At 44.6% G+C, this 121,896-nt stretch overlaps 3 protein-coding genes and 1 pseudogene across 30 annotated transcripts; 1 reads left to right on the top strand and 3 right to left on the bottom strand.

Annotated features, from left to right (window-relative positions):
- Window positions 1-2,802: 2,802 nt before the first annotated feature.
- On the bottom strand, window positions 2,803-3,475 carry LOC147994851 (small ribosomal subunit protein uS12-like; annotated as a pseudogene).
- An 8,281-nt stretch (window positions 3,476-11,756) lies between these two features.
- On the bottom strand, window positions 11,757-25,237 carry Cbx3 (chromobox 3). Of its 9 annotated transcripts, none has more exons than XM_087656577.1 (6): window positions 25,131-25,237; window positions 23,754-23,806; window positions 20,298-20,440; window positions 17,254-17,416; window positions 13,690-13,784; window positions 11,757-12,978 (listed from the first exon to the last, which is right to left on the bottom strand). In XM_087656577.1, exons 2-6 carry the CDS (start codon window positions 23,775-23,777, stop codon window positions 12,852-12,854), a joined length of 552 nt encoding a protein of 183 aa, XP_087512703.1. In that variant the 5' UTR covers window positions 23,778-23,806; window positions 25,131-25,237; the 3' UTR covers window positions 11,757-12,851.
- Window positions 25,238-25,777: 540 nt separating this feature from the next.
- Window positions 25,778-34,315, top strand: Hnrnpa2b1 (heterogeneous nuclear ribonucleoprotein A2/B1). 20 transcript variants are annotated; one of them, XR_015685632.1, is made up of 13 exons: window positions 25,815-25,988; window positions 28,200-28,235; window positions 28,333-28,443; window positions 28,595-28,741; window positions 28,921-29,131; window positions 29,234-29,335; window positions 29,421-29,501; window positions 30,104-30,166; window positions 30,821-30,940; window positions 31,142-31,264; window positions 31,926-32,008; window positions 33,365-33,437; window positions 33,992-34,315. XR_015685632.1 is itself a non-coding variant. In NM_001104613.2 (12 exons), the coding sequence occupies exons 1-11, from the start codon at window positions 25,983-25,985 to the stop codon at window positions 31,985-31,987; spliced, it is 1,062 nt and encodes a 353-aa protein (NP_001098083.2). In that variant the 5' UTR covers window positions 25,778-25,982; the 3' UTR covers window positions 31,988-32,008; window positions 32,169-32,657. The 20 variants fall into 20 exon arrangements, 5 of the variants coding, with proteins under 5 accessions (NP_001098083.2, XP_087514229.1, XP_087514230.1 ...); XR_015685631.1 differs by having other exon boundaries at window positions 33,365-33,500; XR_015685630.1 differs by having other exon boundaries at window positions 32,169-33,437.
- A 2,104-nt stretch (window positions 34,316-36,419) lies between these two features.
- Window positions 36,420-64,208, bottom strand: Nfe2l3 (NFE2 like bZIP transcription factor 3). Its single transcript, NM_001305047.1, is given in 4 exon segments — window positions 36,420-37,845; window positions 38,071-38,154; window positions 43,243-43,419; window positions 63,509-64,208. Coding segments are annotated over 4 exon segments (1,944 nt in total). The 5' UTR covers window positions 64,019-64,208; the 3' UTR covers window positions 36,420-36,672.
- Between the last annotated feature and the right edge of the window lie 57,688 nt (window positions 64,209-121,896).

Here is a 121,896-nt window from a genome sequence, read left to right as displayed (position 1 = left end):
AGGAGGAGCTAGAGACCTCTTTGGTAGCAATTGGACCTTTCAGAGCTTGCTCTTCTGGTTCTCTAGTTTGAATTGGAGGAGCTTCATGGAGGGTCTGAGTAAGAGGTGGGGATTTTCTTTCTTGGCTTTCAGGAATCACGGAGATCAGCTAGAAGGACAAGTAAAGCAGGATTCTTGGAAAGAGAGCTTAGGATCCACTTGGGTTTGGGAGTGCTCAGAGAAAGATAAGAGTAGCTCGGTAGGACAACACAGAGGGAGATTTTTAAAAGAGCTAATAGTTTAGTTGTAGAATAAGGTTTGTAAGTAGGTATTTTGTATGCAGTTAAAAAAGAATAAAGTTACCTCAGCTCCCTGTCATTATTGGGTATAATTATTAAGTAAATTTAAAAGGATAAATATTATGAAGCTCGGTAGATTCTCTAAGCCACTGAGCCATCTCTTCAGTGATAGAGCGCCTTGTTTGCAAAACAGCGTATCTGTGTGAGGTTACAAATGACTGTGCCCAGTTACAATCAGTCAGTCTTCCCAGAGAGGAATGTCTGTCTCATCCTGGGCAAACAGTTTCAGGAAAAAGAGACTGCAGGAGAGGGGCTGGGGATTTAGCTCAGTGGTAGAGCGCTTGCCTAGCAAGCGCAAGGCCCTGGGTTCGGTCCCCAGCTCCGAAAAAAAGAAAAGGAAAAAAAAAAAAAAAAAAAAAAAAGAGAGAGACTGCAGGAGAGACTATAGTCCAAGTTCCCTGAAATTGCAACCATTTCTTCATCCAAAAACCTTCAACCTGGCTCTATAAAGGGTTCCAGCTAACTCTCCCACCCCCATCACCTGTGTAAGTTTAGCTTTTTTAATATCTACTTTTAATAAGGGTTCTTAAATGCCTTAACGTCCCTTTTAGTCCACCACCTACCAGAGGTAGTGGAAAGGAAAGGTTAGCAGAGCAAAGAAGGATGTGGACCTGCTCAGAAATATTTCTTTGGAGCAAACACAATCTGTGTTGTCAGAATATCAGCAGGTTAGTGCACACGAATTAGCAAAGGCAGCTCGATCCACTCACAAACACTATTTATGAACCAGCAATGGCAGGACTTGCAAACACCATTCATGAATCAGGAACAGTAGGTCGATCCAGAAGAAACCACGAGGCTCGAGTCTGTGGAAGTGGCAAGAAGTTGCTAGAATACCACCAGAGTTTTGTTGGTGCATTTCTCTTTATACAGTTGCAATGAACAGTGACCAGCAAAGAATGGCGTCTTAGTCAGGGTTTGTATTCCTGCACAAACATCGTGACTAAGAAGCAAGTTGGGGAGGAAAGGGTTTATTCTGCTTACACATTCACATTGCTGTTCCTCACCAAAGTATGTCAGGACTGGAACTCACACAGGGCAGGAAGCAGGGGCTGATGAAGAGACCGTGGAGGGATGTTACTTACTGGCTTCTTCCCCTGGCTTGCTCAGCTTGCTCTCCTATAGAACCCAAAACTACCAGCCCTGGGATGGCACCACCCTCAATGGGCTGGGTCCTCCCCCTTGATCACTAGTTGAGAAAATGCCTTACAGCTGGGTCTCATGGAGGCATTTCCTCAACTGAGGCTCCTTTTTTTGTGATAACTTCAGCTTGTGTCAAGTTGACACACAAAACTAGCCAGTACAAATGGTAAGGTGGACTAATACCACCCAGAGCCATCATCAAAGACCAGCATCAGCAAAATCTACAGTGACCAGTAAAGAGTGGCAGGGCATACAAATACCATCCAGCATTGTCCACTGTCTGTTGGGTTATATTTATATCATTCTCAAACATAGTATGTTCTCTCAAGCATCTGCTCTAGCAAAATATCACATGCCCTGTTTCCAGGAACCTTCTAGAAAAACATCACATGTCTGCAAAACATCCTTCCACATGTAAAGTTCAACAAAACATTCTCTCATAAGACTTTTTTTTCCCAGAAAAACATCATGACACAACTGAGTCTCCAAAGAAACCAGAAATTTCCACTTCACAACACACTGCACAACTATGCCAACTGCATCGCTTTGTTTTTTTGAGAAAGTCTCACTGTGTAGCCTAAGCTGGCCTCCAATGCATAGTAATCCTCTGGTTACAGCTACTCATATATTAGGGCTGCAGGCATGCACCATTATGCCCAGATGCTGAGCAAAACTTTAAAAGGGTGCCCATTTTAGAAGAGATGTTGAGAAACAAGAATCCTTCATACCATGTAGGAGAGATAAACCATGGGTTCTGTGGATAATCTAGGCACACACAACAAAAAGTTTCATTATCTTGGTCCTTCGTCTCAGTATTTGCATTTCTGGGAATTTATGAAAAGCTAATTTCATATGCAGAGATGGATGCACAAATTCAAAACAGCGCTACAAGTGATAATAACAGATGATTAATTACTTATGCCATGAATGTTCTCTTAGGGTTTCTATCGCTGTGATGAAGCCCAATGTCCAAAAACCAAGTTAGGAAGAAAAGGTTTATTTGGCTTACACTTCCATATTATAATCAGTGAAGGATGTCAGGACAGGAACTCAAAACAGGACAGGAACGTGGAGGCAGGAGCTGATGCAGAGCCATGGAGGGTGCTCCTCTCTGCAGATTGCTCCGCAAACTTTTTTATTAGCCCAGGACCATCAGCCAAAGGATGGCACCACTCACAACAGATGGGGTCCTCCTCCGCCAATCAGTGAGTAAGAAAATGCCTTACAGGCCTGCCTACAACCTGACTTTATGGAGGCATTTTCCTTTTTTTTTTTTTTTCAGGATATGAAAATTTATTACTCTGTTTCCATTTTCAAAATTTTATGATCTTTGTCTTTCCTTCTTGCCTTTATACAGAGCCAAAAGACACACATTGGCTACTTTAACCACCTTTTTGTTAAAAAAAAGATTTATATAAATAAATCTTTTAAAATTATTATATATGAGTACATTGTAGCTGTCTTCAGACACACCAGAAGAGGGCATCGGATCCCATTACAGATGGTTGTGAGCCACCATGTGGTTGCTGGGAATTGAACTCATGACCTCTGGAAGAGCAGTCAGGTGCTCTTAACCGCTGAGCCATCTCTTCAGCCCTACTTTAACCACCTTAAAGTGGACTCCAGGAATATCACTCATGGCATGGCCTTTGTGACCAAATCCAGCAACCAGAACTTCATAATTTTCCTCAATGAAGTTCAAGCAACCGTCATTGGGCACGAACGCTGGGATCTTCTTGCCGTTCTTAACGAGCTACACCCTGACATACTTCCGGATGGCAGAATTTGACTGTTTGGCTTCAACCCCTGCTTTTTCTAGCACAATTCCTTTTGCGTGAGAGGTACCCCCAAACAGATTAGACTTCAGGGCTGTGTCTAAGAGGGCTTTCTTGTACTGTTTATCATGCCACTTCTGGTCCTGTCAGTGACTGTGGGCAGTGGGAGACCACGACACTTACCCATCTTGCCGGCACCACAGGCCCGAGAGAAAGAGCTGGAGGCATTTTCTTTATTGAAGTTTTCTCCTCACAGAAGACTTCAGATTATGTCAAGTTGACATAAAACTATCCAGCACATAAACCCATTAAAAATAGTTGTTTGATTCATTTTTCTTTTTTTTTTTTTCCTTTTTTTTTTTTTGGAGCTCGGGATCGAACCCAGGGTCTTGTGCTTGCTAGGCAAGCGCTCTACCGCTGAGCTAAATCCCCAACCCTGATTCATTTTCTTCAGAGTTTCCATATATAGCCCTGGCTATCTTGTAACTGACCTTGTAGACTAGGCTAGTCTCAGTGGTGGTATCTTCCACCACTTGCCTTTGACTGTTCATATAACAAGGCATGCACCACCACATCCAGATTGTTGTTTCAAGATAAGATTTTGCTATGGACGCCTAATGTGGCCTCAAACTTGAAATTTTTCTGCCTCGGCCTCCTGATTGCTGGGGTAACAGAGTCACGTCCCAACGTACAAGAAATTATTATTTCTTTTTTGTTGTTGTTTCTCAAGACAGGGTTTCTCTGTGTAGTCTTGACTGTCCTGGAACTTGATCTGGAATCTAAGCTGGCCTTGGACATGAGTTCAGGTTCATAGAGATCCACCTGCCTCTGCTTCCTGAGCTCTGAGATTAAAGGTATGCACACATACCTCTAACCCCCACCATACTGAAAATCGTATTTCCTATTACATAAAAATAAATGTGTGACAAATAAGATGATGTTTATCGCATGATAGATACTCGGCAAGCATTTGTTAAATAAGTCATTGTGAGAGAAGCAGACACAGTTGGCCTGGAAAGTCTTCTTTGGTCATGCACACCCTCTCTCTTGTAATAACACACTCCTCTGCCTAATTCCTTCACTTGCCACTACTATCTCTTGGGGTTGAGACCTGGGACACATAGCTGAGGTGCATATTCAACATACCAAAGTGGACCTGGCCTTCAGGGGATCTCCCAGCATCCCTCAGTCTCTACCTGATAAACTTTGCCCTCTACCCTTTCCAGTCCATGCTTTCCCCTCACCCAGAGGCTCTTTCCTATATATTGCCTGACACCCCCATCTATCTCCCTCTCTCTCTCTCTCTCCCTCGCCCCCTGTCCCCTCTCATTCCCCCCATCCTGTCTCCCTACCTTTATATATACTCTGGCTCTCTGGTTTAGCTTGAATTGGCTCACACGCCTGGCAGAGAAATGTCTTATTACTATATCCAAACATCCCTGTCCAAATGATACTCCTTACACCCCAGAACCTTTTCCACCTCCCACCTGTATTGGGCTATGGGTACTCCCATCTCGGAACACTAGAACGCTTTGCCCTTCCCTTAGTAACAATCACGTTTAGGAAGTTTCTATTCTCAGTGTACCTAGGCAGGAAAGATGGAAGGGGTGAGGGGGCCTGAGCTGGTTTTGCATGCATGACCAGTGTGGTCTTTTTTCTATTGCTGTGATAAAATACCATGAACAAAACCAAAGTGTCTTATGGCTATGGTTTCAGCGGAAGGGTCCACAGTGTTGGGAGGTGTGGCCGATGGCCACTAGAACAAGAGGCTGAGAGACCACATCTCTGTTCATAGGCAGGAAGCAGAGAACATGGGCTGGAGATGGGTAAGGCCACCCACAGTCATGTACTTCTTCCTTCCATAGCCTTGCCAAACATTGCCGTCCAATGGGGACTGAGTGTCTAAATACATACGGGAGTCCATAGGGGACATTTCCCATTTGAACCACCATACCCAGTGAGTTAAAACTTAGGGAGAATCCCAGTTGCTATCTTATGCCTGTGCATAACTTGGCATGTCTCTGATCTAAATAAAACCAAATGTATTATGTAGTAGGAAAAATTAATATATGACCTAACTTAGCAATTAAAACAGAGAACCACCCTCAATATACCCTTAGTAGCAGCCCCTGCTTCTGTTGAACTCAATAAAAGGAAGCCTCAAACAATGAAGCTCTTTCAGTACTCTTACTTGTATGGCTTGATGTACCTTACTATATCCAAACATCCAAACATAGAAGGCACAGCTGTAACCTTGTGTCCTACTATACAGTCTGCTGCATTCTCCTTTAACTTTTTTTTTTTTTTTTTTTTTGGAGCTGGGGACCGAACCCAGGGCCATGCGCTTGCTAGGCAAGTGCTCTACCACTGAGCTAATCCCCAACCCTCCTTTAACTTTCAACACAGTCATCTTCCTTCCTTTAAAAATCTGTATTGTAGCTGGGCGTGCATACTTTTAACCTTGGCACTTAGGCAGAGGCAGAGGCAGAGATCTCTGTAAAATCAAGGTCTGCACAATCTATACTGAAAGTTCCAGGACATCCTAGGCTACTTACATAGTGAGACCCTGTCTCAAAAGAACCAAAAACAAACAAACAACCCCCCCCCCCAAAAAAAGGGGTTGGGGATTTAGCTCAGTGGTAGAGTGCTGAGGTAGGACAGAGCTAGCCCTGGCTGTCCTAGAACTAGCTTTGTAGATCAGGCTGGCCTTGAACTCTGAGATCCACCTGCCTTTGCCTCTGGAGTGCTGAAATGAAAGGAGTGCACCACCACCACCACCAGCTAGTTTTCTTCTTTTACAACTCTATTCAGATTTTTAGTCTGTTTTTTTCTTTTTTACATTTAAAATTTTTTTTAAATGTTTTTTTAAGATTTATTTATTTTATGTATATGAGTACACTGTAGCTGTCCTCAGACACACCAGAAGAGGGCATCAGATCTCATTACAGATGGCTGTGAGCCACCATGTGGTTGCTGGGAATTGAGCTCAGGACCTCTGGAAGAGCAGTCAGTGCTCTTCACCACTGAGCCATCTCTCCAGCCCCGGTTTTTTTTTTTTTTTTAATTGGGTTGCTTGTTTAGGGTTTGGTTTGCAAATTCATTGTATATTCTAGACATTAATCCTCTGTCAGATATAACCCACATATAACCGGCAGACTTCTATTCTGTGCCTGCCTCACAGTTAGGATGCTGGAGCGAAGCCTGCTGGCTGGTCAGGGAAGACAAGGAGCAATCTGAGGATCCCTAGCCAGGCCGGAAAGAGAGATTCCAAGAGGCTCTGGACTGGCCAAAATGTTACAACTCTCAGACAGGAAATGGGGCAGGGCAGGCAGCCAGATCTCTTCCAGCAGCTCTGGTGCTTATTGACAGCAGTAGGGATGAGCTGCGGAGGTCACCGTGGCTGGAGCCTCTAAGTGAACGGCGGCGGAGTGGTTGCAACTAGCAGTGAACAACATGGGCAAGGGGCTGTGGCTAGAGTGCAAGCCCGACCTGCTGGGTGGAGCCAAGGTCTAGTGATGAATGCTCCAGGAGAGAAAATTCTTCCCTGGGGAGTTACAGCTTAATAGAACAGCCACCCTCAGATAATCTTTTTTTTCTTTTTTCTTTTTCGGAGCTGGGGACTGAACCCAGGGCCTTGCGCTTGCTAGGCAAGTGCTCTACCACTGAGCTAAATCCCCAAACCACCCTCAGATAATCTTGATGAAATAACTCGTGCACTTTATTATTCCATGTGGAAAGGAACCTTATAAACATTTTGGGGGTAAGACGGGATCCAGGGTAGATTTTTCCCATGATGCTTTATTTGCATCCAGGACATGTAGACCCTGGTTCTGAAGCCTGCCGTTCTCAATTATGAGAATTCCTGGAGTTTTGAACTTGCTTCATTCTTCCAGGTCTTCTGTCTGGTGTCACCATCTACTCACCCCGCATTTCATCTCAAGGTTAATGGTTTCCTTCGCTACGAGAGCATTTTAATTCCCTGAGGTTTGTTTTCTGTAAGGAGTGGTTCTGATGCTTTGATCAGGATTCTGCGTGTTAATTAATTTGACATTAATTATATATCATACTTTGTAATTTACATAATTGTTATGGTTATGTTCAATTTATTCTGAGAGTTTTTTTTTTAAATTGGACAGAAAAGGTGAGATGTAGGAGATGGTTTTGATGCTTTGATTAGGAATCTGCATGCTAACAATTAAGGTCCTGTTTTCAAATTGGTTCTTGATTGATCAATAGAACCAGTGACCAATGGCTGGGCAGAAGAGGCGGGACTTGTAGGTTCCCAAAGGCAGGCTAAAAGGGGAAAGAGAATTTGCCATGTTTTGGAGGGAGGGATAGTCACCAGCCATGGTGACTTCCCAAGGTGGGAGATTAAAAACACAACTAAACTAAGGGCAGATGTAGGGTGCTGAGCAAGGAGTAAAGGAAAAGGCATGCTAGCCACGGGAGGCCTAAAAGAGCCCAGCCATTGAGCCATAGGGCAAGTTTAAAATGAGCTCTCTGTGTGTGTGTGTGTGTGTGTGTGTGTGTGTGTGTGTGTGTGTGTGTGTGTGTGTGTGTTTCATCCTCAGATCCAAGGGAACCAGGACCATGGCTGTTAGTGAGGTCTGCCCAAGCTTAAAGCAGAGTAGTAGAAACTACACAGTTTTCTTTCCTAGTGAATGAAAAGCCTTTCTACCTGTTTGTAGCTTTTCATTATCTTTTCTTTTTGCTACTTTGTGTGGGTTCTTCTCCTGTTTCCTAACAGTATCGTCTCTGGCTCAGCTCAGCTCCTCCTGTCTCAACTATCACCAACTTTCTTCTCAAACTCTACTCACTGACCCTACTTACTCTTCTGTCTCCTGGAACCTACTCTTCTCTGACCCTCATCCTACTCTGCTATGCAAGCTTTCGCTTGCTTTTTATATCTTCTCCTGTTCCCAGAAGTCCAAGAGGCAACCTACACTGAAGGTCAGAGGGTGTATTAGTTAGGGTTCGCTAGAGTCACAGAACTTATGGGCAGTCTCTATACAGTAAGGGAATTTGTTGATGACTTATAGTCTGTAGTTCGACTCTCCAACCATGGTCGGCAGCAGCTGTGAATGGAAGTCCAAGGATCTAGCAGTTACTCACTCAGTCCCAGAAGGCAGGCAGTCAAAGAAGAGAGAGAGGATCTTCCTTCTTCCCAATGTCCTGATGTAGGTCTCCAGCATAAAGTGTGTCCCAGATTTAAGGTTTGTACCACCAGGCCTGAATCTGGGACTTGCTTTGTCTCAGATGACCTTGAACTCAGAGATCTCCTTGCCTTAGATTCCTGGGATTCATAGCCACTATGCCACAAGATCTCCATGCTGAGATCCAGGTCAGAAACTTGTATCTCTCAGCTTTAAGATCAGGATCACAGGTGAGCCTTCCAATTCTGGATTGTAGTTCATTCCAGATAGTCAAGTTGACAACCAGGAATAGCCACTACATAGGGTCAAGCAGTTCCTAACAGCTAAGTATTCCCAAAGAGTCAGTTGGTTAGCTCCTGGAGATAAAAGGGCCAGGAACCCAAAGTAAAACATATTATGCCTGTTCCTACATCTTCAAACTTCTCTACTTCTAGCAGTTTTAGAGGATTCAGATTTTACATCAAGGTCCTTGATCTATTTAGAGTTTATTTTTTGTTTGAAAGCCGATAAGGGTCATGTGTCATTCTTCTCTTAAGTGTGCTGGCTAGCTCTTATTGTCAACTTGACTTAGCCTATCTAGAACAACCTGGGAAGGAGTCTCAATTGAGTATTGCCTGAATCAGGTTGGTCTGTGCAGCACTCTGTCATGGTTGCTAGTTGATGTAGGTGGGCACGGCTCACTGTGGGCAGTGCCATCCCAGGCAGATGCTCTCAAGTTGTACAAGAACCTGAGGTTATCTACGCATGAGCCAGCAAGAACTGCCCATGACTTCTGCTCGAGTTCCTGCGTTAACTTTCCTCAGTGAGGGGCTATGACCTATACACTGGAAAAACAAACAAACAAACAAACAAACAGCCCAAACCCTTTCCTCTCTGAAGTGGTTTTTGGTCATGGTGTTTGTCCCATGTTGAAAGCAAACTAGAATGGCAGCTGGTATCCGGTTCTTTTCAGAACCATCTGTTAAGACCAGTTTTTTCTGTTGGGTATTTAGGAAGAAACAGGGTTCCAGAGAAACATGAGGATGGATTGTTCTTTAGGGGAAAGATTCAGATATAATTATGAGTTCGAAGCAAAAAGCTTCAGCCTGCTTAGGACAACAGAACTTACAATTTCAAGGTCTTTTTGCTGAGAGAAGGGGGTGGCGGGCTGGAGGTATACCATAGAAAATGGAGCCAAGGTCAGTTGACATTATCTAATCAAGCTGAGACATTTTGTTTCCTATATTTTGGCTGAGACAAGTGTTTGAAGTCTCAAGCGTGTTTCAGGGCAAGGGTATCAGAAAGAGCGATAAGCTTAGTATGTTATGTGACAGGTCACTTGTCCTTGCCTGTAGCTCTCCTGTTTATGGCTTTGAAAGGGACCATCCCCAGAAACTGGTCTGGGACTGAGAAGTACTTGCACATTTGTGAGAGCAGGCAGACTGCAGGCTGGAGATGACCTTAGCTGCTTGCAGCAGCTGTGAGGGGCAGAATGCACCTGGAGTGTCTGGGCTCTCATATTCTCCAGGATTTTGTCATCTCTGTTAAATATCAGGTGGTTGCAGCTTCACAGATCTACATCTGGATTTTCTGTTCTATTTAACCTTGTTTCTGTTTTTGTGTCAGCACCATGTTGGTTTTGTTATTTTGACTCTGTAATATAACTTGAAGTCAGGTATAGTCATACTTGAAACTAAATTATTTTTCTTTTAAAAATACATCCTTTAGGCATCACAGGCATGATGATACATGCAGTCAGGTCCAAACTCCAAAAGGCAGTTCAAATGTCCAGAAATGAGCTTAACCTGGATTGTAGAGGATTTCTGGCAGTTAGATAAAAGACAGCATCCCTCATTCCCATCTGCTCAATGAGTCATTTCCCTTACCTCTGGCAGAAGGGACTTATGGCTACCTGTGGTACCTATCAGCCTATCAAAGCACATGCTGGCCACCAGGTTGTTTCAGTATCTCAAGTAACTTGTTACACATTTTAAAGTCCATGCTAGCTCATGTCCTAGCCCTTCTCAACTCCTTCCTTACTGTAATCTCCATCCAGTTCATGGGGTTCCCTCCTCCAGCTACTATATAGCCCCGCTCTTCTGTTTTCTGTATTCTCTACCATTCTCCTCTCTCTTCAGATAGCTCTGGCCAGATCCAGTCTGTTGGCCATGTTCAGTCTACTCTCTTCTCTCGAATTCCAGATAACCCTTACTGTACCATAACCATACACCACAGAGCAGTCATGTTTATACACACTTTTAACCCAGCATTCAAAGCTACTATTCAAACTCTAACATGTACCCATAAATGATATGTATGCATACAAACCCCCAATAATGCCTGTTGCATAATAATGAGCTTTCTTTTCCTTTTTAGACACAGAAAAACAAAATGTCATCTCTTAGCCATTTTTGGCTAAGAGATTGACTGTGGTATATTTGAGACAAGTAAAAGCTGAGGTGTTGTGTCAGAAATAGAAAAAAAAATGTTCATTAAAATCTACTCCCAACAGTTTCAACAAATACTGTCTCATTAAGACCCTGAGAAGATGAATAGGTGAAAGGTTAAAGGTCAACTTGATGGGCTAGGAACAGAAATGTCTGTTGGGTTTAATATGGGTATTTGCAAAGAAGATTAAGGGACGGTGAATACTCTGACTCTCCCTAGAGTGGGCAGCCCTTCTAACGGGGTGACCCAGATATAAAGTCCAAGGTGGGCTGGAGAGATGGATCAGCAGTGAGAAACACTTTCTGTTCCTCCAGACAACCTAAGTTCAGTTCCCAGCATCCACTTTAGGTGGCTCACAACTGTCGGTAATGGAATACTGGAGTTGTCCCCTATTCCCTAAAGGTACTAATTAAAAGTAAAAGCTTAACATAAGAGAGGGCGATCCAAATGAAAGAAGCCAGCGCCTGCAGACCCTGCTTCACATTTGGCTAGCCTGTCCTGCTACTCCTGCCATCTTCAGCACCAGGCCAGGATGGCCTCCAGCTTCATGAGACTTCTAGTGCACAGCAGTCACTGTCAGGACTAGCCAGGCCATACTGACAGTGACTTAAATACATGTGTGCATAAATGTGTGAGGATATATGTCTATGGTTCCAGTACTCATAAGGTAGAAGTAAGAACACCCTAAGTTTAAGGCTAAACTTGATTTGAGGTTATTTTAAAATAACAAACCAAACACCTTTCCTAGCACTTGGGAGGCTGAGAGAAGATGACTGTTCAAGGACAGCATAAATACAATGAGGCCCGGACTCAAAAACAGCAAAAGGAGAACTGTTTAGATGTTTCCAACACTTATTACAAAGCAAACCAGACAATGACAAAAAAAAAAAAAAAAAAAAAAAAAAAAAAAAGCCATCACATAAAGGAATATAAAACTATTTATTGACCACTGTTCACCATTATTTACAATAAAGTAAATATACAGTTGGATGACATTCTGACACTACAAAGTTCCTTTTCTGGCTAATTGAACCAGAATGCAAATACTGAAAAGATTGATCCTACCCGTAAGGAATGAGTCAGGGTAAAGGAAAGGCATGCAGGGCACTAATTGATATTAGCAAATTTTGTTCACTCACTTAGTCAGCAGGTCTTAAATCGCCAACATCAGCTCCAACCATGATTCTATTTCCACATCAAACAGATTCCATGAATCATAACCTTTTAGTACAGATTTTAACGTCCTACAAAGGAATGGTTCACCAGAGGAACCTTTACACAGACCCACTGACCTAGACCTGCCTCTGTAGACCAGGGGCCTCTTAAATCAGAGCTCTATCTGCCTCCAGAGTTCTGGGATTAAAGGTGCACACCACCATACTCGGCCAAGTCTTGCTATTAAATCATACTACTATGTTGTCTAATTCCATTTCCTGAAGGGGTGTTGGTATGGACAACATTCTGTAAATAAACTATCCAATAAATTACAGACTCTGCTTATTCTGAAAGGTTATGGTTTCAGGAGAACATTCACGGTGATGGAATCTCATCAACTTGCGTTTTCACATTCAGTTCTTTTGAGTATTAAAAAAAAGATAAAACAGACAGGTTATGTAAGTGTTTTATGCATACACTGCATACGAACAAACAAACAAAAAAACCCAGAATGGTCCTTCTGTGTCCCAGTTAAAAATAAGTTCTGACTTGAGTAATGACTGTAAAATCTCCCCAGCAATTAAGAAAAGCTGTTCTTCAAAGCTGAGGAAATACAACATGGTATCAAATATTCTACTGTTAAAGGAAGCAACTACAGAAAGCTCTCACTTGCTCAAAGGAATCAGTGCCTTTTGATGCAGAACAAAAACCAAAAATATCCCAACTACTGTCAATACTTTCAAAACCAGCATATCAAACTTGATTTTCATTAGAATGCTATTTTTTCCACACTAGTAATTCAAAACCCAAGATCCAGATTATATATATATATATAAATATATATATATAAATGCAAACAATTATTGTGCTTCATCTTCGGGACAAGAATGCCAAGTCAGCCTCTCCTCATAGAAGGCGATGACAATCTGAGGACACTTCATATTCGCCTCCTTTGCCAGCACCAAGTCAGCTTCATCTGAGTCCTTCCTGTTGTGAGGGAAAAAAAGCTGGTTAAACGTTTAAACTCTGTATGTTAACTGAGATCCACTCAACAAATAATTATATCAAAATGAATATTAAGTGCTACTAGAGAGAGGGCTGTATGGTAGTTGTGGTTACATTTCAATAAACTTCATTTCTCAAAAGAGGCTATGTATTTGTCTTTCAACTTTCACTAACTCATGGCAACCCTACCTCAGCCTGCTGGGATCACAGGCATGAGCCACTACACTCAGCTAATTACGCTCCATCCTACTTAAGAAGCTTTCCATAGAATTAGCCTTTAATCCTCATACCTGGGGGCAAAGCCAGGCAGGACACTGTGAGTTGAGGCCAGCTTGGTCTAGATAGAGAATTCCACATAAGCTATGGTGGCTACACAGCTGTTTAACCCCTGCCAACTCTCATTTACCCCAAAACACACACACGAAGACCTAACCAATGTATCTATTCTTTTATGTTTAATGAGGGCCAGTAAGATGCCTTGGCACCCTGAATTTGAACTCAGGAATCCACTTCCACAGATAGAGAATGGGACTCCTCAAAGCTGTCCTCTAACACATACTGTGATATACACACTCCCCTTGTAATCATGCATGCAGGCACCCACACAAAGTAAAAAAAAAAAAAAAAAAAAAAACCAAGAGCAAACACACAGAGCAAACAAAGAAAAACAAACCAACAACTGGCTGCACTCACCATTTCATGAGAAACATTAGCTCTCCACTGCTGTCTGTGGCACCGATTATTCGCTCAGGGTCAAGGCCCCTGGCAAAGCCCCTGGGCTTGTCAGCCTGTTTGCAGGGTTAAGTAATAGCTTAAGTAAGTACTTCTGCACAACAAATGACATTAAAAACTCTTTATTTATTGGTAGAGTATTTGTCCAGAATGCAAGAAACCCTGGGCTTGGTCCAGCACTTGGTAGCTGGAGGCAGAAGCATCAGGAATAAATGGACTAGACAAGACACTTTCTTAAAAAATAAAGTCTTATTATGTAGCCTACATTAGCTCCAAAATTTTAAGCCCCCTGCTTCAGTTTACTGACCACTAGAACTACAGTATGAGATAACATGCTGAGCATATTATGCCCTCTTGAAAATTAAATTTTAAATGCCTATCAACCTAGAGCTTTAAAGGTAGAGGCAGAATCTTTAGAGGTTCAAGGCTAGCCAAGACTATTTCGTGAAATTCGACCAAGAACCACCCACCAATGAAAAACAAAAACATGCAATATGCAAATAAATATGCAGCCACTTACAGTAGCACAAGCCTATAATTTCAGTACTCGGGAAAAGTTAAATGCACCCTGGGCTACACAGCAAGACTGTGGCCTAAAAACATACATATAAAAAGTCTACAAAGGGCTAGAGATGGCTTTGTGGGTAGAACACCTGTCCTGTAGAGAACTTGGCTCAGTTCTCAGCACCCACATGATGGCTCACAACCACCTCTAACTCCAGTTCAAGGGGCAACTCCCTCTTCTCACTTTTGTGGCAGCTCTCTCTCTATATATATACACACACACTCACCCCCCACTAACATTTTTAATGTAATACTAGTTATTATTATTGCTGGGCATGGTGATGCAAGCTTTTAATCCCAGCACTGTGGAGGCAGAGACAGATGGATCTGAGTTTGAGTTCTAGGACAGTCAGGGCTATGTAGAGACCCTGCCTCAAAAACAAAACGAATTAGTTATTATTATAAAGCCACAATATTTAGCTATAAATACAGATAACATTTAATTATTTTTATTTATTTATACATGATATATAGTTAGTTTTACTATAATTAGTTACTATTATAAAAGCCAATCCCAAACAATAAAACCCAATCAACTCACTTCTAGGAATTGAGTCTGAAATTAATTGCTTATCTTAAAGACATAAAAAAAGTACTAAAGTCTTATTTTGAGTTATCTGACTTGGGATTGTCTTTACATATTTCCCCTAAAATACATCACAGCAAGCCAGGCATGGTGCTATGAGTCCTGGGATTATTGATCCAGTACTTGGTAGATGGAGGTTGGAGGATCAGGGGTTAAAGGCTAGCCTGGGCTATATGAAACTGTCTCAAAACCACCAATTAATCGCTTTATTTTGGAGACAAGTTCTCTGAAACCTGAGCTAACTTCTAAGTCAACACATTTCTCTTACCTCAGTCCCTCAAGTGCTAGAATTATAGGCATGAACCATTATGCCCAACCCTGTCTTCCTCAAACTAGACACTGCAGAGACTCCTTTTTTTTCCAAAACCTGCTCTGTACCCAATAGGTTTATTTATATGCATGCATGTTATGTATTTGTATAAATTCATTTTTTAAAGGATAGAGTCTTAATGTAGGGAAGGCTTGCTATGTAGCTAATGGCCTTGAATTCACTTCAAGTGTTGGGATTACAAGTGGATACCAGCTGCCCAGTTTCCAATCAGTCTTACACATAAACTATTATTTTTGCTTACGTTTTTCTTTTGGTATTGCTATTTAGTTTTTAAAATCATGTGTACTTTTCTGAGCACCTGTAAGTAGTGGTGCTTTTGGAGGTCAAAAAGGGCACTGAGTTCATGAAGCTGGAGTCACAGACGAGTCTGAGTACTCACATAAGTGCTTCAAGCGTAGTTCAGTAGTTCATGTTCTTTAATTACTAGTACTTGAAAACTGTCATCTTAAAATGATGTATGTATTTGAGTATTTTACCTACACATATGTTTGTGTACCTTGTATGTCCCTGGTGCCTGGAGGTCAGAAGAGTGTGTTATCAGGTGGGTGCTGGGAACCAAACAGATACTCTGGAAGAGCAGTACATGCTCTTAACCAGCTCTCCAGCCCTAAAATGTCTGCCCCCAAACCCCTTAGGGTCTTACTTATAGACTAGGCTGGTCTGGATCTGGGAGAGACCTGTCTGCCTCTGTCTCCTCAGTACTGGGACTAAAGCCTAGTCCCACACCTGGCTGTTTTAGAATTTCTAACAAAATAAATTTCGATAATCACAGTCTATGTAATTTTTGAGTATAAATATTTGAGAACTGATGATGTTAGCAAACTAAAATTATTCAAATTGTACATTAGTGTAACCAGACTCTAAAGTCAAGACTATGTTAGATTAACAACTCTAGCCTTTTAGGTCTAGGTAAATTGATTAAGCTCTATGGTTCAGGTTTATTATCTATTAGAAACAATTAGTCTCTATGTCATAGGCTTTTGGTAGTGTATTAATATCAGTTAGGCTGATGACTCAACATAGCTTAGGCATTACTACTAAAGATATTTCCCTTATACAAACATTTTACTTTCAGATCTCTACTGCAATTAATCTTGTTTTCTCATCTATACAATTGAATCATTATCTAGATTCAACAGGGTTGACATTAAGATTTAATGCCCTATATGCAAAGTTCTTGTTACCTCATTGATAATGACCACACTTGAAACCCAGTCTTTTATCAATTTAGTGTGCTGAAATCTTGGAGTATAAGCCTAATTCAGCACCAAGACCTTTCCTCCAATTATCACACTAGGCCAATAGAAAGGTAAGTACAATCTATTATTTAAAGCCAAGGGTAGAGATTACCATATCTGTGACACCATGGCTAGCTTTATAAAAGTGCCCCCCCCCACCCCATTGGAGTTTATTTAAAAGTATTGTCCTGGCTGGAGTAGCTAGAAGCATTTGCCAGAGAATCTAAATTCAATTGCCAGCACCTACAACAGTAGCACACAATGCCTCTAATTTCAGTCCCAAGGTATCTGATACCGTTATCTAGCTTCTGGGAACACTGAGCATACATGAGGTACACAGATATACAGGTCAAGCACCATAAACATGGAAAATAAAGTTTTCTAGTCTTAGCTGGGGATGACAGTGAATGCCTTTAATTCCAGCACTCAGGAGGCAAAGGCAGGTGGATCTGACTTTGAAGCTAGGCAGAGCTACAATGAGAAACTCATCAAGATACCTCACCTAGTTTTAAGCAGAAGTCAGAGGTTAACATGGTGAGTGGTGCAAGGCCACTCTGCTACATGAGATCCACCCCTCAAAAGGACACTAACAAAGGGGAAGGGACAGGGAGATGAATTAGAACAAAGTATAACAGTAACTGTGTATGAAAATACCATAATGAATCCCATCACTTTGGATACTAACTTAAAGAACAAAACATGAACTAAATAACAAGTATTCTAGCTGGAAAAAAGTTCAAAGCAATTAAAACTTAAACCATGAGCTCTGGTACGATCCAGTCTCATGGGCAGGACTTCATACTTACAGCATCTCTCTTCTTCTTCGATTTGCTATCATCAGATTCACTGTCAGATAAAGATTTCCTTTTTGTACCATCTTTTTCTTTACCAGCTTTTTGAGAATTAAGAAATGCTTCAATTAATTCTGGACAATCTAAATTTTCTTCTGGTTCCCAAGTATTATCAGCACTGTGTTCAGTTAAAGAAAACAAAAAGTTGATTCAATTAAACATTGCCATTACCTGGACCTGTTTATACCTATCTGGGGGAAAAAAATTCCATGACAAAGGCTAATGCTAATAAAATATAATAATAACAGAAAGGAATGCTCTCCCATTTCCTGTATTATTTTAAAATGTCTAAATTTCTTTTCACAACCACTTTCACGTCCCTATGTGAGCAATTTATTTTACCTCAAAGGCAGTTGAGGTAATATTTGGACTAATACTTTTCTGCAACATAAGTAACTCACATTATATAACCCTAGTTGGCCTCAAACTTTGTATGTAATCTAGTTCTAATCCTCCTGTCTCTACTTCCCAAGTACTAGGATAAAAAACACTATCACACGCAGTTTATCCCAAGGCGTTGTGCATGACGGGCAAGCACTCTCCCAACTGAGCTACATCCCAACCCCATGAGTTTTCATTTAATTTCTTTTTCTTTTTTTAAAAAAGGGATAGGTCCTTATGTACTCTATAGGTTGGTTATGAACTATAAGTACTAGGATTTTAGAAGGATTTTTTTTTAAAGATTTATTTATTTATTATATGTAAGTATGCTATAGCTGTCTTCAAACACCAGAAGAGGGCATCAGACATCATCATAGATGGTTGTGAGCCACCATGTGGTTACTGGGATTTGAACTCAGGACCTCTGGAAGAGCAGTCAGTGCTCTTAGCCGCTGAGCCATCTCTCCAGCCCCCTTTAGAAGGATTTTTAAAAATAGTGATTCCTAATTCCTTAAATATTATGTAAATAGGCTTGGGATCTCCAATGATGTTTTGGAAATGAAGATTCCAAGACATTTTTTTTATTTTTAAAGATTTATTTATTTATTTTATGAATGTGAGTACACTGTAGAGTGAGTACACTGTTGCTGTCTTAGACACACCAGAAAAGGGCATCAGATCCCATCACAGATGGTTGTGAGCCACCATGTAGTTGCTGGGAATTGAACTCAGGATCTCTGGGAGAATAGTCAGTGCTCTTAACCTCTGAGCCATCTTTCTAGCCCTCCAAGGCATTTCTTAAATGTGAAATGCTTTCAATTTTTGGTTGATTCTCAACTTGGGAAATGACATAAAGGGCTAGCAAAAACAAAAGCCAAATCTAGCCGATTGCATGGTTTGTAAAGCATCAGAACTTTTTTTAAAGCTACAGTCAGTCTCTCTGGGTTGGAGAGATAGATTGGCTTAGCCCGTTAAGAGCGCTGACTATTCTTCCAGAGGTCCTGAGTTCAATTCCCAGCAACCACATGGTGGTTCACAACCATCTGTAATAGGATCTGATGCCCTCTTCTGGTGTGTCTTAAGAAAGCCACGGTGTATCCACATACATTAGAAAATGGTCTCCAACACCTAATCTTGCCTCAGCTTCCACAGTGCTAGAAGTCCTTCCTGTGCTGGCCACCATGCCCAGGCCAAGTTCTTTTTTCTTAAAAAAAGAATTCCAGGGCTCACAATTGTTACTGTAACAACCATATTCACTTACACATCATCCATTGCTGCCTTTATGTATCCCATGCAGTAGTAGTGAAGACAAGCCAATGGCCCACAAAGCCTCAACAGCCCCATATAGATAGACAGATGCTGTGCAGTAAGACTGCCACTCCCGCCTCAGCACAAAGTTGCAGTAACAATTCCCATCAAGAGCCAGAGCCACGAAGAAAACAAGCACCTCACAAATAGGGAAGTATGATCACTTCGTACCAACTGACAGACAGACTCACTAATGTCTTGTGCTCTGGCCACAAATACCTTCACAGAGACAGATGGAATGAGTGACTTCAGGGATATTAAGAATGGTGCCATTGATATCTGGGGCTCAATAACTTGCTTTGCTGATCTCTTCAGACTATAACACTGGCAGACTATAACATTTTGGAAGGAGGGCTGATACCTCAAACTTAGTGTTATTCAAACTTGTACCATGTTTAATACAACATTAGAATGCTTTAGTGAAAGAAATCAAAACATGAAATAGGAAAAGATGGGGCAGGAGGTGGGAAGAGATAAAAGGAAAGGAGAACATATCACCACATGCTTTGTTTAGAAATGTCAGAATGACATTGAATCCTTTGTCTACTACTTTAAAAAATGTGCCTTAATGGACTTTAATTTTCGAAGTTTGAGTGTCTATAGAAATAAACTCTAAAATGCTAGGTTTCAATGTTGCTAAAACCTTACCTTTTGTAAACTTAATTTATTAAGTGTATGATTATTTTTTCTGCATGTAAGCATAAATGTGCATCATGTTTGTGCCTGCCTGGTACTTCACGAGGTCAGAAGGTGGTACTAGATACCCTAGAATTTGAGTTACCTCGATTTTGAGCCACCAGATAGGTGCAGGGAATCAAATCCTAGTCCTTTGTAAGAACAAGTGTTCTTAACCACTGAGTCATTTCTCTAGACCCCTGAAGCCTTAAATAAACCTCAAACAAATCTTCGGGCAAACTGGTTCAATATTTAAGTTAAGGTACTAACCTAAGGACCAAGGATGCAGTAGGTAAGTAAAGAGTACTGGTTGAGCGTGCACAAGAACCCTGGGCTCAGTTCTTAGGACCAAGTAACACGTGTGTGATGCTGCATGCCTGTGCTCTGGGGAGGTGGAGCCAGACATAACAGAGTGTAGGGCTATCCTTTACAGCAAGTTCAAGACCAGTTTGGGATTCATGGGACCCTATCACAACAGAACAAACAATAAGCAAACACATAAATGAAGCATAGTGAACAAGTATAATCCCAGCAATCGGGAGAAGAAGCACGAGTCCTAGGCTAGTCTGTGCTACAGAAGACATCCTGGCTTAAAACAACAAAACCGTAAGAAATGAAGCACTGAGGTGTCTTACTCTGTGAACCCCTTCCACTTCAGGAAATACTCCACCTTCCCATTCACTACACGACGGTCCAGTACTTTTTCTACCACAAATTCTTCAGGCTCTGCCTCTTCAACTTTTTTACTCTTTCCATTCTGTTTCTTTCCCATTTTTTGCTAAAACAAAAGAGAAATTAAGAAAAATTTAAAACTTGAGTACACTTTAAGGCCAAATTGTCATTCATCTGACACATTTTTTTTTTAAAGTTTTTTAACCCTCTATCCCTTTAAACTTCTATGATCCTGGGTAAGCACCTCCTAGAAAGTCAATAGGTAATAAAAGCTCTGCTTCACTGACTTATACTTAGAACCGAGTATCCTTCACCAGTATGACAGAGTTAAAAACAACAAAAACACCCAACCGTCAGAGAAATAATCTTATCCTTTCCCAGTTTTATTCCCAGGATTCTATATAACCAAGTTTACCAGAATCACCACTCATTTTAATCACAACTTAGTGACAAATAACTAAAAAACATTAGAGAAGGATAAAGAACGGAGTAACTATCACTAATTGTACTTTAAATGAGAATGGCCTCTATAGCTTCATATATAGGAATGGTTGATCCCCAAGTGGTAGAATGTTTGAAAAGAATTGTGTGGCCTTGTTGGATGAGGTATGTTGGAGGGTAACAGGGTGGCAGCAGTGAGGGTTGGGTAGTGGGTGCTTACAGGTTTCAAAAGTCAACGGTATTTGCATTGAGCTCTGCCTTGTACTTGGAGATCAAACACAACTCTCAGCTACAGCTTCAAGTGTCATACCTCCTGCCATCTTCTCAGAAGGATGGTCATGGCCTCACCCTCTTCAACTGTAAATCTCATTAAATTTTCCTATATGTGGCCTTGATCATGGGGTTTTATCACAGCAACAGAAATGCAATCAAGACTGAAGTGTGAGAGTTAAAAATGAGCAAACACACCCACCAAAACAACAAAACTCCAAGACAGGGTCACATGTAGCCCAGGGTAGCTTCCAAATTCACCATTCAACCTAAGACCCTGAATTCCCAATCCTCCAGAATCTATACCCCAAGTACTGGATTCATAGGTGTGGTCCGCCATACTCCTCTAAAGGATTGATCTTATTACGTGTAGCAAAGTAGACTTACTAAAACTGCAGCCCTAAGGCATCCCTTTCCCAACATCAATTTAAAATCAAATCCCACGGATAAAAATTAACTACCAAGTAAAACCATGAGTTTAAGCATTAACTATAGGCTCAACCATGGGGACCACAAATAAATTAAGACAGGTTAAGACTGCTTTCCCCGTAATTATTACATGTAGATAATTTTTCCCAACTACTCAAAGCTAAAACTGCATCACTTTTAGAGTCTAAAATACTGGCTTAATTTCTCTGGTAGGAGAAAAGTTACTTCCTTCTAGGGTTTTCAACCTAGAATCTTAACTGGAAGTCAACTAAGTTTACTTAGAGGGGCATGAGGTGCACACTAGTAGCACCCAGGAAATCGAAATATGCTGATTACCATGGGTTCAGGGGCAACCTGGGCTTCAGAGAAAAACTTTGTCCCCCAAGCCAAAAATGTCTTTTTTTTCTATTGGGGGTAGATGGGTATAACGTTACTTAAGAGTGTTTTTTAAGCAAATAAGCAGATTTGTTAAAGTGTTTTAAAAACCTTGAGATGATTAATTACAAGTCGCCATGGGATACCAAAATAACCCAATATAGTATGTTCAAGTATTTCATTTCCACAACAATGCTATGCACTTTAAAATTTTTGAGATAGTAGCCTAGCCTAGCCTTTAACTTGCTGTGATCTTCCTGACTCAGCCTCTCCCAGTGCTGGAATTACAGGTATGCACCACCATCCATAACTACATAAACTACTTAAAAATTTTAAAGGAATTATAATCCCCCACCCCAAATGCCTAGTCCCTCAAACCATCTACCAAGTGAAGGATCCAAGCAGGAAACAAATCAACAACAGCGCCTCAAAACCAGGATACTAAATCCACCGGTATACAGGAGCATACCTATACTAGCAACATCCTAGAATTTACCAGACGATTCGTGCTTTTATCACTTAAGGCTTTAAACTGTATTAGATCACCTAAGAGTGACCAGATGGGCTTCCAATTACAGATTCCAGTCATTCTGCAGACCAGTTCAAGTCATGCACTATATAATGAGGTAAAAATACCCTCTTGCCCATTTGGTCAGAAACAAGGATCAAAAACCATGTTTTGTTTTACTTAAATGTTAATGTACACCTCCATATGCCTGTGATCAATGTGTCATAATTAATGTAGAAACCATAACTGTAAATTTCATTCTTTTGATATATTTTTCTAGACCGGGTCTTGCCTTGCAGCCCTGATTACCTAGTATTTTAGAATCCAGGCTAGCCTCAAGCTCAAGGCCATTTGCTTGCCTTAGCTTCTCACAGGCCAGATCACAAACACACACCTTCTGTGCCCCCACCCCCACCCGTTTTTCTAGATAGGGCTTCTCTGTGTAGCCCTGGGTCTCCTGGAACTGGCTGTGTAGATCTATCTACCTGCCTGTCTCTGGAGTACTGGGATTAAAGGTATGTGCTACCACCGCCTGGCTGACCCAGTTTTATTTATTTTAAATATAACAACAAAAATAAATTTGCCTAACTTGCTACAAATCCCAAGAAAACAAACACTGGATTTAGCAATAGTCAGGAAATTACTTAAAAGAAACAGAATTGATCTAAAATAGCCTTCCATTCCTAGACACAGTTTGTCATTCTTGCTCATGGCAACATGAGCTCTATCTAATTCCCTCTATGTGCACTAATGAACACTCAGTATCTCCAGAACAGTATAGATTTAAGGGTAATCATGCCAACCAACGAGACTTTTATAGAGCTTCCCATGTGACTTTTTTCATGATTAAGCTCATTGACAGTATTATGGAGTAGTGGGCAGCACTTGTGTCGAAATCAAGGCACGTCCTTGTAGAATCTTTTTTTCCCCCACTTTTCCTTGGGCTTTGGAGATTGAACCGTTTTATAACTCACACGCATTATTACCTCAAAAACAAAAACATCCAGCAAAAGCTGTACAACACTGTTTTAAAAGGTGCATCGTGGCCGTTCTTAAGGGAAGCCTTATTTTATCCTAACAAACTCAGTTTTGAGTGCTGATAAGTACCTGGACTCAATAGGCTGCCTTTTAAATCACAGCAATTCACCCAGTTATGACGGGATTAAGGAATGCACAACCAAGTCCTGCACGGGTTATAATTCCCCCAACCACACCCCCAGACAGGGTTTTTCTGTGTAGCTCTGACTGTTCTGGAACTCACACTGCAGACCAGCAGACCAGGCTGGCCTCAAATTCAAAGAGATCCACCACCATATGTTTTCTTAGCTTTTAATTTTTATACAAAAAAAACCCCCTTCAGTTAAGAGTATTATGTTTTAGGTTTTCACAAACTTACCAATGTAGTTTTATTGGAGGCCATTTTTAAAATTTAATCGGAGACTTGAAGAGCTATTGCAAGAAAAAAAAAATGTAGGACGGTTAAATTTTCATGACACACAAAAGGCAACTACAAGTTTTGTGTGGCTTTCAACTTGTGAATCTCGGGTAAAAATGCAAGGAAACAGTTCTGAGTTCCTGTGTTATCAGTATGTAACTAATAACTTCAGTATGTCAGTGCTTTAGAGGTTAGTAAAAATAATCTTACTAGGAACACTGGTACCTCAGACTTTAGTTGGTGAGAATTACTTTTTCAGTTCAAATAGAATTTTTACAATTTCAATTTTTATTTTGAATGAAAGGCAATCTTCTGTTTCCAAAACAGTTACTATTATTATTTACCTTTTGTCGGTTAATAACCATACAACTTTTTTTTCTTTAGATTTCTAAATACTCCAAGGAGCTCATATAATTCCATCCTTATTTTTTCAGAAGCCCTCCCTCTTCAATCACGATGTAAAAGGAACACATTAAGATGTCTCAGTCCTATTTCCTAGCCTTTTTCTTTCTCCGGGTGTGTGTGGGGGGGGCGGCGACGGTAATCACTATCTCTAGTCCAGATTGGCAATCCTCCTGCCTCAAGTACTGTTCTGATAAGAACCGAAGAAATCGACCTCCTTCACGCCCGTTCTCCTTCGAGGAGGGCCCCTTCCGAGCTCCATTCCCGCGTCGAGAGACCAAGCTGGGTAGCCCGTCCCCCATTCGAGAGAGCGGGCCTCGTGGTCAGCGCCTCCGCGGGGAGAAACAAAGGCGGCGGCGGCGGGGGCTCAAGGGCACTGCGCCACGGGCCCGCGCCTCCCCCATCCGGCGGCGGCGGCCACGTAGCCGGGAGCGCGCCGAAGCCCGGGGCCTCAGGCCTCGCAGCTGCAGAGCCTGCACTGCTCTCCCTGTGGGCCCGCGGCGAGGCTGGGGGAGGGGAGGGCCGCGCTTTGTCTGGAGTCAAGGCAGCTGTCATCCGGCTCCCACCCTCGTGCACGATTGTACCATCTCCCCATTCACCAGAGCGGCGCCTCAGCAAGGCCCGAGCCAGCCTCCCCCCTGCCCGCGGCCCACGGCGGAGCTTGGGGCCCGCAGGCTCCCCGCAAGCTCGGGCGCACAGAGCATCCTAACCCCCACCACGCGCAAGATAGAAAGCAAGCCTCGGACTTCACCGCTCAGATGCTCAGGGCCGCGGATCCTGCAGAGTCTCCCGCCTGCGCGCTTCAGCTCAGCCACATCCGAGGGGAGGGGGCGCGGGCAGCTCCGCTGGGGGGGAGGGGGAGGCACCGCCCACGCCCTGGCCGCGCGGGGCCCGCCGGGAACGCGTCCTGCGGGGGGCGGCGCGCGCGCCGCTCACCGTTCGCTGCGTGGCGCCCGGGGGTCTCCCGAGGGTGGGGGAAGGCAGGCAGGACGGCGGAGGCTTCTCAGTCTCAAAGCGCGCCAAAGCAGGGCTCCGCCCACCTCACCCGGAGCTCGAGGGCCGGGGAGCTCAACAGCCGGGTTCTTTAAGCACCACCTCTTACTGGGCGCGGGCTCCCAAGGCTTTTGGCATTGGGGATTGTACTTGGACTACAAGTCCTTCTGGGAGGGACCGAGTGAGGAGCCCCCTTGGGACAGGTAGAACTATTTGTGCGGCTCGAAAACCCGGAGACAGGATTGGCAAAGGCGTAGCTGCAGAGGGGGCGCTTTGGTGGAGAGGGCCGCACGCCAGAGCTCCAGCCTAAGCCCCTCCCGACGGCGTTAATTTCAAACTGCGCGACCGTTTCTCGGCTCCCTACGCGGAGGTGGGGGCCGGACCTAGTTCCGGACGTAGTAACACGCTGAGCACGAGCCTTCCGCAATTCACTGAAGCCAGTTGCGCAAGTCATGTAAACCAGTCCCGCTATACCTAAAGGGGGAGGAGCACGTACTTGGCGTAAGGAGAGTGTAGGCCCTTCCCGCCATTGGCGGCGGTTAGGACGTTTGCGTAACGGCCTGACGTAAGCGGAGACGCGTTAGTGGGGGAAGGTTCTAGAAAAGCGGCGGTCTCGGCTCCAGCGGCAGTAGCAGCGGCGCCGGTCCCGTGTGCAGGTGCTCCGTGCGGCGCAGTTTCTTGGCCATCGGCTGCTCTCACCACAGCGTCAGGACGAGTCCCGTGCGTGTCCGTCCGCGGAGGTCTTTCTCTTCTCGCTCGGCTGCGGGAAATCGAGCTGAAGCGACTGAGTCCGCGATGGAGGTAACGGGTTTGAAATCAATGAGTTATTAGAAAGGGCATGGTGAGGCCGGAGGCACCGCAATGGAAACCGGACACCCGCCTCCGTGGTCCGGCAGAGGGAATACGGCCACTCGAGTGGCCGTTGGCCTTGGCGAGTTTCTGAGGCGTCGTTGTCGGAGGCCCGATTGTCCGAGCGCCTTCCCCGCCCTCAGCCGCCGGGCGCCATTTCCCTTTGCTGGGGTGGGGGATGGGACGTGGCCGCCGCGACGCGGCTGGACCGCTAAAGGAGCGCAGGAGAGGGCCATCGCTTTCTCTTCTCGATGTGCGCGGCCTAAGGATACGGTTATGTTCGTGGCGGAACGTTTCGGGGGCCCCCTGGTCCCCGGAGTGATTCTGCGAAGCTTCCCCTCCCCCCTCCCGGGAACCGGATTTGGCGTCCGCCATTTTCCCATCTCCTTCCTCGCTGCGATTTTGCTTTCAACACTTTGGGTTACTAGTTTGCTTTTCTCTTTTTCGTCTGCGTAGACATGCCTAGGGATTTTTCCATCGTTTTGTGATGATTTCATAGCGTTTCGAGGTGGATTTAAGTGTTTTGGGCTTGGATCTTAAAGAGTCCTGCGCACATCGCTAAAGGCTGCCTTCCCCTCGATGAAATGGCGCCATTGCGTTCTGAAGCCACATAGAAGAGCGGGGTGGGGGTGGCGGCGGCGCTGGAACAGGCCAAAGATAACGTAGTACAACCAAACCCTGGGCGGGTAGTTAGTTGAAGGCTGCCTTGCTGCAAAGGAACGTTTTATTTTTTTCCTAGTTAGTGTAAGATTGCGAGTGGCGGGGTGAGCCGCTTGAACAGTAGTAGGAAAATCAAAGTGGAAAATCGGAGCGCTCATCTTAGACCCTAGGGAGTTTACGCTATCTTGAGCGGAGGGTGATTTTTATTTTATTGCAGGATACTTTTATCACCCGAAAGGATCCTCCTGTATGGAATTATTCGTATTATGAGCATTTTTTTTAAGGAAATCTTAGTGTTTGTTGGTAAAATAAACGGATCCTTAACACGTGGCCACAATTAGGAAGTGAAATAACTGACTTTTCGTAGCCTTCACTCAGCATGGCTCAGCGAACAATAATCCATGTGCTAGCTCTATAAAGCTTACTTCGAGATCACAATATATTTGAACTTGGTCATTCGATTTTTTTATTTTTGTTTGTAATCATGATGGATCGTTACATTGATAAGCTTTTAAGTTTGAGTTGTAAGGGGTCTACTTGGTTATTTTCTTTGACGCCAAGCACATTTATAAAAAAATAACCTTGTTTATAATCGATAGTGGACGTCTGGTAAGTTTGGAAAAATCTACGAGGTAAGTAATGAGCTTTTGCTTTTTGTTAGTGATATGAAAACTGCGTGTATTTAATACTCGTGATTTAGATTAAGGAAAACGTATTTACTGACATTTTTGTAGAATTGTCTCAAAACTCCATTTGGAAACCGATTGAAATGTAGTTATTTGACTATTTAAAAAACAATTTTGTTCATTTCTATTAAAATTTAGAACACAAAAATGTAGTAAACATTGGCTTTTTAAGCATATTTTAGAGAAATTAATAGATTTGGGCTGAACAATACGGAATTTTTTGTGATTTTTTTTTTTTTTTTGCTTTTTCATTTTTTTGTGCAATCATAATAGGTTCTGGAGAGTATGTCCTAGTTTGTTAACATCTTGGTTTTTGATGATAACAAGACAAAAATCACAGATTTAAGGTGATACATCTGGAGTCTCAGAGTTCTTCATGGAGCTTGTTTCAGAGTTGCAGGATTTTTTCTCTTGAGGTAGTCAAAATTTACACCAGAGGGGGCAGTATAAGGAAAAGCAAATATGCCACTTTGCCGAAACTCAGTCTTGGAAGTGTTTGGAAGTGGTGGTTTTAGAAACATTAGTGAGGGCCTTTTTTTTTTTATTTAAAAATAATTTACTCTGTGCTTGGGTTGTAGGATTTAATGAATTTCAAAAGAATTCTTTAATACCCTTTAAATGACTTCAGAGTTGGGCATGGTTTTTCTGAAAAAAAATTTTTTTTTTGTGAAGAAAAATTTATGTGAATTAAAAGTTAGACCAAGTGTTAGTGACTTTGAAACTTGTATAGCTCAGCTCAGACAATTTTTGGTGTAACACAACTAATGCAGTTTAACATATGGTTTAAATTTGATGTAAGTTTTTTTTTTCCCCCCAGAAAACTTTAGAAACTGTTCCTTTGGAGAGGAAAAAGGTACTCTGCCAGCAGGTCACCTCATATTTAAGAATTTAATTTCCTGCATACAAAGAGAAAATGTAAATAAAAATTGAAATGGTGTTTTCCTTTGCAGAGAGAAAAGGAACAGTTCCGTAAGCTCTTTATTGGTGGCTTAAGCTTTGAAACCACAGAAGAAAGTTTGAGAAACTACTACGAGCAATGGGGAAAGCTCACAGACTGTGTGGTACGTTAACTCTGAAAGTCTGGTTTGGTTTTGTTTTTTGTTTTTTTTTTTTTTTTTTTGAGTGAATAGTATATGGAATAAAATCAGTGTTAAAACATTCTACTTGATATTTTTAGTTCCTAATACGATGAATTATCTTCTGAATTTAAAGGTTATGCGGGATCCTGCAAGCAAAAGATCAAGAGGATTTGGCTTTGTAACTTTCTCATCTATGGCTGAGGTTGATGCTGCCATGGCTGCAAGGCCTCATTCCATTGATGGCAGGGTGGTTGAGCCAAAACGTGCTGTGGCAAGAGAGGTAAGGAAAACCTAAGCACATTGATCTCATTTCTTTTTATACTGTGCATTTTTTGTACATGTTTCTCAATACAAACCTCTTTAAACCTATTGTAACATCTGGAGAATTTGTCTTAAGATGGACATGTAAGATGTAGTCAAGGTTTTTTCTGTCAGAATTTAACTTTGTATTTATTGTAGGAGTCTGGGAAACCAGGAGCCCATGTGACTGTGAAGAAACTGTTCGTTGGTGGAATTAAGGAAGATACTGAGGAGCATCACCTTAGAGATTACTTTGAAGAATATGGAAAAATTGATACTATTGAAATAATTACTGATAGGCAGTCTGGAAAAAAAAGAGGCTTTGGCTTTGTTACCTTTGATGACCATGATCCTGTGGATAAGATTGTCTGTAAGTGTCTAGGCACGTGAGGTGTGGTTGTATAAAAAAATACTGGGTACATTCACTAAAAATTGCTTAGTTGGCATTAACAAATTATTGTTTTTATTCCAGTGCAGAAATATCACACCATAAATGGTCACAATGCAGAAGTTAGAAAGGCATTGTCTAGACAAGAAATGCAGGAAGTCCAAAGTTCTAGGAGTGGAAGAGGAGGTAACTATTTGTGTATATGTGTGTGTGTGTGTGTATGTGATTATTTGTCTGCATTATTGCTACTAATCAGAATATAATGTCCTAGGAAACTTTGGTTTTGGAGATTCTCGAGGTGGCGGTGGCAATTTTGGACCAGGACCAGGAAGCAACTTTAGGGGGGGTTCTGGTAAGTTTCTATTTGGAGAGCTTTTGAAGGGTGTGATATACTTGCTTTATGAATAGAAGGGCTTCAGTGAGATGAACTCAATAGAATTTGCCTTCGGCATGAAGTGTATAGTGTAGAGGAAGAGAGGAGAGGAGAGACCCTGTACTCTGACACAGTGAAAATGTCCTTTGACCACCATGTACACTGGTTCATATATGTATTCACACATGCTTATTCAGTGAACACATAAGTTTAAAAGTTAAAGCTGTATGGGATATGAGTAAGATTTGAAAAAACCCAGAAGTAGCAGGGTCCTAAAGCATCACAGAAATCCATCAACTAGGTGCTTACATGCATGGAAAATGGGTTGCATATAGGTTACACATGGTGAACACATAGCCAAAGGTTGAATGAACCCTAGCACCTGAAAACCAGACAAGATAACTGTAATTCAATAATTGGTAACAAGAGGCACACATTAAAGTACTTTGAATTCAATCAAGGCTTTGACTTTCCACCACCTGTCCCCCAACCAATATAAACTAGTGAGATTTCTAGCCATCCTCATTCTGAGATATTAGTGGGGAGAAAAATTAAGTGTAATTCTTACTTTCTTTAAACAGATGGATATGGAAGTGGACGTGGATTTGGGGATGGCTATAATGGGTATGGAGGAGGACCTGGAGGTTAGTGTTCATTGATTATGATTTCTGTATCTTAATACGCATAATAACATTGAATTTGGTGTTTGGTTTATATATCACTTTTGCCTATCAAAGTGCTTAGAGGTAGTGGTCAATTGGCTTTTAAAGATGAGTTTTGTAACTAAGCAAAGTTGGCTTTAACCTACTTTACAGTGTAAAATCATAAGTTTGAGTTTCCATTTCATAAAAAACTAATTGAACCTAGATAGGGAGTTCTGTGCTTTGTAGAAAAGCTAGAATATTGGAATTATAAGACAATGCATTTATGTAATAAGTTCTTAATATACAGGGGTATTATCTTTGTAGTCCTGGGTTTCATGTAGACCAGGCGGGCTTCACATGCAGGTATGACTGCCAAGACTTTATAAATTTTGCCAGTATGCTGCCCTTATTTCTTCCTCAAAACTATAAAGCATAAGAATTTGAAATACCGATTCAAAGGAGTTTTGTGGGATTAAAGGTTACTCTAAGTTGCTTCATGTTTACCCAAGATTAGATATTTATCTTGCCTTTGAGTCTATTCTAGAATAGACTATATAAAATATGTTTTTGAAAAACCAGAAATGAGTGTAATAAAGACAATTCAAATGGAATTGAATAATTTAAGCAATTACTTAAAGGCTTATTTTATAATAGGTGGCAATTTTGGAGGTAGCCCTGGTTATGGAGGAGGAAGAGGAGGATATGGTGGTGGAGGACCTGGATATGGCAACCAGGGTGGGGGCTACGGAGGTGGTTATGACAACTATGGAGGAGGTAATAAATTCATCTACAACCTTTATGTTGGAATTTGGATTAGAATTAATGACATTTATTTTATTGTCGATTAGATACTTTAAATTGTAGGATTGTAGTTAGGTATTGTGTACTTTTATGTCTTAGAGAAAATTTGTATTCAGAAAGTTTTTCTTCAATGCTTGTATTCAGAGGTTAGCTGGTATTTCAATTCTTTTACAGGAAATTATGGAAGTGGAAATTACAATGATTTTGGAAATTATAACCAGCAACCTTCTAACTACGGTCCAATGAAGAGTGGAAACTTTGGTGGTAGCAGGAACATGGGAGGACCATATGGTGGAGGTAATTTAGTAAATGATAGGCAATCCTTCTGGATGGTTGACTGGGGTGGAATGGAAGTCTAAAGAGTTCATCTCAGAATGGGAAGAGAATCTGACTTTGAGATGGGAGGGTAGGTAAACTTATGTAAATGTTAGGTAATGTTTTTGGTTTTTTTTTTTTTTTGGGAGTATGAGTTGGGGCATACATTGCTTAGAACCAGGGACTCTATGTACCACGCAGAATTAGGTGATTATCTCTTGAATTTAAGTAACAATTATTACTGCCAATAATCCTTACGATGGGGAAATGGAGGCAGAAAGGTCATGTTTTCAAAGTCTTGTCCTTCATGTGAAACCATGTCTCCAATATAACACTCTGCGTTTAGCTTCTTAAAGGAGCTTTTTTAAAAAACAATTCTTTATGATTTGAAGACTGGATCCATCTTATTAAGCTGCTTGTGTTTGAAGATAATAGACTTAGAAAGATGGTATCACATTTTTTTATATGCCTATAATCCGAGGGATCAAAAGGAGTAGGATCACTTTACATTGTGGGGCAGCCAGGTATATTATGTACAGTCACAAGACAGAAGGAGAACTTGGTTTCCAGGATAAGAAAAACATGTATACAGACCCTCAGATTTATGTGTTCTAAGCCTGCATTTTTGTTTGAATCATTATAGGGAACTATGGTCCTGGAGGAAGTGGAGGAAGTGGGGGCTATGGTGGAAGGAGCCGATATTGAGCTTCTTCCTACTTACCATGGGTAAGTAGTTTTTTGAGTTTTACAATTATTATTATCTTGGGAGAACTAGCTGCAGGAGTAAAAAAGCAATTTTAGGATCATGTTATCTTTCCTTAAAATCTGGTTAGATGGATAATTTCATAACCTATTTTTTTTTTACTCTTTACTTCTGTTGAAACAGGCTTCACTGTATAAATAGGAGAGGATGAGAGCCCAGAGGTAACAGAACAGCTTCAGGTTATCGAAATAACAATGTTAAGGAAACTCTTATCTCAGTCATGCATAAATATGCAGTGATATGGCAGAAGACACCAGAGCAGATGCAGAGAGCCATTTTGTGAATGGATTGGATTATTTAATACCTTACTGTGGAGGAAGGATTGTAAAAAAAAATGCCTTTGAGACAGTTTCTTAGCTTTTTAATTGTTGTTTCTTTCTAGTGGTCTTTGTAAGAGTGTAGAAGCATTCCTTCTTTGATAATGTTAAATTTGTAAGTTTCAGGTGACATGTGAAACCTTTTTTAAGATTTTTCTCAAAAAGTTTTGAAAAGCTATTAGCCAGGATCATGGTGTAATAAGACATAACGTTTTTCCTTTAAAAATTTAAGTGCGTGTGTAGAGTTAAGAAGCTGTTGTACATTTATGATTTAATAAAATAATTCTAAAGGAAATTGTGTAATTATAGACTTTTTATTTTAAATAAGTTAAGGAGTGGGTAGTATAATTAAGGTCCATTGCAAAGCTGTTGTTGTATTTGTGTAAGATAAAAATGCTGGTCAGATTTAAGTGTGTTGTCTGAAATTCATCAGGAATAAATTACCTAGTTAACTTAAGGGATATCTCTGCAAGGAGAAACACCTTTTTAGATCTTTTAGATGCTGCTTCTTCAATGCAAGGAAAGGAAATAACCCCAGCGAGGTACTCTTCAGGGACACAGGTCTAGTACAAGAGAACTCTTGACGACTAAGCTCAGCCAGTCTTAAAAAACTGTGCTGTATCTACAAAGCTTTAACTACAGTAGTTGATAAGAATGCCAACGAGAGCTGAGGGTGTAGAGCAAAGTAGTTCTAAGCTTCAGTTAAACTTCTTTAGGTAAGAACTTATTTACTTTTTCTTTCTTAATTTTCCTCCCTTAAAAGATAAACTAATAAACTCTTCAATGGTCTTTTCAGTATAGTTCTTATGTAGTTTAACATAGCTTATAAATTGAGTTTAACAATAAACTCAAGAAGATAATTTTATAAACCCTGTTTTCCAATCTGTCATTTACTTAAATTATTTTGGTTGTTTTCCCTTTTTTTCCTTCTTTCTCACCCCCTCCCTCTCCATGAAGATTCAGGTGCTTAACATATCATTTTTTTCCCTGCTGGAATTTTAGCATTGATATGAACCATGGACAAGTATATTCTGCTGCCACAAAGACTGTAAAGTGCTTCATTTCAACAGCTGAGGCAAGCCAAGTGATCATTAATAAAGCTTTTCTTGCTTCCTTCAGTGGTGTTGGTAGTAAAATGGTAGGTAAAAGTTAGGCTGCAAGTTCAATAAATGAGATTTACCTATCATTCCACCCTTGTGTATTCATTCACCTATCCTGGTTCAAGCAGTTTGAGTCAACTAGGCATTTAAAGGCATTGTGTTTATTACTTTATGGTTCCAACTTTACATGCTTGTCAGGGATGAGTCTGATAGGTTAAGGACAGTAGAAATTTCTGTGCAACAGCAGCAACAAAACCCTTTATGTACCCTGTACTAAATAATTGGGTTAAAATGTGGTAGTAATTTTTGCCCATTATCCTGCCCTAAAATGTTGTAGGTTGGCTATTGAAATTTCCTAAAACCGCCCGCCCTCTGATTTCTAGGCTTTACTGCCTTTCCAGAAATGTGATATTCAGGGCGTATACACATCAGTGAGTCTGCTTTAATCCTAAAACCACCACTGAAGTTACTTAGGTTCTTTGGACAAACATGATAAACTTCTTCAGATACTTTTTTTTTCCTTTGGCAGGAAGGTGTCTTGCTGCAGGTAACTAATGAAGAAGTGGTCAACCACAGAGTCTTCAAGAAATAAGAAATTCTGTACCATCTGAAAGTAGTTCTTGTTGGTGCCTTCATTTAAGAAGCACTTTTAAGATAAAAGGGAATGTTTTCTGATTAAAAACTTCATTTAGTACAGGTTCTTAATAAAATTACAAAAATGAGTGTTGATTGTAAAGGTTAACATCAGATTAGCTAAGGATAATGTGTTATGTTTTAAATTAGGATTTGTGAGTAGACAGATAAGCTCTATTTTAAATACAAGTTTTATAAAATAAATACTTTTGTAACCAAAGTATGGTGTAGTGCTTACACATAAGTGTGAATCTTGTTGTATCGACATCAGTTGTCTACAAGATCGTCACTACTTTAAATATTAGATTAGTTTTGCATAGAACTACACATTTATAGTTTTCATTCTATATTAATAGACAAAAGAAGAAATTAATGGGCATTGTTTGCTATCTAACAAAACACCTTCCTATGAATTGTGTACAACTACAACTTTCAGGTTGAACATTAATGGTGGCATTTGAAACTGGATTTTAACCAGGTACTTTCCTGTTAAGCATTTGCAGAACAGCAAAGCATAAGTTCTATTTCATTTGTGAATGAATAGCAGTGGTGTGGTTTAAGTAAAATGGGGAATTGATTTAAAACAAATCAGTAAGCAGTTAACCTCATTTACTTGAGAAAATGAGGCAATGTATACAGGTAAGTCAATGACTAATAAATGTGAGCTCTAAACATATTGAAAACAGTATATCCATCTTTACAAATAACCTGGCTTTTGGCTAGCAAATTCAAGAATAGGTAGTGTGGTGCATGCCCTTAATCCCAGCCTTTGGGAAGTTGAGATCCCTGGGAGTTAAAAGGGTATGCTTTAAATAAGCCTGCAGGTTGAGTCTCTTGTTCACACAACACCTCCCTCCATCTCTGATGCCATTAAGTCCTTAAATTTTGGACTTCAAAATAGTGTACATCACATCAATTGCAATGTCATAAAAGGAAGTGCAGCAACAGTAAGGTATGGTACTTTGTGAGCCTTTAAAGAAAATAAAATGGATCAGTGGAGTTAACATTCAGGTTTTAGCCTTTATAATCTGAGTAAATTGCACACAGCTTTTGCATACCCTGGAGCTGGGTTGACTTAACTGCCCTCTGGGAACTAGGCTTGGATCATGTGAAACAGTTAATGTGTCTAAAAACTTGAGTGTCACTCAGTAATCTGCCTTCTAGGATCTGTTGAGCTCACAAAATCAAAAGCAATGTGATAAGTGAATTGACCTAGAGTACTAATAGGTAGATCTTACCAAGGGACATATCAAAAACCTAAATTGCTTTGTAGCTGTGCTCAAAATTGAGGACACACCAAAGCAGATAGTGTGGAACTTTAGGGATGATGAATATCCAATGGCCATCCTTGTACTAGGGGGCCAAGTGTTGAGTCAAAGGTGAACCTTTAAGGAAGAGTGGATGTTCAAATGGTCTTGGGTGTAGACAACTGGACTTTACTAGCGCTTTAGTTTATTAATCTCAAAATGGAAGTTAACCACCAAGTGGCTGTGCATGTACAATGCTGAGAATCAAGCTGGGTCCTTTAAGAACAGCCTGTCAACAACCCGTCCTATTCTTCATCCCCATGTGTATAGTATTTCTGTTAATTTACCTTGCTTTTGTTTGCTTAGAAGGATTCTATAACTTTGGGTTAAAGATTATTTATAGGGGCTGTAGAGTTGGCTCAAGGGTTAAGAGCACTGACTGCCCTTCAGGTCCTGAGTTCAAATCCCATAACACATGGTGTGGCTCTATAATGGAATCCAGTGTCTGAAAAATACACATGAGAGTCTTTTTAAGATTTCTATACCTGAAGTGAGTGTATGGAGCATTGGCTCTAATATCCCATATTGAATATGCTTGTAAATAACATTCACCATAAAACTAATGGACTTTTTTCACATACATTGATTTCAATGTTCGTACTGAATATTTTGACATTTAGGAAAAACCAACTGACTGCAGTGGGTGACTATGGGATTCCAGGTTATTTGGTTGTTAGTGGTGCAATTTTAACATCACCTAAAATTTATGAAAGGTCAATACAACGCAACTTGTTATAGCAGCCCATTTTATTAAAGATTGTGGTTCATGTACAGTTCCTTTAATTTATAAAGTGGTAGGTCATCACTATAGGCTGAATGTAGGGCTGAAAGTGTGGGTACTTTGATTTAAAGCTTGACAATGATTAGCCCTTCAGGTATCTCCTGTGCTTGATATTAACCTTTGTTAATGAGTGGATTTTATTTTATATATATATGAGAATAAGGCAAATATACTTTGGCTTGTTGGAATAAAACTGCTAATAAAACATTTTCACACAAGTTAAATATTAAGAAAAAGTTACAATTTTAAGCCACAAGCGTCTTTTTTTTTTTTTCAGGTGACCACCTTATTAAGAGGTGGCTGTAGTTCTTGGAGATTACTTCACATAGGTTTTTATGAATCATGTAGGAATGGTACATGAAAATGTGTGGGTTCTCCCAACTTGACAGGAGCAAAACCTTGACTTCTAAACATCAGAATTGAATGATTCAAGTAGCAGTACTTTAAAAATCTTAATACAGTTTGTGACCCTGGTCACTAAAGCTATATTCAGTTTCTTTCTCTCTTTACCTTTGGGACTTCCTTTTTGTGTCCTGATGAGACCAGTTCTTTGGGTACAATCAAAATAGTTCCATCATGGCTGTACTGAAGTGCATAGTGGCTTGGGTTGACTGGTCTACCTTGGTCATCTCTTAACCTATTAAGAACATTGTGGTAAAGGTCATATAGCTTCTGTCTCATTGTGTTGATAGCTTTGTTCCATTGAGTTTGCTCACTTTTAAGGGCTTCTTTCTTTGCTTGCAAGTTACATATATCATCTTCTAGATTTAAAATGATGTCTAGTTTACGTTTACGGCAGTTCTGAGCAGCAACTTTATTTTTTCCCCTTCGCCTGATATCACGGATGAGAGAAACCTGTGAGTCTGTCAGGTAGTATCTGCTTAACATGCTGTTGAAAGAGTCAACAGGCATGTGGACAATTTCATCTACAGAAAAGGGAATGTGCATAGCTTTAGCGCGCTCTTCATCACGGCTCAAGTTTCTGTCCGGGTCATCAAGACACCCACTGATTTTCTGTGACTTTCCAGTCCATGTGAAAGTTTCAGATGTGGCCTCTGGTACACCTGATTGTAAATGGTAAGTATGGTCATGAAATACTTGGTGACATTCAAGAGCCCCATGAAAGCCAGATATAGTCCTATGGTCCACATGACAATGTTTACGGGGTTCTGGGTAGCAGCCTCCTACAGCACCTAAGTTGGTCCCATCAAAAGTACAGTTAGAGTTGGTGAGAGAGGTGCTGTTGTAACTTGAGTTTAATGAGACACCAGAATCTGGTTCTTCAAAAAGTTGGGAAACTTCCAGTGGACTGAAACCTGTGGCCAATGACATTAGGTTTAATCCATCAAATATATTTGAATCAAGGTCATACAGGAGGTCTTGGCTTGTTAGGTTCCTCATTTGATTGTTAGCAAGTGGAAGAGACATTGCAGGAATGGCTTGCTGGGGACTGGTAGGAGAATTTAACTGCAGAAATGGTTCTTGTGCCTGTGAAGGTCTTGCTGATGGATCTCTTATAGATGTGTTGGAGCACAACAGCATGGCTTCATGAAGATTGACATCATGGCTTATAGCTTGGTTCAGATTTATGTTGTGTACTGAGGGATTCACACTTTCACAGACACTGCTCAGAAAAGGGGGAATGTCTTCTACTGAGATGCCCTGAAGGACAAAAACACTTATTTCAAAGGAAGTTCCATTTGTCAAATTAAGGACTCTCCACTTTGAAAGACAGCAATTTGCCAAGTACATTATAAAAATACAAAGGCTTAATTTTCATAGAAACACTTTGGAGAATCAATTGGAGGTCAATTCAAGGGTTTTTTTTTTTTGGGGGGGGGGTGAGGTAGGATGAGGTGGGAAATAACCAGTCAAGGTTCCTTTTACCTCTAGAGAATGTTCAGGCTGTGATGAAAGGAGCTGGAATAAGTCTTCCAGAGAGAAAGATGTATCTGACCAATGTAGATGGCTCTGTGTATAAACAAAATGTTACTGTTAGGAAACACTGAAATCTTAGTTTTAGGCTTTTTTTTTTGAGGGGCAACCGAGGCAAGCCTGGTCTGGAACTTGGCAATCCTACCTCAGTCTTGTGTGCTGGGAAATCTGGCATGCACCATCACATCAGGCTCCCATTTGTGACTTTTAAGGGTTTGTATTTGAAATGGACACTAACAGTCCTGGCTGTCCTGGAACTCTGTAGACCAGGCTTGTTGAGAACTCAGATCTGCCTGCCTCCATCTGCCTAGGGCTGGGATTAAAAAGATATGCTCCCCCACCACCCGTTTGAGAGTTCATTTTAGCCGAGAGCTATTTGTATGAATCTTTTAAGGATTACTATAAACCCATTTTGACCATATATCTAAGGGTTCTGACATTTAATAGATGAATACTTAGGTTTCCTATTCCTTGGCATTTTAGGTGGAAGCTTATAACCCCCTGGACATGGGTATCTCTTATCTGTCTTAAAACCTTGGTTCAAACTTTTTGATTTTAATTCTCAAATCTGAACATAAGTTCATTCTTGTACCAGTATTGTAAGCTAGCAAAGATGGAAAGGCAAGAAAGCCATCTCAGGACAAGTCTGACAACTGAGTTAAGTCCCCAGAAAGCACATCAAGGTGGAAGGTGAGAACAGACTCCACAGCAATGTCCTCACCTCCACACATGTGCCTGGCATACACTAACATCCATGCAGAGTGCACTAGGATATCAGTGAACACAGGATTCTTTTAATATGTGCTATTTATGCCATCTCCCAACTCCCTACATTCCTCTAAATGTTTTAAGTTTTTAGTAGAGAAAGAATTGGACTGATGGTATATAAACATACATTTACCTTTGTCAAATACATTGGGTTCTATGAAACATTTGGGTGTTCATAATACCATAGGCTTTCCACTTATTGATGCTAAATGAATACTTTTAGTTGGAAAATATTTTAGTGGCTTGTGGACTTTTGGGCAACTTGTCACATACAATGATGCTTCGTATTTTAGGATTACTGGTTGGAACCTTGAGACTTAAAACCTGCTTGCTTCTCAGTTGGCTGTTGAGCTCAGGAAGTTGAGGATATTCTTTGTAAACCAGGATGGGTGGTAGATCTACAGGAAATAGAGATAAGAGTAGTTCCCTTAGGGACAACAGCTCTGCTGAGGGATTAATTCAGTCCCCACTATGTTTTCTGCTCAGTCTAATGAACTAACAGTTTCATGTCAGTTCTTTTGGTCTTTCTCTTTTCGAAAAATTATCAGTGTATTAATGCTAAACTGAGGATTCTAACATTTGAAAACACTCTAGACTTCTAATTTTCTTTTTTCTTTATAAGCAGAATTTATAGTTACGGCTAGCCTGGAACTCAGATCCACCTGGCTTTGCATCTCAAGTGCTGTGATCAAAGGCATATGCCACCATACTTGGCCCTGTTTTAAGAGAGTCTATAACACCTAAGTATACAATATTGAGACATTTGGTTTCATAGAAGTTGGCTATTTGTCCCTGTTACATAAAGCCAGGCATAGTAGTGCTTGCTTGTAATCCCACCACTGGGGAGTTAAAGGCAGAAAGACTTTAAAAAGGCCAGACCCAGGGTGCAAATAGCAAGGTTCCGTCTCAGTAAAATCATAGAAACAATTGTTGGCTGGAATGTAGCTCAGTAAAGTGCTTGCCTAGTGTAAGTCCCAGATTAGGTCCCCAGCACTACCTACATAAACTAGGTGTGGTGACGCAGGCTTGTAATCCTAGCACGTGGGGAGTGCAGTCAAGAGTACCAGCAGTTTAATCTTGGTTACATAGCAAAAGAAAGGCCAGCCTTGGCTACCTGAGACCCTGTCTGGAGACAGTAAAAAGTTGCACTTCTTTTTTTTTTTTTTTTTTTTTGGCTCTTTTTTTTTTTTTCTTCGGAGCTGGGGACTGAACCCAGGGCCTTGCGCTTCATAGGTAAGCGCTCTACCACTGAGCTAAATCCCCAGCCCCAAAGTTGCACTTCTTGGTGGGTTAGTGCCTAGGAAGGTTTTTTTTGTTTTTGTTTTGTTTTTTTAAAGTAATGAACAGCTGAGTTATTTCTAGAAACACTGAAAGGGTACTTTCAGTTCATTTTATGTTGGGAAATGTGAAACTGGAGTTTTAAAATTCCCTTTTTCTAATTTTATAAAGTAGTTCCATTTTAGATTGAGACTTTGAAAATGTGGAAAGGAGTCAGTCATTTAATAGAGCTATCTTTTAACATGTGAAGTCTCTCAGGCTTTTCTTTCCTTAAGTGAGAAGAGCTGGTCTTCAGGTCACAATCTGTCACAATCTACACAAGTGTGCACATTATCTGCCTGCACTCTAAGCCTGGGCCACATTTCTTTTCCAAAGAAAGCATCTGGAAAACTGACTCAATGATCTGACGCTTTTGTTTCCTTGCTAAGAAGTACACCAAAACTCCAGACATTGCTGGAGACTGGTTGCTTTTGCAGAGGACCCAGGTTCAAGTCCCAGCCTGCATATATATGGTGGCTTTAAAATTCAGTTTTAGGGGATCTGATGCCCTCTTATGACCCTCATAGGCATCAGGCATGTACATGGTGCAGAGACATAGGTAGGCAAAGCACCCATACATAGAATATTTGTTTTGTTTTGTTTTATTTTAAAGCCAGAGCTTTTATTTTAAAAAAGAAAAAAAAAAAGCCAGGGCTATTCTGAGGAATACTGCTAATATGGGGGCTGAAGAGGATCACAACCTCACAAGTTTGAGACTAGCTTAATAAGCAACACAGCACCTCAAGGAGAACAAGGGTACAATTTGTAATATGTAGTGACTCAGGCCAAGGACAGGAGCCTGGTAAGGCATGGCAGGGAACTGATAGCACATGCCTATAATCCCAGCACTTAGCTGATGGAGGTAGGAGGATTAGGAATGTAAGATATGTTTTGGACAATTTGGGCTATGTAAGACCAAGAAAGTGCCTGCTTTGGGTGTTTAATGTTCCTACATATTGAATGTTGATCCAAACTGCCGTTTTCTTACATTGTAGCTCCCCACTTTATTTAATGAGTCTAATCTAACTATGTCTAATGGTGATTTAGTTACTACAAGTAATTCAAAGAAAATGTCTTTCCTGGGAAGGCCAATGAGGGAGTAAAGAGATAGACACCAACATGGGAGGGGTAATTGTAACGAGTAGCATGAGGCAACAGAGAATCCATATGAAGTAAAGAGGAGCAGAAACTGTTTTCTTAGGTGACTGAGGCACTAGGGAAAGTGGACTAACACATCTTTGCAGTTTGAGATGGGGTCTTGCTAAGTGGCCTTGGGCTTTCTTTTCTGTCTTGCCTCCAGATTGCAGGCAACTAGGAGCCTGTACCACGGCTTCTCATTTCTTAGAGTGAAGGTTGAACCAAAAGTGGCCCAAAGGAAAGCATTTTTTTTCTTTTTCTTTTTTTCGGAGCTGCGGACTGAACCCAGGGCCTTGCGTTTGCTAGGCAAGCGCTCTACCACTGAGCTAAATCCCCAAACCCAGGAAAGCATTAATAAATTTGTTGAATGTTCCCTGCAGTGAGCAAGTGTTCAGAGCCATATGGTAGATTGCCGTTAAATGGTTTAAGACAACTACCTGGAAAGGGGAGGACAAGCTACTGAACATTCAGGCCCTAAAATGACCATTTGGGGCCAAGAGCCAAGTACCCTAGCTTTGGAGGGAATGGGTCCCCAGAGAACCAACCAAATATGCCTTAAGTACTGCCTATAAACATTCAACAGTTTGTGTACATCCCACCAGTCAGTGAGCACTGTACCTGCTGGAAGCAGGCAAATTCTCCCTTCCCAGCTCTTCCTACCCTTTGCCTCCCCCAGTGGAGGAGGGATAGTTACTGTTAGCTCTCAGAACAGCCATTGCTTGCCCACCTGTGTCAGAACTAACCTGTGACTAACAGATAAAGCCTTTCGAGATCTATTAAATTAGACCACTAGCTTCCACCAACCAAAAAGCTTAAAGAGCATCTGGGTGGACCTATAGAAAAGCTCTCTCCCCACCTCACTGCCTCTCTGGTGTACCCACCAATGTATTTTAAACTTCTCTGTATGTAAAAACCTTCATGAAACTGCTTCCTCGTTGAACATGGAACCTAAATCTGTGTTCCTGGACCACAGCCACTCAGAGATGACTCCAGAGTAACTGTCTTACTCTTAGGATGAGTAGCCAGCAGCTTTGCAAAGCCAGTTCCTGGGTGTAACGTTTCATGGTGATGAGGGTTGTCTAAGGCCCAGCTCCTCATCCTCTAAGAGGTTTCTAGACTGAGACCCGGATTCCATCTCCCAGAGGAAGTGCTGCGGCTGGTCACAGTGGAAACAACCGCTAGGACAGGGATGCCTTGTGCAGGTAAAAGTGTGTCTATGAACCACCAGTTTCATCTGGAGCACCTCTGTGCCAAACTTACAGCTAATGGGGTTTAGTCAAACCTAGGGTATGACCTACATGAAACAGGGGAAGCACTGACTGCAAGAAGAATCCATGCCTTCAACCTGGGTCCCGGGGTTCACCCTGTTCAGTCAAAAGAAGTGCAGGAAGATGCCCTCCAGGAGCCTGGCCCTGACCTCTTAGGTGAGGTCGGAGGTAGGAAACAGGCATCAGTGATTTGGCCTGACCCACTAGCAGACTGAAGACTTGGATCTGAGCTTTAGTGGAAATCGAGAGAGAGATTTGTCAGGTTGTTCCTTTGATCTCTTAGAGCTGTTCAGGCTAATCTGGATGGCAGCTGGCTTTTTTTTTTTTTTTTTTTTTTTTTTTTTTTTTTTTCTCCTTGTCTTGGCAGACACGAATTCCAAAACTGTTAGTAAGTTCTGTCTTTAACTGGAGAAAATAATTCTATGGGTTAATTGCTTTATAAGCTCAATTACCCCTACACACACACACACACACACACACACACACACACACACACACACATACACACACTTTTAAATGTGTTTTCTTGTGTCAGCTTTGTTAACGGCAGTGCATACTTGCACACAGAGTTCACTAACAACACCAAGTCTTTTGGAGAGGCCAGTGGCCAGTCTGGAACCTTCTCACAGCTTACCTCATTCCTAGCCTCAACAATCTTCTCGGCTTCCCAGGCAGATGCGCCCGTCATTTTGTTTTCCTCTCTCTTCCTCTGCTGTCGTGACGTTGCCTGGGCTGACACCCCTTCCTCATTTTCTTTCTGCTGGGAACTGTGGTCCACAGCTTCGCTCTTTTCACTTAGCACCTCAGTCTCCTGTAAGAAGCACCCCAAACTGTGCTAAGCAGAAAGCCATTATCAACACACATGCAACTCTTTAGAACGGTACTGTGCTTATTGTTGGGTGAAACCCACAATTGCTATCAGCTGAGGCTGGTGCTTCATTATTTCACTCCCAAAGAAGCATTTAATTCTGAAACAAAGGTCAGTTTTATAACCCGCCCTTCCTATGCACTCCTGAGACAACTAATATGTATAACTGAAATTATATATATTTATAAAGCTCCTGAAGTAAAACTATTAACAAATTATACTAAAATTGGAAATCAATATTCCCAGGAATATCCAGGAAGTGGTAGTTTAAAAATTATGGACCTTGTTCTCTATGAAAGGCAGATGGGGTGGAGACAGGTTGGGAAAGGGTTTGACTCACTTTATGAACCAAATGTGTATTCCTTTTACAATCAAAAAAACTTGGTTTTTATTTGGCTCAGATATTTCAGTTTCACTTATTTACCCAGAAGACCCTGCTTTTAATTTACTTAATCTAAGAATTTTTTAAAAAATGTTATTTACATTGGTGTTCTGCCTCTATGTGTGTCTGTGTAAGGGTGTCCAGTCCCCTGCAACTGGAATTACAGTCATGAAACTGCCATCTATCTGGGTGCTGAGGTCTCAGCCTGAGTCCTCTGGAAGAGCAGCCAGTGCTCTTAACCACTGAGTCATCTCTCTGGCCCCCAAGCAGGTTTTTCAATGGTGAGAGACTCTTCTAATGGGACAAGGGAGCAAGCACCATCTACTGACACTTTCAGCTGTGAGACCAAAAGGCACATTTTGCTCAACTGTAACATCACTCAAACATCTGCGTTCGATTTCTTTTTCATTTTGAAACACAGGTTGTGCTCTGTAGTCTGGAACTCAGGCTGGCCCTCAGACTTGTTGCAACTGTCTTGCTCCAGCCTTCGCCCTCAGCATTGGGAGCACAGACATGAGGCTTCCCCCACCCTTCCGCTCCCTCCTTCTCTCCTTTCCTTTTTAAAGACAAGATCTCTTTGTGTGGCTTCATCTGGTCTAGAACTTGTGACCCTCTTGTTTACCCTGCAGAGTGCTGGGATTGCAGGTACCTGCCACCCCTCCAGGGTGGATTTCTAATCTATAGGACCATGATGCTAACAGGACTAACTCAAGGGTCCAACACACAGAAACATCAACAAAATGATGGGGAGTGGGGTGTGTGTGTGTGTGTGTGTGTGTGTGTGTGTGTGTGTGTGTGTATGTATGTAGGTAGCAGGACAGAAAGCCAGCCCTAGGTGACCCCTTGGTTTTCTTGGCTTCTCTACCTGTCAAGCCGTACCTCGCTCTAGGGTGCTCTGTGGTGCTCTGCTTTTCTCCCTATGAGCAAGCTTTCTCAGGACACCGATGATCCCATACATTCTTCCTCTCTGTGACTGGTTGTTCCTGTTCCCACCTATGGACAATCCCTATTTGCCACCTACTGGGGGCTGGTGCCTTCTAGCTACAGAACCTCCCCTCGGTCCCACATCCCTCCTTTAGATGCTATCCTATTATTCTGCCCACTTTTATGGGAACATTCTCTAAGAATGATCATCTGCGCTCAGTGTGTTCTCTCTCACAGTCTCGGGAGGAGTTTTGTTCCTGGCACACCAAACAGTTTGCCAGGGTCTTCAAAATCTAAAGGCTCTGCATCCTTATTATATCGAACCCGGTCAACCAATTGACTTAGTTATTATTGCCTCCTTCTGGAAACAGTTTTCCGAATCTGGCATCTAAGCACCCCATCTCTTTCTTAGAAGTCTTACCAGAGACTTCAAAGTTGCTGATTTCTCATCCTCAGATCTCTAAACTGAGCAATGTCCCAAGTCTCTGTCCTCAGATTCACTCTCCCTTCAAATATTATCATCCCACTTTTTTTCTTAGCTCTCCCTGATATAGTAAAGATTCATTTATTTTTTTATTTTATGTGTATGGGTGTCTTGTCTGCATGTAAGTCTGTATACCTCATGTGTGCCTGGTGTTGATGGAAGTCCATAGAGGGTATTGGATTCTCCTGGGGCTGGAGTTACAGGCAGTTACCACGTGGGCAGTGGGAATCAAACAGGTTGTTTGGAAACTCAGCCAGCACTCTTCCTTTGTTTGTTTTTTAGACAGGGTTTCTCTTGGCTGTCCTGAAACTCCCTCTGTAGACCAGGCTGGTCTCAAACTCAAGAGATCCCACTGCCTCTGCCTCTTGAGTTCTGGGATTAAAGGTGTGTGCCCCATCCACCTGTGAGCCAGTGCTCTCAACCACTGAGCCATCTCCAGCCCTTCTCCCCCCGCCCCTCTCTTAAAAGCATGGGCAGATAGGTTTTATTTTCACAATGCTGTTCTTAACAAGAAAATAAAGACTTTACTATTTACCTCAGATGCATGGTAGCTTGTCAGTCAGACCCTACTGAGGAGGCTTTTGGCCATGTCTGGGCCTTTTGAGTGGGAGAATCCTGGTGAGCAGCAGCCACAGAACCAATGGGATCCATTAAGTTAATAGGGCGCTGCTGTTCTACTTTGGGGCTTTAACACTGGAAATCCTTCCTGACAATGTCCTCGAAACAGCTCGGTGCTATACCCTTGCCCCATTTCTTATCTCAACACCCCAAACCATGACAAAACTAACATGGATATGAGGTAAGTTAAAAATACAGTTCCTGGCAAAAGTGGGAAAATTGGTGTCACTAGGACACCAGGCATGTCAACAGTGACAGCTCAAAAGGGTGCTCCTGACCGTGGAGAAGATGGCCGTGTGAAAACATAGCATTTGGGGTAATCACAGCAGGAAGCTAAACTGCTTCAGCTTGTCTGCCACAAACCCTACCTCGTGTGCAAAGGGCTCTGCATCCACCACGCCAAGGCTGGTTAAAGACACTGTAATGGGGAGAGTGCAGTTTGGATGCATTGTCCTTCCACACCGAGTGACTGACATCGGCTAAGGATGTGGTACCGAGGCAGCAGGCCTCCATTTTACATCTCATTTTCTGTCCTTGCTTGGCCCAGAGGATCTTCACACGATGGCGGAGGTGCTTGTCCTCACGCAGCTTCTTCTGCCACTGCCGCAGCGACTGAATCTCAAGGGTCACAGCGAACCAGATAGGCTCTCCAGAAGGCCTGGATCCCGACTGCTGCTACTTCTATCAGTAGCAGGGAAAGAGGGATCGGAGGCTGCGGGTGGTCCTTGAGCCATTCCTCCACAAATGGAATGGAGAAGAATTCTGTGAATGACTCCCCTGCCCTCTCTGGATTCTGGCTGGTCACACAATCATGTTGATTGACCCCGTCTCTATAGTTTTAAAAAGCGCCTTAAGCCAATTGTGATGGTTTGAATATGCTCGGTCCAGGGAGTGGCACTCTTGAAGTAAGTGTGGCCCTGCTGGAGTAGGTGCGTCACTGTGGGTTGGGTGATGAGACTTCTTCACCCTAGCTGCTTGGAAGTCAGTCTTCCACTAGCAGCAGCCTTCAGATGACGATGTAGAATTCTCAGCTCCTCCTGCACCATGCCTGCCTGGATGCTGCCATGCTCCCACCTTGATGATAATGGACTGAACCTCTGAACCTGTAAGCCAGCCCCAATTAAATGTTATCCTTATAGGACTTGCATTGGTCATGGTGTCTGTTCACAGCAGTAAAACCCTAACTTAAGACGCCAATACTTAACCATTTTTTTCTGTACCATTTAGCAACAAACTATATTTATTTGTTTGCCCCACTAGAATGGTAAGATATTCTCTCTCTCTCTCTCTCTCTCTCTCTCTCTCTCTCTCTCTCTCTCTCTCTCTCTCTCTCTCCACATGTACATTCATACAGAAGCCAGAGGAAGGCATTGGGTGTTTTGTTCCTTATTATTCTCTGCTTTATTTCCTCTCACTGAACTGGAACTAGGCTGGCAGTATCAACCAAGCCCCCAAATTCCTCCTGTCTCTGCTCCCCACAGCACTGGGTCATAGGTGCCCAGTGGCTGTGCCCACATTTTTACATGGAAATTTGAATTCAAGTTTTCATGCTTGTAGGACAAGCACACCCCAACTCCCCACCACCAAGATAGACTCTCTCTGTAAAACATTGGCTAGCATTTGCTGTCCTGGAACTCATTTTCTAGATCAGGCTGGCTTTAAACTCAAGCAGCCTGCTTATGTCTCCCAAATGCTGGGATTAAATTAAAGATGTGGGCCACCACTGCCCTGCAAAGACAAGCACTCTTACTAAGTCATCTCCCCAGCTCCCAAATGGTAGTTTCTTTTCTTTTCCTTGTTTTACTTATTTTCATCCATCTATCTATCCATCTATCCATCATCCATCTATCTATCTATCTATCTATCTATCTATCTATCTATCTATCTATCTATCTATCTATCTATCTATCTATCTATCTATCTATTTCTTTATCCGAGACAGAGTCTCTTCTCTAAATAGCCCTGGCTGTCTTGGAACTCATTTTGTAGACTAGGCTGACTTTAAACTCACAGAGACCCACCTGCTTCTACCTCCTGAGTGCTGGGACTACAGATGAGGGAGCCACCAGGCCTGGCACAAAACAGTGGTTTCCTGAAGGCAGTGACTCTAAATCCTGTCTACTCCAGAGCCTGCCACATATTGCTCTTTAGCAAATATCTGTTGAGGCCAAATCTTAGACACAAAATCCTTAGACTTTGTCAGGAATCCTTTTGGATTATTCATGCTTGTAACCACAGGGCTGTCTGCTCTGGATGTGCTAGGGGAGGAGGAGGCTGATCGCCAGTCACTCTACTGCTCCTCTTCTGTTCAGGCAAGGCTTCTTTGGTTAACCCTAATGCTAGATTCTCAACAAAGCTGATTTTGTTTATAAAACTGTTGTGGTTGGGCAGAACTTCTAAAATCTGCAATGTGTGAGGTAATTCAATACACAAGAACACCCACACAAATATGCAAACAGAAGTACATGCCTATGCCATCATACAGGCTAGATCAAGCCTAAAGAAACAGAGAAGTCTGGGAAGTCTCTCTCTCTCTCTCTCTCTCTCTCTCTCTCTCTCTCTCTCTCTCTCTCTCTGTGTGTGTGTGTGTGTGTGTGTGTGTGTGTGTGCGCGTGCGCGCGTGCGTGTTGCAGGGGAGGGAGGGGAACTTTCAGAGTGTTATGGGCTGGTAACAAATGTATGTGAGATGTTCTGGAAAACTCAGAGAAGGGGGCCGAAGAGACGGCTCAGCAGTTAAGAGCACTGACTGCCCTTCCAGAGGTCCTGAGTTCAAATCCCAGCAACCACATAGTGGCTCACAACTATCTATAATGGGATTCAATGCCCAAAGCAACTGTGTACTCATATATGTAAAATAAATAAATCTTGAAAATAAAAACCTTCAGGAAAGGACTTAAGTTACAGATTAGCATTGCAAGAGGCCAACAGTTGGTTAAAAGGACTTTCATGTGGGGATGGAGAGATGGTTCCCTCTGAAGTTAAGAGCACCGGCTGCATACTTCCAGAAGACCATCCACATGGGGGCTCTCAACCATCTACAATTCCTGGGGCTCCTAACCCTCTTCTGACCTCCAGGGGTACACACACTTGGTATAGACTTACATGCAGGCAAACTTGGTATATTGACACTGATACACAGAAGGGGAGCAGGCATAATGGCACACAACTTTAATTCTATCACTGGGGAGGCTGAGGCAGGAGGATTTCTAAAGTTCAAGGCCAATCTGGAATACATACCAAGCTCCAGGTTAGCCAAGGCCACTAAGTGACATCCTATCTCAACCTCCACTCCTTCCCACCTCAAAAAGGGGGTGGGGTGTCTGTCATGTAACAGTGGATCCCAAGTCACTGAATAAAGAGCTAAACAAAAGGACAAGTATAAAATGACCAAATGAGTGGGGATGCTAAATATAATGCACAGACATTTAAATAGCCCCAGAGTGTCATTCTACAGATTCCTTGTTAATTACAAAAGAGTAGCACTACAGGGGAAGCCTGGCAGATGCTGTGTTAAGCAATGGCCAAATCTGCCGCAGTAATCCAGACATGGAAACCATGCCTCCTGCTAGGAAGGAAACAATACCAATGGTGGGTTTTATGTCAAAAATCATCTCAAACTATGAGGAGGAGCCAGAATAAAGGTGACTGACACTGTGTGATGAGTTGATGCTTCTGGGGCACAGATTCTGAACACAGACAGGAAGACAGTGGTCCTAGATTCACAATAAATTTCCTTACTTTGGTAACTGGTTACAGAAAAAAAAATCACTCCTAGGAAACACACAATGTATCCAATATTAAGCAATTCAATGGCTTTAAATGTGTCACAACATAAAGGAATTACATATTTATATTAATATTACATTTATGTTATATATTATATATTTATACATGTGGATAGTTACTAGGGTCAAGGGGGAAAACATAAAATCTGGGCAAAGGACATTACTCAATAATAATCTTGCTTAAAAGTTACTTTTGAGATTTTTAGTTCATGTGTACAAGTGTTTTACCTGTACATAGGTCTGTGCACCATGTGTGTGAAATGCCCACAGGGGCCAGAAGAGGCCATTGGATACCTTGGCACTTTATAGATGGTTGTGAGTCAGCATGTAGGAGGAGCTGGGAACTGAACCCAGGCCCTCTGAGAGAGCAGCCTGTGCCACTGAGGCCTCTCTCCAACCCCACACCAACCCTGCCTCCCTTTTTGGAGACAGGGTCTCGCTATGTAAATGCCTGGCTGTCCCAGAATTTGCTATGTAGACTGGGCTGGCCTTGAACCCACAGAGATCCACATCTACCTCTTTAGTGCTGGAATTAAAAGAATGCACCATCACACTCAGCTCTTGTACTTTTTTTTTTCTTTTTTTTTTTTTTTGGAGCTGGGGACGGAACCCAGGGCCTTGTGCTTGCTAGGCAAGCGCTCTACCACTGAGCTAAATCCCCAACCCCAGCTCTTGCACTTTTTAAAGTTTGAAATTATATTCATGTTTATTATTTACATTTAGGTTATGTTTTGAGGTGAACGGTCACCCTGAAAGGCCTATATGGCAAAATGACCTTGGCAAAGCAGGGCTTCTCTCATCACAGTGTCCGGGAATCTAAGAGTGTTTTGGGAGGAGGTGGCGGGTCTGCAGCAGTGATGCTCCAAGGTGGCTCGAACACGAAGTACCCACTCGAGCCTCTAAGGGGCTGGTGGCCTTCACTGCTGCTTTAGAGGGGAAGCCAAGTGACATTTGGAAGAGTAAACGAGAGGTGACAACCGATAATTATGTCACTAGACAGGTCGTCCTTTCAAGGTTTGGTTATGGGAAGGGATGGAGACATGGATCAAGACAGTTCTTTTCATTCTATAGATGAGAGATGCTAGGGCAGAGGCAGGAGGATTGCCACAAATTCCAGGCCAGCCTGGAGTACCTACTGAAGCTTAATCTCAAAACTGTTACCATCAAAAGAGGAGAAAGAAAATGACCTCTACAAGATAACAACAGGGGCGGAGAGATCCGCCTGATGTTAGGAAGGGCGCTTGCTGCTCTTGCAGACAAACCTTGTTTGATCGTTCTCATCCACATGGTGGCTCACAACCATCCGTAACGCCATACCTTTTCTGTGTACGTGCACACATGGTGCATGTGTGTAATGTGTATGGACACATATACTCAGGCAAAACACTCATACATATAAAATAAAGCAAAGAGTTTATAAAGAGTTAAAAAAAAACCAGAACATCTGCATAGATAAGTAAATAATCTCGCTGATCTCACTATTGTAGCACAAGCAAGACTTGAACTCATGGCCCCTTTGCCTCTAGATCCCAAATGCTGGGCTACAGGTGTGTGCCACCACACCCAGCGACTATGTCAGATCTGGAAGGCAGACAGAAACGTCTTGACTGATGTCCACCAGGGCTAGGAATGCTTCCACTTGCACAAGAGATAGCACTTGAAACACTCACAGGCCTTGTCTCAGAAGATACTTGTGTATTTATTTACCCAGCTCATTGCTGGCAGCAGATAGGAAGCAAAGTGGAACGGGGATCCTAAGACGGGATGAAGACAGGCGGGATTACCCTGGGTTAGTGGGACACACATAGAGATGTAGGCCACCCCCCACAAGGAAGGACTAGGAAGAGAGCTAGCAGTCTCATTTCTATTTACAGTCAGGCAATGCTGTCCAGTCACCCTCATCCTATGACTGAGAAGGTGAAAGTGGGAAGAGGCAGGACCATAATGGCTCAAGTGTAGAACAGCTCTGATACACCTTGCTTCTGAGTGCCCTTTTTAAGATATACACATTAAACTTGGTCTCAAACTCTGTTTTCCAGACAACACAACTTGGGATAGCTGGCGATTCTGCCTCTGGGCCTGAGGGGAGGAGGCACAGATGGGCAGAGTATCCACCATTACAGTATTTGTAGTTACAGAGTGAAAAGAGCCAGCTGCCTCTATGATATAGTTTGTACAGCTCTCAAAGTCCAAAGTGGGGTAGTCCTGGGAGGTTTAGCCACAAGCTGAGCGAGAGAAAGGAGATGCCCCGAACTAGCAGCTGTGTAACCTCGGACCCTTAGTTTCCTGAACTCTGAAATGAGGGACTGATATGGAATTTGCATTTGAAGTAGTTGGGGGAAATGTCCCTTCATACATTTCAAGACACATGGATCACTCCTTTCTACAGCTCCTGTGTCTGGAGACTTGCTAATCTTGCTAACCGCTGTCAATACCTCAACTGGAATTTCAGAAGAAAGCCATGCCAGACACCCTCATGGGCAGCATGACCATCTCTGCACCCTCATTTCCAGACTCTCTGCACGTGCTGGCTCCCAGCTGAGGCAAACCAATGTCTTCTAAGACATGCTTCTGTGCAGGAGGTCTGTGGCCTATGCTCTCACAGCACAGGCAAGGGAAATGTATCATTAAGTTACTTTTATTTGTGTGTAGGTATGTCTTACCCTAGTGGTCTGGAACCTCACTACAAAATAAAAAATAAAGGTTCCATGTGTGTCCTAGGAAGTCAGCATAAATATGAGTGTGTGCGCGCTCGCACATGTGAGTGCGCGTGTGTGTGAGTGCATGCGTGTTTGTCTGTAGCTCTTTACGTGGTTTTCAGGACTGGTACTTGCAGGAAGGCCTGCCCAATCATGTCCCACTTTCATTCTGGACAATGAACCATTGAGCCTGGTTGGACCTTCTGATCAGCCTGTCTGCAAAGGCTCATGGTTTTCTCTACGGTGCCTAGACCGTCTTGTTGGGCCTTTTCTTTCCTAGTAGGATGCTGCCTGCTCACCTCTGTCTTCCAGACAAGGAGCAGTCTGTGGAGGGAAGGCTTTCTATATCAGTGAAGAGAAGGGGGAGAGGAAGAGATATGCAAAGCTGGGCTTTTCTTCATGCAGTTTTCTTTGGTTCTCTTGCTAAGTCTCTGAAGACCCTGTGTGCTGGCAACTTTGACTTACTCCATTATACTGGGTTCCGAGGAATGGGTGGAGCTCCTGCCGGCCACGCCCTGTGCGAGCAGTTGGAGCTGGCCTAGCTCCAACTTTCATTTCCTCACCTGGCGGAGGAGTGATGAGACCTGCTTTGACTTTTAGGGTTGGGTGAACCTTCAAAGACAAAGAACAGAGCACTGTCTATGTGGGCTGACATCAGAGGGAGCAGAGAATCCTGAGGCTTGTCTCTAGGCTGGAGGCAACCTGGAGTCATATGGCCTGAGAGAACCAAGGAGCCGGATAAAGACAGCCTGTGTCCTGTTTGGCCTGGATGGTTTTTAATCGCAGTTTACAATAATTACAGCTCATACCTACTGAGCTTTCACTGTGGGGCCCATGACTATCACCTCATTGAAGCCACTTAGCATCCTGGCAAGGCATGTACTGTTAACATTCCTTTCAGAGGATTGGAAACTGAGGCACAGAGGTTAGATAAAGAGCCTGTCACATAGGAGTGAATGACAAGATTTGCATTTGGCTCTGGGCATTTCCATTTCACAGCCAGGTAGAAGCTTGGTACTAATTCTATCTTTCTTTCATTAATTCTTTCTTTCTTTTTTTTAGATTTATTTATTTAGTATATGTAAGTACATTGTAGCTGTCTTCAGACACACCAGAAGAGGGCATCAGATCTCATTACAGATGGCTGTGAGCCACCATGTGGTTGCTGGGATTTGAACTCAGGACCTCTGGAAGAGCAGCCAGTGCTCTTAACCACTGAGCCAACTCTTCAGTCCACTCTCTTTTTTTTTTTTTTAATTTTGGCTTTTGAGACAGGGTTTCTCTGTGTTGTTCTGGCTGTCCTGAAACCCTTTCTGTAGACCAGGCTGGCCTTGAATTCTGCCTGCCTTTCCCTCTGGAGTGCTGGGATTAAAGCTGTGGGCCACCACTGCCCAGCTGGGTACTGCTTCTTTTTTTTTTTTTTTTTTTGGTTCTTTTTTTCGGAGCTGGGGACCGAACCCAGGGCCTTGCGCTTCCTAGGTAAGTGCTCTACCACTGAGCTAAATCCCCAGCCCCTGGGTACTGCTTCTTAAAGACCCTCCGGATCCACGTATGTCCCTGAAACTCATCCTTGTTAAGCCGGTGTACAAACGAGTACACATGAGGAACTACAAATGAGTCAGGACCCTCTGTGAAACAGACCTGCTGGATGGTGGGAAAGAGGTTTGTTTTCCTGAGCTTCATTTTCTCCCCTTGGAACATAAGTTAGAAAGTTTCAGCAGTAAAACGGGAAGCATGCAAATCCACTTCTGAAGGCCCTGGGGGAGGCGGTGAGCCAGCTAGACAGCAGCTGGCATCCCCTAGGTAGTCGAAGCTAAGACACAGGGCCCCGTCCAAATTCACTATGGCTAACTACTGGAAGTCCAGTACAAAAACCAAAACAAACCAGAATCAAAAACCAAAACACAGGCCAACTTTTAAATAGGAACCTTAATGTTCAAGACACGAGGACATGAGCCCCAAGCCCCAGGATCATTTAAATGGAGCCATCACTCTCAGATGCAGCCCCTTCTCCAGGCTGAAGTTTATTGGGAATGTGCATGTGTGTGTGTGTGTTCGTTCCTTTATTGTCTATTTAATGTGAGTTTATTCCAACTATTTTGGCCAAATGGCCCCACTAATCCTCAAAATGCCAGATCTCCTGTAGCCCAGGCTGGCCTTAAACTCCTGTTCCTCCTATCTCTACTTCCTGAGTGCTGGAATTACGGGCATGAAGTATTACACTTTGTTTGGTGCTGGTGATGAACCCAGGGCTTCCTGCGTACTAGGCATGGACTCTGCCAGCCCTCAGTTATTCCTTGATCACAGTTTTGGTAGATGTGAACTCTTAGCTAGTCACTATGTTAAATGGAGGAACCTGGTTAACTTGTGTCCCAATCATGACATAAGATGCTTAAGAAAGTTTCCTCCTGCTCTGATAATTTCCATTAAAAAAAAAAAAGACATTTAAGCCGGAGGTAGTGGCACACCCCAGCATTTGAGAGGCAGAGGCAGGTAGGTCTCTGTGAGTTTGAGGCCAGCCTGGTCTACAAACAGAGTTCTAAGACAGCCAGGGCTGTTACATAGAGGAACCCTGTCTCCAGGGGCTAGAGAGATGGCTCACTGGTTAAGAGCACTGGCTGCTCTTCCTTAGGACCTGAGTTCAATTCCCAGCGCTCAAATGACAACTCACAACTGTCTGTAACTCCTGTTCCAGTGGCTCTGACTCCCTCACACATGCAGGCAAAGCATAAAATAATAATAGTAATAAAGACTGTAATGTGAAACCCTGTCTTGAAGAACAAAACAAAAATGACTACTTAATATTGGTGTGTGGGTGGGTGTGAGTGCATGTGGAAGTCAGGGGACTTGTCACCTTCAGGAATTGGTTCTTTCCTTTCACCATGAGGGTCCCAGGGACTGAACTCAGATGCTCTTGTCTGATGGCGGGGGTCTTTCCCCACAGCGCCATCTTACTGTTCCTCCTCATCACTAGTATTTATTTATGTGCAAGCTGCTCCTCATCCCCCAGTCCATTCCAGTGTCGTCCAGCCAAATGTTACCTAGAATGTGGGACATCAAAGGGTTTTGGGGAAACTGAGTTTCAACTTGAAAACACCTGCTTGGTCAGCTGATGCACTATTCCTGACCCTCACTCTCTTCTGTCCCCCTCTTTCGTAAAAACAGTTCCTTGACTGTCCTATATAATGTTAGCAATCACATTCCATGGCCAGGCTGATCTCTGCGCCAACAGCACAGTTCCCACAGCAAGAGTTCTCCAATAGGAAAGGAAGGAGTCCGTTCATGCTGAAGTAGACTCTGTATGGCGACAGGCTTCAGCAGTCTCCAGGAGAGGATGAGATCTCCTGGGGATTGGACATGGAACTCAGAGTGTCTGTCAATACACAGGGACCAAGCAGAGCCTTTAACATGTCCCTTATCCCTCACAAGAATGCTCCAAAAGGACATTAATATGCTCTTCTCACCAATTTGGAAAGCCATGTTTGCAGAGGGCCCAGGAAGAGCTGGGGCTGAAGTGATTTTTACTTGTCAAGGTGTCCATGGACTCAACTAACTGAACAGGCTATATGCTCTGTGGAATTGACGATGTCAGTATACAAACTGACTCTAAGTATGTTCAGTAATTGAGAAGCCACATCCAGTCAGTTGGCCTCTGATGAGCTGTCCTACTGTCCCACTGTCTGGATTTGCCAGTTCCTACAACTGTGTTGGCCAGCTCCTTGATTTGTCTGAGTGTGTGTGTTTATTCATTCACACTCTGTGCTTTCTGTTTTCCTCACAACAATGCCTGACTGTGAAGACAGGAAGCCAGTTCTAGCCCCTGGAGGCTTCCCAAGGCACAACCACATTGTGCCAGCCACCACCCGCAACACTCAACCTCAACAACCGGGGCACACGCCTCCGCCACCTCCAGCTGCCCAGCGGTGTATGTGCTTTCCCAGATCCTTCACAGCTGCGTTTGAGGGGCCGTTCCCACACAAGGCCGCCCTGGATGTGAGCAGCCTATTTCTCCCTCTGAAGTTCCCAAGTTGGTGGGAGGCACGGCTAACCCCGTGTTTAGGAACCGTAACCAGTTCTACTCCAGACGAGGCCATAAAGTCACTCTATCAGTTTAGGCAGTCCCAAATCTCACCACCTGACCCAATTATAGGGACAACTAGAAAGTCTAGTCTTCAGGGACGCAGTCCACTCCAGTAGTTGGGTACAAAATGGTCAAGATTTCAGAGCTGACCTACTTTCTCCTTGGTGATCTGGCCTTGAAGGACCCCAAACTGTCACAGCCATGGCAGCCACAAAGTGCAAACCCCAGCAGAGTGACCCCGCAGATCCTCAGTTGCCACACTGCAGCCTCGGCAGTTCAAAGCAGAGGGTGTTCTGTGTGGGCTCGGGGGAAGGGGAGGTGTTTTGTGGATGGCTGGCAGTTGAGCCAGCCTGAGGATTTCACCGTGAAGGACATGAGAGGAATGAAAGGCTGGCATTCTGGGCAAAGATATGGGAGGCAAATGTGATCCTGGGTTGTCTGGGGAAGACAGGGAAAGGAAGTTTGGGCTGGAAAGTAGGTCAGAGGCAATAGTTCAGCATGCTGTTAGTCCAGCAAGGCCAGCGGGTGTCACAGTGGCCACACCTGGGGACCCTTGAATGACAACTTATGGAACTAGAAGGCAACGAGAAGCTGGTGGAGCCTCCTCAACGGAAGTGGGTGAGCACTGGCAGCAGAACTACGTGGGGGAACTCTGGAGCCCTGACTGGATGATTGATAGTGGCGAACACGAAGGAAGGAACGTAGCTTACCATCTCAGCCCAGCTTGACCGGCACCGTGTCATTTACGCTCCCCAATGAGCCTGTTAGCACCCATCCTCCAGGAAAGAGAACTCCAGATTCACAGAGGAGGAAAGTGGGTGGCAGGTTGCACAGGTAATGGAGACAACCCAGTCGTCTTGACTCGGTGCCAGTACCCTGATTCCTAGACGAATTTACCCCGAATCTTGAGTCCTATATATTGGATTCCTACTACATGAGCTAAGCAGGAAGATAGAAAGGGGAATAACTCAGCAAATAAGGAGGGAGATTTCTCTGAGAACAAACAGACAATGACAAAAGCAAGCCGCAATGAGGATGACAATAGCATAAGGAAGTTCTCAGCAGGACCTATCAGGTGCTGCCACAAACACCTTCAAGCACTGACTCCATTTCTAACGGCTGCAGTAGAAGCAAGTACAGCAGACAGAAGGGTGATAGGACAGACCGTGTCCTCTAAAATGCCCATGAAGTTCGAACCCCTAAGCCCTAAGAATGTAGCCGTATTAGGAAACCCGGTCGTTGCAAATACAATTAGGTAGAAAGAGAGTCTGGTGGGTCCTAGGTGACTGCCCTTTTTGTAGAAAGAAGACATGCAGGGTGGAAGCACATGAAGCGGAAGGCAGAGGGTGGGGAGCAGAAGCCACAGAATGCCAACAACTCCAGCAAACCACCAAAACACAGGTTCTCCTATCAGTCCCTGGAAGGAATCAATCAGCTGACACCTCGCCTTGGACTTCTTGTCTCCCAGTTTGTGGATCTTTTTTTTTTGTTGTTGTTCTTTTTTTCGGAGCTGGGGACCGAACCCAGGGCCTTGCGCTTCTTAGGTAAGCGCTCTACCACTGAGCTAAATCCCCAGCCCCCAGTTTGTGGATCTTAATACAATGATCTAATGACCTATGCCATTCTTCCCCACCTAAGGAGCCAGAGTCTACCCTTACAATGTCCACTAAGAGCAAAGGGAAAGCCACTGTGAAAGCGCACCACCATGAACAGAGGCCATGTCTGCACCACAGCTTATCGAAAACCAAGTGTGTGTTTCCCACCTCCGACCAACTGCTCACGTGTTAGGAGATAACTTTGATTTTGAAATGGAAACAAAATTTACTTCGACGATCAGTGATGGTCTTTCTCTCCCTTTCACTCTTTGGATTAAACATGGACTCTAGTGATTCTGTGACCTGAAGGAACCATCCTAAAGGAAGTCGGGATGTTTGGTAGGATCGCTCACACAGCAGAGCACTGCTGTCACACGAGATGAAGTCACAGATGACCACAAGCTAACTCAGCTCCCTATAGCTCTTTGAAATGCTGACATATATTCATCTCCACAAAAACTGTTACTGCTATTATTCCCTTTGATGTGTATGGGTATCTGATAGTGACATGCATGGGTACATGTATGCACACCCCGACTTTAGGTGTCTGATAGTGACGTACATGGGTACATGTATGTCTGCACACCCCGACTTCAGTTGGTGCCTGCAGATCCTCTGGAAACGGCGTTACAGATGGTTGTTAGCCACCATGTGACTGCCAGGATCCAAACCTGGGTCCTCTTTAAGGGCAGTGAATGTATGCAGTGCCCTCGGAGGCAACAAGAGGGGGTTAGATTCACCTGGAACTGAAATAGAAGACAGTTGTAAGCCACCATGCGGGTGCTGGGAATGGAACTAGGGCCCTCTGGAAGGGCAGTTAAGTGCTCTTAACTCCCGCGCCATCTCTCCTGCCACCGTAGCTCTATTTTTTTTTTTTTTTTTTTGGTTCTTTTTTTTTCGGAGCTGGGGACCGAACCCAGGGTCTTGCGCTTCCTAGGTAAGCGCTCTACCACTGAGCTAAATCCCCAGCCCCCGTAGCTCTATTTCTTAAGAACCCATACTTCCCTGTGCTGAGTCTGGGCTTACCAGAGAACGGCCACGGTTATGAAAAGAAGCTGTCAGTTCCGGGAATCCCAGGTCTGTTTTCATAAGTATTCGCCCCTCTAAGAAATAAAGTCAAGGGCTGGAGAGATGGCTCAGCAGTTAAGAGCTCTGACTGCTCTTCCAGAGGTCCTGAGTTCAAATCCCACCAATCACATGGTGACTCACAACCATCTGTGATGGGATCCAATGTCCTCTTCTGGTGTGTCTGAAAACGGCGACAGTGTACTTACTCATATACAGAAAATAAATAAATCTTTAAAAAAAAAAGAAATAAAATAAAAGCAGTACTTGCTTTTGATACTTTGAAAATCCCCTACTCTAAAATGTGTTTTGTAAATGTATAAAAGCTGTAAAAAGTGTACTCTAAAAGAAGAATCTTCTACTCCTCGAATGTGAGTCACTGGAACTATCTATCAAGTATCGAGTTCTCTGCCTACATTCCTACGGATCATACCATCCACTCCCCGATAAGCCATAAGCGAGCTGGGCACAGAGACAAGTCCGAAGAACAGGAAATGTTTTCAAGTGCGGAATTCAAATGTATGAGAAAGAACAGGGCCAACCCAGGCACCCCAATGGCACTTAACCCTTGTTTTCTCCTCCAGGAAAACTTCCCTCTCCCACTTTTAGTGAGATACTGGGGCTTGGAGTGAGTCACATAGCCCATAGCAGGAAGGGTCCGTTTTCCCCAGAGCCATGGTCTTCATGGTCTTCATTATGAATACACAGCCTGCTTTTCCCTTTTACATTATGAATACACAGCCTGCTTTTTCCCCTTTTATTGTGTGTACATGTGTTTTTGTTTTTGTTTGTTTGTTTGTTTGTTTTTTTAAGATTTACTTATTTTGGGCTGGAGAAATGATGGCTCAGTGATTAAGAGCACTGACTTAAGAGCTCTTCCAGAGGTCATGAGTTCAATTCCCAGCAACCACATGATGGCTCACAACCATCTGTAATGGGATCTGGTGCTCTCTTCTGATGGGTCTGAAGACAGCTACAGTGTACTCACATATGTAAAATAAATAAATCTAAAAAGAAAAAGAAAAAAAGATTTACTTATTTTTACCTAATGTGTTGAGGTGTTGTGCCTGTATGTCTGTCTGTGTCCAGGGGTCAGAACAAAGTGTCAGATCCTCTGGAACTGGAGTCATAGATGGTTGTGAGCCCATGCGAGTGCATGGACGCAAACCTGGATCCTCTGCAAGGGTAGCAAATGCTCTTAGTCACTGAGATCTCCAGCCTACAAACTGCCTTAAAAAAACCCGAGCCTGGCATGGTGACACACACCTGTAATGCCAGCACTTGAGAAGCTGGGGCAAGAGGAGTAAGAGTTCAAGGCCAGCCTGGTCAATAATTGTAGGTTGATGCTCTATGCAGGTGAGGGCCCATGATTGGACAGTAACAAAGTAAGGCAGGGACAAAGTTTTTGTAAGGTAAGAATGAAGGGAATGTAGGGAATCAAGATGGAGACAGAGAAGGACGACCCAGATCCGGGTGGACTTGAATGACCCTAGGTAGTTATGTATACTTCTTAAGGGATGGATTTCGGTAGGCAAGTTTATCTTATCTAGGTGGACGCTTTATACCCTTATCAATTGGTTGAGTTTATTGTGTGGATGCATTGTGGATTGAGAATTTAACATATAAATCTGATTGTTGGTTTAATTTGTTGAGTCTTGATTTTACTGGATAGCTGGAACCAGAGAGTTCGCAGCTAGCAGAGCCACCTGGAGAGATACTAACCAGAGATAAATTATGGTTAGTTCCATATGGCCCTCTGGTGCCAGAACTAACACTAGAGACCAGTGTGGCAAGGCGCCACGCCGAAACGGTTCATGGACTGCCTGGGTCTGAGGGTACTTGGGGGCAGTATGGAGTCGCTGAGATAAAGATACCCTGCAGTGCCATGTGGCCCAACGGTGCTGGTACTAGTGCAGGATAAAAGATTATTATTTTTTAATATTTACTGCAACAAATAATACTCAGTAAATCTAGTTGTGGTTCATGCCTGTAATCTCATACTAGAGGGGCAAGGGGAAGCCTCAAGAGCTCAAGGCCATCCTTGGCTCTATAGCAAGTTTATGACCAACTTCCTCTTAGAAAACCACCACTGCCATCACCACCAGCACCACCATCACCACCATCACCACCACCACCATCACCACCATCACCACCACCACCATCACCACCACCATCACCACCACCAACATCACCACCATCACCATCACCATCACCATCACCACCACCACCACCATCACCATCACCATCACCACCACCACCACCATCACCACCATCATCACCACCACCACCATCATCATCATCACCACCATCATCATCACCACTACCCCGCCACAACAAACCCCAATCAAACATACCACAAACAAACAAACCCTGCACGGGAAAGCAGTTGTCTAGGGGCCAGAAGCCAGGCTGAATAAGGGACTAACTCATCCCATCCCAGATGCACATCCACAGCCCATAGTACTTAATTAATATACCTGTCTGGGAGACAGAAGACTTCCACTTCTGCCATTAACTAACATATGTATTTAGTCAAGTTTCCTGACCTCCTTGGGTTTCTTTTCCTCAAATACAAACCAGACACGCATAAGGCATTTCCACAATGGTGGCATCGGCTCCTAAAGTTCTAAAGGGCTCAGCAACCGACCAGCCTGACTGAAAAGAACCAACTCCCCACGGCTACCATGGTCTTGCAGGAGAGCGCGCGCGCGCACACACACACCACACCACACACACACACACACACACACACACACACACACACACACACACACACACACAGCTCAGCTGAGGAAGGCACTGGCCTGAGAGGTGCTGGGGGTTTGGTGGGCATGGCTTTGTTCTCTCCTCTAAGAAAGACAGACTCCTTGTCCTCCTTGTGAGGACAGAACCACTGTCTGACACAGAGGGTAAGAAGAGAAAGGGAAGAGGCGCCTAACGCCTGGATTCAGACTCTGCTGTCTGCTACCAGCCAGCTTTGCTCCCTTGCCAGGCTTTCTTAACCTCACTGTGGTTCCCAGGCCATCAGAGCTGCCCCACCCCCCCAAACCAGCCCACCAGTCTACATAGGTATCAACCAGGTAATGGTGTGAAGGAAGTCTTCAGAGAGAAAACCTATCCCCTTCAATGGCTGGATGACATTTGGCTGTGTGACAGGTGCGGTACCACCTTGTACAGAATCCATCTAGGATTTCAAAGCCACACTTTGCAGGACCAGAAAGGGTATGGAGGTAGCAGGTACCCTCCTAAAATGAGAGGTGACACTCCTCAGGTGACACCCTTCCCTCTTGGAGTTCAGATCTGTAGACTGGAAGAGGGAGTGGCTTCCTGTTCTAAACCAACAGGAGTCTACCAATGGTAGCACAGCCCTCACCCTATTAGTTCTCTTCCCCAGGAGGAGGGAGGGATCAGATCAGCCTAACAATGAATCACTAGCACCTCAGGAAAGGACCCCTCCAAGAAAGGGTGGAGGAGCCCGTCAGGCAACCACCTACACAAACAGTGGCTTTGAATAGCCGCAAACAAACCAGTTTAATTCCAATTCCCACTTTGCATAAGACCGCCTTTCACAAAAACAACCTCTTACAAACACTAGTGGACAGACAACAGTTACTGTCAAGCTCCGGGAAGGCCGGAGCCCTCTAGTTGCTGAGGTCTTTCCTGAGGTTTTAGTACACAGATCTTAGGAAACTGTTCAGGAACAAAAAGTTCAGCGGCAGGGGAGCACCGGCAATCAAAGGGAACTTGCACGTTAGAAGCAAGACTACGTGTCTTGTGTATATCAGTTAGGGATTTCACATCGTAGGGAGTATTCTCAGGCAAGGGGTTGGATGGTTAGATCACAGAGGGACCACCTCCACTGAACACCGAGGTTCCTTACTCCAAGAGCACAACAGCACATCCACAACCAGGCTACGGTTAAATTCAGGGCAAGAGCCCTGCCTTGGCTTAGGTGCTGGGTTCTTCAGAGAGATGCACATCTTCTCAGGGGCTGAGGGCTCCTTCAAATCCTCTACTCCGGAACAGGTTCCCCATCAAGGCATCGTAATGCATTCAGGGTACGGATTAAAGGCCATGGTCCAGACAGCACCCCATTCGGTCTAGCTTCCCCATTACCAAAATACCCTCCACAGCCATCAAACACAAGGAAGAGTGTTCTCTGCACGCAATGGATTTCATCCACTTTCCCTAAAATCAAATCCCCAGAACTCACTCTCTTCATTCAAAAGGAGGCGGGGCACATTTGTCCCGCAACCTACTTATAACTACCTAGACTACAGAGAAGGGAGAGCGCGGGTGTGCCCCTGCCTAGTCGTCCGGACCCTACAGCTCGGGGCCAGTCCTTTCTGCCCTGGAGGAAGGAGTAGAAGTGCCACTCGCTTGCATTCCTTTAGGTTACCTGGCTCCCGCGTCCGCCTGCATCTGGCACCTGCGCCGTCGGCTCTGCCGCCTTCTCCTCCTCCTCCTCCTCGGCGGCCAGAGGGCTGCTATGAGCTTCTCCGGGGTCCCCGCCGCCCGCGGATGCTGACTGGCCGCCGTCTCCCACGGCCGACGAGGCGGCGGTGCCGAGCAGCCCGTGGGTCCCGTCTGCGTCCCCAGTCGCCACGCTGTGCACTAGCCACGCGTCCACGAGGGTGCGAGGGATGAAGGGGACTCCGAGCGCGCGCACTTCGTGCAGCAGCCGGCCTTTGGCAGGTAGCAGGGGGGTGCGTCCCCAGCCTTCTGAGGCCGAGAAGGGGTTAGAAGCCGAAGCGGGGCGGGTGGGGAAGAATGGGAGCAGCTCTTCCCAAAGTGCGGCGACCGGCGGCAGCAGGCAGAGGTCCAGGTCCACACGGAGTCCCACCAAGCTCAACAGAAGCCTGAGGTGCAGGAGGCCGCCGCTAGCCCACCACGGCTTCGGAAGCTTCATCTCCCACGGTGCGCCTGAGATGCCTGTGTCAACCCGGCCCGGCCCTACAGCCGCCCGGGTGGCACCAGCCGGGAAGACAATGGACCAGGGCGTACAAGGGGCCGTTGCAGCCTCACCCCAGCCAGGCACAAAGGCGCTCCCTCGGCTGCCCACACAGTGTCTGGAGCTGCCGGGGACCCAGATAGGAAGAGAAGACACCTGCAACTCCCAGCTCTCAGGGCCCGCCCCATTGCCTGGCAACGCCCCACAATTAAACCCCGCCCTCATTCAAGCTTCGACCCGCCCCGAGCCGCAGGCATGACCCCTGGGACACACCCACGTCTGGCCTAGGCTTCAGGCCTCTTTATAGGAGGGGTCCCAAAGCATTTTTGGAATGGAAGCAGAATTTAAAGCTCCTAGATGCCCCTGGCAGCCCTGTGGTAGTGACCTGGATCACTCTGAAAAACTTAGGGGCGAGTGTGGAGGAAAGTTCGGCAAGTTGAGTGGGCGGAGACAGCGTGTGTAAACTAGGGGGAAACTCTGAAGCATTTAGAGGCACCAAGTACATGTGGGCACTTGTGGCAACTACTGGGCCAGCACAGAGGGTAAGAGGAGTAAACCCTAGATTCAGATTGCAACCCCCATCACCAATATGCATGGTTTTGTTTTTTGTTTGTTTGTTTTTTGTTTTTTAAATAATCTGTGTTTCTGTTTCCTTGTCAGCAGAGCAAGGAAAATAGTATCTCAAATAGGGATCCAGGAAGATGAGACGAAATCTACAAAAGCCAGGAGCTGAAACAGGTCCCAAGCCTCCTTTTCAATGAAGGAATATTCTACAGACACATGCACATATATATCTACACCTATAGTCTTCACTGTTCCCTACACGTACTTTGCAAATTGCTAGTCTTCTCTTGTGGCATTTTTTGCTCCATACCTGAGAGCTGAGAACACCAGCTCTCCAGGATTTGTGTGTGTTCAAATCCACCAGCCCCAGGCCCCAACACTGCTTCTTAGGTTGAGTTTAGGCAAAAGCTCACTCTATGTATCTCCCAGGAGATTCGGGCAAGCCACCAAGCACTACTGTACAGGCAGGAAGTACTGTCTTATCTGTGGGTTGTTGTCCCCCATCTTCTAAGGGGTGGCCCCTACAGCCCCATCCTCTGAATAGTCAGCATATGGGATTACTCTCTCTCCCATCTGTTCTCCCACAGAGCTTTCCCCAGCTGCCAACATTGCAATGCTTGGCCCATTCTACTTCGCCTTCTGCAGAGGCTGCAGGTTAGTGTGACTTGTCTATTGTCAATTCTTGAAGGCCAGGAACCTGTTTGGTTCACCTTTGTACCTGCACAGAAGTACCCGACATGGGCTTTACCTGCAGAGATTTTTACCAACCCCTTCTGGTTCCCACCGGGACACTGGTAAAGAGACCCCCACTGAGGGTTTGTCAACTAAGACATTTTGTAAGGTGCTCCTCCCCACTCCCCTTCCTGGAGGCTTTTTTTTTTTGAGGTGCTAGGGCTGGAATGCCCTGAACTACAGACATATCCAGTCCTTGGTTTTCTGAGACAAGGTCTCAATATGCACTCCTGCCTGGCCTCAAATGCTCCAACCCCTGCCTCTGCCTCCCTAGTACCAGGATCACATGCTGTGTACTGCCATGCCAGGCAGAAGGGGTTTCTGCTCTAAGTCTTGAGTGATTCGGAATGAGTGTGTGTGTGTGTGTGTGTGCGTGTGTGTGTGTCTCTGTGTGTGTGTATGGGGTGGGGTGATGCTAGGATGATCTTGGCTCAGTAAATGTCTGCCACATTCAGCTTTTCATAGGCCAGTTTCTTCCTGCTGTGCGGTTGGTGACCGTGAAGAACATGGGGTGGGATGCAGCTTGAGTTCAGGAGCTTGCAGCTTGTTAGGGAGCGTGTACAGACATTTGTGGAATTCTTAGAAACCAAGATGACACGGGAGTTCTAACACATGTTGATGTAAGTGACTTATGGGTTTGCTGTGAACCAAATAAGAATCTAGATGAGCCATCAGTCATGGTGGTAACTTCCAGAACCTTGCACACAGTTGGTGCCCAAAAATGTTTCCTTTCCCCTTTGGGTTGGGATGTAGCTCAGAGGTTGGTAGAGCGCTTGTCGAGCATGCACAGACCCCGGGTTTGTTACATTTGTGTGTGTGTGTGTGTGTGTGTGTGTGTGTGTGTGTGTGTGCGCGCGCGCGCGCGTGTGTGTGTGTGTGGTGTGCATGGTATATGTGTGTGGGTGTGAGTTTATAGTTTGCTTGGTGTGAATGGTGTGTGTGTGTGTGTGTGTGTGGTGTGCATGGTGTATGTGTGTAGGTGTGAGTATATGGTTTCCCTGGCTTGCCTGGTGTGCCTGGTTGTGTGTGTGTGTGTGTGTGTGTGTGTGTGTGTGTGATCTTCTTCCTTGGTTGAAGACATGACACAGCATGTATGTAGTATTCAGAAGACAACTGGCAAGGGTTGGATTGAACTCAGGTTACTAGAGTTGTTGGCAAGCGTCTTAGCCCAATGAGTCAAGTCCACAGCCCAAGCCCTGGAGTTCGTTGCCAGCAGCACACAAGCCAGGCATATGTGGTGACTGATGTCCACCTACAATCCGAGCACCTCAGGTAAAGAAGGATCAGACATTTCAGGTTGTCTTCAGATCCCCAGGAGTTCAAACTCAGACTGGGTTACATAATTGTTTGTCTAAGAAAAAGTACATAAATAAAATAAAATAAAATAAAATAAAAGAGTAAACACACCAGGCAGTGGTGGCACAAGCCTGGAGTCCCAGCACCCAGGAAGCAGAGGCAGATGAATTGATTTTGAGGCCAGTCTGGCCTACAGAGTGAGCTCCAGAACAACCAAGGTTACACAAAGAAACCCTGTCTCGAGCTTCCTCCCTTGGAGGGGTGGGGTTGGGGGCAGGGTAGCTGGCCTGGAACTCAGTATGTAGGTTAGGCCACGAACTTAGCAAGATGAAGATCCATCTGCCTATGCCACTGGGCAGAGCTGGGACTAAAGTGTGTGCTGCTACATTTGGCAGGAAGGGCATTTTAAAAAAAAAGTCAATTGTATTTATAAAGTCCTTAAACCAGTGTGTGGCTCCCTTTCTCTCCCTGGAGGCTGGTGACCAACAGCCTGAGGGGAGAAAGGGAGCAGAAGCAGAGAGCAGGGTTCGGAGAGGGTGAGCCATGACTGTGGACTGAGTGACCTCCAGAGTCCGGAGGAGCAGCAGCAGCAGCAGCAGCAGCAGCAGCAGCAGCAGCAGCCAGATGAGTCTACTTTAGGGTATGGGTGGAAAGGGTTAATTGGGCGTGGCATCCAGAGAGTGGAGAGGGCTGATTGGTTATAGTACAACACTGAAGTATCAAGTGGTGCGAAGCCAGAGAAGACTTGTGTGCTGCGTTATGCATCCTTGCAGAGAACTCTGTACAAAGTCACTTTCAGACAAGGCCAGCTAAGGCCAGCCACCTGTGTTCAGGGACACTCTCCAGAGAAAAGGAGCCCTTCATTTTGTACAGAGACCTGAAAGCTATTTGGTCATGGGGGACTGCTACTTAATAACAAGGTTCTCCAAAATCAGTGCTACTCAACGGGTCTGAAACTCTGAGTCCCTGTCTGAAAACTTTCTGATGCAGAGGAAGTACGCGGGTCCCCTTGGTTTTCTTAGGAGATCAGTTCCAAGGCCTTGCCTTTGAGGGTACGAAGGTCATCTGGCTTTATAATTCTCAGGGCAATGCAAATTCATGTGAACAGCTGTTCAACTTTATTGTTCATACTCTAAGGATGGAGAAAAAAAATCTGCACAAGCTCAGTGCTGACAATGCTTTCAAATACTTTCACCCTGTGGTTTTTTGAACCAGCAGGTTCCAATAGAGAAGGTTGGTGACAATGGAATTGGGAGTGCTCTCTCTTCTGAGAGCTCTGTCCAGCTCCTCAGCCCACCTTGCACACACATGGTCACTCCATTGTTCTACGGGGCTCCTGAGGAGGTTTAATCAATAGCATGGCAAATAGCCTATAATGTTCAGGGCGGTGGGCTGGGGGATGGATCCCCTTTGATCTACAACTCTATAAGATGTAACCTATACTTGGAACTAGGTTTTGCTTGGTAGCCCATGATATCTAGTTGGGGCACTCCCCCAACTCCCACTGTATGATCACTTCATTTAAGTTTGCTTTATATATTTTAGGAAGCTTCTAGAATAGTAGGTTTCCATATGGCTTTTCAGATGGCCTTAGTGTTGTACTTTCCCATGTTCCTTCCTTCATGCTACCCTTCCATCCACTTCCCCATGTGGTCCTCGTATTCTAGTGTCTCCTCTGTCCTCTTTTAACACTGTATGCTAATCCCCTTCCTTTGAAGACCCCCCCATCCTTTATGAGCCACCCAACCGTGTGGATATTCTAAATGAAACACACATATTTAAAGCTTAAAAGCTAACATCTACACATAAGTGAAAACATGAGGTGCTTGTGTTTGATGGTCTGGGTCCACTCACACAGGTTGGTTTTCAGGTAGCCCATTTACCTGAAAATTTAATTTTTCTTCACTGAATAATATTCCAGTATATAAATGTACTATATTGTCATTATCCATGCATCAGATCTAGGCCATTTCCAATTCCTGGCTCTTACGAATGAAGCTGCAGTGTGTATGGATGAGCCCTTGGGTTTGTGCTTGTCTTAGTTACCCTTCTATTGTGAAGAGATACCATGACCAAAGTAACTTATAAAAGAAAGCATTTATGTCTTTGAAAATGGAGAAGCTGGGGTTGGTGGCCAATTGGAAGTTTCACTTTTCCAACTAGCTAGCATTCCTAGTAGGTCCTGGACTTCTTAGTCTCTGTTTTACAGTCAAGAACAGACATCACCACCAAGGCAACTTTTATAAGAAAGGCATTTAATTAGAGGCTGGCTTACAGTTTCAGGGGGTTTAGTCCATTGCCATCATGTCAGGGAGCATGGCAACATGTAGGTGTGAGGACTTGCTTATAGTTTCAGAGGGTGAATCCACGACCCAAATTGCAGGAACATGGGAGCAGAGAGGCAGGTACAGTGCCGGAGCAGTAGATAAGCGCTTATACCCTAATCTGCAAGTTGGAGGCAGAGTGCAGGACTGGGCCTGGCATGGGCTTTTGTAACCCCAGAGCTCACCCCCCAGTGACACACCTTCTCCAATAAGGCTACACTTTGTAATCCTTCCCAAAACAGTTCCACCAACCATTCAAAAATATGAACTTATGGGGGCCATTCTCATTTAGAACAGCACAATGCTGGGAGTGGTGGTTTTGTGGTAGATGCATTTTCAGCTTTTTGAGAAAGCTCCACACTGATTTCCATAGTGACTGTACCAGTTTTCACTCTTGCCAGCAGTAAGTGTCCTCTTTTCCCTGAAATTTCTCACTGGTATCTGTTGACATCTGTTTTGTTAGTCTTGGTCATTCTGACTTGGGGTAAAATGGAATCTCAAGGCCGTGTTAATTTGCTGAACATTTTGAAAGCATTTCTCAGCTCTCTTTTGAGAATTCTGTTTAGTGCTTCTCTTAGGGTTACTACTGTAGCACCATTACCAAAGAAATTTGGGGAGGAAAGGGTTGATTTGGCTCGCACTGCCACAGAACTGTTCATTATTGAAGGATGTCAGGATAGCAACACAAACAGGGTAGGATCCTGGAGGCAAGAGCTGATGCGGAACCATGGAGGGTGCCATTTACTGGCTTTGTTTCTGTGACTTTACTTAGCCTGAAGGACCGCCAGCCCAGGGATGGCACCACCTACCATGGGCTGGGCCCTCCCCATCAATCACTAATCAATAAAATGTCTTCGGCTGGGTCTTACGGAGGCACTTACTCAATGGTGGTTCCCTTCTTACAGACGACTTTAGCTTGTGTCAAGTTGACAAAAAACTAGCCAGCGCAGTTCTACATTCCATTTTTTTGGGGGGGTTGGGTTATTTGTTTTCCTGATGTTCAGCTTTTGAGCTCTTTGTATCCTCTAGAGATTTACTTTGTGTCAGAGGGATAAGTGCTATTGCTCTTATGTGGCTGCCACTCTGAATGATGGTGTACAAAAGCTCATTAGCTCTGTGGGGTTGCGTTTATTCATTATTGGTCTTAGTGTTTGTGCTACCAAGGTCCTGTTCCAAAAGTCCTCTTCTGAACCAACGAGTTCACGTATATTTTCTACTTCCTGTTCTCTCTGGCCTTATACTGAAGTATTTGATACTTTTACAGTTTTGTGTAGGGTGAAAGATATGGATCTTTTTTCATCCTTCTACATATAGTTTATCCGGTTTGATCAGCACCATTTATTGAAGATGGCATGGTGCCTTTAACTCCTGCACTCAGCAGACCAGGATCTGTGAAATGAGACCAGTCTGAGCCAAGTATTGTGTTCCAGGTCAGCCAGGGCTGCATAGTGAGACACTGTCAAACAAACAAACAAATGACAACAATGACAGCACAATGTTCTAATTTGCTTCTCTGTTCTGTGATAAAATACTGACCAAACCAACTTGGAAGAGAAAAGGGTTTATTTGCCTTCTGCTTCCATATTTATACCTCCACTTATGAGGAACCTTTTGATCAAGTGTAGCAATTGGAAAGGAAAAATACAAAAGGTATGATTCATGTATTAAAGGGGTAATTCACAGATTCACTCTGAAATCTGGGATGGTGATACCTCCAGAAGTTCTTTCATTATCTAGAATAGTTTTGATTATCCCGGTTGTCTGTGTGTGTGTGTGTGTGTTGTGTATCATTGTTGTGATTTGAATAAGAATAGCTCCTATAGGCTCATATACTTGAATGCTTATTGTGATGGCCACACCTCCTATTAGTGCTACTTCTCCTGGGCAAAGCATATTCAAACCATCACAACTGGGGTTACTGGGACAATTGTGATGTCAACATTAAAACCAATCATTACTGTAGACGTCCCCTTACCTTTTTCCTGATTTTAGTGGGAATTAAAAACTTTTGAGTGGAAATCTGCAAGTTTTCTTTTTTTTTTTTTTTTTGAGTTGAGGACCAAACCCAGGGCCTCGCTCTACCACTGAGCTAAATCCCCAACCCCAATCTGCAAGTTTTTATAGCAACTTTGATATTACTCTCATATCTACTGCCTGTACGTGGGTTGGTCTCCTGTGCCTATTTTCTTAGGAATGAACTTATTTTCTGTTAGGGGATGGTTTTGTGCATAGTGTATTCAGATGTTGATTTCTCTGCCTGGAGCTCTGGTTATAGTCCAGCTACTGAACCATCTCCTGCATTAATGTTGCATAGAGACTGCTCCCTGATTATCTTTGATTGGTTAATAAAGAGCTGAGCAGCCTATAACTGGGCAGAGAAGGCAGGACTTCAGATCCCAGGCAGAGCGTCCCAAAGGAGAGAAGGAAGAGGGGGTCATGAGAAAGAGGGTCCAGGAGTTATGATGAGCAGGTAGCTAAGGGATTCACCATGAGGACATGTGGAGCAGAGCAAGCCCAGGAGAGACTAAGACTGAAAGTCACTCGGACCCTGTGGCTGGGAAATAGCCTAGAGGGTTAGAATAGATGAGTATCTGCCCAGACACAGTGCTTAAAGCTTGTTAATAAACCTAACAGGTCTTTGTGTCAATTACAAAGTTAACGAGATCAGATAAGGCTATCAACCTTAAATTACTGCCTACAAATTTCTGTATTTCAAAAGCACTGATCTACAATAACGAAAATGTTGTTTCTTCTCGAGGACTACCTGAAGGGCACCACCCTGCATGCCCTCCCTGGGAAGCAGGTGCTATCTAAACTAATCATCAGTGGTTCTCTGCTTTTGGATGTGGACTGGGCCTGGTGTTTGCATCTAAGAAACAATAGGGCAGAAACAACAGTGATACATTTCCAGAACACAGTTACAGACAGACTTAGTGGTGGCTACTACTTTCTTTTTGCCCCTTCCACCTCCTTCCTGGAGCCCTGTTCTGCCATGGGTGGTCAACATAAAGGTTCCCATGGCAAGACCTTGATGTCACTGGTCAGCAGAAAACGTGAATCTGAGGCCTGCCACCCAGCCAAGGAGAGCTTGGGGGCAGACACTTCTTAGAAGTCAAGCTTGGAAGAGGCTTGAGACAAGTGTGGCTTTGCTGACTTCCCTAGTGAAAAAAAATGCTCGTATATTGCATGTGGTCTATGGATCTAGAACGGAATCTTAAGACAACACATGTTTTGAGGTATGGCATTTGGGGGATAGTTTTCTCTACAGCCAGTATACGCTGTTAGAGGGAAGGCAGAATGGAAGAGAAACTAGAAGAGAAACGGTGAGTGTGTAAATTTGACGATCAGTTTATAACTATGATGTAACATTACATCAGTGCATTCTGTTCCCCAGATGCAATTATCTGGCTTAATCCTGTAAGTGTAAAAATGATGACTTGGTGTGAAAGCTGTTCATCACTAAAGCACAGGTTACTCCAGCTGATTGGAAGTGACACTATTGATGGGGATAAGGAGAGGGCCCCAGTGGCCATCCTCAATGTCAGCAGCAGTGCTGGAGGGCTCCCGCACTGATCTGAGCTCTGCTGCAGCAGCAGAGGCCGGAGAGACTCTGAATCACAGCACCAGGTTGCCTCCAGATAGCCCAGTATCTGAGTGCAGGTAGATAGCTCACTATAAAGTGCAGTCAGACTGGGCTTCTGTAAACAGAAAACAAGTTCAGATGGATTCCCGAGCATGATAGGAGAGGCTTTCTCCTTCCTCTGCCCCGCTTCTACTTCGACTTTGGGCGGGGGCGAGGACCCAGCACCAGCTGTTGTGTTTGGAGAGCAGTCTAAACCTTTCCTGATTGGTCCCATTTTACAACTCTGCTTTTGGATGTCGACTGGACCACAAAGACTCCCACCCAATCACAGCACAGTGGTCTCTAGATAGCAGGACACATGTTTACTGGAGGACGAAGGCTCAAGAGTCGAACCCTTGATGAGAATCCAGCTCCCAACTGACTCCTGGCTCTGGCAAGGGCCTAACCCCCAGGGTCTTCTTTGGAGGAAGAAGATTGCTCCTCAGACAGGGCAACTTCCCTGAATTCCCACTGTTTGTGCTGTAAAAGATGTTGCACCTGCTTCCCATGCAAGGAACTTGCTCCTGCTTGGGGGTCAAGGGTGGGGGGACTGCTCCTGTCTCGGGACCCACCATATTTGCCTCAGTCTTACAAATCTGCTGCTTCAGCTGCAAGCAGAGGGACTTGGCTCACCTATGCCAGAGGAGGGAGACCCTGTGGGGTCTGACTCGCACAGGCGGTTCGAGATCAGCATCTTCGTACCCTTTAAAAATTTAAACCCATGACACTTGTCAAAAATCTCTCAGAACCAGGAAGCTGCTGGGGGTACAGACAAATGGCGGCCTCTTTTGCTTGGCATCTTGCTGCTGCCAAGGGTCTCGGAGCCTCTACTCTCCTACTCGAAATCTTACTTTCCCATCTGAAGTGTTGGTCGTCTCCCCACCCCACCCCGTAACAAAAAAAGTTACTCTTTTCTTCCTCTCACGTCCACTTTCTGTCTACTCCAATCCTTGAGGCCAAGATGAGATCATCTCTCTCACTGTGCTAATTTCTTGCAACTATTTAAATAGACAACGTTTGCTTACCCGATGTTCCCGACAATGAAGTGGGTGGTATTTCCACACAAAACTAATCTCCAATACCCCCCCCCGGGGGGGGGGGTGGGACACCAACCAAGTACTTTACAAGTCAATTCACTGCTTCTATTCACACCTCACAGGTTAAAAGCCAGTCAGGCAAGACTGCCCTCACTTCAGATGCCAATCCTCAATCCATACTCCCCGAATTTCCAACTGATGGGCTGAAACTGGGGGTCCCTCTTGACTCGGTTGTCCGGGGACCATTTCCTATCCCCGGACTCCTGCCTTACCTGACTTCAAGAATGGATCGGGCAGACAGCAAGGAGTAGAGCTTTAAACAGGGTAGAACAATGGAGACGTCTCCCCTTGAGGTTTAACAGATCAGGGTTGAATTCAGAGGCAGCAGGATGTATTCAGGCCAGGAGCCAGAACAGCTCTGAGAAGGATGACAGTGCAATCGCTCTTGGAGACCTGTGAGGTGCCAGCTGAGACCTATTGCTCACCGTCAAGTTTGCAGGTCACCCGTTGTAGTGACAGCGGCAGCGGTGGCGGAGGCAGGCCTCAGGAGCTGGCAATTGCTGAGGGACAAATCCTCTTTGATTTTAGCAGCTGGTCAAGTTCTGGAGGCCCAGGGCAGAAGCCTCAGGGACAGGGAACTCTGAAGTGTTGAGACTGTGTGGGAAAAAAAATAGGTAGAGGTTTGAAACTGGATTAAATGCATTCTGCATTATGATGTAGCCACAAGCCTTTGGGGGTCAGGTAGTGGAATGTGGCGGTTTGAAGGAGAATGGATCCCATAGGTTCATATGTTTAAATACTTGGTCCCCAACTCATGGAACTGTTTGGGAAGGATTAGGAGACATAGCCTTGTTGGAGGGCTTTCAGGTTTCAAAAGTCCACACCATTCCTACTTAGCTTTCTCTGTGTTTCCAACTTGGGGATCAAGATGTGAGCTTTCAGCTGTTCATGCCACCATGCTTTTGTTCAGCCATCACTGACTCCATATGAAATGTAAGCCTCAAATTAAACACTTTATTTTATAAGTTGCCTTGGTCAAGTGTCTTATCATAGCAATATAAAAGCAATTAAAGAGGCTGGAGAGATGGCTCAGTGGTTAAGAGCACTGACTGCTCTTCCAGAGGTCCTGAGTTCAAATCCCAGCAACCACATGGTGGCTCACAATCATCTGTAATGGGATCTAATGCCCTCTTCTGGTGTGTCTGAAGACAGCAACAGTGTACTCATACACAAAATAAATAAATCTTAAAAAAAAAGAAGCAAAACAGGCTCTAATGAACAGCACGGCACAATAGTGTAGCTTAATTTTGAGTGTTCACACAGACACATATGGGGGAATGCTCACATATACCCTCTACATAAACAATCACAAGTGCACTGTTACTAGTTGTGACGATAAATTTATTAATTATGCTAACTTATAACCATTTCTCAGTGTATATTTCCATATCAAATGACCACATTCTGTTCCTTAAATAGATACATTTTTAGTTGCTGGTTGTGTCTCAGCAAAGTCAGTGTAGGAAGGAGTGGCCTCCTGAATACAGTCTGGGTTTCTGTGGGTTTCCCATGGGCAGTGGGCAGCCCAGGAGCAAGGCATGATGGGAGACTGCTGTCCTGGGAGCTCAGCTGTTAGCACAGTGGAGGCCCCTGCTTGTTTCCTGGTGGTGCTGACAGGTGGGAAGATCTCTGCTTTGAGGGGGGTGTCTTGTCTGGGGGGATTCCTCAGAGAGATCAATTCTTGTCCCTTGCTTCTCATCTGCTAAAGGGACCTAACAAATGCTACCTTGAGCCACCTTCTTTCAGAGAACTTAGTTAAAAGCTACCTGAGGCTATGCTCAGAAATAGAAAATGACATTTGTTCCTTCCCAACTGTAGGTTACATGTTTGGTGTTCATTACAGACACTACATAGAAAAAAACACAAAGTTTCCATCACCTAGAAACCTACCACCCCAGGCAGCTTTCACCTCAGTAATAGTTATATGCTTCTGTGTTTCTAAAACTAACTTTTATAGTAATTAGCCTAGGATGGTCTTGAACTTAACAATTCTGTTTTTCTCCCTCTCCCTTATTTTTGCTTGTTTATTTATTTGTATTTTATGTGCATAAGAGGTTTGCCTATACGTGTGTGCATGTATGTGCACTATGTGCCTGCCTGATGCCCAGAGGAGCAGTAGGGCATTGGCTCCCCTTCACTGTAGTTACAGACATTTGTGAGCCATCATATGGTTATAGGTCTCGAACCTGGGTCCTCTTCAAGAACAGTCAGTACTCCTAACCACTGAGCCGTTTCTCTAACCCAACAATTCTGTTTTGCAAGGGCAGAAATTATAGCATATTCTACCATGTCCAGCTTTGAATTGTATCATTTTTCTAAAAACGTGACAATTTTGTTTTGTAGTATGTTTTAATTTTAGCTCATTTATTTAGTGTGTGTGTGTGTGTGTGTGTGTGTGTGTGTGTGCACGCACACGCTTGGGAGTATGGATGCAGTGACTGTGTGGAGGTCAAAGTACAGCATGGGGGAGTTCTCTCCTCCTAATATGCGGGTTCTGAGGCTTCAGCTCGGGCTGTCCGTGGTGCTGTTGATAAGTGCCCTTACCCTCTGAATTGTCTCAATGCCCCAGATTCCTTTTGATGTTCCTTCTTCCTGCCATGACTACAATCATGCTGCCTCCAACATTAACAAACATGTTGCTTCCTCCTCCTAGTCAGGGACACTCACTTCTTGTGAGTTGTGACTTGAAGTGGTTCTTGTAAAACCTAGCGTGCCTGCAAGACTCCCTCCCAGTTCCAGGACAGCTCACCAGAGTCACCAGCAGCACTTCCTGTGATGTAACATTGCCCAGTGTGCGCCCACGTCCTGAGAAAGGGTCTGAGCCTCCTGGAGAAAGCTCAGATTCTTTAGAAAAGCACCTTGAAGAGTAACTGGAGAGGTCACCTTGGGCAGGCAAGACAGGTCGCCAAGCTTGATTACAGCTTTCTGGCACCAGGACTTTGTCAACCATCATACCACTCTGTGGGATGTTTGCCACTTAGAATCTCCAATCTGTCTGTGTGTCATCTAGCTAGTCCCTGAAAAGTGACAAATCCTGGTACCTCAGATTCTGTGGAGTCTGGCTCTCCGATATTCTGTGACTCCAGCCTGCTCAACCGTGTTCTTTCTTCCAGGTTCACATCACGTGGGTTTAGCCCTTTGGTTAATCTCACGGTTCCTTAGGTGGGAGCAGTCATCCCAGACTCAGTGAAAGGCCCAGGCCAGGTACTCCAGGCTAGTCACTCCAGCTGCCACTGCTGGAACCGGCTAGAAGAGCACAGCCTGTCTCCCAGCAAGGCATTCAGCTCTCTGCAGGAATTTTGTCCACTTTAACTAACTAGATGCCGTAAGTCCAGAAGGACCTTGATCACTATTAATCCTCCCTTAGAGGTACGCGGGGAGCTTTATTTAATAGGTTTTTGGTTTGAGTTAAATTAATTATTTCAGTAGATACTTGATGAGCACCCTCTGCATGTTGGGCATTGTTCTGAAACCATTAGTCGTCTATGGATAAAATAAAGCCTTGGATCTGAGGAGTTTGTAATCCACTTGGCAGAGACAGACAATAAAGAGACAATTTGTTGGGAGGATCTGCGTACTAGAAAGAAAAAAAAAGCGGGATTAATGGATGAAGAAGAGGAGAAGGATGTATAGTTATGGGTGTGCATGCATGCATGCAGGCAGGCCAGCAGGCAGGCAGAAGGCAGCAGGCAGGCAGCAGGCAGACAGGCAGTAGGCAGCAGGCAGCAGGCAGGCAGAAGGCAGCAGGCAGGCAGCAGGTAGACAGGCAGACAGGCAGACAGGCAGCAGGCAGACAAGCAGCAGGCAGGCAGGTAGCAGGTAGACAGGCAGACAGGCAGCAGGCAGACAGGCAGCAGGCAGACAGGTAGCAGGTAGACAGGTAGCAGTCATGTAGAGATGTTCTGGCTTGGAGAAAGGAGAAAGCCTGTAAGTTGCCTGAAGGAAAGAAATGAACTGGCACAAGTCAAGACGCTGAGCCATCGATGGTGTCATTAAATTGTGGTCTTACAGGGCAGCCAGTGATGCTCGTGCAGTATGCTGTAGGGCAAAGGCTAGAATGTCAAGGCAGGCCCAGAGCTGAGAGTGACCTGCAGAGGCACAGGGAGAAAGGAGAGGGCTCCAGACTGGACACAGCTGGCCAGGGACACAAAGAAGCAGAGCTGGATCATGTCCTCCCACAGAAAGTCTCATTTGGGAACAGAGTGGTTTGTGACTGTGGTGGCCATTCTTGGGTGCCAACTTGACACACTTGGCAGGGGGAAGCCTCAGCTGAGGAATTGCCTCCTCTGTTAGATTGACCGGTGGGCGTGTCTGTGGGGTATTTTCTTGACTGGTGACTGATGTGGCAAGGACTGGGCTTCATAAGAAAGGTGAAGAAAGATAAATGTGACCCTGGAAGCAAGCCAGCATACGGTGTCCCTCTGTGGTTTCTGCCTTGATGTCCCTCACTAACTGTAACCTCAGATGAAATAAACCTGTTCCCCCCTAACTCCGACCCCGATTCCTAGACTAACCTGCTAGGTTCAGGTCAGGATTGGCTATGGTCTCTCCACTTCCTGACTTCCTCCTCTAGTGGCTGCTGTGGGTGTGGCATCTAGACCTCTTTAGACCAGTAACAAAAGTTTTAATTAAACTGAGTATATTAAGTTATAGCAATTTCTGATCACCCACTTTTTCTTTCTTGTTCTGCTCTGCGTAGGAAAGATCTTTCTGGAAGGAAAGGACACCCACTCTAGGATCAATGAACACACCTTTCCCTTTTCTTTACATCATTGTGAGAGTGGGCTGGTGAGTACCCAAGAGAGTTGAGCCAAGATGTCCTGAGGTCCTAAGGGTCAGAGTCTTATGTGCCAGCTAACTGCTTGGTTCCTCAGCACCCAGGGGCCCTGAGACATCACCATCCCCTTTTCAGGGTAGAAAACTGTTCTTCTGTTCTAGCCCCTCCCCAGCTGTCCAGAGCAGTTCCCCTCCCATGATTTGGAGCTTTAGTTGTCTTTATTTTATATTTGTTTAATGCCAGGCCAAGAGATAGCATGTGTGCGTGCGTGTGTGTGTGTGTGTGTGTCTGTACATATGTGCGTGTGTATGTGTGTGTGTGTATGTGTGTGTGCCTGTGTCTGTGTGTGTGTCTGTGTGTGTGTGTCTGTCTGTGTGTGTGTCTGTCTGTGTGTGTGTCTGTGTGTGTGTGTGTGTGTGTGTCTGTGTGTGTGTCTGTGTCTGTGTGTGTGTCTGTGTGTGTGTCTGTGTGTGTGTGTCTGTCTGTGTGTCTGTCTGTATGTGTGTGTATGTGTATGTATGTGTGTGTCTGTGTGTGTATCTGTGTGTGTGTGTCTGTGTGTGTGTGTCTGTCTGTGTGTCTGTCTGTATGTGTGTGTGTATGTGTATGTATGTGTGTGTCTGTGTGTGTATCTGTGTGTGTGTTTGTGTGTGTGTCTGTATGTATGTATGTGTGTGTGTCTGTCTGTCTGTGTGTGTGTCTGTTTGTACGTGTGTATGTGTGTCTGCGTGTGTGTCTGTATGTATGTGTGTATGTGTGTGTGTATGTGTGTGTGTGTGTGTGTCTGTATGTATGTGTGTGTGTCTGTCTGTCTGTGTGTTGTCTGTGTATATGTGTGTGTGTCTGTCTGTGTGTGTGTGTCTGTATGTATGTGTGTGTGTGTCTGTGTATATGTGTGTGTGTCTGTCTGTGTGTGTGTGTCTGTATGTATGTGTGTGTGTGTCTGTGTGTTTGTGTGTATGTGCATCTATTTGTGTATGCACACAGGTATGCATCCAGGTGTGTGCATATTTATGTGTGGGTGCCTGCATGTGTCTGAGCTGAGGCCAGAGGTCAACTTCAGATGTTATTAGCATTACTGAGCCAACCTGCTCACAGCTGAGCTATTCAGATGTGGGCCCTGCACAGCTTCCTCTACTTGATCTGACTCAGAACAGAAGCATTGAACTGGACTTAACTGGATACCCCTGCTGGCAGCAAATGTGAAACATGGGGAAGGTTGATTGTTGGCTCATGGTTCAGAGGTCCCATTCCTTCCAACTAGGCCCCATCTACTAATAGTCTATTCAGCTATGGACTCTGTGGCTTGCTGTGGTTGGCAGTCATGTGATCTGTTCACATCTCAATAATGCTACTGGCTGGGGGTGAAGCCTTTAACACATGAGCTTCTTGGGATGAGGGATGGGGGTTGGGGGGTGGGAGATGGGTGTTTACTTCACATCCAAACTACATGGACGCCATCCAGAGGACACCGGGGTAGGGAAAAGATGGCTGTCATCAGGAATTTCTGGAGCCTTTCCTCTATAGCACGTTTCAGCTGACAACTGCCTTCCACAGGGTTGCTTTGAAATTTTGTTGGCATACGCCCAACCTTCCAAATTTGCCAAATTAAATCTCATTCCTGTACTTTGAGTCTTGTGACTGCTGAGAAAAATGTTTGAGTTAGTGTAGTTGGCTTTGCTACTTTGTGGTTTCTTTTTCCTTCCACCCTTTCAACCCTCACAACACTAGATAGGAGAGAAAAAGGGATAGAGAGGAGAGAGATCCCTGAATGAAGCGGGGGGGGGTGTGTGTGTCAGAAAGGAGGTGATGTTATCATTGGACTACTTCCTGCTGGTTAGGGGCATTGATTTCCTTAGGGCAAGTTTGATCGTCACAGTCAGGATATCTAATTTCTTCTTCTTGTTGTTTCTTCTTTGTGTGCAACAACTTAAAAAACTGCAACCAACCACCCGCTACCCACTGCCCACCTCTTGAGGCCCTAGCATTTATACCCTCTGAAAAGTCCCAGAATTCCAAATACCACACAGTCTCAGAAACTATCTGCAGCTAGTAAAATCAAGCCCCTGCTAGAGCACGAGGCAAATCATAGCCAGCTGGTGTGAACAGTCTGAAGCAGCCCCATATCCCACACCTGGGATTAAAAAGAAAGCATATTCTTATAATATTTCTGTGCGTTTTAAAGAAACCAAAATTCCAAAATCCTCACAACAAGTTAGTATACTGTCTGGTTTTGTGTCAACTTGACACAAAGCTACAGTCATCAGAGAGGAAGGAGTCTCTGTTGAGGAAATGCCTTCAAGAGATCCAACTGCAAGGCATTTTCTCAATTAGTGATCAATGGGGGACGGCCCAGCCCACTGTGGGTAGTGTCATTCCCTAGGCTGGTGGTCCTGGGCTCTGGAAGATAGCAGACTGAAAAAACCATGAGAAACAATCCAGTAAGCAGACCCATCCATGACCTCAGCTCCTGCTTCCAGTTTCCTGCCCTGTGTGAGTTCCTGTCCTGACTTCAGCAATGTGGAAGTAGAAACTGAATAAACCCTTTCCTCCCCAACTCGCTCTTTGGTCATGGCATTTCACTGCAGCAATAGAAACGGTATCTAGGACAGTCACGTGACCATATACAATTTTCATTGATATAATTACTGCTTAGAAAAGTTTCTAGTCATCTCTTGCTCCCTACCTCCCCACTCAGTTCCTAGGATCAGCAGTTTTGGGCACTGTGGACTAGTGTGGGCTAGGAACATCAAATATGACATCATTCTTGGGGTTCAAGAGGAGTCCTTGTTGATCATTCAGTGAGCTTAAAGTGCCATGTCATTAGCAAGTCACCTTAAAGATTTTGATATTATTATTATTAGTGTGTGTGTGTGTGTGTGTGAGTGAGAGGGGGGGGGTGGGGGTGGGGGGGCAGGTTGGAAGAGAACTTTCTGGAATTGATTTTCTCCCTCCACTATGGGTTCTGGGGATCGAACTCAGGTCCTCAGGGTTGCATGACAAGCACTTTTACCCACTGAGCCATCTACCTAGTCCACGTGTCCCATCTTGCTTATATTTTGGATGATGTTAAAAGAAATTTGCCTGTGTGTGGCCTTTTATGGAGATCTTTTATAAAATGCAATGGGATTTTCTTTGTAGACTGAGTTCTTTCAAGTGCTTGTGGGAGAAAATCTTGAAAAGGTGGTGGACCTGTTACTGGGAGAAGTAGCAAGGAGGACCTGTCAGGATAAGGAAAGGGAAGAAAAGACACACGTGTGTGCTCTGAGCAGTTTTTTAATGAGTGGGATCTACAGCCGACTTTAGGAGTGGTGAAACCCAAGCCTTGGCAGCAGTCTTAATACTCCAGGGGCTGCGACTCATGTGGAAAGGGGTCATCTGATTCATGGTAAGATCAAAGTGAGTTATGGGATAATTAGAAAATGCAGCTCAACATAAATATTGACTGAGACACCTGGTGCCGGCGGGTGCCCTGGGTACCCACTTGCCTGCATTTGAATCATGCTGAGTGGGCAACAGTGTCCATTGTCATCTCCTCTGGCTTCCCCAACTTCAATTCCTGGGATCAGCGTCTTAACATGTCCAGGTCTTCTAAGGCTACTAGCTCTCAGGTGTTCACTTGCTTCTGGCTTCTGAAGTCCTTCCATAAGCCTAAACCCTGGGCCTGCCCCCTGAAACTTCCCAAAATGAACCCAATGTCTATAAGAATGTTTTCTAATATTTGAAGTTAGGGGTCTCGCATCCTCTGACTTACTCTTTTCCTTTTACAAGCTAATTCTGCGAGTCTGGATCCTCCTGATCAATCATTTAATGATGGTCTTCCTGGAGAGAACAGAGGGCTAACTAAACTGCCCTGCAGGCTCTGCTTCCCTTCTCTTAGCTTTGGGATCATCTGAGATTGTGACTGGTGGATCCTGAGAGGGGAAGTGGCGGCAGGAAAGGCCTGGAGTGAAGAGACCTCAGGTGGAGGTGAGCAGTGCTAGTAAGACTCCCAGGAGGCTGCTTCAGTGAGACAGCTCATTGTAATGGGGGAAACAAAGGCTATCTAAACCTTTGAGGGGTGAGCAGGGATTATCATAGTGTACAGCCTTAGCCAAAGCCAGGGAGCTGGGGGTGCCTCATTAGCATAAGGAAGAAGGAAGAATTCCAGGTGCTGCTGGATATGACCTTATAAGGGGAGAGGAAACTTAACCCGGCTAGCTGACGATGTGGGGGCACGGGGCTATGAGCGCTAAGACATGCTGGCCTGAGGCAGTGGGGTGGGATCCTACTCCTACAGATCTTAGGACAAGATTTCCAGGGTTTAGACACCTTAATCCCATTCTTGTTCCAGCCTGGCTTTGCTCGGTCCCATGGCTTCAGGGACCCACACTAGGCAAATGGTAACAAGTGTGTTTCTGAACTAGGATGTTCCAGAGATTACCGTGCCCCATATTCAGATTGTTCAGCTATTTTTCCCTGGCAGGGTTTCTAGAGCATTCTGGAGGTTCTCTGGGCTCCTTGGGGCTGACACAGTTCTTTTATTACCATAGTTCTCAAGAATCTCCATGCTGGGAGCAGTGCAGAGGAGATTGGTTGAAACAGCCTGGGCTCTGCTCAGTGTCCTCTAGAAACAAAGTTGTCTCTAGATACATTAGCCCAGTGCTTCATGTTCCATGGGATATAAAACACAGGGAAGGCGGTGTCTGGGGTCTCTCAGATGTAGTACTAAGGGAACATGTGTGAACAGACTTCGTGTTCCTTTTGGCAGAGTTCCGAAGCCCTGGGGGACTGGCTTGCAATAAATTCTGATACTGAAATTGGCCCCTGCTGCCTAGCTGTTGAAAAACGGCTTCATGTTCTTTTGCTGGAATGATCTGTCTCAACAGATACTGATAAGCTGCTAACACAGCAAACCTGTTTTGAATATCCCGGAGGTTCCCAGCCGCCTGGGCATCCATTAGCCCATGGCCTCTGCCATGATGATAACGGATTAAACCTCTGAAACTGCAAGCCTCCACTTAAATGCCTTTCTCTTGTCAGAGTTGCCTTGGTCATGACGTCTCTTCACAACAATAGAACTGTGTCTAAGACAATGGTCAATAACACCGAGCTTCAGCACAGAGCCTGGCTCAGGTGCTCGAAGCGACTCATACCTAAGAGGGAGAATGCCCTAGCCCTCTGGTCATGAAGCTACTAAGAGCAGTGGATTGAAATTCACACATGTTAGCCCACACTGTAGGCTTCATAGCTCAAAGAACCCGATACTACCAAACAGAAGCACACGTCCTTCCTCATTTCTGAAGCAGAATGAAGTAAAATTGATTGTCTACAATGCATTTATAGTACCAGGCTAGCGATTGAATTATGATGTCTCCTGCAGACTCTCAAATGCCCTGTTTATTTCATTATTGATTAGGCAGAGAGTTTTCACCTAAGGCCATAAGTGTACCATGTTTACTGAGGTTGGCTTACTCACCTTTGAGGAGTAATTTAATTCTTTTATGATATTTTTTTTAGCTAGGATTTCTTGCCCCCAAAGAGTGACATCCAAATTTATTAGATTGTTATGGTGGGTCACAATAATTTGAATATAACTGAATGATTTATACCTGTATTTTTAAGCCTCCTGTCCACCAGAATTACTAGGGAATGTCTTAAAAATATGGATATTTTAATTAATTATTTAATGTCTTAAAATACAGCTCTACCCCAGACTCAGTGACTCGGGGACAGATAAGGAGTTTTCCATTGAAAGATGTCCCCCGACAGATTCAGGAGCTGCAGTCTTGGTTCTAGTGGATGCGTCTTTGGAAACTGATCAATAGAATCAACTTTTAAGGAATCTTATAGTAAAATGTTATTGTTACTAAATATAGGATTATAGATGTCATGGTTTGAGTATGCTTGGCCGAGGGTACTATTTAGAGGTTTGGCCTTGTTGGAGTAGGTGTGTTACTGTAGGTGTGGGCTTTAAGACCCTATCCTAGCTACCTGAAAGTCAGTCTTCAGACTTCAGATGAAGATGTAGAACTCTCAGCTCCTCCAGCATCATGCCTGCCTGGATGCTGCCATGCTCCCGCCTTGACTGAATCTCTGAACCTATAAGCCAACCTCAATTAAATGCTGTCCTTATAAGACTTGTCTTGGTCATGGTGTCTGTTCACAGCAGTAAAACCCTAACAAGACAATAGATCTTATTTTTCTAATACCATACACTCTTGCTCCTTTTCTTCATTCCCCCCTTTAGAAAGTTCAGGTTCCCCCTTTGTGGTAATTTAAATAAGAATGGCTTTCATAGGTTCATAGATTTGAATGCCTGGTCACCAGGCGTGGCACTGTTGGAAAGGATTAAGAGATGTAGTCTCCTTGTAGGGAATAGGTCACTGAGGGTGGGTTTTGAGATTTCAGAAGCCCAAGCCAGATCCAAAGTCTTTCTCTTTCTGTTGCCTGGGGCTTTGGATGTAGAACTCTCAGCTACATCTTTCTGTGTGCTCTCTGTCATGATGAAAATGGGCTAAGCCTTGAAACTGTAAGCAAGCCCCAATTAAATGCTTTCATTTATAAGTGTTGCCATGGTCATGGTGTCTCTTTATAGCACTAGAACACTGACTAAGACACCCCTCTCCATTAGGAGAGGACAGCAGAAAAATGAACAAGATGCAGAAAGTTTGGAATGTAGCTGTTGCCTCTGGCAATGAACACTACAGGAAGAGAAGCAGGCCACAGAACAGAGCAGCCAGTGGGTGGGACTGTCTCTCTTCCTCCCACTGCTCTGGTTTGAACCAAGCTTTTTTGAGTTAGAGACCTATACTTGTCTAGACCTCCTTACAGTCTGCCACCTTAAATGTTCCCTTAAAGTCTGTGTGTTAAAGGTTTGATCCCCAGGTGGTGGGTGCTATTACGAGGCAGCAGAATTTTTACGAGCTGAGTCATACTGGAAGGTCTTTAGGTCACTGGGGTGTGTGCTAGGTTGTGATAGGCAGTCCGAATTGCTCCTAAGTGGTTACGCCAGTCCACCAGTCACCAAGAGTACAGGAGAGCTGCTTCATGGCGCAACTTTATTGTTTCTGAATGCTTGTTGGTTGGTGTTGTGCTTGTAGTTTTTAGGTTCTGTCGTTTATCCTTAGAAGAGGGTAGTGGGCCATCAGCTCCTTGTCGTCCTGCTTCTTCCACCTCTGGAGTATCATGTGGCTCCAGGGCTTGCTTCTTCCCTTCCTTTCTACTTCCTGGCCGCCATCAGGGAACTGGGGAAATGGCTCAGCAGTTGAGAGCAGGCACTACTATTACAGAAGACCTGAGTTCAATTCCCAGCACCCACATCCGGCAGCTGATGGAGGCCAGATCTGAAACTCTCTTCTGGTCTCCATGGGTATCTGAACGTATATGCCTACATTACACACAGACACATAAATATAATTTAAAATAGGGGTTGGGGATTTAGCTCAGCGGTAGGGCACTTGCCTAGCAAGCGCAAGGCCCTGGGTTCGGTCCCCAGCTCCGAAAAAAAAAAAAAAAGAAAAAAAAATAATTTAAAATAAATCTACTTTTTGGCCAGGAGCTAAGTGACTGTACTCTTTGCTTTCCACCATCATGTGCTGTCTCATTACAGCCCAAAGCAATGGGGTAGGCTGACCATGGACTAATATGTCCAAAATGGAGACCTAAGATAAACCTTTTTTCTTCGTAAGTTTCCCATCACAGCTATCTGTTACAGTGATGGAGAGCTCCTTTGCTCCTGAGTTAGGCATCTGAAGAGTCGCCATGCTCAGTGATGTAACATGTTTTCTGGCCACAGGACTTGATAAGCATTAGCCTGTAAACTTAACTGATGAGTACAGACAGAGGTATGTTCTTGTTTTGAAAGTTTAATTTAATTGGCTGTATGTGTGTGTGGTATGAGTGTGGGAGCATACAGACCACAGCTCACATGCAGTGGTCAGAGGACGCCTTTGTGAAGCCGGTTCTTTCCTTTCCCCTTCACATGGGTTTGGGGGATGGGAACTTCTCTGCCATTATAAAAGGTAAACAGTAACATACGAGACACCTTCTTATTCTTCTCAGGCCTCATTCTGTAAAGAAACCATTGAAGTTGGTTTGCCTGAAAAAAAATTTTTACATTTAGTGTGTGTGTGTGTGTGTGTGTGTGTGTGTGTGTGTGTGTGTGTGTGTGTGTCTGTCCTTTGACCATGTGGAGTTTGGAGGTTGAACTCAGATCCTCAGGTTTGGCTGATGGTCTTACCTGATTGGCTGAACCATCTCCCTGGCCTACCTGCAGTCCAGGACTCAGGAGACCAAAGCAAACAGGTTGAACATTTGAGGCCAGCTTTATTTAAAGCAAAACAGGCTGCATGTTGCCCAGGCTGGCCTTAAACTCTCCATATAGCTGAGAATAACCTTGAACTTCTAATCCTCCTGCCCCCACTTCTGAAATAATGGGATTGTAGGTGTATACAACCATGCCTGGCATCTTGGCTATTCTCTCTCTCTCTCTCTCTCTCTCTCTCTCTCTCTCTCTCTCTCTCTCTGTCTGTGTGTGTGTGTGTGTGTGTGTGTGTGTGTGTGTGTAGGGGGGAAGAATCACATATTAGTCCACAGATATACAGGGAGCCTGGAAATAAAGTTGTCACCAGCCATTTGTGATTGTAAAACTGCTCTGATGAACAGACACTTGTTCATTTCACATGCGTCCCTCCACCCACGGGAAGCTGTAATTGAAGGGTTCGTTTCTGAAAGCAAGACTTCGGGATCAGTAGGTTGTGATAGACAGTCCCAATTGGGCCTAAGTGGTTGTGCCAGTTCACCTGTCACCGATGTCTAGGCAAGCTGTTTTGTGATGAGCTCTTACTGTGTCTCAATGTCCTTTGGGTGGTATTGTGTTTGCGATGTTCATTTACAGGAAAGGATGAGTTTACTTCCTTCTTGCCAGTCTTTCTCCTTTACCTCCCCACCCCCTTCAGACATGATCTCACTACATAGTCCAGGCTGGCCTCAAATGTTCAATCTGCTTGCTTTGGTGTCCTGCGTTCTGGACTGTAGGCGAGCCTCTGTGTATGGCTTCAGAACCATCCTGAGCTGTAGTTGTGTCTTCTTTCTTTTATGGAAAAGCTTCCATTATTTCCCCTTCTAAGCATGAACTAGAAGCTGAACAAGAAGGAAGGCCCAAGTGAGGAAGCTTGAATCTCATGTAGAAGTGGGGAATAAAATAGTCATAAGAGGCAGATGGAGAGAGAGAGATATCTGGGAGGGATGGAGAGGGTCTTGGAGCGCAGAATGGGGTGCGCAGGGTCAGGTGTGGGGAAGGACAGGAGAGATGGCTAGATGGCCATGAAAATGAATAGAAATCTGCAACTGAAGGGGACGAGGGGGGGGCATCTCCAGGAGTAGACAGAGATCAGGGGTAAGGGAGGCACTCAAGAATCAATGGAGGTAACCTTGGCTGTGACTCAATACATTGAGGATCTGGAACCTGAAGAGGCCACCTCCTGTAGCCAGACAGGAATCTCAGTAGAGTGATAGACTCACCAATTCACTCACAAAGCTTTCAACCTCAAATTTATCCTGTTTATAAGGAATGCAGGCACAGGGGACGGAGCAGAGACTGAGGGAATGGCCAACCAATAACAGGCCAAACTTGAGACCCATCCCGTGGGCAAGCTCCCACCCCTAACACTATTAATAATATCTGCTATGCTTGCAGACAGGAGTCTAGCATGGCTGTCCTCTGAGAGGCTCCACTCAGCAGCTGACTCAGTCAGATGCAGACGGCACAGCCAAACAGTGGATGGAGCTTGGGGAGTCTTGTGGAAGATTAGAAGGAAGGATTGTGGGCCTGAAGGGGATAGGAACTTCACAGGAAGACCAACAGAATCAACTAACCTGGCCCCTTGGGGCTCTCAGAGTCTGAACCACCAACCAAAGAGCATACAGGCTGGACCCCGGCCTCCCCACACTTATATAGCAGATGTGCAGCTTGGCCTTCATGTGGGTCTGGAACAACTGGAGTGGGGGCTATCCCAAAAGCTGTTGCCTGTCTGTGGGATATGTTCTTCTAGCTGGGCTGCCTTAGCTGGCCTCAGGGGGTGAGGAAGCACCTAGCCTCCCAGAGACTTGAGGTGTGTGGGGGGGAGAGCCAGGGGGTCCCCCACCATTCAGAGAAAATAGGGAGGGGAATGTGGGACAGGGGGTGACTAGGTGTGGGGCAGTGAATGAGATATAAAGTGAATAAGTAAAAGCAAATCAAACAGACAAAAAGCAAAAAACAAAAACCGAACACAGGGTTGGAGAGCTGGCTCAGTGGTTAGGAGCACTGGTTGCTCTTGCAGAGGACCCGAGTTACCTATACGGTGGCTCACAACCATTTATAACTTCAGTTCCAGGGGCCCCACTGTGCTCTTCTTGCCTCCACAGGCACTGCACTAACATGGTGCACAAACATGCATGTAGGAAAACACACAGACACATAAAAAATAAATATTAAAGGACACTCACTAAGTCTTTTTAAAGTAAGTTTCTTTATGTATATGGGTGTTTTGCCTGTATGTATGCCCGTGTACCACTTGCATACTTGGTGCCCTCGGAGGCCAGTAGAAGACATTGGATCCCCTGCAACTGGAATTACAGACAGCTGTGAGCAGCCATGTGGGTATAGGAATCCAGTGTGGTCCTCTGGAAGAGCAGTCAGTGTTCTTAACCTCTGAGCCATCTCTCTATCTCTTAACTTCAGATAAGCCATCTTCATAAATCTTTTTTTAAACATCAGAAATAGGGGCTGAAGAGATGGATCTTCAGTTGAGGGCACTGACTATTCTTCCAGAGGACCCAGGTTCAATTCCCAGCACCCACATGGCAGTTCACAACTGTCTGTAATGCCAAGATCTGACGCCTTCACACAGACATTCATGCAGGCAAAACACCAATGCATATAAAATAAAAATAAATAAATTATTTAAAATCATAAATGAAGCATTAAAATTTGACATAAGTCTTTTTGGAATCCATACAAGTTATTTTACTAAAAATAAAATTTTACATTAAATTAAAATTATGTTGGGGATTTGGCTCAGTGGTAGAGCACTTGCCTAGCAAGCGCAAGGCCCTGGGTTCGGTTCCCAGCTCCAAAAAAAAAAAAAAAATTAAAATTATACAGGAAATCCAATACTTCTAATTGCCCTGAGTCTATGTGAAAAGGCTCGTTCCTCTTTCAGAGGCCTAGAGTTTGGTTCTGGCCTCACAATCGCCTTAACTCTAGTTTCAACAAATCTGATACCCTCTTCTGGCCTCCTTGATCATAGCAACAGCATGTCCTCCCCCTCCCATAAATGAAAATAGTAATAATTTAAAATAAGAACAACACTTATGCATGCAATGGCAAATGCCTTTAATCTCAGCACTCAGGAGGCAGAGGCAGGCTTATCTCTTTGACTTCGAGACCAGTCTAGTGTACAGAGTGAGTTTCAGGACAGTCAGGGTTATACTGAGAAGACCTGACTCGAAAGAATCAAACCAAACCAAATGACAAAGAAACGAACAAAAAGAGGAATGCTTATAACCTCATTTTTTTTTTTTTGGTTCTTTTTTTTCGGAGCTGGGGACCGAACCCAGGGCCTTGCGCTTCCTAGGCAAGCGCTCTACTACTGAGCTAAATCCCCAACCCCTATAACCTCATTTTTAAGATGGGCACACAAAAGAAAAAACAGAAAAAATCATGTCTCTTGATAGGGAAATGATTCAATGTGTGATAGCTCTTTGACGTAGCAGAAAGTTGTGTAGCTTTTTAAAGAACTGTAATGTGGGCTATTCATACTGAGATGGATTGGTCTGAGGTCTGAGGTCAAGTGAGAATGAGTATGCTGGGCAATGTTGGTGCACATTTTTACCCTAGCACACAGGAGGCAGAGGCAGGCAGATCCCTGGGGTTGAGGCTAGCCTGGTCTGTAGAGGGAGTTCCGGGGCAGCTGGAGTTACACAGAAACCCTGTCTTGAAAACAACAAAGAAAATGACAAGTGTGTACAGTGTATGTTGCCGCTTGCATAAACAATAAAAGAGGTGAGAATACATAGGCACATACACAGAGAATTCTAGAGAATGCATTAGTAGTATATGCTTCTGGGTTAGGGATAAAGATCTACTGTGAGAGAATGAACGAATCAATCATTCCATCCTTGGGTGAGGTGGCTTAAAGTTAGCCATGTCTCCTCAAGAATGCTTTCCCACAGGGTGAGGCTGACACTCAGGGAAGGGTCAACGAGCTTCAATAAAACAAAAAGAGACATATCTTGGGGTGTCAAAGTGGGCACACCAGAGAGAATAAGGAGCTAGGTGTCCTGAGTCTTCCGTTGTTGTCTTCCTCCTACTCCCCCTTCTCCCTGCTTCTCCTTCCCCTCCTCCTTCCCCTCCTCCTTGTCTTCCTCCTCCTGCTAATCCTCCTCTCCCTCCTCCTCTGTAAAATCGAAGTGGGCATGAAATCACATTGGTCCTGGTGCCTGTGGTGGGGGCCTTGATTGGGAACACTACTCCACTCCCTTCCCACAATGCACCAGGGAGGAAGCAATTAGCAGCTTCCTGTCATTGTTGGTTTCCACTTTGCAGTTAGAGGCAGTTTTGTGTGGTCTGAAACTGGGGATGCAGGTTTGAGGGGAGATGAGCTGACTGCACTTATGACACTAGTTTAGTGGCCACCTTTTGTTAGCTTTGGGACAGGAAGGCGCCACTAATCCCTTTCACTGCCATGGGTTTACCTTTATAGTGTTGTGGCTACTTTGGGCACCTAAGTTCCTCCCATGGTCTGACGTTTACTAGTCAGTGCTAGAACACTTTAAGGACTGCTTTCAGAAATGTTAGCATTTAAAGTTTAAGGTTCCTGTTTTAGACTCGCTTCCTTTCTCAATCCCCTAATTCCTTGCCAACCCTAAGAGATCTGTGTATCTGAGATAACTCACTGCATTTGGTGGCAGGATTGTTGTTTTGTTCTTGTTTTTCAGTATTGCAGGTAGAACCAAGGGCTCTGTGAAAGCTAGACAACTTTATTCTACCTTTGAGCTACAGCCTTAGCACTGAAGTTCTTTCTTCTTTTGTTAAAAACATGTATATTTATTCTTCTGTCATTGAATAAAAATATAATGATTAAGGTTATTTTGGAAGAAATATATTTTGTTCGTGTTAAATGTTTAAATGCTACCCATAAGGAGAAGTACATTGGCACAAGTTGGTTGTTCCGGTACTCTGGGGGCTGAGGGGAAGAATTTGAATTTAAAGCAGTATTAGAAACTTAAAGGGGCAAGATAAATACTATTTTTTTAACGTTTTAGATTTATATTTCTATTTTATGTATATGAGTTTTGCCTATATGTTTGTATGTATACCATGTGTGTGCCTGGTGTCTTCAGAAGTGAGGAGGAGTCTCAGATCCCTGGAACTGGAGCTATAAACGGTTGTGAACTCCGTGTGGGTGATGGAGTTCAGGAACCACTGAACTGTTGCTTCCATGACCCAAGATGAATAATATTAAATATAATGAATTCTGGGCAAAATTGGTCTTGTAACAGTCCTTTGTTCCTTGGTCTGCCTGTTTACTTATTTGTACCTGAGTTTGGTTACCTCCTTCCTTTCATCCTGGCCTGGGCTGCTGGAATTAGTTCCTGGAAGTTCCTGTGAGCTCCACATACCTCTTCAGCACAAGCTCATTCTCACTGGCCTGGTCTCTTGCTTCCAGGGGAATCTATATGTTTATTTACTTTAATTTTATTATCTATTTTTATTTTATGTACACCGATGCTCTGCCTGCATGTCTGTCTGTGTGAGGGTGTCAGGCTCCCCTGGAACTGGAATAACTTATAGTTATAAGCTGCTGTGTAGTGCTGGGAATTGAACCTAGGTCCTTTGGAAGAACAGTCAGTACTCTTAACTGCTGAGCCATCTCTCCGGCTCAGTCTATAAGGTTTTATAGCAATTGTTCTCTGACTAGAACTCCCGACTACTGGAAGCTTCTTTGACTTTGTTCCAACGTGCAGTGACTCTTCCCACCTGGATAAACATTAGGGAAAGGACTTACTAATTTAGAACCAACAATCTGGAAACATACACACCTGTAAGACGCTACTATTATGAAGCTTGTAACAGGAGAAAATGGATACCAGGTACTTGAAATTAGGAGACAAGCAGGTCATGTCTAAATTGTGATTTTCATTTTGTAAAAGTAACATGGAGATGTAGTTTGTTAAGGTAGTTAGTTATTTTCCTGTTGCTGTGTTAAAATACTACAGCCAAAACTTACTTAGAGAAGGAAGAGTTTATTTCAGCTTATGGTTCCAAAGGATTAAGAGTCCATCACGGTGGGGAAGCACGCCAGCAAGCGTCAGGCACGGAGGCAGGAGCAGGAAACTAAGAGCCCACGTCTCAACCATAAGCACAAAGCAGAGTGCCCAGGAAGAGGTGTGATGCTTTTCATCTCAAAGGCCCCCCCCCCATACCTCCTCCAGCAAGGCTGTACCACTTAAGTCTCCTCCAGCACCACCAACGGGGGACCAGAAATTCCAATGCCCAAGAATATGGGAGGTATTTCTTACTCAGACTACCCCGGTAGCTTTGATAGTGCCATTGGTAAGGGGATACCCCAACCCCCGCCAATACTCCGATATTGTCTTATGTCAATGTGTTTTATAAAACGAAATGGAAAAAGCAAATAATTTTTAAGGTCCTGATATGAAAAGCCAACAAATATTTTGTTTCCTATTAATGTGTGGAGGGAAAAAGTGCCTTGGTCCCAGGTCACAGGAAGCAGCAGTGGTAATGAATGACTTTGTATCTGCATGTCAAAGCAGATGACCTGGGATCTACCACAGCACGGTTGCGCATGTCATCCTGAATTCCAGTAGGTGCTTCCTGTTGAATGGTTGCCACAGGCTGTGGTTTTGGTTGGTGATGGGCTGTGGTTCATTTGTCATTTGCAGGTTATCTGTATGTGTTTTGGTGCAGCCTTCCCCCAGCGAGGTACTTTCTCGAGCTATTCTCTTGGTTGATGTAAATTACTCCTCCAGTGAGGCAGTTGTTCAGCAACTTGGAGAAAGCTTTAGAAAGTTCTCCCTGAGTGGCTAGGCCCCTGACTTGAGGAGATCTGATTGATTGACCACTACTGTTGGATAGGGCAATACGGGGAGATCTGATTGGCCACTATTGTTGGGGCGTGAAATACGAGGAGATCTGATTGGCCATTCTTTTTGGAGCGTGCAATGCCTTAGGGTCTATGGATTTATAGTTAGATTGGTTTTTGCTTTTTGTTTTTTGTTTTGTTTTTGTTTTTGTTTTTGTATTGCAGAGTAAAGTAGAGGCTGGTATGCTAGCACCCTGTTCGTAAACTTTGAGCCTGCAGAACCATGAATACATTTCTGTTGTTGACAAGTCTCTCAGCGTCTGGTGCTTGATTACAGCTGCGCAAATTGATGAAGACAGTGGAGTTTTTGGACTATGGCTGGAGGTCTACACGGAATCGGAAAGCCTGCTCTGCTATCTGTCAGGTAGGACTCCAGGCAGGCTAGCTAACCTCACTATGCCTCAGTTTCCTTAGACTGAAAATAGGGATGAAACATTTTCTCTTCTGGTGCTGTGCCCCGACCCGCAGGGCAGTCGACCAGGGTCTGGGGTTCACCTAGGAGAGAATGGGGGACAAGAGACGCAAAGAACGGACAGCAAGTCAAGAAGTCTGATCAAGCTGACAATTTTTAATTTTTCTCAGGCTGAAGATATACTGGTAGAAGCAAAATGTGGGGAGGGGTTGGGTGACCACAAAAGAATGGGCCTGGCTTGATAACCAGGATATTGGCTGGGTAAATCGGCCAAGCGGGGGAACAGCAGGGTGGGTTGCTTAGTGACCTGACCATCAGTGCCTGACCACTGGTACTCAGTGATCTGACACCTAGATTTATGCTATCTATTGAATTTATGTAGAGCTGCAGGTGCTGCTTTGATCTAACCTAAGGCTATTGCTTTTTGTTCTATCATAAGGCTAAAATAAAATTGCTTTTTTTTTTTTTCCGGAGCTGGGGACCGAACCCAGGGCCTTGTGCTTGCTAGGCAAGCACTCTACCACTGAGCTAAATTCCCAACCTCTACAACTGCTTTTTAACCTGAAGACTATTGTTTATTATTTTAGCATAAGGCTAGAACACAATTGCTTTTTAACTTGAAGGCTGCTTTCGCCATCTCAAGGCTGCTCCCAACAGTGCTGTTGTTACATGAATTAATGCAAGCCTGTGGGGTGGAGCGCTTGTTAGGAAGCAGAAACCCTCCTGGGCACATGGTACCCTTGAAATGCAGTTCTAACACCATAACTGAATTCCGAGGGGCCTCATTGGTTAGGAGCACTCGATGGGCTTGCAGAGGACCCAGGTTGATTCCCATGGTAGCTCACAACCATCTCTAACTCCTGGCAAGCAGAAGGTGCACATACATAAATGAAGGCAAAACTCATACACATAACAATAAACCAACCTTTAAAATTAAAAAAGAAAAGTCATTTTGAAATAAAACAAAACGGGGGCTGGAGAGATGGCTCAGCGGTGAAGAACACTGGTTGCTCTTCCAGAAGTCCTGAGTTCAATTCCCAGCCACGACATGGTGACTCACAACCACCTGTGATGGGGTCCAATGCCCGAAGACAGCTACTGTGTGCTTGCATACATAAAATAAATAAATCTAAAAAGAGAGAGAGAGAGAGAGAGAGAGAGAGAGAGAGAGAAAGGAGCTCAAGAAGAAAAGAGACAGAAGGGGTTGGGGATTTAGCTCAGTGGTAGAGTGCTTGCCTAGCAAGCACAAGGCCCTGGGTTTGGTCCTCAGCTCCGGAAGACCAAAAAAAAAAAAAAAAAAAAAAAAAAAAAAAAAAAAAAAAAAAGAAACAGGAAGCCAGCATAACCAAAGGACCAGAGACTTCCGCTGAAGTCCGAGATCTAATGCTGTTAAGGCTGAGACTGAGACAAGGGGCCCCATGACATTTCTTCTTTTTCGGAAAGAGGGGGAAATTCTGAGGAAGCTGATGGTGATGGTAACCCCAAGGCAGGTGCCAGCTCTGCAGCAGCAGGGCCACTTACCTCCCCTGCAGAAAGTGTGCAGTGGCTTTGAGATGGCGGCAGGGTGAGCTCTACACTGCGATCACTGAGATCAAGGAGTGCAGTACCAGCTGAGCCTGGTTTCCTCTCATACTGGGAGAGCTAACAGTGCAGACCACCCATAGGAAATCAGGCTGGGGGATATTCAGCAGAGAGGTGAGTTGAGGAGGGCGCAGGACTTGCAGAGATAAGCAGGCTGACAGCCCCTTCCTTGTGTGTGTTGTCACTGGGATCCAGGCTTGGATTCTATAACATTAGCAGAGCCCCCCACCCCCCCTTTTTTTTTTTTTTTGCTTGAACAGAGTATAAAACTTTGTTTTTAAGGAGAAAAAGAATGATCATAGGGTTGTCTAGATTAAAAAACGAATCCATGGTCCAGGCAGGTATTTCTAGCCACTGGGGAGGCTGAGACAGGAGGATCACCAGTGTAAGAAAGGATGAGCCTAGCCCTTCAGACACTTGATGTGCCAGGGTTGGAGGGATCCCCAGGGGAGCCTCCACCCTCTCAGAGGACAAGGGGAGGGAGGAAGAAGGGAAGGATTATTGGAGGGGGTGACCGGGAGGAGGGACAGTGAGTGGGATGTAAAGTGAATAAATAAAATAAAATGAAAAAAAAACCCAATGTAATAAAAAGAAAAAAGTAATCTGGGCAACTTAATGAGATCCTATCTCAAAATAATAAAAATATAAACATAAGAAGGGCTGGGCCACACAGCTCAATGGCAGAGCATCCTGGAGGGGGCTAGTCTGAAAGTGTTATTGAAAAAGTGTCATCAAGGTGGCCAGCATGCAGCAAACATTCCTTAAGCATGGTACTAGTATAGTGTCTGTGTATCAAGGACGTCCAAAGAGCAAAGCCAACATTACACCAGGAAGTTACACGAGCTTACATGGTAGACACTGTTGTTGTCTTGAAGCTAGGGTCAGGTTGATCATGACAGTAGGAGGATGTGGCGATGGGCCAGTTTAGTACTGTCCCTGGCCTTGGGGGTCAAGTGCTAGCACAGAGGTTGTCTGCTACAGCAGTGAGTTTAGAATAGCCAGCTGTCTTAGTCAAGTTTATCCCTCCTGCACTCCCGAAACCACAGTTTCAATGAGGCAGCTTGGTAAGCCTGGGTCTGTTTTGTTCATTGAGAAAGGCAGCTTCATGGTGTCCTGGACATCTGTGCTAAGCTTCTAATTGCATAATTTCTAGAATGAGGAATAGAAACTCTATTGTTCCTTGATTGCTATGCTCACAATAAAAGAACGTTGATAAAGTCAGGAGATTCAAACTGTGTCCCATGAACATCATTGTTCTATGGTTCTGAGTGCTACACGATTCCTTCTAGCCTGTTTAGATACCAAACGACTGAGCATGCTAAAGACTTAGATGCATTTAACCTTATTTTCGACCATTTGTTTTCCTTATAATATGATACCATTCAAACTAAGTGAGTATGTATTTAATTGCTAACTTTATATGTAAATGCCATTAGAAATTATCCTTAAAGTGACAATAGGCAAAACCAAACAACAACAGCAAATGCCAATACTGAGCTCTTGCTGAAAAGTGAACGTTTCCTGGGAGTCCAATCTCTGTAGACTGATACTTGATAGATCTTTATTTCTCAATGAAGAAGAAACGAGTGTGTGAAATGAAGGCCAGACGGTATTCTTACGGCTTAGGTCAGTGTGTCAGGGGGCAGGGAAGATCCTGGCTCTTGGAGATTTTGTGGCCCTTCCGCGTCAAGCTTTGGCGCACTTTGAGCGAATAATAAGGCTCAGGGACACGTGAGCTCTGGCTGCAGGTATGGAAAGGATGGCCTAATTACAGCCACAGTGGGTAGAGGGTGGGGCTGAGGTCTGGCCATTGCAATTGCATCAGAACTGGGACTGCAGCTGGGGCTGGGGTGGGAACAGTCTAGGGAAGCCAGTGGGCTGTGGTGGACAGGCGTGAGATAACTCACCCGAGGTAGGGCGTGAGATAACTCACCGGCGAATCTCATCTTTCTGCGCAGTGGGATAAATCATAGAGGAGGTTTTCAAGCGAGTCCTCTTGTTACCTACATTTGGTTCGACTCGAGAAAAGCGAACACTGCCCTGTTTAGGGCAGAACCCAATATTCCAAAATTGTCCCCAATAGCACAATATGTCCTGCACCCCATAGTTGTGTAGTGTTCTGGACCCTAGCTAAGAGGTTAGGCTTCCTTGTGTTTCCTGGGGAGTCCTGGGTCTGCGTTTTTAAATGAGCTCTTGAGGTGATTTTTTTGCTGAGGGGCTTGTATCCCTTGCCTTTGTGAATGCCTATCCAGTTTCTACTCCTGTAAACCCTCCGCAGACCTGGGCTGGCTAAATAAAATGCCGAGTTAATGGATTAGACAGCCAGGCTATCTTCATCAATTGCCTATCTTATCGGGCTCTGTTCTGGGACTTAGCAGGAAAGGTGGTTATTTAGATGAGTCTCTGTGCCTCCCTCCCTCTGTGCCCCACATCCAGCTACTGCGATCTTTTTCCTGTAATGACACCTTCCATGATGCCCCAGTTTTATTCACTGGGCACCTGCATTGTTCTCTTGCTCCAGACTCCATGCTGGTATTTGTTACTTCACTCTTCTGGAAGTTGGATGCCAAGTTGCCCGAAGGACTTGCGTCTCCTGGGAGCGGTGCCTGTCCCCTGCCGTGGAGACCTCCTGAAGCTTCAGGATCCCTGGGTTGGTGGCACTTGCCTGCCCTCACTTCGTTTGCCTCACTTGACCGTGAAGTTTTTCCCCAGCAGCAGCTGATGGAGACAAGTTTGACCTGAAGTCATCCTTATCCTAGAGGGAGGGAAGCACGTTCAGCTAGGAGACCTGAGCGGGGAGAGAGCCTAGCATCAGCCGCTAAAGTCCACAAGAAACTTGGCTGCTAGTTCTGCACGTTTGTTTGGTTTATTTGGTTTCTGTCTAGAGTCAAGAAACATGAGAAATACAAAGAGGAAGAGACTAGCCAGAGCCGAGCAGTTGGCATTCCTCTCGCCGTTGACACCTGATTGCTCAGTTTGGTGTGGGACTGCAAGCATGTGTGTCCTTTCCATACACCCTGTTTTTCCAAAGTAACAAGCCCCAACTAGCACAGTCAATTGTTTGTATACACCACCCTGCTCTCCAGGTTAGCCAGAAGTCCCGGCAGCATCCAGGCAATGAGCTCCCAAGAGCGCTTTCCTTGTTCCCGGGTACATGTCCCTCTGTGTGGGATATGGCTTCAGGGGCTCAGGTGCCTTCATCTGAGCTGAGCTCATCCTGTGACCAGCCCTGCCCCTGAGGGAGCCCAACATTTGGGTTCCACTGTGAACAAAAAAAAAAAAAAAAAGCAAAAAACTTCGGTTTTGCCTGTTTTTAAAAGACTATTTTTATTATTAATTATGTATATTTGTGTGACTGTATGTGTGTGATTGTGTGTGTGTGTGTGTGTGTGTGTGTGTGTGTGTGTGTACAGTGTCTACCCTCACAGACAAAAAGAGGGTGTAAAATCTACAGTTACAGGTGGGTTCTTGGAACTAACTTGGGTCTTAAGCAAGCAGCAAGGACAGTATTTTTTTATACTTTGGAAAAGCGACATCACTTTCTATCTATCTATCTATCTATCTATCTATCTATTTATTTATTTATTTATGTTTTTATTTGTTTGCTTTAGTTTGTCAAGAAGGTGTTTCTTTGTGTAGTCCTTGCTGTCCTGGAACTTGATCTGTAAATCAGGCTGGCCTCAGATTCAGAGATCCACCTGCCTCTGCCACTGAGTGCTGGTATTAAAGGCATAACCCACACGGCCCTGCCATTCCAACTCTTTAATTTCTCAGAAAGTGACTGCAGTTAGTGTGTAACTGTTGATAACTGCATCTTCTCCTGACTTTTGCTTTGTTGTTATGTATCCATTTCTCCCAACATTGAAGCAAATTGTCCCCCAAGCCAGTGTTTCACCTTACTAAGTTTGCCTCCATAGGACTGTAACCTTCTCTGGGCTGTCTAAATTCTCACCAGAATTCAAGAGACTGTTCTCTTGCTGCCTGGGAGAGTCACAGAGCCTGGGCTCCTTATTTATCAGAGATGACTCCACAGACATAGTTATGGGTGAATTGGAATTTAATGTTTATTGATAGTGAGCTGAGATTCTGTGAACAGGCCAATTGTAACATTTCTTGAGGGGTCTTTACAATAATTTTTATTATTTGAAAAAAGTTGTGATGGGTGATGGTATTCATGCTTTTAATCCCAATACTGGGAGGCAGAAGGAGGCAGATCTCTGTGAGTTCAAGGCCAGCTTGGTCTACAGAGTGAGTTCTAGGACAGCCAGGGTTACATGAAGAAACCATGTCTTGAAAAACAAAACCAACCAAACAACAACAAAAAAGAAAGGAAAAAGTTGCAAAAAATAACCAGAAGCCAGTATATAATAAAATAAGTGTTCCAGAGGCCCACCTGCTGCCACTTGGCATAGGCAGGCAGAAGAAACCCAGAGGCCAACCTGATACTACACAGCTTGCCCGTAGCAGGAACTGTTATGATGTACATGTACGTGGTGCAGAGACGGGAGACAAAGAGAAATGAAACAGAGCATCATGAAGAGAGCCAGCTGGCGACATACGGATGCCACCTGAGGCCATGGTGAGGTCTCAGCCCATGCTGCTACTGAAGCCTGTGTCTGGGTGCATGGCCATTATCTTAGGGTTTACTGCTGTGAGGAGACACCATGACCAAGGCAAGTCTTATAAAGGACAACATTTAACTGGAGCTGGCTGCAGAATCAGAGATTCAGTCCAGCATCATCAAGGCAGGAACTTGGCAGGCATAGTGCAGGAGGAGCTGAGAGTTCTACATCTTCATCTGAAGGCTGCTAGCAGAATCATGACTTCCAGGTAACTAGGGTGAGGGTTTTAAGCCCACACCCACAGTGGCACACCTACTCCAACAGGGCCACACCTCCTAATAGTGCCACTCCCTGGGCCAAGCATATACAAACCATCACATTCTACTCCCTGGCTCCCATAGACTTGATCAAACACATGAGCATATGGGGGCCATCCATAGCCATAGCATAACAAACTGTACATTTAGTCCAACTTCTAAAGCCCCCATAGTCTGTAGCAGCCTCAATAATGTTAAAAGTCCAAAGTTCAAAGTCTCTTCTGAGATCCATCCAATCCCTTAACTGTAATCCCCAAAGCAAGACAGGAAACCAGCTGGCCAGACTCCAAACTCTGCATCTCCGTGTCTGATGTCAAAGCAGTTTTCAGATCTCCACCTCCTTTTTTCATCTTTGTTGACGGCAACTGTTCCTGGGCTGGTTCCACTCCATGTTAGCAGCTTTCCTCAGCAAGTATCCTATGGCTCTGGCATCTAGAAAATCTTGGAGACTCTAAGGCAATTTCAGTGTTACAGCTTCTTGTTTCAATGTCTGGGATCCACACATGAACTTCTGGGCTCCTCCAAAGGGCTTCGGTCATTTCTCCAGCTCTGCCCTCTGTAATACTCTAAGCTCAGGTTGATCCAGTCCTTTGTCACTGCTGTTCTTGGTGACTAGCACACAGCACTGGCATCTGCAATACACTGGAGTCTTCTGCTGTAACTAGGCTTCACCAGTAGCTTCCCACAGGCTCTCTTCATGGTGCTGAGCCTCAAATCCTTTGCATGACCCCTTCAGTCCTGGACTGTCAACTACAACTGAGGTTGCACCTTTACCAATCAATGGCCTTCCATGATCTCTCACAGAGCCAGGCCTCCGTTGCTCTCCATGATCCCTTCATGCTTCAAAACCAGTACCACCTGGGTGACTCTTACACATTACCAAGTACAGCTGCAGCATGAGGTACAACCTTGGCTATGTCTGGAACACAGCTTCTTTGTGCTCTCAAAACAAACAAACAAACAAACAAACAAACAAACCACTTCCCAGAAGAGTTCATCTCAGTTCTTCTTAATCACCACTAATTTCGTAACTCCAGCTGACCAGCATCAATTGTCCCAGTAGTTCCTTCTATTTTTCACTCCAAAGCCAGAGCCACATGGCTGAAGCTGCCGTGTTCTGCTGGTTTTTGGGTCTGAAACATGACCTTGGCCCCCCACTTATTCTATTACTTAATCAATGCTGAGATTAAAGGTGTGTATTACTACACCTTGATTTGAGCTTTTCTTCACATAGAACTTGCTCTGTCCCAGGCTGGCCTTGAACTTTGAGATCTGTTTGGCTTTATTTCCAGGGATTAAAAGTGTGTACCATCAGGCCTGGATCTAAATTTAGCTGGGTACAATCTTGCCCCAAAGTCCTAGTCCCTTAATCTGCTCTCTCCTAGAACATAGCTTCAGTTCCATCTACTTCCTGGAGCCTCTAATATTTAAACCATATATTTTATATTTTTCCTTTCTAAGCTTTCTTAGAAAGCTTATTCAAAATGCTCTCATGAGACTTAACCAGAGAACAAAGTCTCTGCTGGACCTTTCTGAGACTTCCTTTGTCAATGCAATTAATATAAATCTCTTCACCTTAGCCTCAGGTAGATTCTTCAGACAAGGGCAAAAACCAACCATGTTCTTCACCAAAATACTACAAAAATAGTTTCCAGGCCACCTACTGAAATTCTTCTCCACTGAAACTTCTTGAGACAGGTCTGTCAGCATAGTTTCAATTACTCTCAGTAAGTCTTTTATATTCCGACTAGGATGTCCCATTAAGCCCCAGTTAAAGAAAGCATACCACTGCTTTCCAAATCCAAAGTCCCCAAATCCACATTCTTCTAAACAAAAGCATGGCCAGGTCTATCCCAGCAGCACCCCACTCCTGGTACAACTTCTGTCTTTTTTTTTTTTTTCTGGAGCTGAGGACTGAACCCAGGGCCTTGTGCTTGCTAGGCAAGCGCTCTACCACTGAGCTAAATCCCCAACCCCAACTTCTGTCTTAGTTAGGGTTTTACTGCTGTGAATAGACACCATGACCAAGGTAAGTCTTATTAAGGACAAGATTTAACTGGGGCTGGCTTACAGCATCAGAGGTTCAGTCCAGCATCATCAAGGCAAGGACATGGCAGCATCCAGGCAGAGTTCTACATCTTCATCTGAAGCCTGCTAGCAGAATACTGACTTCCAGGTAGCTAGGGTGAGGGTTTTAAGCCCACTCCCACATTGACACACCCACTCCAACAAGGCCACATCTCCTAATAGTGTCACTCCATGGCCCAAGCATATACAAACCATCTCAGCCATGCAGCAGCAGGGGTCTGTGTCCATGTCTGTGGCTCATGTTACCACCAAAGATCACGCAGACATCTCTGGTCTGGCCTACTACATGGGACTGACCATGTTGATGTTCAAGTGCTGTGCAGAGCTGGCCCTGCCCCTCACTGTCTGTGGAACTCTGGATGCAGCCTCACCGCTAGTTTGCTGAGAGGAGCTCTGGTGAGGATCCAGCAGAGGAGAGTGTAGCAGAGCCAGAGGCGTCAAAACACACCATTGGCTTATTGCAATGAACATTCGTAAGTAAGGATGTGTGGACAGGAAGATACAGTGTGGGACACACTATGACACACTACAGCTTCCATGATGAGATTTTTCCTTTTGAGGGGAAGTTGCAAGGGTAAAGGGCAGATACAAAGGGACGGGGAGATGAGTGGGATTGGGGTGCATGATGTGCAATTCACAAAGAATCAATGAAATTTTCTTTTATATTTTAAATAAAAATATTTTAAAAAATAAAGTTTTTTTTTCTGGTTCTTTTTTTCGGAGCTGGGGACCGAACCCAATAAAGTTTTTTTTTAAAAACCCCCCTAAGTAGGCTCTTAGGAAGAAGCCATGTGACTCTGTTCACCAGCTTCCGTGTCACGTGTAAGGCAGAAATGAAGATGGCTTCTGTAGCACCGCAACGTTCTATACTCTTTCTGCCTCCTCTCCCACAGGGTTCCCTGAGCCTTGAGAGGAAGATTTAGGAGACATCCCACGTAGGGCTGAGTGTTAGAAAATTTCTCATTCTGCACAATGTCTGGCTGTGGGTCTCTGTGTTTGTTCCAACCTGCGGCCAGAGGAGGCTTCTCTGATGATGGCTGAACAAGGCACCGATCTACGACTACAGCAGCATGTCGTTAGTCATTTCGCTGCTGTGTTCCTTTAGCAGAACAACAGCATTTGGCTTTACCTAGGCCCTTGGGCTCTCTAGCCTCAGTTTCTTGGAATGGGCTCCATGAGTTCCATGGAATGGGCTCAAATCTTTGGTCAAATCACATATTGGCTGGTCACCCCCATAAGCTTCGTGCACCGTTGTACTAGTGTGTCTCACAGGCGGGACACCATTATAGATTGAAGACACTAAGGGAACGGGGCCCCTAAAGCAACCAGATTGACCACATGTGAGCTCACAGAGACTGAGGCAGCGTGCACAGGAGCTGCGTGATCTGCCCCAGATGTGCCCTAGAGCTGAAAAGAGGAGTGGACACATGCGTGTATCCCTAACTGACATGTTATCTCTGATAACTATTTCCAAATGAAAATTTAGTTTTCTACAAGGGAGTCTTTTTTTTTTCTTTTCTTTTCTTCAGAGCTGGGGACTGAACCCAGGGCCTTGTGCTTGCTAGGCAAGCGCTCTACCACTGAGCCAAATCCCCAACCCCTACAAGGGAGTCTTCCTGGGGAAACAAGCTACTCTTAAGGGAAGGCTCCATGTCTAGCAGTAGATGCCAACAGAAAATGAGCTCAACAGAATCTTAATATAAAATAATTTTGTCTCAAAATGTCATGTCAGGGCTCTTTTTCCATATGTTAAAAAATATATATCTATATATATTCCCATTCCCATTTAGGGCTAAGAATGTGTGTGTGTGTGTGTGTGTGTGTGTGTGTGTGTGTGTGTGTGTGTGTGTGTATTCTGTCTCTCCCCCTCCTTCCCTATAGGTCCTTTGTGTATATATTATGGTTTCCAATTTAGGGTTTTAATGGTATTCCTGAGTATGTGAATGAGGGATCTTTGCATCTTTATCTGTTTCTTGTGTCTTTTCTTTTGTTCTTTCCCTTTTTTTATTTTGCCCTATTCTAATGTTAGTTTTTTAATCAGCATTATGCTATGCTATGCTATGCTATGCTATGCTATGCTATGCTATGCTATGTTATGATCCCTTAGACACTTGTTAGTTTTCGATCCACAGACCAGGCTGGTCTTGAATTCAGGGATCTGCCTGCCTCTGCCTCCTGAATGCTGGGACTAAATGTGTGTGCCACCATACCCAGCTACGCCTGTTTGTTTTCTAATGGCAGACAGAAAGGGAGTGGTTCAGATGGGAGATGAGGTGGGGAAGAAGTGTGTGGAGCAGAGGGAGGGAAACCAGGATATATGAGGGAAAAAAACCCAACCTATTTTCAATAAAAGAGAGGAGACCAATGTCGAACCTGCAGGACACTTGGTATATCCAGTGTTTGACTTTAAAGGTGGGCTGTGGCTTACACTGAGCAATGCAGTTCATCTGAGGTCCAACATGGTGACATACTGAAGCACCGCTTACAAACAACACTTTCTTAATATAATTATAATATAATATAATATGCCATGATCTTTAATGTCTGTTTCATTAATTAAAAATACCATTTGCACATCCAGAGAGATGGCTCAGCAGGTAAATACGCTTGCTACCACAACTGATGCTCTGAATTCAACCCTCGGATCCCACATAGTAGAAGGAGACTATTCAAATTTTGCAAATCATTATCTGATCTCCAAACATGTGCGATGGCCTGTGTCATCCCTTCCCCCATCACACATACATAATAAATAAATGTAATAAAAAGTCTAACAATGTAGCATTTGCAGTCTACTTGGCAAACCTTTTGACAATGAAAATTGGCCTGCTGTACACTCAGAATGTACTTCAGAGTGTAGAAGCTCCATTATGGTCCAGCCCTTTACTTAACTCGTAGTAGCTCTGAGGTCCAGGAAGGAGGGGTGGCCTGGCTCGAGTGTGTTATGGAATTTGAGGCTCAGGGTTTGCTTCTGTCTTTTTCTTTTACCACATTGAGTTGTAAGTTTGCAAGAGCTAGCCAAGCATGCAGCTTTTGCTACCCTGCCTAAACTCCAGGTGGACCATGCTACCAGCCCCCGCCCAGAGAATATTGGATCCGCAGATGAAAAACACAGACATAGTTGTTCAGTTTCGACTTGCCGTATTGGCTCAACTGCTGGATGCCTCTGATCTACCATGGCCAGCATTGCCCCTCCCAGCACTCCCAGCTCAGCCTGTAGAAGTGGCCTGTGGCTGCTCTGCCCGCCCGAGATCTCACACGGCTGGTTGGCATTTCTCCCTCCAAAGCATGACGAAAAGTCCATTCCGTTCCTTGCCTCCCCACCAGGGACCCAGAAGTCCTGCCTATTCCTTCCACCTAGAAATTGGCCCCTGGCAACTTTACTGACAGATCAAGAACCAATTGGGGAGCAGGACCTTAGCATCAGCCCCACCCCCTACAAGCTAGTTCTGGAGTTGAGCACCAGCCAGAAAGGCCTGATGCTCTAACAGACAGTGCTAGGAGAGCCGGCTTCCATCTCTGCTCACGTCTTCTGGCCTGATTAGGCACCTGTGTGCTTTCCTCAGCAGCTTGTTCTAGATTGCCTGGAACTGAGGGTTTTCTGTGACACAGACCTCCAGTGCCCAAACTACAGCAGTTTTGGGTAAACTGGGGGAGTCAGTCTGGTGGATAATTCCCCCCTACAACCCCTGGTAGGTGAATAGGCAGCACTTGAACCCCATGTGCAAAGTCACATAAGCTCAGAGAGCAATTGTTTAGATCCTTGGTATATCCTTGGCTAACCAGAGATAAATTATGATTAGTTCCATACAGCTCCACGGGTGCCAGAACTAATTCCAGGGACCAGAGTGGCAAGGTGCCACGCTGGAATGGCCCTTGGACTGCCTGGGTCAGAGAATACTTGGGGGCATCATGGAGCTGCTGAGATAAGGATCCTGCAGGACCATGTGGCCCCACGGGTGCCGGCACTAGAGTGGATTAAAAAGGTTCCACCAATTTATGTATTTACTGCAACAAATTTGGACAATGTTTCTCACAGTCACCCTCTTCAGTCTTTCAAAATTCCTTAGTTGACAAACCCTCAGTGGGGGTCTCTCTCTTTTTTTTTTTTCCGGAGCTGGGGACCGAACCCAGGGCCTTGCACTTGCTAGGCAAGCGCTCTACCACTGAGCTAAACCCCCAACCCCATAATGGAGTTCTCTTTACCAGCGTCCTGGTGGGAACCAGAGGGGTTGGTAAAAATCTCTGCAGGTAAAGCCCATGTCGGGTACTTACTGTGCAGGTACAAAGGTGAACCAAACAGGTTCCTGGCCTTCAAGAATTGACAATAGACAAGTCACACTAACCTGCAGCCTCTGCAGAAGGCAAAGTAGAATGTGCCAAGCATTGCAATGTTGGCAGCTGGGGAAAGCTCTGTGGGAGAACAGATGGGAGAGAGAGTAATCCCATATGCTGACTATTCAGAGGATGGGGCTGTAGGGGCCACCCCTTAGAAGATGGGGGACAACAACCCACAGATAAGACAGTACTTCCTGCCTGTTCAGTAGTGCTTGGTTTGCCCAAATCCATTGGCAGTTGTCTTCTGAACAGTACATACATGCTGGGAAGATCACACACACACACACACACACACACACACACACACACACACACACACACACATGCTCATTCCGAATCACTCAAGACTTAGAGCAGAAACCCCTTCTGCCTGGCATGGCAGTACACAGCATGTGATCCTGGTACTAGGGAGGCAGAGGCAGGGGTTGGAGCATTTGAGGCCAGGCAGGAGTGCACATTGAGACCGTGTCTCAGAAAACCAAGGACTGGATATGTCTGTAGTTCAGGGCATTCCAGCCCTAGCACCTCCTTTAAAAAACAAAACAAAACAAAACAAAAAACCAAAAAACCAAAACCAAATCTCTGCTTCTGCTTCTGCTAGACGAGATCTGTCACAGCAGAAGGCCGAAGGCTTGCTTTATTCAGTGCTCCAGTCCTAGCTTCTGGAAGGCTGATTGGCATTAGGCTATACGTTCATTGATTCAGTGTTCGAAAAGAAAAAAAACAAAAAAAAACAAAAAAAACCAAAACTGGGCAGGAACTGGAACTGAGTGTAACTTCTGAGGCCAGACTCCAGGGACCCATCTTTTTAGCCAGGTCAGATGCCCCAAAGGTTTCACCACCTCACAAGACAGCGCCACCCCCTGGTGACAAGTATTTAAATACATGCATTGCCTGTGGAGTCCATCTCTGACTCAAGCCACAGCGGTGCTTTCGGACAAAGACAAGTGTAATTGCCGAAACCCGAGGCTCTGGTGTCAGGTGCTGTGCTGCAGTGCGCCCTTCCCTTTGTTGTATCTGCCTGTCTGTGGGAGTGGGAAGATTTACTAAACCAACCCTCGAAAACAATGTCTGCGCTGGGTGCGGCAGAGTCGGTCGGTCCCTGGCACCTGGGAAGTGTAGGCCTGGAGGTCGGTACCTTCAGGTTTGTATGAGCTCAAGGCCGTGTGAACTACGTAAAACCCCATTCTAAAAACAAACAAAAAACCTTAACTCAAAGACGGAGTAAAAACGACTTCTGAAGGCGCTTCTATAAACTTTTCTTCAAATCCAGTTTCAAAGCTCTGTGCCACACCCCCTTCCAGTTAATAACTCTGTTCAGTCATATGCGTGTTCCTATGTCCTTTAGCTATTTTATTTTATTTTTGACACAGGGAGGGTCTCTCTATGCAGCTCTGGCTGTCCTGGAACTCGCTATACAGAACAGGCTGGCTTCCAACTGACTGAGATGTGCCTACTGAGATTAAAGGCATATGCTACCACACCCAGCTTCCTTTTGCTGTTTTAAATAAACACCTTTGTTCTCCAGACATGAAGATTCAACATTATACCAGATATTGAAATAACAGGCCTGATTCTATGTAATTTTTTTAAGGTTTATTTATTTATTATATACACAGCATTCTGCCTGAATGTAGGCTAGAAGAGGGCACCAGATCTCACAAAACCACCATGTGGTTGCTGGGAATTGAACTCAGGACCTCTGGAAGGACAGACAGTGCTCTTAACCTCTGAGTCATCTTTCCAGCCTCTGTGTAAAATTCTTAAGGAGAACGCTTTGAGCCAGGATGCGATGTTGGAATAAAGATGTGGTCTCCCAGGGCTAGAGAGGTGGCTCAGTGGTTTGAGAGCATTTGTTTTTTCAAACGACCTGAGTTCTTATCCCAACACCCACATCAGGCAGCTTATTAACTTTCTAAACTACAGCCCATGAGGATCTGAACCTCTGGCTCTGTGGGTAGGTATAGTCGGGTACCCACACACAGACAGATACATCTACACATAGTTAGAATTAATAAAATTAAATCTTAAAAAATATGCCCCCCCAAGACTGCGTTCATGACAACAGCAAGTTCTGATGTGGGCAGTCACATAATGTTTCTCTTTCAATCGATGAAATAATGAAAATAATGTGAATTTCAGCCGAGCTCGCTCTCATCTGGAGCACTATCTGCAGCTTCGGGGGTATTTTTCTTTCATTTTTGTTCTCTGTATTAATTTATTCTGAACACGTGTTGATATGTATTGCCACACATGCCACAGAGCACATACAGAGGTCACAGGACAACTAGCAGGAATTGGTTCTCTCCTCTCTCCTTCCACCATGGGGGTCCTGGGGATTAAACTTAGGTTGTGGGCCTTAGCAGCGCTCTCCGTGACCTTCTTAGCCATCCCACAAGCCCAGCCTCTCTATTTAATGGCACGTGAACATTTTCAATAACTCAAGGCAATCAGGCCATTATTCCATCGTATTCTTCATCATCCTGGGATCTGAAACTATTAGGGCAATCTGGTTCTTAAACCTGCTTCATAGATTTGAGCAAATAAAGTAACTTACTGGTTTTTCTAGCAAATATTTACTGAGCGTTTACTGCGTGCATGGGAACAAAAACTTGAATGCTCTCAGTCCTCCGATATCCCTTTGTAACCCAAGCCCAGGGCAGAAGTCAAGGGTTGTGAACATTCCCCATAGACCCACTGTTGGCTAAAATCTTGCTACCCACAGGTTCTGGCTAGCTTTTGGCCACACAAACTAGCTTCACCTAGAAGGGAGGGACCTTGACTGAGAAAATACCTCCATCAGATCAGGCCCTGTAGGAGAGAAAATGTAGAACTTCTTTGTTTTGTTTTGTTTTTGTTTTGATTAACGATTGATAGAGGAGAGTCCAGCCCACAGTGGGCAGTGTCAGTCCTGGGCAGCACAGGAAAACAGACTGAGCAAGCATTGGAGAAAGACAGCAGTGTCCCTCAGTGGTCTCTGCCTCAGTTCCTGCCCCAGTAGTCCACTGTGAACTGGAAGTCGGAAGATGAAATAGACCCTGTCTTCCCCAAGTTGGCTTGGGTTATCACAGAAACAAAAAACAAAACAACAACAAAAACAAGACAAAACAAAACAAAACCAAAAACCAAACAAACAAAAAACTAGAACACCAGACTATGCTGGATAATTCTAGACAGGGCAGGCAGTGTTTTTCTCCCTTGGTCTCCACTGATCAAAGTATTTACTCATTTCGGACAAGCTCTGCCCAGCTCCAGAGGCTTTCATCCCAGACGCCTCGGCTCCCTATAAACGGCAATTATGTCTTTTACCACCCTGTTCGCCCCATTTAATGGAGAAGAAAAGCAAGGAGGAGGAAGGTTCATAGCTTTTAAGGAAGAGCTACCAACAAGGGGTGAGCTGCTGAAGTCAGCTCTGTCTGAGAGAGCGCAAAAGGCGCCCAGTAGCTGGCTTCTCCAGTGTGAGGCTCGCAGTCTCAGCCTTTCTTGCCTTCCTGAGCCCCTGGGCTCACAGAGTGGGAATAGTTGGGGATGTTGAGACCTCCATGTCTATAAGATATAGGACAGGTACTTTGGTCTCTTTGGAGAAGGTAATCAAACAATATCGACCATATTTCCTGAACCAAGTCTGGAATACATGACCCAGTATGAAAAATTGTAGGAACATTACAGAAACAATGGAAGAGAAGTTAAAAACGAGGCTATAATAAAAACCCTGTCTACATGGAACCCTAGGGGCCCACATAAGTTTGGGCTAGCCTTGAACTGCTTATGCTCCTGCCTCTGCCTGGGATTATAGGAGTGTGATTTAGCCTGGTTTTCGAAGTTTGCCTTTAAAAGAGACACGGATGATACAGAGAGGGTTTACGGGGCTCCATCAGGCTGTGCATGCCTGTAATTCCAACTCTCAAGGCAGTCTGCACTTCTCTGTGAGGCCTCGTCAGAAGTGGGGGCAGAGCAGGGTGGTATAGAGAGAGGGAGAGAAGGAGGGAGCGCATACACAGCGGGGATAATTCTTGTCTCAGCTCAGCTAAAGGTGAAGATGAGAGGCAGAGTCAGGAATAGAGATGGACAATCAATCCCTCAAAGTTTAGCTAAGAGTGGACTGGATGCAGATTCATGCCAGCGTAGAAGTGGGCAGGATGTAATTTCAGGCCATGCACGTGGTGGCTCAACATGGGGCCTCCCTATCACCGCTGCAGGGCCCGCTCACAATACCGCAGTAACCAGACTCCTTAGCCATGCACTCATTTTTATCCCGCATTCCTTGGTTAGGCACAACTGAGGGCTTCTAGACAGGACCTTAGCTACAGGGGTAGTGCGAGGCAGATGAGGAGCAGGTCCCAGGCTGCCTGCTGCCCTCTGATTGATTCTGTTGTGAGCAGAAGCACAAGGAATGTGGACTGAGGTGCCTCTCCTGTGAACCGGGAAGGAGGAGCCCTTGCTCCCCTCGTGCCTCCTCTCAGTGTTCTCGAATAACATCCTCTGGGACTAAGAAGGGAGTTTGGGACACAGAGCTGACTCTTAGTCTCTCCTTTGTTACCCCTTTTTCCTTTTTAAAATGGGAGCTAAAGGAGATTAGAAAGTGTTCCTCCCCACTGAATCAGAGTTGGGGATGTAGCTCAGAAGAATGTTTGCTTACCACATAAAAGACTCTGGGTTTCAGCCCTGTTACTGCAAACGGAAAAAACAAACAAACTTTTATTACTGTGATGAAATACCAGAACCAAAAGCAACTTGTAGACTAAAGAGTTTGTTTGGAATAAATGATCCAGAGGGAGAGGAAGAGCCCATCACCAGGGTGGGGGTGGGGGTGAGGGTGGGGGTGGGGGTGGGGGTGGGGGTGGGGGTAGGGGACTGGGGGTTTGGGGGGTGAGGGTATCGTGGTATCGGAGCAGGAAGCTGAGAGATCCCATATCAATTACAGACAGGAGGCAGAAAGGATGAACTGGAAGTGGGGTGAGGCTGTAATCTCTCAAAGCCCAGCCTGGTGGAACTTCCAGCAAGGCTGCATTTCCCGAAGGTTCCACAACCTCCCCAAATTGCCACCAACTGGGGACCAAGTGTTCAAATACCTGAGTCTATGGGGGACATTTCCCACTCAAACCATGACATAACCCAAAAGTTATAAAATTCAAACAAGTTTTACGTTCAAAGTTGCTTCCCAGGTGATCTTAAACTCTGAGCCACGATTTCAGACCTGTGATTAAAATAATGGAAACATTATGTGACAATGACTGAGAACGATCATGGACATTTCTTAGAGAAACACAGCCGATAGAAACTGGGCCAAAGGGCACACACAGTATGAGCCCTCTTAAATCTAGTTCAAAATCAGGCACACGACTAGTCTACAGTCAGATGCCAGCACAGGCTTTCTCTTGGTTTCATATGGCTATGTTGGTTTATATTCTAGGTGTACATCTTAGTTACTGTTCTATTGCTGTGATAAAAGGCCATGACCAAGGCCAGCAGTTAATTTGGGGCTTACAGTTTCAGAGGGTGAGAGTCCACAATCATCAGGGCAGGGAGCATGGCAGCAGACAGGCATGGTGCTGGAACAGTAGCTGAGAGCTTACATCTGTGAACTCAGAATGGCATGGGCTTTTGAAAGCCCAAAGTCCACCCCCAGTGACTCACCTCCTCCAACAAGGCCACACCTCCTAATCCTTCCAAAACAGTTCCACAACTGGGGATCAAGTATTTAAATTCATGAACCTATGGGGGGGCATTCTTGTCCAATCTAATTCTTGTTTTGTGGAAATTACTGAGTTTATAGTTTGTTCACTTTTCTATGAATACATTAGACTTTGTTACATCTCTCAAAAGTAGCATGCATGTTAGACTTAGTGTATGTGCGCTTGTTTGTGTCCATGTGGGTAAATGCATATGTGCACATATGTGTGGTGGTCAGAGGATAACCTCCATTGTAATTCCTTAGGTGATGCCTATCTTTATACTGTTTTCATTACATTTGGTGTGTGTGTGTGTGTGTGTGTGTGTGTGTGTGTGTACATTAATCCATGGTATGTGACCCAGGGCACATCTGAATGCAGATTGTCAGGTGTGGTGGCAAGTGCCCCAACTCACAGAGCAGGTTTTGCCAGCTCGTTTGTTGTTGTTTTTAATTGAGACATACCCTTACCAGTCTGGAACACACTTGAGACTAGGCTGATTGGCTGGCGAGCCCCAGGGATCTGTTTGTTTCTATCTTTTAGCATTGGGGTTTTAGAGTCTGCGGTGCTTGGCTCACTCTTGCTTGCTTGCTTTCATGCGCATTCTGGGGCTAGAACTCAGGTCTTTCAAGCTTCTATGGCAAGTGCCATACCAGCTGAGTTATCTTCATGGCCTTCCTAGCTGGGTTTTCTTAATCCCATTTTCCAGGTGGAGAAATAGAGACCTAAGTATTTAGGCGTGTTGCAGGCCAACAGTGAGAAACGACTAGGTCCTAGCAGGCTGCTTGGTCCTCAGAAGGATCCTTGGAAGGGAAGGCTTCACAGCGCTCCCTCCAGGTCTCTAACCTCTTCTTTCTTTAGCCACGAGCTGGGTTTCTATGGAGAAACTTGTTCTTTCCTTAGGAGAGCCAGGTGCTCCTCCTCCGTGCTTAGAGCTTGGCTGGGAGGATGTCTGGTATGGTCTGGTGAGGTCCTCTGTTTTCTTCTAACACTTGGCAGAACTGCTGTGCATGCTGTGGTGACCTCCATCCTAGCACGTTTACGAGCAGGAACTTTCTTACAAGCTCCAGAAAGGGCAGCAGTGGAGGGGAGTGTTTGCCTGTCACCTTAGAGCTAAAAGTAAGAGGGGAGGTTATGGCATAATACCCCTGATTGACATGCTTACTAGCTATTTCCAGTGAAAGGCTCTATTCTTAGTCAGCACAGCTCCACCATGACTGGGGTGTGGTCATGTGTTAGGATACTGTAAGCCAGAATGGGGGTGGGGAGATATTTCAAGAAAATGACCCTGAAAGCAGTGTCCTCTGGGATATAGGGGAGACGATTCCTGGTGAGTGAGTGGACTCTAGACCTGCTTAGCTTAGCTGACTGAAAGCTGCACTGAAGGCCTATGACCCAGCCCAGCCACAGAGGAAGGAAGTCCTGAGTCTCCAGCAGCCTCCTGCTGGGGGAAGTCCAATGCTCCGCCTTCCTTTTAGACTGCATGTTTTCAACAGTGATTGCTTTGAGGAATTGAATTGGAATCTCAAATGGAACTTCGAGCTTCTTCAGATAATATTTCGTGTTCTTAGGGCAGGGGATATTTGGTTTGGGGCACTACCGTAGCAGAGATCCTGAATGAGCAGGTTTCCCAGCAGAACTGGGCAGGAGGAAAAGCAAGAGTTCGAGGGCAGCCTGGGCTACGTAGAGAGACCCCACATTAAGCAAAGGAAGAAACTAGCCAATGAAATAATGTCCCAGAAAGTGTGGGGCTGCTCGGGTGAAAAGAATGCCATTTTCCTAGGCCTGTGTGGATGTGCTGTAAGCGAGGTCTAAATAGGCTGACTTTATCTCACAGGGTGAGACGGCTCAGCGGACAGTGCTGGTTCTTTTCTGGATTTTTAAGTTTAGAGTTCTAGAGGACCAGGCACAGCAGGAAAGGCCAGGGTCTCTGTTTCATACAGTGGGGTTTTTAAATGTAAGCTCGGTCCATCACAAGTTCAAATGTCTTCAGTATCTTTTCCATCCCTAGGACTTCCAGAAGGAGATGCTTGGCCTCCACCCAGAATAGGCTTTCTTGGTTCCTAACAAAAGGGGTCCATTCATTCTGAGCACCAGGTGGCAGGCTTTCATCTCTGGAACTCATCTGCTTTTGAGGTTCAAGTCGCCCATTCACGAATGGGACCTCTACTGGGGGCTAGAGATGAGGCTAGTGTATTCCTTAGCGTTCGTTTTTGTTTTTTCATTTTATTGTGATAAAAATACATAACATGCCCTAAAGAGATGTTTCAGCCATTGAAAATGAGGTTCTCAAATCGACCCTTCAAAATACATACCATTAATTCACCATTTTAACCATCTTTAGTGCACAGTTTAGCGGTGTTAAAGGTACACCCCACATTCAATACCAATAACTCTTTTATCTTATAAAACGGAAGCTCTACCCTCATTAAATAATGATTTTCCAACCTTCCTCATCTCAGCCCCCTGCAACTTTACCAGTATGAGCGTGGTTTTTATACGGTTTTCTAGAAATTACAACACGAAACGTCAATGCAGGTTTTTAGGGAATACGGACATAATTTCACTATATTTTTCCACTTAAAAAAATTAAGGAGGAAGGAATGTCTTTGTCTCGAACCAAAATTAAAGTCCCTTGGGACAAGCTGAGAGGGGGTTGTTTGTCTTTAACTGCATGCGGAGTATCATGGCCAGGAACAAAGAGCCCTGTTCACGCAGGCAAAACAGCGACACCTGCTGGTGGACCGCAAAATTACTTTTCCGGCTGCAGAGGGTTTTGTAGGAACACATCCTGTTTCCCCGCGTGCCGGCTTCTGTTTGGAAAAGCTGTCGTCTAATCCTGGGCTATGAATGTTCGGGGAAAGAGATGGTACAGTTAGTTTACCGCGATGCGTTGTTTTGGTTGGTCACCCTGGCCAGGGTTCTTTGAGCAAAGGAATTCTTTTCCCCAATTTTGTTTTCCCATTGTTTTTGATTCACAGACTGTAGTGAAAGGCAGGGCAGATATTCAGAAAGTGGCCTTCTTCCTAGGCCAGCCAGCAGACATTCAGATGTGCACCGTGTCTGGGGAAGAGTAGTCCTGCTGGAGTCTAGACTGGCTGCTCTTGGCCAGCTGTTAATTCTGTGTGCTGCTATTCCAAGGGACTCATCGACTGACGCTCTGAAGTCTGGAGGGACTTTCTGGATACATAGGTACAATATCAAGACTGGCTGCTTCTCCCCCCACCCCCACCTCACCTTCCAGAGGCCCTGAGCCCTGAGCTCAGAGATGCTCAACTGGTTTCCCACCTACTCCTTTCAGCTCCCTGAACAAACAAAACCTGCCATTTACCTCAGACACAACAAACCTCAGACAGAATGTATCCTCTCCTAGTGCTTCCCTGCTCTCAAATGCCTTTGACAATAGAAGAAAGCTCTGTCAGCCATAGTACATGCTCTGATTCATGGCCTCAGTTTTCCTTTCTTGAAAATGGGATACATTATCCATTCTCTGGGGATGCTTTCTGGATGAGCTCACAGGCCCCCATCTACCCAGCCTAGCTGGGGTACAGAGCGAAGTTATTGATATTGTTGTTGTTGTTAGAATACAGATTCACCCTCATCTCTGTTGCCTTCTGGAGTGAACTGATGTACCTGCAGGCATACAGACCTCTGGGCTCCTTCCTGCTGGGCTTCACCCACTGCTACTGTGGGCTGTTGGCACCAAGTCTTTTGTTGTTGTTAGGGCTTGTGTGTGTGTGTGTGTGTGTGTGTGTGTGTGTGTGTGTGTGTGTGTGTGTGTGTGTGTGTTTTGGTTTGGTTTTGGAGGCAGGGTTTCTTTGGGTAGCCCTGGCTGTTCTGGAACTCACGCTGTAGGCCAGACTGACCTCAAACTCAGAGATTCACCTACTTCTGGCTTCCATTCTGAGTGCTGGGATTACAGCGTGCATCATCACTGCCAGGCCCTTGTTTTTTTTTTGAGACAGGGTCTTTATTCAAGCTAGCCTTGAACTGGCAGTGATCTCCTGCCTCAGCCTCCTGAGCATGGGGTTCTAGCAGTGCACCACTGGTGTGCCCAGCTAAACCAGTACCTTTTAAATTCAGTTCTTGCTGGGTTACTTCCTAGCCAAGAAAACAAACAAGGTGAAATTCTTCAAAAGTCAGCCAGCCTCTCTTGCCTACCTGTAAGTTATTTATAGTCTGAATCCTTCCTTTATTATGCAAAGTATCCAGCATCACTAGTTCCCCAGCACACTGTCCATTCCAGGCAGGGGACGTGTGTATGCTCTTTCGTTTTTCTTTTCTGTTTGTTTTTTGTTTTGTTAGTACTGGCTGTTCTGGAACTCAGTCTGTAGACCAGGCTGGCCTCAAACTCTCAGAGATCTGCCTGCCTCTGCCTGGGATTAAAGGCTTGTGTTACATGGCTGTGTGTGCTCTCTGGATTCCGGGTGTTTATGCAATCATTTGGTCCCTACTTCTTCTTCTTTCCCCTCCCCTTCATCATCATCACCACCACTACCACCACCACGACCACCACCACCACCACCACCACCACCATCATCATCATGTTTGTTTTGAGACAGGGTGTCTGTGACATGTAGTCCAGACTGACTCTATCCAATCCTCCCACCTCCATCGTCTGAATACAGAGATTGGAGATGTGCTTAGCCACTAGTGTTTATAGTGGTAGCTTTTGCTGTCCTGTGTACACACACAAAGGGACCAAACGGCTTGTTTTGTTAGGAGGCATGCTTCCTAGAGAGAGAGACCCTGTAGCAGGGCCCTTCCCATCTGGCTGCCTTAGCATCGTGTGACTTTTAAGTGGGACATGGATACATTTAACAAATATTTCTTAAAATCCTAACTGCTGCCAGGTACATTCATTCACATCAGGGGCCAACCATTCCCATCGGGAAGAAACAACAAGCATTGCAAATACACTTATCAAAGGGGATCTGAGTTCAAGTCCGGTTAGCCTTGGGCAAACAATCTGCCTCCTCGGAGCCCCATTTCCTCTGCTGTGTAACGAACACGGAGTCTGTGTCTGCTTTGCTGGTCGTTAGAGTCGACTCAGGGTTTAGCCATACAGTAGGCAGGCAGGTGCTGGGGCTCTCTAGGGTCCAGTTCACAGCAGGTGAGCATGTGTGAGCGGCTTGTCCTGACCTGGTACTTCCCCAGCTCGCCTGTGACTGCTGGCTCCTCTCCTTCCACTCTGTAGGGAACATAGTCTCTAAGGATCCCAGGCCCTGCTCATACTAACCCCCTTTTATATTGTCTTAGCAAAAAGAGAGGCTTTGGCTGCGACCTCCCTCCCTAAGTAGGAAGGAAGAGTGTGTGAATCTTTCTCTATGCTCCTTCTTTCTCTTTGATTTCCCTGCCTTTTATTAAATTACACGGCACATGTCGTATATGCTCACACACTGTGACTTATGAATGTGCGCCTTACGGCAAGGCCTAGGATATATTTAAGTCCCAACCTTAGCAGATATGTTCCTAGCACGTTCCCAGCCTCATATGTTTGCCTTACCCCAGCTTGCTGACAGATGTCCGGAAAGATCCAGAGCTCTTGCTGTGGTGGGTCTGGAACACTCCCTCTCCCCAGTCGTTTCCAAGTGGGGCTGGGTTGTGAACTCTGCCACTCCACCCTCCCCTTTTCACCTCCATAATTGAATCAGAATATTTCTGGAGTTAGGACTCAAGAACCTGGATGCGTGACAAGCAGCCAGGTGACTCCTCTGTACTTCTGCTACATTGCCAAGGACGACCGTGTGTGTGTGTGTGTGTGTGTGTGTGTGTGTGTGTGTGTATTTGTGAGTATGTGCTTTTGTATGTATGTGTGTGAGAGAGAGGGCGTGGAGATAGATAGATAGATAGATAGATAGATAGATAGATGATCGATAGATGATAGATAGATAGATAGATAGAGCACATGTTCACAGCATGTAGAGGTCAAAGGACAGATGGAGATTATGGAGAGCGATGCCAGTCCTTACAATTGTCTTGTTCCACAGAGGATCTCTGTTGGCTTCTGTTGGGAGAGCTGGGCTAGCTGCTGCATGATCGATCCCCTCTTGCCATAGATGAGTGCCACTGCTCTGAGCAGGTGGATTCTGGGGTTTTGGATTCAGTTCTTCATTGGCAGATACTTTCCCCACCCCCAACCTTGAACTTCTGATCTCCTGCCTCCACTTCTGGAGTGTGGGGATTACCTGCATGCCTTTTCTCCCAGTGCTGGAGATGCAACCCAGGGCTTTGTGCATGATATGTCACCTGTTCCTCAACTCTTAGCTTGAGACATTTTATGCCGAGACTTAATTAGGGTATATACATAGACACATACACACATGTGCTCAGGAAACAATTGTATGTTTTGACCACTGATATTTTCTCTTCTCTCTCATTGAAAGATGGTCTTTAGGTGCAGCCCCCGGGCTGGGAGTCTTTGGCAAGAATCAGCCATGACAGCTTCTGTTCTGCCCTTCACTGTTCTCACAGGACTCCAGAGACTGCAGTCAGCATGCAGCCCTGACCAATGCTCTTTCCTGTGTGGCCACTCCAGGAAGGAAAGGTCACTGCCAGTGAAGGAGGGTGATGTTACGTCTAATACGTTTCAGATGGAGTCACACAGTTATTCCCTAAACCGGTACAGCCCCTATCTGCTTTCAGATCATCTGAGGCAAAGTGGGGGTGGGGTCTCTACCCAGTGCAGAGTAGCTGAAAAGCCTTCCAGGTGGACTGCACAGTGAGTTCAAGGCTAACCTGGGTTGCATGAGGCTCTGCCTCAACAAACAATCCCAATATTTTAAAATGAAAATTTCTGCCTGTGGTGCTTACTAGCATGTAATTGATAGAATGTTGCTTGACCCCCACCCCAACTCCCCCACCGGGCATGTTGGTGCACATCTGTAACTCCAGCATTGGAGAGGTCCAGGTTTGAGGATTGTGAGTCAGTCAGATGCTAGCCTGGGCTACCTTGTCTTAAAAATGCTGTTTGGTTTTCCAAACCCTCAGTTTTCTCATCTGGAAAATGGAGCCAAGAAAGCCATCGTTTGTCCATGTTGGTAAAAACAGGTAAAACAGTTCAGCTATAACACTTAGCAGTCTGAGTCCATGCTGATTGGATGAATTGTGAACTCCAGAGCCACAGGGAGTTCCTTCCTTTCTCATATATTTTTCAATGGAATTAAATATTCTTTTAAATTTAATTTTTATGTATGTATGTGTGTGAGTGTCTGTGTGTGTAGATGCCACATGAATGCGGGTGTCTGCAGAGGCCAGAACATTGTGTTGAATTCCCTGAATTTATAGGTAGTTGTAAGACACCTAACATGGGTGCTGGCAACCAAACTTGGGACCAAGAGCAGCCAGTGCTCTTAACCACTGAGCCATCTCTCCAGCCCTTGCTCTCAGAGCAGTGCTTACCATGAGTGACATTAGTCATTCTCAGAGTCTGGCTGAGAACAGTGAACCAAACTGCCTTTGTTAGGAGCTGAACCCCTTCATTTCAGCCCCTGGGTAATCCTTCCCTCACAGGCGCTAATCTCTGTTCCTTCAATTGTTTGTTTTCTAACCTAATCCCTCTGCACTCCTCAGCTGACAGGAATGAGAATCTTAAGAAACTGGAAATTCTTGAATGCACAGCAGTTCTGCCCCCGGACTTGTGACTTCCGGCAGGGTTTCTGGCTACAGCAGGAAGAGCCATCAGCTCCTGCAGCCTGGCCCTTCTTAACTTGGTCAGATTTCATTGTGAGTCACGCCAGCTCCCTGGCCTTACCCTTTGCTGTTCGTGCGGTTCTAAGGTGGATTCCTTTGATTGTGGTAAATCTCGGGAAAGAAGTAGAGGTTAGAAGAGGATACAAACTGAAGATTTTGGTAGCGGTGGCCATACAGAATCAGGTTGCTTCCCAGATCCTTATCTGAGAAGACGATGGAGTTCTAACTTGGAATGGGGCCAGCGACGCTCGTCAGCCCAGCGAAGAGGAACATTTCTAGTCGGCGTCTAAACACATTAGACGCACAGAAGTCTGACACCAGACACTCACTCTGCACTGGGGCTACTTCTCATCTGAACTCTGCTGTGTCTTGTCCGTGTTTTACAGATGAAAAACTTCAGTGTCTTGCCTGAGAAACACCTGAGTCCCCACCCCATCCTAGTCACTGAGTGCACATCCTAAATCATTATCTAGATCTTGGATCAACATGCATTTTCTGACTATTTTCTTCAACTCACAGAGATGAAAGCAACGTGATAGATATGCAAATGCGCAGGTGTGGCAGTGCTCCAGTAGAAAATGTCCATGGGCAATGAAATTAGAATTTCACATGATTTTGAAGTGTTACAAAATACACTTTTCTTTACTGGAGAGTTGGCTGGGCGGTTAAGAGCACTGACTGCTCTTCCAGAGGTCCTGAGTTCAAGTCCCAGCAACCACATGGTGGCTCACAACAATTTGTAATTGGATCTGGCGCCCTCTTCTGGTGTGTCTGAAAATAGCTACAGTGTACTCAGATAAATAAAATAAATTAAAAAACAAAACAAAACAAAACAAAACCCAACAAAGTATACTTTTCTTTTGGTACCTCTCCCATCACTTAAAAACAAACAATCCTTACCTCATAGTCACAAAACACTTGGGTCCTTTGGGTTCTAGGGGGTCAAACTTGACGTAGATCATTACAAGTAGAGCAGACCAGACACCTGTGTGAGCTTGAGGATCTTCTTGAGATCACTGTCTGCCTTGGACACTGCTTAAAATGAAGGGGTGGGGGAGGATGGTGGGTTCCTTTCCCCCTTGATTCTCTCACTTAAAACTTCCTTTTATGTTTTTTGTCAGTAGGCAAACTATTGTAGGCTATCATCATCATCATCATCATCATCATCATCATCATCATCATCATCTTCGTTATTATGGCAGCTATGTGTGCATGTATGTGTGTTTAGATCCCAAAGCAACAGAATGCACAATTGTATTTTAGTTTTCTTAGACTTATTTTCTGTCCTCAGATTATGTCAGTTGGTAAATTCTAAATATCTTTTCCTCTCTTGGGAAGGAAAAAGAAAAATGAAGTTTACCTGTGGTATTATCTGACATTTCTATTTGATTCAGGAAGGAAGTGTGTAGAATAAACATCTTTGTATTCCTTCTCTCCCTCTTGGTCAAGCTGGGCATCCAAATGTGGCCGAGAACATCTTTGCACTGAAACATCAACACTGATCAATTCCACTCTGCCATATGTGTGAGAAGCACTACAGACATCTGGGTCCCTCTTGGAGATGGGGATTCAGGTGGGCTGGCTGACACCGACTATGACGTCTAGTAATAAAACTGTGGGTGGCTCTGAGC

This window comes from Rattus norvegicus, chromosome 4 (assembly GCF_021556685.1).
Source record: "Rattus norvegicus strain SHRSP/BbbUtx chromosome 4, alternate assembly SHRSP_T2T, whole genome shotgun sequence".
Lineage (NCBI taxonomy): Eukaryota > Metazoa > Chordata > Mammalia > Rodentia > Muridae > Rattus > Rattus norvegicus.
This window is presented reverse-complemented; position numbering and strand designations above follow the sequence as displayed.

Bases quoted from the DNA above. Each gene is read 5' to 3' on its own strand.
- Cbx3 (XM_087656577.1), bottom strand. From the start codon at position 23,777: ATGGCCTCCAATAAAACTACATTG. The intron at 20,441-23,753 runs GTAAGTTTGTGA...CTTTTGTTTTAG, and splicing joins CCTCCAATAAAACTACATTG to CAAAAAATGGGAAAGAAACA. The intron at 12,979-13,689 runs GTGAGTGCAGCC...CCCTCACAACAG, and splicing joins CTAATGTTTCTCATGAAATG to GAAGGACTCAGATGAAGCTG.
- Hnrnpa2b1 (XM_087658103.1), top strand. The intron at 28,742-28,920 runs GTAAGGAAAACC...TATTTATTGTAG, and splicing joins AACGTGCTGTGGCAAGAGAG to GAGTCTGGGAAACCAGGAGC. The intron at 29,132-29,233 runs GTAAGTGTCTAG...TTTTTATTCCAG, and splicing joins TCCTGTGGATAAGATTGTCT to TGCAGAAATATCACACCATA.